Source organism: Lepidochelys kempii, chromosome 14 (assembly GCF_965140265.1).
Source record: "Lepidochelys kempii isolate rLepKem1 chromosome 14, rLepKem1.hap2, whole genome shotgun sequence".
In the NCBI taxonomy this organism is placed as follows: Eukaryota; Metazoa; Chordata; order Testudines; family Cheloniidae; genus Lepidochelys; species Lepidochelys kempii.
This window is the reverse complement of record NC_133269.1, coordinates 37,828,362-37,940,891: the sequence shown is the minus strand read 5'-3', so window position 1 is coordinate 37,940,891 and position 112,530 is coordinate 37,828,362. Positions and strand designations below refer to the sequence as shown.

The 112,530-nt window shown below is 51.5% G+C and overlaps 2 protein-coding genes across 4 annotated transcripts; one reads left to right on the top strand and one right to left on the bottom strand.

The window, feature by feature from the left end:
* Positions 1 to 45,644: 45,644 nt before the first annotated feature.
* On the bottom strand, positions 45,645 to 56,672 carry LOC140898409 (uncharacterized). 3 transcript variants are annotated; one of them, XM_073312214.1, is made up of 6 exons: positions 56,414 to 56,672; positions 49,853 to 49,941; positions 48,736 to 48,862; positions 48,021 to 48,164; positions 46,880 to 47,470; positions 45,645 to 46,215 (listed from the first exon to the last, which is right to left on the bottom strand). In XM_073312214.1, the coding sequence occupies exons 5-6, from the start codon at positions 47,433 to 47,435 to the stop codon at positions 45,806 to 45,808; spliced, it is 966 nt and encodes a 321-aa protein (XP_073168315.1). In that variant the 5' UTR covers positions 47,436 to 47,470; positions 48,021 to 48,164; positions 48,736 to 48,862; positions 49,853 to 49,941; positions 56,414 to 56,672; the 3' UTR covers positions 45,645 to 45,805. The 3 variants fall into 3 exon arrangements, with proteins under 3 accessions (XP_073168315.1, XP_073168316.1, XP_073168317.1); XM_073312215.1 differs by lacking the exon at positions 48,736 to 48,862; XM_073312216.1 differs by lacking the exons at positions 48,736 to 48,862; positions 49,853 to 49,941.
* A 16,523-nt stretch (positions 56,673 to 73,195) lies between these two features.
* Positions 73,196 to 109,451, top strand: LOC140897507 (C-type lectin domain family 2 member D-like). Its single transcript, XM_073310228.1, has 5 exons — positions 73,196 to 73,211; positions 104,631 to 104,729; positions 107,049 to 107,236; positions 107,991 to 108,094; positions 109,228 to 109,451. Exons 1-5 carry the CDS (start codon positions 73,196 to 73,198, stop codon positions 109,388 to 109,390), a joined length of 570 nt encoding a protein of 189 aa, XP_073166329.1. The 3' UTR covers positions 109,391 to 109,451.
* Positions 109,452 to 112,530: the final 3,079 nt, after the last annotated feature.

Below are 112,530 nucleotides of genomic sequence, written 5' to 3'. Positions count from 1 at the left end.
CTTGTGGCACCTTAGCGACTAACCAATTTATTTGAGCATAAGCTTTCGTGAGCTGTAAGCTTATGCTCAAATAAATTGGTTAGTCTCTAAGGTGCCACCAGTACTCCTTTTCTTTCTGTAAAAATAGTGACCGATTAATCTAATTCCTTGAAATTAGCGATTGAACCTAATATCTTGAAGAGCTATCGGAGCAGAGTGTGATGGGAGGCACTATGGTGCATCACAACATGGCAGCAGTTACAAGGAGCCCCCTTCCTGCTCCCTGATTCAGACTTTTATACTGCTGCTTTCTTCTCAGCGCTGAGCTAGTGACCTCATTGGGCTCCCTACAGGTGCAAGTGATCCCCTCTACCCTTCCAAACCCAAACTACTCAGTCCCTCCTCCTCTAACTGCACCCGATGCTCTGGGTGCTCTCAGTGACCAGGATGCTGGCTTCCAAAGGGCTCAGTTTGTAGCTGCTAACAGCACCCTGTCACACCACCATGAGTGTGTAATTGACCATGTAATGAAAATAACACCAAATGTAAACTGTTACCTGATTATTCAATTCAGAACCTAGATCTGCCAGTATCTGCTCTAGGCAGCCGTGTTGATAGATAATTTTACATGTCTTCTTCTCCATCTCATGTGCTGTCATAGTTCTAAGTGGAAATTCTTCTACCTATTTTGAAAAATCATCTGTAGCTGCCAGTACATACTGGTATCGCTTCTGTGGTACTGGATAGAGCCCGATTAAATCTGCTGTCAGCAATTCCCAGGTTTTAACAACCTATGTGCAAGAACACAGGCTAGAGTTCTCATTTGGATCTTTCCTATGACATTTTTAATATAATCCCATCTATAGTAAGCAAAGTAAATATTATAATGTGGTTTCTATAATAGTTGATGTCTCCACACAGTCAAATCCAACTTTTGGTGTTTTTCAGAAATAAATAAATACAGGCCAAACTTCTGCAACTGAAAACTTGCATAAATACGCTCCCTGTGCCAGCACAAGGGGCAATAGAAGTCGTTGCTGCGCTAGGTCATCCATTAGTTCACGTGGGCACTTGTTATAGCTGATTAGAGGCTTTATTGTGCAGCAATAATAAATACAGATAATGATAAACAATTACATTAGCTAATGTTTAAAAACACTTCAGATGTTTTTAACATGGGGAAAGATGCAACGTGTTTGATTTAACGGGGAGCCATCCACTCAGGTCCACTTCATTGCAGGGGTTTTAAAGTCAAGTCCAATCCAAGCAGGATATTTGCCTTGCATGAAGAGACAGTTCATGAATAAGAGTCTGTCGGGAACTGGGCAATGAAGAGGCAATGAGATACAGCCACAATGTTAAGCATTTTGTAGTAAGATGTATAAAATATTTTGTCTTTGTTTCATATACATTTTATACCAAGGAAGAATAAGTGCTTATGAGGAAAAGCTGTCAATCTGTGGGGGGGAAATGGAATAGCGAGCCATTTGAGTACTGTCCGCAAATGATGTTAAGCTGGTGCTTAATAAAAAATGATTTCTAACATGCAGAAACAAAAATGAGATCCTGTATGAACTCCTGCAGAGCATATGACAGAGGCACCAGGGTGACCAGAACCTTAAGTAACTACATGGATTCTCTGCTGTCTTTCCAATGAAACCAGAGGGACACAAACCAAGCAGGGGAGACACAAACTGCCTGATGGAACCAGCACATGATAATTGAAAGGGCCTCAAATGCCACAGCTCTGGACAGTTTCTTGCCCCTGAAGAAGTCAAACCTATTTTAATCTACAGCCTGTGCACTAAGGATTTTCTGATTTACCCAGCAGGGCAGAAAGAGAACCCAGGTCTCCTGATTCTTAGTCCAGTGCCATGATCATTAGACCCTTCTGACTCCCATGGAACATGTTTTTTTTACAATCTCCACCATGTGTTTGATGTCTCTGCTTCTCTCACCATATCCCTCTATGCCCCTGGGGCCATCACCCTTCCCACACCACTGACTCCTGTCTTCATGTCTCCACATTCTTATGTGATAGTGTTCTTGGGCAAAGAGGCCATCGCTGCCATTGCTACGCCCTAGGCACGCAGGTGGCTGAATCCCTGCATGCATTGGATTCATAGCTGAAGGCTGCAGGATTATTGCATGGGAAGTGGAGAGGACCTGGGCAGACAAATAACTGCTCTGAAGCTGCCTGGCGGCTGTGTCCCTGCTCCCCAGTAAGAATGGGGGCTTCCTGCAATCAGGGAAGGTTTTTGAAGTTCCCCAGCTCCTGCTACTCCTCTACTCTGCCTTCCAGGAAAGACCAGATCTCTCTGCAGCTGAAGTTCCCACCTCCCACATTTCACATCACCATTTCATCCAAGTCTTGGATCCCTAAGGCTTTAGCCTTCTTTGCCAAGCCACCACATGGTCCCAGTCCTCTCCATATTGTCTTCAGAAACCGAGTAGCACTTTCCCCTGTGTGACAGCCAGTCAGTGGGACAGAGTCTGCACCTGGAGTCCCCTGGATGGGGAGACAGGAAGGGACTCCCCATTTGGTTTGTCCAGAAGAGTGTTGGGGCCTGTTTTAACTCAAGCACATTAACTGTGAATTAACACGTTAATAACCACAACTGTAAATGCTGGGCCTTTGCTGCATATGCATTCGCACTTGTTTAACTAACAGTGCCTTTTTAAACCAGTGTGATTAACCGCCTCCACACACACACACACCCCGTGCAGATGGAGTTATACCTTGTGAAAGTAGAATGAATTATATTGAAATTATAATTCATTAAAGAAATGCTACTTGAAGGGTTTGTTGAAATATAGTTGTCAGGAAGAGAAACATTAAGGAGTGTGAGACAATGGATCCTCAAACTAATTAACTTAGAGCTCCTACTGAGCTAGGAGATTGGTAAAAAGTTACTATGCAAATAAGATATGTATGTATATTTGTCAGTTTCTGCTTCCTTTTGTCTCTTATGTTAAATTGGCTTTGGCTTAATTGTATAAATAAGTTAGCATGAGCCTCAGAGAGGGGCTCAAATATCTGGGTGCATTGGCAAAGCGCTTTGCTCATAAACAGAGTGGTCTGACAAATTATGTGAGTCCTGAATCTGACTTTGACAATTTGGAGGTTCCACCGAGATGGCAACCGTCTTCACTGGGGCCGTGTGACTCCTAACTGTTCTTAGGACGACCGTGGCAAGCCAGCACCTGGGCATTTGGCCCGAGCAGTCCTCCGCCGGAACGGAAGGGTGCATGACCACAGTGAAGTCTACGCCATCGAATCTGTTGGTTCCCTCTCTGTTCTGGTAGGGATCCCGGGATCTGACATCAGGAATCTGGTCAGGTGTCCAACTAAGGACTGTCTTTTTCTGTGTCTATCCATCCTCCCTGTGGTGTGTTTGAGTCTGGGCGCCGTCTCCATCCGGGAATCGGCTGACCAAAGGGTTCGTGTCCCCACGGTCTGCATGAGTGAAATCTGCACAATCGCAGCTGCACCGCGCCTTGGGTAAAACCCTTGGTGTGAAAGCAAGCGCAATTGAGGCAGTAGCCTGTGGGCTCCTTCTGTGTGTTACACCGGGCATCGCTCTGACGAACCCGACTTTCCTTCTTGTGTGATTGGTGTTTAAAGTCCTCCTGCATGGGTAACCAGACATCTAAGTCAGGACAGTTCCCTAAAGGAATGCCGGCTTGTTTTATGTATTTTAGGAAGAGTCCGGACTCCTGTAAATTTCTGGAAAAATGGTTTAGGCTAACTCAGGAGAATCCCAAAATTCAGTGGCCACTGTTAGGATCGTGGGACAAAGACCAAGTAGACGTCTTAAAAGACAAACTCGGCCAACCTAAAACTAAATTGGCAAAAGGAGAGGTTGATTGTTTCATGCAGTGGTGGGAAGAGGCAAATCATAGGTGGACAGAATCAAAACTTGCCCCTCTCAAAGATTCTGGCTTCTATCCCACCAGATGCAACTCATTTTACTGTTGTTGATTTGTGCTCTGCTTTCTTTTCTGTCCCGGTTCACCCTGACTCCCAGTTCCTGTTTGCCTTTTCTTACAAGGGGCAACACTACACATGGACCACACTGCCCCAGGGGTATACTGAAAGCCCGTCATATTTTTCCCAAGCATTAGCCCGAGACCTTGCTGACCTTGTTTTCCCGTCCAGGTCCACACTAGTCCAATATGTAGATGATCTACTCCTCTGTTCTGCTTCATTGTCTGCCTCTGAAACTGACTCTTTAGTGCTCCTTACTGCCCTAGCAAATAAGGGTCACAAAGCTTCTCGCTCTAAACTACAACTCTGTCAAGCTTCTGTCACATACCTTGGCTTTCTCCTCTCCCAGGGTTCCCGTGCACTTTCTCCCACTTGTGTCCAAGCTATCCTTACCTTTCCCCAACCCCGCTCCCCAAGCCAGGTCCAGAAGTTTTTCGGCATGGCTGGATTTTGCAGACAATGGATTCCCCAATATGCCTCCCTTGCAAAACCTCTCCAGGAACTCACTCGATTCTCTGTACCTGACCCCATGCTGTGGCCCCCGAGGCCAAATCTGCCTTTGTTTCCCTCAAACAGGGTTTGGCTTCTGCCCCTGCCTTAGGGCTGCCTGACTATTCTAAGCCTTTTACCCTTTTCTGCCACGAACAATCTGGGTGTGCACTTGGAGTTGTCACTCAGATGCACGGAGAAAAGAACCGCCCAGTGGCTTATTTCTCTGCCCTGTTGCCCAAGGCTTACCCCCTGCCTGCGTGCTGTGGCTGCTGCAGTGTGCCTAGTCGAAATGTCTGATTCCCTTGTTCTCCGCTCTCCTCTTAACCTCCTGATCCCTCACTGACCTCGCCCTGCTCCAAGACTCTGCCCCAGAAACCGAGAAAGAATCCTGGGTTGCCCAAGGTTGCTCTCTACATCCCGATTCTTTTTGGCGCTTGCCTACTGGCGCCTTTGTAGCCCCCTTTTCACTCTACCCGTCTCTGGCCGCCCTGCTACACGGTGTTTCGCATGTTGGAAAGGAGGGGATGGTCTCTGCTGTAACTAAGACAGGATGGTGGGCCCCCCATTTTAGCTCTTTTGCAGCCCGCCACTGTGCAGCCTGTATCATTTGCCAAAGCCATAATATTGGTAAACCTGTAAAAGTGGCCCAGGGGTTCCGGGGCCTGCCTCAAGCACCGTTCTTGCATTTGTAAGCAGAGTCAGGATGAGCTCCACCCTGACATCTGGTGGTGAGGTGTGGCAAGTTGTGGAAAAGAACTTCAGGGGCTGATCTCATTTGCATAGGCACACCCACCCCGCCTAGAATGAGGCCATAGCTGCCCAAATGGTCACTTTGGCTGCTGTGGGATCCCCAGTGTCTCTGTTATTGGGGCAGGAAGAATAAATTGTTATTATCCTGATTATGGGAACTGTGCTTGGAATTGTACTTGGCCTTTTGTTATGATGGAGGGACTCACCATCAACTAAGTAGCACTTGCTAGGCAAGGGTCATGGGTTCCAAAACTCTCAGAAGAGACAGAGGGTGGGGACAAGTATTAAGGCTTAGTGGCATGGGCCCCTTGGTGAGGGCCTTACATGCTAATTGCACTTCCTCCTCTCTCCACTGTAGAATATCAGAGCTAATTTTGATTCCATTAGGAGTCTAGTTACAGGCTCCTGTGCTCACTTTGGGCTGACAGTGCACCAGTACAGAGGCTCCCCTACTACAAGCTGAATTCACCAAAGAGCTGAGCTGAAATCACTGAGCGTTGTGTTAAGTAGTGTGGGAGCCTGAAGATATATTGTGGAGTAGTTTGCGGGATGGCTGGAGTGCCTTGTGGACAGGCTGGTGGAGCAGTTCATAGGACGTGGGTGGCTGGTGGAGCGGAGCGGAATGAAGGCCTATGGAGCTGTGGGGCGGTCAGCTTCAGATCATGTAAGGTGCCTTTTACCCCTGCCCCCATCTCCACCCAGGTTGAGAGGCAAAGCTCTGCAGATAAACTTTCGAACTCTGGGCCAGCCCTGACCAGGGACAGAGACTTTTGGGTCATTGAACTTTTGGGACTTTGGGTGTTTTGGGGTTGCTGGACTCAAGAACCAAAGGGAAAGGGCATGCCCCAAATTGCTTGGGGTGGGTTTTTTGCTCATGGGTTGTGTTATGAATCCTGTTGGTGGTGTTTCCCCAACATAATGCCACATTGTTTCTCTCTGTTATTAAAAGGCTTTTTGCTACACTCAGACTATGTGCTTGCGAGAGGGGAAGTATTGCCTCTTGGAGGCGCCCAGCGGGGGTGGTATATATTTGTCCCAGGTCACTGGGTGGGGGCTCGAGCCGGTTTGCATTGTGTTATTGGAATGGATCCCCTAGATATTGAACCCGGCCCTTGTTGCTGCCAACTCTGACGGGCAGAAGGGTTACACATTGGCAACTTGATTTTGTATAAATGCCTAAGTGTCAACAATATGAATTTATATTGGTTATGGTATGTTTATTCTCTGGTTGGATTGAAGCCTTTCCTTGTCGCAAGGCTGACTCACTGTCTGTTGCCAAATGTTTGTTAAATTATATTATGCCTGCCAAGGGAATGCATAGAATCATAGAATATCAAGGTTGGAAGGGACCTCAGGAGGTCATCTAGTCCAACCCCCTGCTCAAAGCAGGACCAATCCCCGATTTTTGTCCCAGATCCCTAAACAGCCCCCCTCAAGGATTGAACTCACAACGCTGGGTTTAGCAGGCCAGTGCTCAAACCACAGAGAATTCCTGCTACTCTGTCCAGTGATCAGGGTACACATTTTACTGGACAACTTGTTCAACACCTGGACCGTATATTGCATGTTACACTGTCCCTATGACCCACAGAGTGCAGGTGCAGTTGAAAGACGAAATGGTGTACTTAAGAATAAGCTTGCTAAAATTTGTGACTCTACAGGATTAAGCTGGCCAGTAGCCTTAGCATTAGCCCTTATGGACATGAGATCCACTCCATCCCAAAGGCATAAATTAAGTCCCTTTGCAATTGTTATGGGACGCCCTATGTGAGCTATGACTACCATTACTCCCGTTCCAGATTTGAACTTGACCACAGTGTGCTCCTTCAGTATTGCAAGGGACTAATGCAAGCTGTAAGTCACTTCCATTCACAGGTTCGAGCTGCCTGGCCCACGGAACCCACCTCCGACGCATGCCACAACCTCGAGCCAGGTGATTGGGTCTAATTATGGCGCCAACATCGAAAGCAAGCCTTGGAGCCCCGGTGGAAAGGTCCTCATCAGGTACTGCTTACTACACAGACGGCTGTTAAACTATCTGGCATCGCAGCGTGGATACATGCTTCACAGTGTAAGAAGGCACCATCCCCAGAGAACCAATCATCACCTCAGGACAACGCAGAGTCAATTTTGACTCCAGAAGAAGACGCAGAGGAACAATCTGCAATATCTTACAATCTACGCTCTCGTAAGGGTTGCCAGAAGAAGACGCTGTTCCTCAGCTGCTGGTATCTTACGGTCTGGGGAGACCACGATGACAATTCTTTTATCCAGCAGCAGGTGTGGATAGCTCAGACCCTTAATATTTCTAATTGCTAGGTCTGCAGCCACATCCCAGCCCACTCTCAAACTGGTGTTCCTGTCCTGGCTATCCCACTCAAGTCCCCAGACCTCACTGGAGGGCCTCGTCCGTTTAACAAAATATGGAACAGCAATGACACTTTGGAAGCGGTGGGAATAAATGCATCTAAATGGATAAGTGTGGTGGAGGGAAAAGGTCATTGGTGTTGGGTGTGTAATGGGACAGGGCTGGATCTGGGGAAAAGCCGTTGCCTTCAGCATATTGTGGCCAATGGTGTATGGGATTATTCAAACAAAACTAAAAAGTGGCGGGCCGGGTATGGAGATATGAATTTTTTCTCAACCTGGGATCAAACAGAGAAATCAATCTCATATTCCTCCTACAGTCATGCAAATAACACCGCTCCTCGTAAGGAGAATTACCCTGTACCCTTTGGGGGATACTACTCCTCCTTTGCAAACACCTATATGACAAATGGGTGCAACCGACCCTTCCCGGCCTTAATAGGCCATCACTGGGTGTGTGGGACCAGAGTTTATACCGCACTACCAGCTAATTGGTCAGGAATCCGTTATCCCGCCCGACTCTTCCCACAATTCCGAGTGCTAGGAACCTTCCCTCGAGAACGCTTCCGCAATTTCAGGCGAAAAAGAAGGGACTTAACAGATGCCCAATGGTATATAAATAACATAAGCCCCTTAACCTGGGAAGAGGCCGTTGGTGGTTCCTTCATACCATTAGGGGGAGTAATACACCATGCAAAAAGGCTCCTAAGGTTACAAGCAGTAGTTGAAATAATGGCAAATGAAACCGGAGAAAGTTTAAGAGCCCTGGCCAAAGAAACAGGGGCAATCCGACAGATGGCCCTCCAAAACCGTCAGGCATTGGACATAGTGCTGGCGGCAAAAGGAGGGACTTGTGCTCTCATTGGAAAAGACTGTTGTGTGTATATACCAGACAACACCAATGAGGTAATAGATCGTGCTAGCCACTTAGAACAAATCACATATCTTCCCCACAAAGAGCCAAGTTTCAGAGGAACAGCCGTGTTAGTCTGTATTCGCAAAAAGAAAAGGAGTACTTGTGGCACCTTAGAGACTAACCAATTTATTTGAGCATGAGCTTTCGTGAGCTACAGCTCACTTCATCAGATGTTTACCGTGGAAACTGCAGCAGACTTTATATACACACAGAAATCATGAAACAATACCTCCTCCCACCCCACTGTCCTGCTGGTAATAGCTTATCTAAAGTGATCAACAGGTGGGCCATTTCCAGCACAAATCCAGGTTTTCTCACCCTCCACCCCCCCACACAAATTCACTCTCCTGCTGGTGCTAGCCCATCCAAAGTGACAACTCTTTACATAATCAAGTCGGGCTATTTCCTGCATAGATCAAGGTTTTCTCACATCCCCCCCACCCCCATACACACACAAACTCACTCTCCTGCTGGTAATAGCTCATCTAAACTGACCATTCTCCAGGTTTAAATCCAAGTTAAACCAGAACATCTGGGGGGGGGGGGTAGGAAAAAGCAAGAGGAAACAGGCTACCTTGCATAATGACTTAGCCATTCCCAGTCTCTATTTAAGCCTAAATTAATAGTATCCAATTTGCAAATGAATTCCAATTCGGCAGTTTCTCGCTGGAGTCTGGATTTGAAGTTTTTTTGTTTTAAGATAGCGACCTTCATGTCTGTGATTGCGTGACCAGAGAGATTGAAGTGTTCTCCGACTGGTTTATGAATGTTATAATTCTTGACATCTGATTTGTGTCCATTTATTCTTTTACGTAGAGACTGTCCAGTTTGACCAATGTACATGGCAGAGGGGCATTGCTGGCACATGATGGCATAGATCACATTGGTGGATGTGCAGGTGAACGAGCCACTGATAGTGTGGCTGATGTTATTAGGCCCTGTGATGGTGTCCCCTGAATAGATATGTGGGCACAATTGGCAACGGGCTTTGTTGCAAGGATAAGTTCCTGGGTTAGTGGTTCTGTTGTGTGGTATGTGGTTGTTGGTGAGTATTTGCTTCAGGTTGCGGGGCTGTCTGTAGGCAAGGACTGGCCTGTCTCCCAAGACTTGTGAGAGTGTTGGGTCATCCTTTAGGATAGGTTGTAGATCCTTAATAATGCGTTGGAGGGGTTTTAGTTGGGGGCTGAAGGTGACGGCTAGTGGCGTTCTGTTATTTTCTTTGTTAGGCCTGTCCTGTAGTAGGTAACTTCTGGGAACTCTTCTGGCTCTATCAATCTGTTTCTTTACTTCTGCAGGTGGGTATTGTAGTTGTAAGAAAGCTTGACAGAGATCTTGTAGGTGTTTGTCTCTGTCTGAGGGGTTGGAGCAAATGCGGTTGTATCGCAGAGCTTGGCTGTAGACGATGGATCGTGTGGTGTGGTCAGGGTGAAAGCTGGAGGCATGCAGGTAGGAATAGCGGTCAGTAGGTTTACGGTATAGGGTGGTGTTTATGTGGCCATTGTTTATTAGCACTGTAGTGTCCAGGAAGTGGATCTCTTGTGTGGACTGGACCAGGCTGAGGTTGGTGGTGGGATGGAAATTGTTGAAATCATGGTGGAATTCGTCAAGGGCTTCTTTTCCATGGGTCCAGATGATGAAGATGTCATCAATATAGCGCAAGTAGAGTAGGGGCTTTAGGGGACGAGAGCTGAGGAAGCGTTGTTCTAAATCAGCCATAAAAATGTTGGCATACTGTGGGGCCATGCGGGTACCCATAGCAGTGCCGCTGATCTGAAGGTATACATTGTCCCCAAATGTGAAATAGTTATGGGTAAGGACAAAGTCACAAAGTTCAGCCACCAGGTTAGCCGTGACATTATCGGGGATAGTGTTCTTGACGGCTTGTAGTCCATCTTTGTGTGGAATGTTGGTGTAGAGGGCTTCTACATCCATAGTAGCCAGGATGGTGTTATCAGGAAGATCACCGATGGATTGAAGTTTCCTCAGGAAGTCAGTGGTGTCTCGAAGGTAGCTGGGAGTGCTGGTAGCGTAGGGCCTGAGGAGGGAGTCTACATAGCCAGACAATCCTGCTGTCAGGGTGCCAATGCCTGAGATGATGGGGCGCCCAGGATTTCCAGGTTTATGGATCTTGGGTAGTAGATAGAATATCCCAGGTCGGGGTTCCAGGGGTGTGTCTGTGCGGATTTGATCTTGTGCTTTTTCAGGAAGTTTCTTGAGCAAATGCTGTAGTTGCTTTTGGTAACTCTCAGTGGGATCATAGGGTAATGGCTTGTAGAAACTCGTGTTGGAGAGCTGCCGAGCAGCCTCTTGTTCATATTCCGACCTATTCATGATGACAACAGCACCTCCTTTGTCAGCCTTTTTGATTCTTTATGGAAGTGGCTAAGTAACCTTTTCAATTTCTCTGGCATAGGAAACTGGTTGTTTCAGGGAGCCCTAACTCTCCTGTTTGGAATCCTAATAATTTTTGTATGTTTTCAGTTACTTTCCTGTTGTATCCAAAATTGTGTCAGGCATGCTACACAGATAGCTGCCCCAAACCAGAGTGCTAATTTGATGATTTTAAATATCACTGATGAACAAAGAGATAAAGAACGATTGATATGTGGAACCCAGTCATTGTTGGTCATTGCGTAGCTTGATCAAAAGGAGGGATTGTGAAAGTAGAATGAATTATATTGAAATTACAATTCATTAAAGAAATGCTACTTGAAGGGTTTGTTGAAATATAGTTGTCAGGAAGAGAAACATTAAGGCGTGTGAGACAATGGGTCCTCAAACTAATTAACTTAGAGCTCCTACTGAGCTAGGAGATTGGTAAACGTTAGTATGCAAATAAGATATGTATGTATATTTGTCAGTTTCTGCTTCCTTTTGTCTCTTATGTTAAATTGGCTTTGGCTTAGCTGTATAAATAAGTTATCTTGAGCCTCAGAGAGGGGCTCACATCTGGGTGCATTAGCAAGGCGCTTTGCTAATAAACAGAGTGGTCTGACAAATTATGTGAGTCCTGAATCTGACTTTGACAGTTCGATGCTCAGAAGAGCTCAGCTCCCAGCATGCCCCCAGCCCAGCCAGCTGAGCGAATCTGAACCTCACCCATGGGGGCAAATCTTCCTCCCAGCTCCCAACTCCAGAGTCTGGCCCAGGCACTGGGCAGATTCATTGTAGGGACTGTGGGTGCAGGGCGAGAAGGAACAATCTGTTTCCTCCAGGCTGCAGAGAAGCTGCAGAGCTTTGTCATGGAGGCCACTGAAAACCGATGGCTGGAGCAGCCGACACATCCTCCCCATCTGCAGGAGGGAAACAAGATCCATGTAATAGTGAAAATACTGAACCCAATATGGAGAATTTGCCCTTATCAGAGATCTCAGGGGTGGGTCTGCACCACTGTACAAGGGCCAGGAACTGCCCCATCTCCTCCGCCTACGGGAGCTGCTGCGCTGAGATCCCCACTGGAGACACAGCCTGATGCTGCCAGCACCCTGGATGGCAGGTACCATAGGCCGGGGAGGCTGAGCCTCCCCAAACAGGATGCCGCGCCCCTCCCTTTGGAGACATGCTGCAGACCTGCCGCCTTTGGAGTCCTGCCTGCGCTCCGCCCTGTGCCCTCGCTCCCGCTCTTCCCCCGAACCCCGCAGCACCCGCCGCTTGCTGCCCATCAGCTGTGTGGGGGACCCCACCACTTGCTCCTCTCCGCCCCTCCCCCCGTCACTCTTCCTTAAGGCAGGAGGGGGCAGAAAGGAGCAAGTGGCAGGCGAGGGGGCAGGGGGGATGGGGTGGGGCATAGGCGCCGACTTCTGCTCTCACCGATGGGTGCTCAACCCCACTCTGTACCCGGCCCTGCCCCGACTCCGCGCCTGCCCCACCCCTCCTGCCCTGCCCCATTTCCAACCCCTTCCCCAAAGTCCCTGCCCCAACTCCGCCCCCTCCCTGCCCCTATTCCAACTCCTTCCACAAATCCCCGCCCTGGCCCCACCTCTTCCCCATCTCCTCCCCTGAGCATGCCGTGTTCCCATTCCTCTCCCCTCCCTTCCGGAGCTTGCTATGCCACCAAACAGCTGTTTTGCGGCAGCAAGCGCTGGGAGGTAGGCGGAGGAGCGGGGACATGGCACACTTAGGGAAGGAGGTGGGGAGGAGAGCTTGGCTGCCGGTGGGTGCAGAGCACCCACTAATTTTTCCCCATGGATGCTCCAGCCCCGGAGCACCCACGGAGTCGGCGCCTATGGGGTGGGGGAAGGACCGAGCTGCAACAGTGAATGGTGAGCAGGGAGCCTCTGGGGAGGGGGCTGAGTGGGAGCCAGGCATGGGGCAGAGCAGGAGTGGAATGTGGAGGGGGGCTTCAGCGAGACGAGGCCAAATGGGGGTGAAGCAGTGGGCAGGGCAATGATCTGGGAACCAGGGAGGTTCCAGCACTCACGCCCGGCCTCCCCAAATGCCGGAGGCTTGCACTGTCCATGGCCAGCACCAAGCCTGTGCAACGGAGCAAACAACTAGAGCAGATTCATAACCTCATTCTGGAGCTTTATGGCCCCGTCATTCCTGGGAATGCTGCAGGGGGAAGGGCTCAAGAAGGAATAAACCCGGACACCCACCTGCCACTCTGTGGATTTCTCCTTCTCTTTTGATGTCAAAGCCAGGGCTTCTTCCAGCTCCTTCCTCAGAGGACCCAGAGTTTTACCTGCAGGGGGATCATGTGTGATAAACAGCCATTAGTCTGCCTGTCCAATGGACAACACTATCCATATTGGCATTTCATACATGAGCAGTAAAATATCCAGGAAGCGAGCAGCAGACTCGTCTCAGCCGGTCCCAAAGGCCTCGTGGGGGAAGAGAGGCCAGTCTCAGAGCGGGGGCTGTGCTTCATGCAGACACTCAGGACTTCTCAAGTCCTGTGTTTTAGCTAAAGTTTCCCATCCCTGAGCACAGGCCAGAGGGGAAATAGCTGGGAAGGTTCTGAATGATCCCTCCTGCCAGTGAGAGTGAAGAGGTTAGGACAGCACCTCGCTCCACTATACCCCAGACCCAGGCCAGGAACAAGACCCCACTGTGCTCTCGTCTGTCCAGGCGCCCACGTGGCCTCCCACGGGCAGCAGCTGAGCACCTGAGCCAGTGCAGTCCCGTTAACTGTGCAGGGTGAAGCTGTGATGTGGCTGGAGGTCAGTGAGGAACAGGGAACACACTCGATCTGGGGGAATGGGACACCCATAATTATAATGGCTCCAGAGCTGTAATAACCCAGGGCTCCCTTCCCCTTTGACAGCGTGTGATTCATTCACACAGCATAGCAACGTGCTCCTGCCCCATCAGCCCCGCTCTGTGCAACACCCCTGGCAGCCCCCCAGAGTCCCCTCCTGAGCCCCTGCCAGAGATCTCCCCATTTCACTCTCTTTTCTCTCCTCCTCCCTGTCCAAGGGCCCAGGCTGCTGCTGAGAGCTCCTGGGGTGCTGTTCAGCTGACACCCCTGCGGTGCTGCTGCAGGGAAGCAGTGAGGGAGGGAGGGAGGGAGGGAGGGAGGGAGCCAGCAGGGGCTAGTGAGAGACAGGAGGTGGAAAACCAGCTTTTGCATCCAGCAAAACAGCTTCATAACTGAGCAGAGATCAGACTGGGGGAGAGGGGGGCAGGGAAATGTGGCTGGATTCTTTGAAGCTCCACCCACAAAATAAGCTCCGCCCATGTGAGTCACCAAAAGGAGACACCATGATCTGTTCACAGTGGATGGTGCAATGTTCAGAACAGCATGGAGTTGCTGATGGGCTCCAAGGGGCTTCTGGGGCCTGGCTCCCGTCCTGGGGCTAGAATATACCCCTGGGCTCTGCTGGACTCTCTGGGCCGGGTCCTCCTTTACTGGGGGGAACAGAAGAGGTGGCATCTCCCAAACATCACCCACTTGTGGCACCGGAAGGAGGCGTCACTGGCAGTAAATGGTGCCGAGCTGCAATTCTCCCTCTCCGCTCTCACAGGGGAACAAAATAATTAACAGTGTTGATATTTAAATGATCATCCCTGAGCTCACCCCTCACTGAGGCAATGGGGCCGTTCACACCTCTCGGAGCCGCTGTGCCCAGTTCTCTGCATCCCCTACATCTGGGTCACAGTTTTGAGGTTTTCTTCACAACTAAAACAGCTGGAGACTCAGTTTAAAGCAAAGTGAAAGCTGAGATCCCGGAGAACAAGGCAGGTGCTTCGCGGGAGAAGTGCCAGCACTTCCCGGCTGTCTCTGAGCCCTGTCAGTGAGCACAGAGGCTTGGGCCTGATCTTAACGTGACACTTCGGTCGCCCTGGCTTCTTTGCTGCCGGGCTGTAGCTGTGCTGCTGAAGCCCCTGTAGTGTCGATGTGGCCTGCGAGTTTCTGGGCAGAGAAGCAGCTCAATGAAGAAGGGACTTGGAGCAGAAATTTGGGACAGTTCAGGCCAAACTGAGTGTGTCAGTGAGTCTGGTCCCTGTGGGGAGGGAATTCAGGCCATTTCCCTCCCTTCCTTCTGCAACCCTGGGCAGGGCCCTAACATCAGCCCATGTCCTCCCCTCTCTCCCGGGGTGCGGGCAGGGAACCTCAGCAGCGTCTCATCCCCGGCCTCCCACTCTCCAGCCCAGACACAGCCCCAGATGGGTTGGGAGCAATAACATGTTTCTTTAATGTGGTTCCAGAACCGTGTTGTCCACCCACGCTGTCAAAACCCAACCGTGTCAGGACGCAGGTGGCCCCAACTTTGTCAGACAATTGTAATACCCTGGTGTGTACATCCTGGTGTACCTAAGCTGTAAAACCCCCCCTCATCCTCCTAATGTTATCTGGGCTAATGGCCGCAGGAGTTAATATGGGTGGAGCAGGGCTGCTGGATGGGGAAGAGCTGAAGGAGGAGAGAAGAACGAGATATGGCAGAGAAAGAAGAGCAGGACACAGGTACCAGCTGTGGCTTTCAGTGCCACTGACGTGCAGGGATGTGTCAGGGTCCAGATTGTTTCGTGTGCAAGCAGGGTCTGAATGAGCTCTCCCCCCGGCAGCTGACTGGGGAGGGGAAAAGGATTCAGGTGCAGACTGTATTTAAATGAACACACGGACTCTGCCTAGGTATCCAGCAGACAGGGCTGTGTTGCCAAAGTGATCAGCTGTGGCTGGTGCTGGATTACAAATCACTTCAGTATTGAATGTGGGGGTAATGAAAGTGTGTTATCTTTATTGTATGAATAAAGGGCAGCAGAGTAGCATTTAGCCTGTCGTGATTGGGGAGGTCACTCTCCCCTGAACTGAACTCACTACGCGGGGGGCTTGGATGCCAGACCCCTTTGAAGGTTAAGAGGAGGTGGGGACAGGTGTGCTTGCAGGGAAGTGTAGACTTTACCCAAGAGTCCTAGGCATGGTTTAACTTGCTCCTCTCCACTGTTCACAGACAGAACTAATTAAGGCTCTATTCGGAGTCTTTTGTTTTTTAAGTGATCACTAGAGCTGAAATCACTTGATGTGGGACAGCGTTTCTGCCCAGCCTGCTTCAGCAACGAAGTTCCCCCTCTAAGAGTTGAAAATCACTAAGAGCAGCATAGAACCTCAAGAGACGAGGTTTTTGTGCAAAAAGGGGACTTTTTCTGCTTTAAATTGCAAGTGTAGACATGCCCTGATCTGTAGAGGTTATAGCAGAGAAGCAGGTGATGGCTGGCAGGGTGGCCGGTGGAGTGGGCCAGTGGGGTGTGAGGCAGGGTGGTGACACCAGGGCAAGTGCTTGGACACTGGAGCAACCAAGGTGCCTTCTTCCTCCTCCCCCACGCCCCCAGGGTGGGAGGTGAGCTCACACAGATGCATCTCTGAACCCTGAGTCTTCACTGACCAAGGACAGCCACAGTGAGTGGGGTGGGGTGAGGGAGCAGAGAGGGGCACAACAAAGGAACTTTTGGTTATTGAACTCCAGAACATGAGGCAGAAGACACTGACCAACGTACACTGGAGAGGGTGTTTTGCTCACGGTTTTATGTTTATGAATCCTGCGTGTGGCATTTTCCTTAATCAATGCCGGGTGACTTCCCTCCTCTCATTTAAAGTTTCTTTTCTACCATCAGCACCGACTCTGTGGGTGCTCCAGGGCTGGAGCAACCATGGAATAAAAATAGTGGGTGCTCAGGACCTACTGGCAGCCCCACCGATCAGCTCTGCCCCTGCCCCGCAATGCTTCCTGCCCTCTGGCGGCCCGGAGACCAGCTCCTGCCCCATCCTCCCAGCGCCTCCCACCTGCCACAGATCAGCTGTTCAGAAGCTGTTCCCAGAAGGTGGGAATGGGCAACAGGGAATGGATCACTTGATGTTTACCTCTTCTGTTAATTCCTTCTGGGGCACCTGGCACTGGCCACTGTCGGAAGACAGGATACTGGGCTAGATGGACCTTTGGTCCGAAAGGGGATGACTGTTCTTATGGTCTTATGTTCTTGCTGCCCACTCCACCTGGCAGACGGGTTGCAGGTGCACAAAGAGCCGTCAGCCCTGTTCTCTCTGTTAGGTATTGGAACTTGCAGTCTTAGAGCAAAAAAAGTTTGGATCTTTTCCCATTATCCACAACCTCCAGTGCTCATCCCCTCTGAAAACCAGGCCCCTTTCCTTTAGGTGCCTAACTTTAGGCAGCCAGGTGTGAATGTTTGTCCTTGTATTGATGGGGGATAAACCTGGTGTCCTTAAGGGGTTTAATTAAGCAAAGTCAACAGCATTTCCTACCTTGTACTCCTGGGCAGCCTCCTCAGTGGGAACCACAGTGTGAGACTTGTGGTCCCGGGATTTCTCACACACCAAGCAAATAGTTTCTCCATCGTCCTCACAGAAAAGTTTGAGACGTTCCTTATGTCTCTCACACAGATAATCCTTTTGCCCTTTTCCTGGTTTTAAACCCAGGTGTTTGATCTTTTGTACGATGCTGTTCAACTGTGTGTTGGATTTGAACTCCCCTTTCTGGAACTGGGCTCTGCACTGGGGACAGGTCAGGGGTGTCCCCGTTCCCTTCTCCTCACTGTACTGGGAGACGCAGGCTTGGCAGAAGTTGTGCCCACATGTGATAGTCACCGGCACCGTCAGATACCCCATCAGACTATCAGCAGATCTGCTGTTTTCTATTCCTGGCTTTTTGACCATGAGCGAATCTCTTTGCTTCTGTGTGCCTCAGTTTCCACGACTATAAAATAAAGCTACTCAAGGTTCTATTTTTTTCTCTCCTGTTTTTCAAGGCGGGACACTTAGATACATTTGGGGCCTGTCTACGCTACCGGTCTAGAGTGTCTTTGTAAGCTGATGACCCCCACATGTTGTTCAGAAGCTATGGATGACACAAACTCCTAAGGTTGTTCTGTGCTTAGCCCCTAGGGCACAGCCGGGCTGGGCGGCCTTTTCTCGCTGTGCTGTGTGGAGCAGGTTCTGGGCATAAGGGATATGAAGAGGCTCTCAAGGACTAATTCTTCAAAATAAATATCAATGAACTGCAGCCCAAATAAAAAATCACTGCTGCTAACATTGGTGGGTGATAAAATAGTAGCAGAGTGGTAATTAATGATGAGGAGAGGGCAGTGACACAGAGCAATCGGATCCCTTGAGAAGCTGGAGCCATTCAAAGAAAACAAGTTGGAAAAGAACCAAATGAAGGGTCCTATAGCTAGCGACAAAGCATGCAGGCCACACCTACAGAGTGGAGAAGTGTATCCAGGAAAGCACTGAGGCTGAAGAGGATTTAGGGGCCATTCTGGGCAAGCCATTCAACATGAGCACCCAGGGTGATGCTGTGGTGAACAGGGCTAAAGCCATCATTAGATATATGAAAAGAGCAGTGAGGAGCATAGGGAGGTGACACACCATGAGGAAGACTGATCATGGAATCCTGCATCCAGTTTTGGCATCCACCTTTGAAAAAAGATTTGGAAATATTGGAGATGGGGCAGCAAAAAGCAATGAAACATTATGAGGGCTGGAGAAAAATGCCTGCTAGTGAGCTATTGAAAGAGCTCAGCCTGTTTAGATGATAAAAAAGATCGGGAGGTGACATCATTGAAGCGTTGAAGTGACTTCATGGAGAGAAAATATCGGGTAGGAAAGGGCTCATTAATCTAGCAGAGAAAAGAATAACAAGACCCAGTGGCTGGAAATTCAAAAGAGACCAATTCATATTGGAAAGAGGGCACACATATTCAACCGTGAGGATGAATCACCAAAGGAAGAAACTAGAAAGGGAAGTGGTGGGAATTCCCCACCTCTTGATGTCTTCTAATGAAGACTAGATGCCTTTCTGGAAAGTGTGTAGTCAAAAACTAGCTACTATGTTCTACAGAAAGCATGTGGTATGCAGGGGGTGAGATGACACGCTCTAATTGTCTCTTCTGTCCATAAAGTCTGCTAATTTATGAAAAACTGAGCGTAGCATGGGGAGAAGCCTCTGATGTTTTACTGTGTTGGGCTTGAGCCCACAATGAACGCTCATTGAGAGGGGTGATCCAAGGAAAGCGGCTGAAACATCCAATGTGGCTGGACAGGGGCAGGACATCAGCACTGCAGGGGAGGGGTGGGTGTGGCAGTGACATCACAAGGGCCTTTGGCAGGACCTCAGCCTATTGGACAAAGGTGGCGGGGAGGCGATGACCTCACAGAGAGATCTTGACATCAGCCAGGCAGGACAGGGGTGCAGGACAGGGGCAAGCTCGGAGATCCCTGTGGCTTTGCTTCAGCACGTCTCCTTCTCGAGGTCTCTCCTGGAGGACTGAGAGAGCATTCACTTTCACGTTCGTGAGCGCAAGGAGGACCCTCTTCGGAGTTTTCTCCTTTTCTTTTAGTGGTTTTGCTCAAAAACAGACGTCCCTGTATAGAAGGTAAGAGCCTCGGAGAGGTTTGGAACCTGTTCAGTCTGATCCATGAGGTGCCGGCTGACTTTTAGGAAAGGAAAACATTAGATTGTGGGGGCAGCATTTTATTTCCTACCTAGGACTTTGTCCCTTAGAATTACTGGGGACATTGGGGTTTCTCCTTTTTGTTTTCCCTTTTCCTCTGTCCCTCCTACCTTTCTCTTCTTGCTTCCATTTTCCTTTTCCTCTGCTCTCTTCCCACCACCAGGAGCTCTGTGTATGGAGCGGGGGCCAGGGTGGGGGGGTTGTGGGAGGCTCTCACAGAGAGGTGAGACTGGAATAGTGCTCTGAGAGTGATCCCCTCGGTGGTGACCAGGGCCATTCTTTGGGCTATTTGATGAGAACCCTTAGCCTCCCACCCCTCAAAGTCTCAACCTTGATTGGCTGAGGAGGGGGCTATTGACAGGGAGGAAACTCTGGTCTTTGTTGTTCTCTTTTATGACCAAGAAATAAGTCACAACCAGTTATATGTCTGACCAATGTGGATGCTGCTCTCCATTCATTGTCTCGGAGCAGTTCATGATCCTCTCCAACATTCCAATTCTTCTGAAATATTTGCTGAATAATTATTAGGAACAATTGCTGGTCTGTAGCTCATTTGAGAGCAACTCTGCTACTGACTGGCTGTATCAGCTAAGACAAGTCCCTGCTCCTTTCTCAGCCTTCCTTTCTCCTTCTGTCAAGAACGAATAATCTTCTCCCACCTACCTCGCCATGGGTGGATGCTGGGGATCCACTGAAGCGTGTCACTCGGAGCAGTGCAGACTAGGAGGTGTCGGATCACACTGAGCCATAGCAGATTATGACCTATTATTCGATTGGATTTGTATTTTATTCTTTTGAAATTGTGAAGAGCAGCAACTACTTAGCTCAGACTGAAGCATCTCATCTAATTTTCTAGATCATAGTGTCTCCCCTTTGTGTACGACGAGACAGTTGACTGCACTGTGATGGACAGGAGATGCTCTTGTTTTGCAAACAAATATTTTTGCAAAGAATTTTCATCCTATTTGTTACGATTTCAAGAAACAAAGTGGTTTTGTCTGAATGGATTTTCTGACAGAAAACGGTTTCCATGAAAATGTTCACACCTGATTTCCTGGGTTTTATCCCTGCCTCCGGGGGGTTGTTTGTTAGTTAGAACAGGAGTCAGGACTGTTGTCTTCTCTTTCTGGCTCCGTCACCGCTTTGCTGTGTGACACCGTGGGTAGGTCCAATGGGAACAGGGTCAATTCTCAAACTCCAGGCAGCAGGGATCCTGGGTGAGATAAGGGATGTTAAGGCCGTCTGCGAAGGAGAAAGTTATGTTTCCAGGTGTTGAATGTCAAGAATTCGAAACTTTGCTAAAATGGCTAGTCTCGAGAAACAAGAACTAGTTGGGGCCCAACTTGAACCATTGTCTTTTTTAAAGTCCATTCAGGGATGTGAGTCCCAGAGAGCCATAGAGAGGGGGAGCAACTTGCCCAAAGTCCCACAGATCAATAGGCAGCAATGGAAGCAGGAGTGACACTCCCTCTCAAAGGCAGGGGGACCAGACATTAGGGCCTGGTTGCAATTGCCAGCTGTGGGAGGGAGTTTGCAGCAGCGGTTAGTGAAGGTGTCCATCCATGGCTCTGACACTCAGTGTGACCCTGAGCTGGTAGCTGAGGCCCGTTTGCCGTCAGTAGGGTTGGGTTCCCATCGCTACAGCCCAGTGGGTTTGGGAGGCTCCAGGAAGGTGAGTAAAGTGCTGGGATGTCAGGATCCTGGAGGCGCTGTCACCTTCGCCCTAGGGCCGTGTTCTGCACCCCCCTGCTGCTGGCTGAGTTTCTCCGTCCCTCAGCAATAAGACAGACTCTTGTTTTCACAGCCAGTTGATCGCCCTCGTGTCATCACCCTGCCTGCTGGCTGGGCAGGGTAACTCCTGAGGTCACCACCCTCTCCAGCCTGCCTTGGGCTTGGAGAGTGAGGAGGAGGGCGAGGGACGTCTGCTGACCCTGAACATCCGCCATCCATTATCCCATCACTGAGAGCAAGTGAGTGGCATTCGGGTTCCTCGGTGGCTTCCCCTGTCTGTCTGGGGAGAGGCAGAAATGGTGAGAGACTATCTCCAAAGAGGGATTTCATATGCAAACAGCCCCCAAGAGCCCCTCCCTCTTAGGCCAGGCAGGGGCTTCTCCAGAGCCGTTTCCAGTGTGTTTGGAAAGGTTCCAGCAATGGGGCTCCCAGCCCTTCCCTTGTGGGACACTGTTCCCCAGGCTGAGAGTCTCAGAGCTGGGCCAGACCCTGTGAGCTGCTGAGCCTGGAAATCAATGGGGAACAAGGAGGGCCCTGGTCTTCCTGTGCCTAGGGTCTTTGTGACTTTGACGTCGGGAATGGTTTCCCAGAAGTCCGGACTCCTGGCTTCTGTTCCTTCTCTAGCCTGGGTGGGAGAGTGGCCTGGGACGACAGGAGGGGGCTGCTTGTCTAGAGTAACCGATGGTCTTTGGGACTGACCCCATTGCTGGAAAAGGATGAGACTTCCTGGATATTGCAGCAGCAGGGATTACGAGGGGGAACGTTGGGAGCAGATCATGCAATGAACTCCTGCCCGTGTGTGTAGATGGCACTCCCTGCACTCCTGTGGGGGCAGAGGGGGCGGCTGTGGTTGGAGCAGGGAGGAGGAGGGACAGAAAAGGCCCATGAGTGAAAGGCTGCCTTGAGCCCAGATTCACCCCTGCTCCCCGCTCGGTTCCAGGATGGCCAGGCTCCTGCGGATGTTGCGGAGGAAGGCTCTGCAGGTGGCCCCAGAGCCTGAGGGAAGCAGCTGCCATCTTCCCAAGGGGCAGAGCAAGCCCTGTGTCCCCGCTGGCGGGGAAGCAGGTCCCGTCCAGGCCAGATGGCGGAAGTGCCCGGCCTTCTGGAAAAGGACCCCGGCTCCCGGCGCAGGCGCCGAGCTGGGAGAGGCCCCGACCAGGCCCCAGTGGAGCTGGCCCAGGCTGCGGTTTGGCAGACAGGACCCAGCCCAGGAGGGGCGCCGGGCACGGTGGCTCTGGGGCTTGTTCTGTGGGCAGCAGCGGCCCCAGGAGCCCAGCCCTCGTTCCCATCAGGAGGCATCGCCCTGCCCGGTCTCTGAGGACCTTCCAGCCCCCGCCGGCCAGGAGGTGGAAGGTCCCTGTCCCAGCACCGGCAGCTCAGCCTGGGACAGCGGCAGCACCTGGGCCTCTGGCAGCAGCCAGGCCGATGGAGGCCACTGCTTTGTTCCAGGTGAGGAGCCAGGCTGGGCTCCGGGGGGGGTGAGGACGGGATGTGAACACCCTGGGTCCAGACGCTCTCCCAGAGATATGGGGGGGGGGGTCCCCAGCCCAGGTGTCTGGCATGAGCCCCGCGAACCCCACGGACAGCAGCAGCCGTCACACAGCTGCCCCTTCCGCACGGGGACCTGGGGGTGGGGGTGTGAAGAGCTGCTGCCACTTTGGTCCTTGGTGCTCCGGGGCCGGGGGAATCGGCACCTCCCCTGGAGTCCTGGGCAGGGGAGGGGGGCTCTGCTCTGGGCTTCGGCAGCTGTTGGGGGCTGCAGGCATCCCTGAGAGGGAGGTTTGGGGCCCGATCTGCCCTGGGTGCTGAGGTGGGAAGGGGGGTCTTGAATCCTGCTCTGCCCACCACGCCCCTGTCCTTCCCTCCCTGGGGCAGGGACCCCCCTGGATTCGGAGCAGGAGGAAGGGGTGGACATGGCCAAAGATGAAGCTGCTCTCAAAGTCATCCGAGAGCAGCTCCAGTGCACAGATAAGGTACAAATGTTCCCCACCTGGGCTGGAACCAAGATTGCCCTGTCCCTTCCCAGCATCCCCACCCCCTGCCGAGGGTCTTGTCCCTCCTGATCCACCACCCCTAATGGGGCCCTTTTACACCCATGATGTGGGACCCCCAAGATGGGGGTGTTTGTCCCACAACAGCCCAGGTCCTCTCCCCCCACAGGCACTGTCCCAGTTCCTGATCCTGCTTGTGTAGGAGTGGTGGGGGATTTGGACAATAGGCGGGTCCCCACAATCCCCCATTGAGGCCTGAGCCCTGGAGCTGGTTTGGGTGGGGCAGGAAGGTCCCGAGCTAACAGGTTCTCTCTCGCTATCCCCCACTCCCGGTGGGTCCAGGATGAGGGGCAGCAGCTCCTGTTCCTTCAGGCCATCTACCCCGCATGTCTGGCTGCACGGGAGAGAGGGGAGGACACGCTGGAGCCGCGCTGCTGCAAGGCGGCTGTGGTGAAGAGGATCGTGGTGAGTGAGACACGCCATACGGCAGCTGGAGGGAGGAGGGAGACATGGGATTGGCAGGGGTATGGCCGGGCTAATGGGTGGGGGCCGGGTGGTGTTGGAGGGGGCAGCAGAGGACAAGGATTGCTGGGGCTGAAGACTTGGGAGAAGAGAAGGGAGAAATTGTGAGATTGGTCAGTAGTGGGCAGGGGGGGAATTGTGGGGCTGGAGGGCAGCTGAGAGTTGGGAACAAGGAATCACATGGTCCCAGCTCGGTCATCGGGATGGGGCTGAATGGGGGCAGTTTTGACAGGGAGGAGGAGAGAAGGGGATTGGGAGCGAGCTGGGCAGGAATCCGGGAAGGGGGACAAGTCTGATGGGCAGGAAGGAATTGGAGGAGCGGGAGGTGGTGGGGGATCCTGCTGGCCATGTGGGGCACTGGCTGTGTCATCTCTCTGGGAAGTGTCAGTTGGGCCTGAATCTCACACGCTCCTTTGTCTCCTTCATGTCTCACAGGAGCTCATCGAGGAGCTTCCCGATGACTCGTCACCCAGCGCCGTCCTCGCCCACTCCCTGGCTGCAGTGGGCTACCTCTGGTACCGAGACAGCCCCACCCCCCCACCCCGCCGGCTCCTCTCACCCCAGTGCTGCTCAGGCCCAAGGCTGGGAGTCACCGTCACTGTCCCTCCCAGGTCACCTCCGAAGAGTGGCGCCTCTGCAGAGATGGTGGGGTGGGAAGATTCACTCTCTCCTGGCGGGGCTCTTCTTTTCACTCCCATCACATGACAGGGGCCTTGGGGAGGGGCTCACTCCCGGGCTCAGATACAGGAGGGGCAGCAGGCTCCAGGGAACAGGAGCTATTCCTGTCCTGCCACTGTCTGTCTGGGACACCTTGGCCTTGTCATTCCCTAGCTAAGTGCCTCAGTTTCCATTCTCGCCAGCCTGTGCCTCTATCCCTGTGGCTTGGTGTCCGTGTTGGCGACAGTCCCACCCCCATACTGCACAGTCTAATACCAGCTCCTCTCTCTTGCCAGCACCATGAAACCTGCCCTGGAGCCAGCCCTAGAGACCCACCTCTTGCGAGCTGCCCTTCACTCCGTCTTCACCCTGGGCACGGAGAAGGACACCACTGGCATCCAGGTACCTCCTCCTCCTCCATCCTCCTCCTCTTCCAGAGTAGTCCTTGGTCCCTGCTCCCTTGATTCGCTGGAGCTCCAGATTTAGGGGTGGGGTAGCGGAGATGGAACAAGCTGCAGGGTTGGATCCTTCCCTCCAGCAGGGAAGAGATTACCCCTCCCTGGGGGATTTCTTTCTTTCTTTCTTTCTTTCTTTCTTTCTTTCTTTCTTTCTTTCTTTCTTTCTTTCTTTCTTTCTTTCTTTCTTTCTTTCTTTCTTTCTTTCTTTCATAAGCCGTCTTTTGCCCAGATGGCAAAAGGTCCAGGGGTCATCAATTCTTGCGAATTGCCTGCAGTGGGATGTGAAGGAGAGAGGCCAGGAGATGTGTTTGGGAGTCTCCCGAGTGCTTCCCAGAGACCCCTCTTCCCATCCTTTGACAGGTGTAGGCCCAGGTTCCCTAACTCTGACCCATGATTTGCAGGCTCTGCACAAAGTCATCCCAGAGGTCCTGGATTCCATGCTGGGGAACCTGCTGGCAGAGTCCCCAGACACTGACAGGCTCCACTTCATCTTGGAGGTGAGACCCATTTTACCTGAACTCTTTGGGGGACTGGTAAGGAGAGACTGGAAGATGCATTTTCTACTCTGTCCTCCTAGCTGGGTCCCCAGTGGGCCGTCCTTGGTTGGGGAGGTCAGTGCAATGCAGTGTCAGGTCCTTCCTTCTTGAGGGACAGAGGAAGGAGCTGGGACTTCAAGCCAGAGCTCTGCCTGGTTCTGCTGAGCACTAACCACAGGGCTCCCGACTGTCTTGGGGAGTGAGAGTGCACCTGGCCACTGAGTCTGACCTTCCTCCTTTCCCCACAGCATGTCAACTTCTGGGTCGTGTCCAGGGTGTCCCAGGAGCGAGCCAGGGCCATCAGGAGCAGCACAGCCCTTCTGAGATACACAGTCACCCTCCCTGAGTTTGACGTAAGTGAGCTCCGAGCCCAGCTTGCTGGCTCCAGGCGGAGGCGGGCTGGCTCCAGCGGGCTGCAGGATCTGCTGCTGCTGCCGGGGCTGTGGGTTAGGAGGGTTCTTCATGGGGAGGCAGAGTCAGAGCAGGACTGAGCTAAGCTTATGTCAAGTTCTTCTTGTCCTGGTTCAGTGTTGTCCCTGGGCCTTTAAGGGGACCATGCTCCAGCCCCTGCTTGGCATCCCAAAGCAGCTCCAGGCTCCCTTGGCAGCAGAGCAAATGAAGGGTCGATCTCAAGCTCCTCTCCTCAGCATCTCCTGCAGAGGGGCTAAGAGGAAGGAGCCCTCTGGCCCAGAGGGGACAGGGAGCTGAGAGGAAAATGCTGATGGAGTCCCCTCTCCTCTCCCTTCCATTAGATCTCAGCCGAGTTCCCTCAGATGGGTCGCCATGTGGCCCAGCTGGCTCTATTGGTCAGCGATCCAGACAAGGACATCAGCCGGCAGGCCAGGGAGGGGACTTACCGGCTCTACCAACTGCTGCTCCAACAGAGGGGTAAGGAACCCAGCTGGGACACGGAACCCAATAGGGGACTAAGAGTGACCACAGGTTGATAATGGGACCCCAGACCATTTCTCTCAGACTGACCCCAGCCGGAGGACAAGTCTCTCTCTGCCTCTGTTCTTCTCCACTCCACTGTGCAGCCACCAATGGGCTTGGAAGGACACAGAAACTGCAACCAGAATGAGGAGAAAAGTCTCTCTCTCTCTCTCTCTCTCTCTCTCTCTTCCAGGCCTGACCATACATGAGGCGGAAGATCTCTGGTGCTATGACTGGCACCAGGACAGCAGGCTCTTGGGCTACAAGAACACAGCCAGAGTGGGGGAGGTAAGGGCACTGTGCCAGGGCATGACACAGCTCAGGGAGTGGGGCTGGCTGGGTTCCCTGTAGTGGATGCCTCCTGGAGACAGGAAAAGAGCCCGCTCCTTATTTCCAGCTCAGAGTTCCTCATCCAGCAACCAGTGGGACAGGCTGGTGCTAAAGGTCCCAGATTGGAACCTCACTAGTTGCCGTGATTTGAGTATCTTACATGGCTGCTTTGCTACGTGGCATGAGGAGAATCCCCGGGTGGGTGAGTTAATATAGGATTATGGCTCTGGGCATCTCTCTGCTCCTTGTCCCCCTGGCTGATCCCCAAGTATCTTAGAGGAGAGCACTGGGTCAGTCAGTCACAACTGCTTGATCAGACCCTTGTTTAATTCCCTGCACCCTGTAGAAGCAGAGAAAGGAGGTGGGCTTTGCCCAATTCCATTGCCGGTCAGGAAGCAGAATGCCCCAACCTGGGAACTGGGTAGGGGACATAGTGAGCTCCAGAGCCAATATGGACCACATGGGCCCCCCTCATGTCTCCAGACCTGGCCAGGGAATGGCAGAGTGTCTGGACCTCAGCCACTGTTCCAAAGAAGCACATTGTCACTGAGCCAAGTTGCGGCTACTTGCTGCACAAGTAGAAAATCGAAGACACCCCCCGGCCCCGTCTCACAACTGTGGTGAGAATATCCAAACCTTCGAACACACTGTAACACAGTGCCCCCAGACTGGAGTCAAAGGTGAAATGGGTGATTTCCACAACATCACAGAGGAGGCCTTGGAATGGCTCCTGGATGGACAAGGGCATCTACAGAATGCTGCTCCACAGACGCCCCGTGAGAGAGACTGTGTGAGCTTGTCCCGCCTCCCACAAGCTGAATTGCTGCAGCAGAAGAAAAGTCTCCAAGGAGTGTCTGTGATGGGGACTGAGCCATGAGTCTCCTTGTCCTTGTCAGGCTGCAGGTTGGATTCCCCTTGAAGAAACTAAGGCGCTGCAGAGGCCATAGCCAGCAACTAGAGAAATCACTTAACTGGGGGGAAGAGACCTTTGGTCTGTCAGCTCGAACCCCCTCCCCACCCTGCACACGCACACTCCTCTCGCCACTGAGGTGCAGGAGATCTCTCTGCTAGAAGCAACACAGGGTCCCCTGTCATCTGTGCCCTGCACAGCAGAGTGGGCCTGCTCACACATATTAGAGATCCATTTCCAGCCCATCCTGGCCCCTGCCATAAATTGCCCTCCCGAAAGAGCCACTGGAGGCTTTGGTCCCTAAGCATCTGCGACCATTTAATAAAGGGGCTTCCCTGAGACCCTGAAAGCCTCCTGGGGAATGAAGTGCCTTAGCCACAGCAGCTCTCTTCCCCGCCCTTTGGGGCAGTAGACGCCATTGTATGGCCAGGACTTGGAGGTTGGCTCTGGGTAATCTGCTTGAGCCTCTTGTCCTCTTGGTTCTAGGTCTTTGGAAAATTCTTCTCCGTCGGGCAGAGAAGATCTTTCCTGCAGACAGCAGTGCTGGCGATCCACGACCCACTGCTGCGTGTCAGCCAGGCTGGGCTGGTGCTGGTCTATTCCCTCCTGGGGGAAGCCCAGCAACTGATGGGGGACACGGTAAGCAGCTGCAATCGACTCAGAAGCTTGGGGTGGTGCCCAGGGCCTCCTTCCCATCCTCTCGCCATTCGCTGGCCTGGTAGCAAGGAGCCTAGTGGGGACTTCTGGACTTCATGGACTTCTCTTCTAAGGATGTGGTGCTCTGCTATCACTCCTGGGAAGGACAGGAGAGTCCCCTAAGTACCCTCTGGGAACCTTTCCTGCCCCACAGACCTGCACCCATTTCCCCATAGTCTAGTGTCCATGTAACCTGAGCCACTATCGAGAGTTGCTCCCATCCCTGGCAGCCTGGGTGTCCAAGAACTGACTGGTTATGGCGACCGACCAGGAAGGGCTGAGGCACATGCGCGTGGGAAGCTGGTCTTGCTGCTGGTCGGGCTGGACCTGCTCTTGAGAGATTGGGAGGATTCAGTCAGCAGGGGCTGCTGACCTGCCCCGTTCACCAGGGCTGCCATCCTGTGGCTTCAGTTTTTGTCACTGGGGTGACTTGGGGAAAGGTCTCAACCTCTCCCCATTCCACTTCACTGCTGCCAGAATCCCTCCCGCCCCCCGCCACCCTTCTAGAGCCTCCTCCCTGCCCTACCTGGGTGGGGATGGAGGTGGGGTGGAGGAGAGGGTTCTCCGAACTTGAGTGGTGTCCCCAGGTGGGTTGGAGGTGGAACAGCTGTCAGGGGCACGGATGGGGAGGTGGCAGGAGCTCACCCGACAAGGAGGGGGGTTGGCACTGGAGGTCACTAGAGAGGACAGCAAGCCTCCATCCTGGGGGTCAGCAGGGTGAATCTACCAGTCAGACATGAGCAGCTGCTGGGTGGAAATGATGGTGCTGGTTCCAGGTGCCCTTCATCCTCCCTGATTCCTGGGGAGTGTCTCAGTCTCTGACATGTTCTCGTTCCCCTGCAGCACGAGGATGTCACAGCCAAGGTCATGGGCCAGCTTCACATCATCCGGCACTTGCACCAGATGCCCGAGGCGCTGCAAGGGCTGTGGCTCATCTGATGCTCTTCAAGGTTCCCCTCCCTGTTCAGCAAGTCCCGCTCCCTGCTGCAGGTACTGCTCTGTTTCACTGTAAATGGGGGGCTAGTGGAAGCGGAAATGGAGGCCCCTGGCACTCACAGAAACTCTCTCCCCTCTCTGTGGAGCTGGGTCCTTCCCTCGGCCCCCCAAATTCCTTCATCTGGGGCAGGAGCTCTTTCCCTCGCACCCATATCCCTCCCCTCTTTCCTTGATCTCACCCCCATCCCATTCCCCATGTTCCCAGGCAGAGATCTGCCTTCCCCATATGGCGCAGAAGGACCTTTGTGTCAGGGCTACAGACTGTCTGCCCAACTGAAGCTCAGGAAGCTCCACATTTGAGGAGGTGAGGATGGGACAGAGGCTGAGGGCTAGCTTCATCTCCTGCCCTTTATTCTTCGTTTGGCCCTTCTCTGTGCTCTCAGAGTGTCACATGAATAGGAGCCTCCTCCCCCCCGTGTCTTCTAGGCCCTGGGGTGTGTGACAGCCTCCCAGATGGGTGCAGTCAGAAGCTGAACCACCTCAGGGAGCAGTGGGGACAGGTCCCTTGTCCTAGGAAGCCAAGCAGTGGTAGTTCTCAAAGAGGCTGAGAGGGAAGACCCCACTCCCTCATGGAGGTAAGAGCCATTGACTTCTTTGGGCATATGGGTTTCTTGGGGGAGAAAAGGGATCCCTGCTGCATAGCCTGGGTGGGAGCTTCCCCCATCCCTGCGACAGAGACATTTCCATCAATGTGCCACCCTTGTGTTTTTCCTAGCAAGAGGCTCCCCAGAGAACTCCTACTCCAACCTGTTCTCCTGGGAGGGTTTCTGGGAGGAGGCTTCCTTCCCTCACTCTCCAACTCCATCATACAGTCTCTTTCACCTAACATCTCCGCTCTCCAGCTCCATTTCCTGCAGCGGGACAAATGGACCTTCAGCTCCTAGAGAACAGACTCTGACCTCCTTCTGATCAGCAATGGGGTTTCACCATCCCCTCAACAAACCTGTCAGCCGGGCTGGACCGGATTGGAAGGAGGAGGGTATCGAACAGGGTGGCTTGGCCTATGGCTGCCTAGCCTGGGGCTAGGCCAAATTGATGACCAAGTGAGCCCCACCTGAGAGGAAACAAGGGAAAACAGCAGCAAAAGTCCAGAAGCAGAGCGAGCTGTTCAGTAGATGGCCTTGGGCCAAACTCTGGAGTCCAGGTTAGGACTGGCTTCTCTCACCGTCCCTAAGGAAGGGTACATAGAAGACCCTAGAAACACAAAAAGAGCAGGCCGAACCGAAATCAGGCTGAGGAAGAACTCCCCACGAGGGTGGAAGGCCTTGTTTCTGTTCAAGACATTTTTGGACTTTGTTTGCAAGGAGCATGACCCAGGAAGGAGTGGAGTAAAGGACAGTCACCTGGTTGGAGGGCTGAGTTCCCAGCCAACAAACTGCAATAGTGAGTATCAGCGGGGTTGCTAGCCCATCTAGAAAGCGGTGACCCGAGGCCTGGCCAGCATCTAGCGGTGAGTGAACTCTGGTACACACCCAAAGAGGCTGTGTCTGGAGCCCTGTGTAGCCTCTTCTGTGGGAAGTTGCCATGGGTCAGTGGAGCTGGAATCTCTCCTGCTCCTTTGGTCTCTTTGGGCTTCACAGGAGATGTCTGGTGAACTGCCCTTGGACTCTGGGCCCAGCACCGCTCAGAAATTATTCGCTACCTTCAGAGAGACAGGGCACAGCTCAGCCTGTTGGGTAGGCTGGAGACCCACACTTCACTCGAACACACAACACTGAGGTGGTTTGGGAAGCATAGTAACAAAGAAGAGATTTAAGTGATACTAAGCAAGAGAAAGAGAGACATTTCAAAGAGAGAAACAAAACACAACACACTTTGTCGTGACTAAAACTGAATCTTAACAAGTCACAATCTTTGCCTTAGCAGTTTCCACACTAACATCTCAGCTTTCCTAACAGACCTTCTTTGATGTCTCTGTAGGGTAGAAAACTTCTCTGTCGAATCCGCTGATTTGATTGCTTTGTCTTCTGGTTTCAGACCCTCTGTTCTCCTTCTGGGGTGCCTGGACCCTGATTGTAACATCTCTCTGGCCCAGCCTCTTACACAGATGTGTGCTGCAGCCAGCCCAGCGCAGGGAGCAGTGGGGACAGATGATCTCCTCCTGTCAGACCAAGCAACAGGGGTCCCCTTGAGGCTTAGATGGAAGATCCCAGGCATCTCCTGGAGGTAAGAACCGTCCACTCTTCTGGACACTTGGGGCTGTTGCAACAAAGAGGGGACTCCTGTTCCATAGCCTATTTGTCCTCATGACTGTGTTTTTTTCTTCTCAGAGGATGCATCTGGGACCCTGGAGACTGTTTCGTGCAGGAGGTTTGAGTGGGGAGAGATCACTCACTGTCCTGACCCATGGGTCATTAACCCGGGTCTGCAGGGTTCATGGGAGCAGCCACACTCCAGCACGCTACCTGGAAGCCTATGAAAAACTGCTTACCTAGGACTGACGAAGTCCAGACCCAGTTTGAGGCTCCATCCCTGAGGCCCATTGGCAGAGTCCCAGAGCAGCTAATCGGCCCCCGGGACCTCCTTAAACCAGCAGCAGGAACAAGAAGCTGTCTGAACACCCGAGCTCCTCGCCCCTTCTGGACCGTGTGTTGGCTGTTCCTGCTCCCACTCCCCAGGCTTGATTTCCTGGCATCCGGACTCGGGGTGACCCATCTGATTTGAGGTTCTGAACCCAATTTGGTCTTTTGCTTCTGCTCTTCCAGTGTCCTCACCCAGCTGACTCTCGACTCCTGTCTTGTGAGTGTGGACTCTGCCTCTGACCACTAGGTCTGGCTGCCCATGACCCAGCCATGACACTTGACTTTTCTACAATTCCTCCAGTGCCCTTTTCTGCTCTCCAGCTCTGCTCTCCCAGCAAGACACATCGATCCCTTGGCTCCCAGAGTCCTGCTTGCCTGCTAGTCAAGGGCTCAGGGGGAGAGCTTGTCTTGCCCCCTCCCGCATCACAGCTGCTTTTCCTCGGGGACTCTCCCTAGCGCAGAGGAGAATCCGCCCTGGCAGCAATTCAGGACGTCACAGAAGGGATGGTCTGCTCAGCTCCCTCTGCAATGCCACTGCCCGAGACCATGAGGAGTGGGTGCCCAGTGACTGCGCCGGCAGCTCCTTGAGAGACTCCTGGGGGCAGGGTAGTCGTGTTTCACTGTGACCGCGGGAAGCCATGCGAAGAGTGCAGCATCGAGGAGACTCTCCTGCTGTCCCAAAGGGTTTTTGTTCTCCTGCACGGTCAGACCATGGGGCCAGGTTGGAGAATGGGGAAGAGCTGTTTGGTGATGAGTCGGAGGATTCACCATATAGGTGGCAGCAGCTGCAGATCCTGGAGTCCCTGTGGTCGGGTTACCATGAGTCCGGAGTTTCCCGGACATGTCCGGCTTTTGGGGTTTTAAATCGCCCTCCGGGAGGAATTTTTAAAACTCTCCAAAGGTCCGAGATTTCCCTCCCAATGCAGCACTCTGGGGGCGGGCGGGGGGAGCTGCACGCTCTGCGGGGGAGCACGGCACTGTGTCTGGCTCCGCACCCCAGACACACTGCTCTGAGCAGCAGGGTACGGGGGCCAGGGGGCTGGAGAAGGGGCATGGGGTCCGAAGGGACAGTCAGGGGACAGGGAGCAGGAGGGGTTGGATGGGTCAGGGGTTCTGAGGGGAGCCTGTCAGTGGGTGGGCATTTGGAGAGGGGTCGGGGGAGTCAAGGGACAGGGAGCTGGGGAGGGGGTGGATGGGGCGGAGATTCAGGGAGGAAGTCAGAGGCGGGGAGCAAGGGGGGTTAGATGGGTTGGGCGTTATGTGGGGGCAGTCAGGGGACAGGGAGTGGTTGGATGGGTGTGGGATAGCTGGGGGTCTGTCAGGGGGCGGGGGTGCAGATAGGGAGCGGGGCAGTCAGGGGACAGGTAGGGGGTGGAGTTCTTGGGGGGCAGTTAGGGTGGGGGGGTCTAAGGAGGGGGCAGTTGGAGAAAGGGAGAAGGAAGGCTTAGATAGAGAGGAGGGTCCTGGGAGGGGGCGATCAGGGGACAAGGAGCAGGGGGGGTTGGATGGGTTGGCAGTTCTGTGGGGGGCAGTCACGGGGCAGGAAGTGGGAGGGAGTAGATAGGGGGCAAGGCTACCACTCCCCCCCCCACCCTCGGAGTGTCCTCTTTTTTGAAAGTTCAAATATCGTAACCCTACCCTATGGGCCCAGCCTCCGCTCCTGAGAGTTCAGGCGAACCTCCCCCTGTTCTCAGGGAGTCTTTGGCTTTGGCGGCTGGGCCTGCCTGCCGAGACAGAGGACTCAGTGTTTCCATCCGGCTGCTCAGGTGCCAATGCAGACACCCAAAGACGTGAAGAATGGAAGTGAAAGAGCAAAGCTGGACCCTCCGCTGAGCTCCTGCGATCAAGTGAGCCCAGCCTGGGAGAGAGGAGGGAAAGCTCCAAGGTGGCTGGTGGCTGCAGGGAGCCAGGGGAGGAGAAATAAATAGTTCATGATGAATCCTACAGGCTTTGTCTTGTGTGGTGAAGGGTTTCAAATGGGTCTAGTTACTATCACATTCAACTTTACAATCGCTGTGTCTGATTGAAGGGCAGGTCTGGAAAGGTCAGAGGTCACTCGAGGAGCTTCAAGTCTCCGATTCTGTCCCTATTGCCTGCTTTGACCAGCTGATCTCAACCCAACACCTCCCTCAGGTGGTCGCAGTGATGAGCTACCCCTGACAGACACAAAACAAAGAAGTCAGAATGGAGTTCTCCCCACTCCTTCTTACTCTGACTCAGGGGTACAGTCCTTGCTGAGTGCATTCTCCCCCTGCTCTGATTTGGGGTGCCGTCCCTACTTGGTGCAATCCACTGCCCTTCACTTGCACCATGGCTCATTGCAAAATCCCTTCCTTCCCTCCCTCTCTATCTTCGCGGATCGGGGCTTGCCGTCCCGGTCAGGTCAATTGCCCACTAGTGCCTTGCCTAGAGAGTGGGGCACTCTCACTGCAGGATGCACTTGTTTCATGAAGCCGGGAATCTTGTTGCCAGGCGAACCTCCCGGAGGTGGGGAGATGCTGTATTGCTCCAGGTAACCAGGGTGGAGTGTTGTGGTTTGCTTCCTTCAGTCAGCCGTGGTGATCTCACACTCTTCGTACTGCCCCGGGTATGGTGAGGAAAACACACTGCCCTGTGGGATCTTTCCCAGGAGGCGTGGCTTGGCTGGCTCCTGGCTCAGGTTGTGTGGCTCTCACAGGCTGGGGTTAGCTCACTGTGGCACACGCGGTACAGTGACTGGCGGCTGGTACCCGGTGTAATCCAGGTGGACTGCAGGGCTCAGTCTCGTGTCACTTTGGGTTTTAAAGAGAGGCAAAGCTGGGACTCTGTGTTGCGGGACATGATGTCACGGGGAAGCGATTTGCTGGAGGATACAGGAGACTGGTGCAAAGCTCCTTCATCATGAAAACCTGTCCTGCAGTATCCAGGGTGTGTCAGGCCTTGGGCAAACTCCCAGCACTTTCTGCTCTTTCCTTATTCCCACGCAGTCCGGTCCAGGCATTCGGCCGAGTGAACGACCATTCAGCAGTTAAAGAGAGCTCAGAGGGGAGCCTTCTTTTAGCAGAGCCCATTGAACAACTTCTGAGCTTGGTTCCTGGGGGCAGCGCTCCCAGCATCTTGGTTCAGGAGGCTGCAATCAGAGGCTGCCTCTGGGGTGTGAGCCTGTAGACGGAGTGGGGACAGACAGATGCCATGTGACTTGGTTGATGGTTGAGCAGAGCAGCCTGCACCAGGTGAGAGGGAAGTTTGATTGCTCCATACACAGGGGGAGGGGTTATTTGTTAAGACTCAGCCCTAATCCGTGTCAGGCGGCGGTATCCAGCGTCAGGGAAGGGGTCCCAGCTCAAAGTAACCCTGGAACAAGCATCACACTCAACAATCGCACAAGGCTTTTATCTAACTCAGGCAAGCCAGGAGCAGACCCAGGTCAAGATCTCTAGCCAGGGGCTCACACGCTCCCTCCCCCCGGCATAGCATAGCGCAAAACTGCTCTTCCCTCGCCCCGCCTGGCTAGACACACACAGAGCCTCTGTCCCGCGCCAACGGGGGGGCAGGGAAGGGGAAGGAGCTCTCTCGCCTGCTGCACACTGATGCTGTATGGGATAGGAGCAGGAGGGATGCATTGATTCAGGCTAGGGAGGGTGGCAGTCACTGCAGGGGGCCTTCGCTCCCTCCTCCTCAGCGATTTAAAATTGAGGTTTATTGGCAAGGACCAGCCCACCTCCCAGCAAGCTGTCTTTGGGAGAAACCTAAACCTGTTCACTCCAGGGCAGCTGTCCCAGCATTTCCTGGACAAGGAGCCCTCAGTGCAGGCTCTGTCGGGTCGCATGCATCGGTGGGTGGTTCTCTCTGAGTGCAGCAGCCACTGAAATTCCCTCCTGCCCCACCAGGTCTCCTCTGCACCGGTAACACCTGGGTCTTCTGCACAATGGCAGGGGTGGGGTGGTGGTGAGGGGGGTGGGGCATTAAGATTTTGCTCCAACAGAGGGAAGTGAAGGGAAGTCCAGTGCCCACCCTCCTCCAACCCCTCCGTTCCTGCGCTGAGCCCAGGGTGAGTCCGTGAAGTGCATCTGAACTGACGCTGGACCCAGAGGTAGCCCACCAGGGTGTGCAAAAGCCTAACCAGAATAAAGTGATTGTTAAGGTCTGGTGTCTGCTTAGTTAAGGGGGGCTGGGAGGACCATCACTGCACAGGCTGGATTCCCAGGATCCCAAGGGCTGCAGCATTAGGATCCATGGCTGTAAAGTGGAGAGACTGAGTTTACATATGGCCACTGCTCCCTCACTCAGCAGAAATACCAGATGTGAGTCAGACCAATTTGACTGGAAAGTTTCGGATGTCAGAATTGCCCAATTCTCCTGGGCTGCCTGCCAGTTTCAGGCTTAGAACTGCAGCCAAGAACTCAGAGATCATTGGCACGGCTGGATCATAGCCCATCCAAAGTGACAACTCTCTACACAATGTGCATGATAATCAAGTTGGGCCATTTCCTGCACAAATCCAGATTCTCTCACCCCCTCACCCCCCTCCCAAAAACCACACACACAAACTCACTATCCTGCTGGTACAGAAAGAGGGATTCTAGGTGGACTCCTCCTGAAGGTCGAAACAGCAGACTGGACTTCTACATAGAGTGCTTCCGCCGACGTGCACGGGCTGAAATTGTGGAAAAGCAGCATCACTTGCCCCATAACCTCAGCCATGCGCAACGCAATGTCATCCACAGCCTCAGAAACTTGGAGAGTGGTCAGTTTGGATGAGCTATTACCAGCAGGAGAGTGAGTTTGTGTGTGTATGGGGGTGGGGGGGGGTGAGAAAACCTGGATTTGTGCTGGAAATGGCCCACCTTGATTATCATGCACATTGTAGGGAGAGTGGTCACTTTGGATGAGCTATTGCCAGCGGGATAGTGAGTTTGAGTGTGTGGTTTTTGGGAGGGGGGTGAGGGGGTGAGAGAACCTGGATTTGTGCAGGAAATGGCCCAACTTGATTATCATGCACATTGTGTAGAGAGTTGTCACTTTGGATGGGCTATCACCAGCAGGAGAGTGAATTTGTGTGGGGGGGTGGAGGGTGAGAAAACCTGGATTTGTGCTGGAAATGGCCCAACTTGATGATCACTTTAGATAAGCTATTACCAGCAGGAGAGTGGGGTGGGAGGAGGTATTGTTTCATGGTCTCTGTGTATATAATGTCTTCTGCAGTTTCCACAGTATGCATCCGATGAAGTGAGCTGTAGCTCACGAAAGCTCATGCTCAAATAAATTGGTTAGTCTCTAAGGTGCCACAAGTCCTCCTGTTCTTTTTGCGAATACAGACGAACACGGCTGCTCCCCTGAAACCTGAAGATATATTGCGGAGCAGTTTGTGGGACGGCTGGCAGAGCAGAGGTGCTGGTGGAGCCGAGCAGTCTGTGGGATGCCTGGAGCAGCTTATGGGGGCGGCTGGCAGAGCGGAGTGGAGCCCCATGGAGAGGTGGGGCAATCGGCTTTGGACCACATAAGGTGCCCCTTAACCTCCACCCCCCCACCCCATCTCCACCCAGGTTGGGAGGTAAAACTCTGCAGATAAACTTTCGAACTCTGGGGCTGCCCTGACCAGGGACAGAGACTTTGGGGGTGTTGGACTTTTGGGACTTTGGGTGATTTGGGGTTGCTGGACTCAAGAACCAAAGGGAAAGGGCATGCCCCAATTTGCTTGGGGTGGGTTTTTTGCTCATGGGTTGTGTTAGGAATCCTGTTGGTGGTATTTCCCCAACATAATGCCACATTGTTTCTGTTATTAAAAGGCTTTGCTACACTCAGACTCTGTGCTTGCCAGAGGGGAAGTATTGCCTCTTGGAGGCGCCCAGCGAGGGTGGTATATATTTGTCCCATGCCACTGGGTGGGGGCTCCAGCCAGTTTTGCATTGTGTTATTGGAACGGAACCCCTAGATACTGAACCCGGCCCTTGCTGCTGCCAACTCTGACGGGCAGAAGGATTACATAAATATGAAAGCCTGACACTTTCTCTCTTTCCTCCTTTCCCCATCCAGACACTCTGCCATCTGCACGGGAGACAAAAAGAGGTAGGTTGACGATATTTCCCAAAGGGAAAACGGGACACCATGTGGGGTTAGTCTGAGCCCTCCCCACTCCATCCCAGCAGGGCTGGTGTCGCTGCCCCCCCATGCACTGGCATTGCTGCTAGCTCAAGCCCCACCTTCCTCCCTTCCTGAACTCTGCCTGTCTGGGGCTGGCATCACCACTCGCCCCCCTGCATGTTCCTCTGCACCCCACTTTTGCCAAAAAAGTCGGGATGGCCAGGACAAGGCTTAAATAGGATCGTTCAGACATGGTGAAATTGCGTTTAAATTATGAGACAATTCCAGTGAAAACATCTTCATGAGATTGTAGTTAAAGTTACCAACAAAACCAACCCCAGCCATGACACCCAGCCCTAAAAATAAACCCATTAAACAGTGAGGTGATCAGAAGCTGAAGTCACACGAACAATCCTGACACCAACCTTTGTACTGAATTCATGCTCACGCTGATGATCAGAAACCCTCTCCCTGAAGCATCCAAACACCCTTAACTCTGACCGTGGGGTTTTCATAGACAATAACAAGACTTTTAATATAAAATTGAGAGGAATGAGTAGAGAGTTCCCTCCCCTGAGTGCTGACAGATCCCTCTCCTTCACCCCAGTGCAGGGGGTCTCCCCATCGCTTTTCTCCGACATCCTGCCTTTCCTTTGGGCAGGGCTAGGCTCTCCCTTTGGAACTGCTCACTCTTTCATGGATTGGAGAGATGCTCTCCCTCTGATGCTGGTCCCTCTCCCTTCTCTCTGGGCTGGAGATGGGGCTATCCCACCCAATGCCACCTCCTACGCTCTGGTCTTAATTGGCACTTCCGCAATGCTGCCCCTTCCTCTCTTTTCCCTGGCCTGGGAGTGGAGGCTGCATTAGGGGAGGGAGCTTCCCTCTGGGGTTTAAAGCTGGTATCTGCCTCTTCTGATCCCTCCTCACCAAAAGCTTCTGACACCTTCCTGTCTGGGTCTCTGATGCTGGGAATGGAGCAGCCCCAGCATGGGGAGCTGGGAGCTGAAGCCTCTGCAAACAAATGAGAAACCAGTGAAGTGGTTCCTATTAAATGGTGAGGAACTGCAGTGACATCTCTTCTTAGTCTCAGGTGCCCAGGACAGAGGCAGCTCCCTGGGATCCAGGCCAGGAATGTCCCAGCCAGAATAGAGCTGCTGGGGAATGTAAGAAATGGTCCCAGCCTTCCCTGGGGCTGAGCTCTGCCTCCAATGCTCTGATTCTCTCTCCCCAATGAACGTGACTCTGAATCCAGACATGGCTCATCCCCAACTAGTCCTGTCTGAGGATCGGAAAAGTGTGAGATGGGAAGAAACACGGCAGTATCTGCCTGACAGTCCTGAGAGATTTGACACTGAGCCCTGTGTGCTGGGCTGTGAGGGATTCACCTCGGGGAGACATTGCTTGGAGGTGGAGGTGGGGGGTGAGGGAGGCTGGTTTGTGGGGGTGGCCAGAGAGTCTGTGAGGAGGAAGGGAGATATCAGCCCAGAGGAGGGGATCTAGGCTATGGGGTATATGTTGGATCTATTCTGGGCTCTCACCTCCCCTGCCACCCCCCTGCCCCTGATCCGGGTCCCCAGCAGGATCCGGGTTTGTCTGGACTGTGGCCGGGGGCAGGTGACATTTATCGATGCTGGTGACGAGGCCCCGATCTTCACTTTCCCGCCGGGCTCCGTCCCTGGGGAGAGAATCCGACCCTGGCTCTGGGTGCTGGGGGTAGGATCCTGGCTCCGCCTGTGTCCCTGAGACCACGGTGGGAGGAGGGAGGGAGAGGAATATCCCACTGGGGACTCTGAAATCAGCCTTTCTAGCCTCAGAGAGTGTAGTCTCTATGATCTCCTCCTGTGGACTTTCTATCATGAAGTCTCTGTCCAGTCTCTGGTGTCAAACAACAGAGAGCATTAGGAACGAGGAGTACTTGTGGCATCTGTGACGGGGCAAGGCCAGATGGCTATAGAAAAGTAGTGGGAGATAGATATATTAGCTCCAGGCTAAACAAATCCCTGGTACCAGGATAAGTGAAATGGCAGCTGCTCCAGGTCAATTAAGACACCTGGGGCCAATTAAGAACTTTCGAGAAGGCAGGGAGAAGGCTAGGTTGGTTGGGACACCTCAAGCCAATCAGGGGCTGGCTGAAACTAGTTAAAAGCCTCCCAGCCAGTCAGGTGGGGGTGCATGTCAGGAGCTGTGGGAGGAAGTTGTGCTGTTGGAGAGACTGAGTAGTACACACCTGCTTTGAGCAGGGGGTTGGACTAGATGACCTCCTGAGGTCCCTTCCAACCCTGATATTCCATATCAGGCACAAGGAAGGAGGCCCTGAGGTAAGGGTGAAGTGGAGCTTGAGGAAGTGAGGGCTGCTGTGGGGGAAGTAGCCCAGGAAATTGTACATGTCATGTTTCTAAAAGATCAGCTACCATAGCTGATACTTTTAGGGTCCCTGGGCTGGAGCCTGGAGTAGAAGGGGGGCCCAGGCTCCCCCCCCCTTTCCCCCCTGATTAATCACTGAGACTGGGAGACAACAGAGACTGTGCAAGGAAGGATAACTTCTCCTCACCTCCCTTGCTGGCTTATGATGAAAATGGCTCAGTAGACTGTGACCCTTGTCTCTAGAGAAAGAAGGGTTACATGGAAGGTCACAGTGAGCCTCTGAGGATAGCAAAATCTGCCAAGAAACGCGGGACCCACAGAGGCAAGGACAGAGTTTTCTCACACACCTTAGAGACTAACAAATTTAATTGGGCATAAGCTTTCGTGGGCTACAGCTCACTTCATTGGATGAATAGAATGGAACGTACAGTAGGAAGATATATAGATATATACACAGAGAACATGAAAAGGTGGAAGTTGCCATACCAACTCTAAGAGGCTAATTAATGAGCTATTATCAGCAGGAGAAAAAAAAACTTTTGTAGTGATAATCAGGATGGCCGATTTCAGACAGTTGACAAGAAGGTGTGAGTAACAGTAGGGGGATACTTAACATGGAGAAATTAGATTGCAAACATAGTTTCAATTTGTGTAATGACCCAGCCACTCCCAGTCTTTATTCAAGCCTAATGTAATGGTATCCAGTTTGCAAATTAATTCCAGTTATGCAGTTTCTCATTGGAATCTGATTTTGAAGTTTTTTTGTTGAAGAATTGCTACTTTTAAGTCTGTAACTGAGTGACCAGAGAGATTGAAGTGTTCTCCGACTGGTTTTTGAATGTTATAATTCTTGATGTCTGATTTGTGTCCATTTATTCTTTTGCATAGAGACTGTCTGGTTTGGCCAATGTACATGACAGAGGGGCACTGCTGTCACATGATGGCATATATCACACAGAAAGCATTAGGTGAGGTAGAGAAGCCAATCTTGTTATTGCCCCAGGGATTGTGCAGCCTATTTGCTACTGTCCTTTATGATACAGGAGGACTCTGGGGATCCTTCATCAGACAGTGTCACTGACATGGGGGGGAAGAGCCCACTGGGAATGGAAAAATGGGCTTCTCTAGCCACAGTCATCCTAGTCTCTCTGACCTGGAGGATTCCCATCTAACTAGTGCTCTGTCTTATATCTGTGCCCCTGTCTACCCAACCCCTGATATCTCATCTCTATGGCCCCTGAAAGCTCCTCCCCCTCCCTGCAGCACCAACGATGGGAGGGGGTGGCGGAAGAACCCCTGGAGCTGCAGGAGGAGCGGAGGGGCAGATGGGGGGGAGGGGGCTGCAGGTCAGAACTGAGGGAGGGGCTGGGGGCAGAAGTGATGTGGGGGTTAAGGAGTAGAATTAACAGCCAGGCTAGGGACAGGAAGATGTGGGGGTGGTAGGGACACAGAATTAATTAATTAGGATTTGGGGTTTTGGGGAGAAGCTGGAGGCTCCAAAGCAGCAGGGAGCCTGGGAGAGGGCGACCCAGAAACTGGAGAGTGTGACCTACAAGTCACGAGGGAAGGGATGCTATAGTGGGAAGCAGCTAGAGGGTGGGGCGATGTCAGATGGATGAAGGTGTGGAGAGTCAAGTACAGGGTAGGTTTAACCAGAACGGGGGAAAGAAATGAAAGAAAGAAAAATAAAGTAAAACCAGTGTAAAGACAGAAGCTTGGAGAAAGTGGAGGGAAACTCAAATGAAGAGTGAAAGCAAAATTGTCCTGAGAAGGAAAATACTCTGGGGCAGGCAGCAAGAAAGGAAGGGATAAACTCAGGGGAGAGAACTGGGAACCTGGAGTGCAATGATCTGTGATGGGGAATAGAGAAGGGTTAGGGAGATGCAGAGAAATAAACATATGGGAAAGGAGTGCTAGAGAAAATGATGTGTAAAACCCATGAGATTAAAGAAAAGAGAGGAGAGAGAACATGAGGTCGAGATCTATAAAATATTTCTGAAAGTGAGAGACTAACATTAATTCAACCCCATAGCTCAGGGCCAATATTTCCACTTTGGTACCTTTCAGAACCAAAAAACATCAGATTTGTGGATGTTTTTACCATGTATTCTGGTTATAGAAGTTCCTCTCAGCTCCTTTTAACCTGACATTTACTTAAGGTAAATAAACAAGATGCATATTTTCTACGTTTCATTTCTCTTTCATTTTCCAGCTGTGATTTTTGAAGGCAGACATGGGTTGACATAAGCGATTTGGGAGTGGGGTATCCCAATACCAATGAGGACCTCTCTGTATGTCATTATGATGATATCAACATATTACAGTAAGATGCAGGCTATCGAGCCTGCACTCTGGGTCATGTGCTTTATATAAACATGCACATCGGGAATTGTTCAACAGGAGAGAGCAGGTTGGGTCACTTTACTTCTCAATTTCCAAACCTGTCAACGCGTGGCAGATGTTCACAGTTTGGAACCACGGGATTTTATGGCACATCACCCCACAATCAACAGATTATAACACTTTTAACTATCATGTGAATTGAACTATTAAAGAAAACTGAAATATAGATCAAGTAGAACCACTCAATCCCTACTCCCACAGCTGCAGGGTTAATAGCCTGGCCTCTCTGGTCCCCAGCACATGTCCCCACCACTTGAATTTTAGGAGGAATTGCCATTATTTCTGAGGCCAAACACCAGAGTGGGACTTAAGGTGACCAGCTGTCCCAATTTTATAGTGACAGTCCTGATTTTTGGGGCTTTTTCTTATATAGGCTCCTATTACCCCTTAACCCCGTCCTGATTTTTCACACTTGCTATCTGGTCACCCTAGTGGGACTTCACACACACTGTGCCAGCAAGTCCACAAATACTAGACAGATTAGAATATTAGAGATCACAACTCTAGTGCTCTGTTCCTGGCTCCATTGTGCAGTGGTGGGTAGTGACACATAACCAGGTTGTATTTATTTCATGCATTCATCCCAAAAGGCAGTAGAAATGAGTGGCTAGTGCCTGGACTTTCCACATTGGAGACCTGGGTTCTCTTCCCAGTTCCACCTGAAGTGATTTTGTGCAGCTTCCCAATTACCTTGTAAACTGGGGGAGAAAGTGTCTGATACTTCTCTGCTTTCTAGGGCTGGGGGTATGGGGGTTTTATTAATGATAACTTTTGTGATCGGGAGCAGCACTAGGGGGGAATTCCAAGGGCTATAACCACCCCTCCCAGTGCAAAGGTGAAATGCTGAAGCTGTGCCCACTCCCCAGTGCAGGGCCACCCCAGCTAGGCCAGGCTCCAGTGTGTCCCTAGATGGCTGCTTGTGTAGCCAACAGGAGCACAGGGAAGGAGTGAGTGGGTCATGAGGGTGAATGAGCAGGTGCCGATATCAGAGCTCACTTAGTGGGGGTGTGGGAGCTTCTTTGGGCTAGAGGAAGGGACCTGGGTGGGGGGTGATCAGGGAAGGGGAGATGAGAGGTGTGGGAGGGGGCATGGGGAGGGGAGCTGGGTGGGGGGTAAACAGGGCTTTCTTGCAGTCATAAATATAAAGGGAAGGGTAAACACCTTTAAAATCCCTCCTGGCCAGAGGAAAAACCCTTTCACCTGTAAAGGGTTAAGAAGCTAGGATAACCTCGCTGGCACCTGACCACAATGACCAATGAGGAGACAAGATACTTTCAAAGCTGGAGGGGGGAGAAACAAAGGCTCTCTGTCTGTGTGATGCTTTTGCCCGGAACAGAACAGGAATGGAGTCTTAGAACTTAGTAAGTAATCTAGCTAGATATGCATTAGATTCTGTTTTGTTTAAATGGCTGATAAAATAAGCTGTGCTGAATGGAATGTATATTCCTGTTTTGTGTCTTTTTGCAACTTAAGGTTTTGCCTAGAGGGATTCTCTGTGTTTTGAATCTGATTACCCTGTAAGATATTTACCATCCTGATTTTAAAGAGGTGATTCTTTTACTTTTTTTTCTTCAATTAAAATTCTTCTTTTAAGAACCTGATTGTTTTTTTCATTGTTCTTAAGATCCAAGGGTTTGGGTCTGTGTTCACCTATGCAAATTGGTGAGGATTTTTATCAAGCCTTCCCCAGGAAAGGGAGTGTAGGGTTTGGGGAGAATTTTTTGGGGGAAAGACGTTTCCAAGCAGGCTCTTTCCCGGTTATATATCTGTTAGACGCTTGGTAGTGGCAGCAATAAAGTCCAAGGGCAAAAGGTAAAATAGTTTGTACCCTGGGGAAGTTTTAACCTAAGCTGGTAAAAATAAGCTTCGGGGGTTTTCATGCAGGTCCCCACATCTGTACCCGAGAGTTCAGAGTGGGGAAGTAACCTTGATATTGCCTTGACTGAACTCACTCCAAATTCCAAGTCCCTTGTCCAGCAGAGGACCTGCCACTGATGGAGAGTATTATAATTATTCATGCATATTTTATTTTACATTTGTAGTGCTGTATAAAATGACATTTTCATTAGCCATACCACAGTTTTAACAGGTATTTCACACAATTATTCACGATTTTTTTTCTTAATACACGTGTGGGAGTATTTATTATTGGAAAGAGGAATCCAAGATAAGATGGAGAGCTCATGCATACTAAGTATTGTTTTCTTTCAAACTCATACTAAAATAAGCCAGAAACGGCTTGAAAGTTTTTAATATGGTTATATATATATATATATATATAACATGATAGGCTGCAAGAGTTCCACGCTCTGTAACAATTTAATCCATAATTAAAACTAGTGCAATAGCTATTTTTATATATCTCACTTTGCGTAGCTTGAAAGGGTGAGTTTATGGAAATATGTATTGTTTCAGCTCCATTGCAGAACAGTGCTGTGATGGTTAAAGGCTCTGTAACAGTCCTATTTTATACATCTCAGCCATTAGGATCTTACCTTTTAGGCATAGCTGTTTGCTCCAGGCTCCATTTTGGGATTAAAGAACCTGAGCCCAAATTATATTTTTGGTACAGGGTTTTTTTTTTTAAAAAAAAGGCTCTCTTGGTTTTTAGGTTTGTAAATGCAAAAACAAAAAATAGATGCATTAATTTCTGTACTCTTCTGTAAAAAAGTTTATTTTTTTTAAAATACGAAGCCTGATTCTCATTTACACAAAGTCCTTTTTTTACACAACTCAATCGGCATAAAGGGGCCTTGATGTGCAAGGAACTGATGTTTATGCCCTCTGCAGAGACACATCTGCTCCTGTACAGCATTTACACAGTCAAAGCTGCGTAAAAGCGCCCTTCATGTAAGTCAGCCTCAGTCCCTAAATGTTTTCAGGTCATTTGACCATCATGTGGACTGGTACACAGGAGTCACTACTTTTTGAAGCAGTATCTTAGTAACAATTTTGGCCCTTGAACACAGATGTGCTCCTCCCTTTGAGTTAAATAGGTGCAACAAGAGTCTATCCACAGTCAGACTTTGACCCTTGATAATAGACCTTTATATACCTATAGTTATTTGCCAAATCCATGGCCCCATGGTGTTCAGGCACCCCTGGCTGGAGACTAATAAAGATACTTATGAAAACTGAATTTACATTTTTATTCCACACCTATGCAGACATACCTAGGTAATGCTAAAGTAAAAACTTCATACATACAGGGGAAAGTATCTTTGAAGGGGAAGGAAGAGGGAATTCACAAGCACATACACTCAAGATGCTCTCACAGTTGGGTATTCGTGCAGCTGTCATTGTGTGTAATCTTCCGTGGGGTGGAGTGCCTGGGGTACTGCTCCAGGCCCGGAAGTTACGTGGAGGCCAGTAAAGGGAGGTCCCGGAATGCAGTTCTCTATGGGCTGCAGGGGGAGGCGAGCACGGATGTGTTCAGCCTGAAGTTCAATCAGAGACCGCAGCATGTCTGTCTGCTCCCGGAGCAACGTGATCATCTCTTGCTGCCCGTTTCGCCTGTCCTCACTATCCCTCTGCATTTTGTCATTGATCATTACCCTCCAAGCCCTCTGCTCGCGCTCCGAAGCACGGGAGGCTCGCAGGACCTCCTGAAACATGTCTTCCCTTGTCCTCTTCTTTCTCCTCCTCACCTGGCCCAGCCGCTCCTCTGGGGTGGACGGAGAGGCCCTCAAGGCCGCATTTGCAGCTGCTAAAGAAACAATGGACAGGTACCATTGCCAGTGCATTTACTCCCCTTGATCGAAACAAGTTACAAGCACAACACGCTCACTTCCCCTTGGGACTCAGAGCAGCCCTACCCATGGCGAGTATGGCCGGGGGGTGGGGTGGGAGTTGGGACAATAAGGAGGCGGTAGCACTGGGGCAGCAGCACAAGCAGATCGGGCTATTGTACTGCATACTAGCCCCGTTTCCACAGGCGGTGGGGACCGTAGGTGATCTCTCGCTCCGGAGAGTAACAGGCTGAAAGGGAAGAGCTCCTGGCTGCAGGCCGGGTCGGCATGCTGCTAGCCTGTGCGCTGCAATGGTGCCTGCGGAAGTAATTGCTGAGTGGCATGGCAAAGCGTCCTACCATAGGGGAAGGAACAAAGCAGCCCTCCCAAGAAACCTTTGGCAGAGGACTGCAGACTACCTCCCAGGAAAGTTTCCTAGAGAGCTCTACCGAGGATTCGCAGGACATCCTGGTGTGAATAAACAAACTATGCTGAAGGGCCCCCTCTGCCGAGCTGTACAGGGGAATGAGCAGATAGCAACTGTACCTCTCTTGGTTATTTCACTTCCTCTTCTAACCTATTCAAAAAAGCTGTATGTGAGCAGATGTGTCTCTGCAGTACTGAAGCAAACTGAGTACTTACCAGAGGTTCCCTCCCCTGCATCAGGCTCACCGGGGCTGGACTGCTGGGACTGGCTAGACTGCTCAGGAGTCAAAAAGAAGTCCTGGCTCGCCACGCCGCCGGACCCCCCTGTCGCCTGTCCCCCATACTCCTCCTCCTCCTCTTCCTCCTCTTCCTTGATCATCACCTCGATCTCAGGGTTCACCCCGGTGCCCTGTGACTCCAGGTCCCCCAAAGTATCCATGGGACGCTTGGCGGTGGAGGTGGAGTCGCCGTCGATGATGGCGTGCAGCTCCTTGTAGAAGCGGCACGTCTGCGGCTCCGCCCCAGAGCGACTATTTGCCTCCTTTGCCTTCTGGTACGCCTGCCGCAGCTCCTTGATTTTTACGCGGCACTGCTGCGGGTCCCTGTCGTAGCCCTTCTCCTCCATTCCCCGAGCAATTTGGCTGTAGATGTCGAAGTTCCTACGGCTGTTTCGGAGCTGTGCCTGCACGTCATCCTGTCCCCACAGGCCCAGGAGATCCACCACCTCTGGCGTACTCCAGGCAGGAGCCCGTCTGCCGCGTGGAGCCGGCATGCTCAGCTGGGTAGTTGCTAGATGAGCTCTCCACACTGAGCAAACAGGAAGAGCAATTTCAAAAATTCCCAGGCTTTAAGAAGGGCGGGGCATGTACCTGGCTGCCAAGAAACAGTTCAAAACAGTGACCAGAGCAGTCACTGTGGGGCATTATGGGACACCTCCCGGAGGCCACTGAAGTTGACATAAGCAATGCAGTGTTTACACTAACAATGTGTCACCCTAAGTGCTATGCCTCTTGGTAAGGTGGATTTATTAGGCTGGCGAAGCAAGCGAGTTAAAGCAGTGGGAAGAACACTGTATTGTAGACATCTCCATAGTGAGGCAGCTTATGTTGACCTAACTCTGTAGCGTACACAAAGCCTCAGAAACTGGGTTCTACCTCCACATCCCATCCAAACACTCCTGTAAAGTCAGGGAGGAAACTCCTGACAGCTAACAGGGTGGGTGGGAAGCCGTGACTGATATTTGCCTTGATGCCACGAAACCTGCTGACTGCAGCCCTGACCTGGGAGGGACGGGGCAGAACTGGGGGCTCTTGCTCACAGCATGTTTTTAGGAGTCGAAGCTTTTTCCTTCACTCACCAGATGGTTTCTCTGTCAGTTTCACGGACTCCTCACCAGTGCGGGTGCCTCTCAGGATCTCCCTTTCCTTGGAGGCCTAGAGATCCCCTGGTTCTTCCCCTCGCTCCAACCTGGTGATCACCTCAGGTTTGGTAATGGGGAATCCTGCACAGGGGATAAAATCAGGCAAGATCAGGGTCCATGGAGTCTTGGTAGAGTATCATTCCCTGAATTTAACCTGACCCTACATGGGACTGTGGTAACTCCGACCCCTTGGGAGCAGCAGATATCTGGGGGCGGAGGGTGTTGTCATGCCCTCACTAGGAGTTCTCAGGGTAGGTGCGCTCTGGGGGGATTTGCTGACACACACACACCCCTCAGATGTTAAACTCCTGCCTATTTCCAAGCATGCAGCACCAAGAACCCTCCCCATGGATGGAGCTAGTCCCAAGATGGCAGGTGAACGGTGTGTGAAGGAGAAACAATACAGGCAGGACAATACCCTGCTTCTGGCCCCTTGAAAGCTGGGGAGATGAAGATGAATTAGCATGGGAGGCAGAAACCTAATGGACCTGTTCCCTTCAAGGGGATATGAAGATGAAAGTGTCTCTCACACTGGAGCTGTGGACTATGCGACCCATTCTCCCCAAATCCAACTGAGTAGGGAAGAACCGGGCCAGATTCAGAAATGCAGACCTCACAGCTTCTAATAGCTGAGGGCACAGGAATCCCTTACCCAGCAAGATTTCAGTCTCATAATTCTCCTGCATGACGTCCCTGTAGAGGGCTCTCTGACTGGAATCCAGCAGAGCCCTCTGCCCCTTGTTGAAATACACAGTCACATCCTTGAAGGTCACCGAACCCTGAAATAACATCAGTTTCTCCCCTCAGTGCCTGCTGCCAACTAATCTTGTCCCAAGCAGGGGACAGGGACAGGAATCTCAAGACCTTCATATTTCATGGTAGCCTCTGGCTAGTGGGAAATATGGTAGCCTCTGGCTAGTGGCTTCAGCACTGAGAATCTGGTCAGTTTTCCCAGCCCTGTCCATGGGGGTGTTTCCTAGGGTTACCATACACCTGGGTTTTCCCCAGACATGACCTTGTTTTTGGCCCTCTGATCTCCATCCGGGCAGATTTTTGAAATATGAATATCCGTGATTTTTCCTTGCTCATCCTTTTTCCAGCACTGAATCTGGATGAACTGCTATTCCTGGCGTGCCCTAACAGCAGCATGCATGTTAACTGGTTTTCTCATCCTTATTTCTGGGCTGCTGCTGGCTGAGCACTGCCTTCAGAGCTAGCAGAGAGCGGCAGCTGCTGGCTGGGCACCCAGCCCTGAAAGCAGTCCCGTCACCAGCAGCAGCCCAGAAATAAGGGTGGCATGATATTGACTGTTGAGTGGCTGAAAGGGATCCTGCTTGTACAGCTCAACTTCAGGTACGCTCTACAGAGACATATGCATGGGCACAACAGGAAGATGCGCAGTAGGAAAGGACTGACTGCATGCAAAGAGGTACACTTAAATTTGATTTACATTTATTTTTGAGGCCATTACGCTTGTTATTTATAAATGTTAGCTATTCAAAGCGGAAAGAAACTGTACAGTCAAAATAGAACTCCCCCCACCCCTCCCCTCTGTTTGGGAACTTGAAATATAGTAACTGTAGTGTTCCCTCTTTCAGAAATGGGGGACTGTTCACTCCCTCCCAATGGGCCTGTTCTGAAAATCAGGCCCAGGTTGAACATGTCCCAGCAGGTTTATCGCACCGTGTCCCCTCCCTGTCTCACCCTGAGTATTTCTTCCCCTCCCCCTTCACAACAACCCGCCCTGCAGATCCCTGAAAATCCCCTACCTGAGCTGGCTCCACCACAGCCACTTCCCTTCCCTGTTTCCTAGGAGGATGGGACCATCGGGAGTGAAACGTGGATATGATTCCTCAGCCTGTCAGGGTGAGAGCGGTGATGGGGGAGGTTTCAGAAGGGGCTTGAGTCCATTTTACACCCCGATTCCCCCCAGGCTCTCTCCCTGCAGACAGACACTCTGGACTCTGCCATGCTGGGAAAACGCTTAGCTTAAAAAACCCTCAGTCACTTTATTACAACACAGACCCGGCCCCTCCCACCAGCACTGAACCCACCGGGACACTTTTAACCCCCTGCCCCCAGGGTCAGAGTCTCTAAGACAAATGCTAGGAAAGAGCAGAATCAAAGGAGGCACTTTGGGGGGGTTCCCCCTGACATTGGCCCTGACGGCAGCACGTACCCTCAGCAGCGCAGGGACTCAGACGGGGCAAAACCTGGCTTTTCCTCTGTCAGCTCCTCCCCTTGTTCCCAGGAGAGTCAGGCTGCCCAGGGGTGATGTAGGGAATGGATCCCAGCGGGTCTGGGAACCTCCCTCCCCATTTATTGCTCCTGCTGCCCCTTTCACTCTCACCATTCCCCTTTCTATCTCCTTCCCTCTCCCTGGGTGACTGTCCCGTTCCCATGGGCGTTTGCTTTCCATTGAGAGAGTGGGTATGGGTCTGAGGGCAGCAGCTCTGGGAGCCGCAGACATAGATTCATAGATTCATAGATATTTAGGTCAGAAGGGACCATTATGATCATCTAGTCCGTCCTCCTGCACAACGCAGGCCACAGAATTTCACCCACCACTCCTAAAAAAGACCTCACACCTATATCTGTGCTATTGAAGTCCTCAAATTGTAGTTTGAAGACCTCAAGGAGCAGAGAATCCTCCAGCAAGTGACCCGTGCCCCATGCTACAGAGGAAGGCGAAAAACCTCCAGGGCCTTCCAATCTGCCCTGGAGGAAAATTCCTTCCCGACCCCAAATATGGCGATCAGCTAAACCCTGAGCATATGGGCAAGATTCATCAGCCAGATACTGAGGGCAGCAGCCATATAGGGAGCCCCTCCCACTCTGGTACAAGCTCACCAGCAGAATGTCACTTTCCTGCCTGGCCTCAGCCCTTTCCCCCACGTCTCTCTCCTCACTTGCAGGCTCTGACTCAGGAGCTGATGTTGGCAGAGCCAAGGACGGCCCCAGGGGGCTAGTTCCCGGCACTGGGGAAAGTCCCCACCTGGGCTGGGCACAGAGGGAGCTCTAATGACAGTCTCTCCCTGACACAGACCCTGCTGAGGAAGCAGCAGCTGCTCAGTCTAGGCTCCCAGATCACAAGGGAGGAGGCAGAAGCATCTAGTGTTTTCCCCAGGAATTGAAATTTGAGGGGTGTTCGAATTTACAGGAAGGATGAGCCAAGGAGTGAGTCCATGAGGGCAAAGGTGGGCTGTATGGCATCATACTAAAAACTGATTGTGAAACGTTTTTTTCATTTATTTAGATTTAACTCCTGTTGTAAAAAATCAAAAATTAAAATTGGGTACTCAAGCCTTCTATGAAGCACAATATCTACATCCTTCTTCGCTTCTTGCTATAATTTTGCACAACTCTATGAATGAACTTCTTGAATGCAATGCGTTCATCTTTGGTGACTTCCTGCGTGTACAGAACTTCCAGTCCTTCAAATGATATGCTCATTAGTTCATTCTTATGATCAGGCACAAGGCGACTTCTTTCAGAAGATAAAATTCTATTCTATCATGAAAAAGAACGCTCAACTGTAGCTGTTGTGACTGGGAGTAGCAAGAGACGAATTCCTACTTCTTTCAGCCCAGGAAACACAGCACAAAGATCAGGTCAAGCCACTAGTGACGATAAAAAAGAAGTTGAAGTGAAATCTTCATTCATTCATCGTATGACATTCCATTCTGTGGTCAAATTCTCTATTCTGTCCTGATCGCATCTCAGCCCCATTTCTGGTAGTACATCACTCCACTCAACTGTCGGTGTTTTATAAGACAGGCATCTGTAAAAGACTGAATGGAATCCAGAAGTCTCTGTTGTAGATTTGTAAGAATCAAGTCTGTGTACTTTTTCAGCTGGCTTAACAAACACGTCTTCTCACCTTCACTTAAGGATTCAACGTAAGTGCCTTCATTAGTCAACTTCTGGACTAAAGTCTTTGCTTCTTCCATTACGTTTTCAATGCATATCTCTCTGATTGATCCAAGTATAGCTTCTATTGCTGGACAAAGGTCTACTAGTGTTGTAGCAGATGCCTGGATGACATTGTTTAATGATCCAAGTAGTTTTAACAGTAGACTTACAAAAGAGAGAATGGTGATTGTCTTTTCTGAACGTAGTCGCAAAAGTAGTCCACCCGCCTCACTACTTAGATCCATCCCATTGTGGTAGATACTTTCCAAAGTCAGTAATAATGGTTGCAGTAATTTTAAGACAACAGCCAAGGATCACTCATGAGAAAACCAGTGAGATTTCCCAGGTTGGACTAATTTGAACTTCAGTCCCGGAGCATCTTTTAGTTTTTTCAAGACGTTCAGTCTTTTTGGATTCTTGTTGAAAAAGAGAGTACAACAAAGGCATTAAATTTATGGCTTTTTAAACGTCTCTTGAAGATTCTGCAGCTCGTACTAGTGCTAGTTGAGTAGATCATAGAATCACCAGTCTGGAAGGAACCTTGAGAGGTCTTCTAGTCCAGTTCCCTGCATTCAAGGCTGGAAGAGAGTATTATCTAAGACTATCCCTGACAGGTGTTTGTCTAACCTGCTCTTAAAAACCTCCAGTGAAGGTGATTCCACAACCTCTCTGGACAATTTATTTCAGTGCTTAACTACCCAGGCAGTTAGGAAGTTTTTCCTGATGTGCAACCTAAACTTCCCTTGCTGCAATTTCAGCCCATTGTTTTTTATGTTATCCTCAGAGATTAAAGAGAACATTTTTTCCTCCCTCCTCCTTGTAACAACCTTTTATTTACTTGAAAACTGTTATGTCCCCTCTCGGTATTCTCTTTTCCAGACTAAACAAACCCAGGTTTTTCAATCTTCCCTCATAGATCACATTTTCCAGACTTTTAATAATTTTTTTGCCTTTCTCTGATCTTTCTCCAATATGTCCACATCTTTCCTGAAATGTGGCGCCTAGAACTGGACACAATACTCCAGTTGAGGCCGTAACAGTAAAAATAGAGCAGAAGAATTACTTCTTGTGTCTTGCTTACAACACTTGTGCTAATACATCCCAGAATATTTGCTTTTTTTGCAACAGTGTTACACTGTTGACTCATATTTAGCTTGTGATCCCCTATGACCCCCAGATCACTTTCCGCAGTACTCCTTCCTAGGCAGTCATTTCCCATTTTGTATGTGTGCAATTGATTATTCCTTCCTAAATGGAGTACTTTGCATTTATACTTATTGAATTTCATCCTATTTACTTCAGACCATTTCTCCAGTTTTTCCAGATCATTTGGAATTTTAATCCTATCCTCCAAAGCACTTGCAACCCTTCCCAGCTTGGTAACGTCCGCAAACTTTATAAATGCACTCTCTATGCCCTTATCTATATCACTGATGAAGATGTTCGAACAGAACCGCACCCAGGAGCAATCCCTGTGGAACCCTGCTCGATATGCCCTTCCAGCTTGACTGTGAACCACTGATGATTACTCTCTGGGAATAGTTTTCCAACCAATTATGTACCCACCTTATAGTAGTTCCATCTAAGTTGTATTTCCTAGTTTATGAGAAGGTCATGCGAGACACTATCAAAAGCCTTACTAAAGACAAGATATACCAACTACCGCTTCCCCCCTATCCACAGGGCTTGTTATCTTGTCAAAGAAAGCTATTTGGTTGGTCTGACATGCTTTGTTCTTGAAAAATCCATGCTGTTACTTATCAATTTATTATCTCCTAGTTGTTTGCAAATTGATCCCTTAATTATTTGCTCCATTATCTTTCTGGGTACTGCAGATAAGATGGCCTCTGCAGTGTTTATAGGAAATATTAGGGATACACTTTTCTCTGAGCAAAGCTCATACTCCAGGTCTTCCAGGGAAGTTCACAGCTCCATCCAATGCACAAGCAGGCCTCTGTCTAGGGTCCAGTTTACTAGCATTTAACTCTTCTAATATGTGGGTTGTCACAGATGCAGCCAATGTGTCTTCTATAACCTGAACATCTAGAAATGTATCTACTGGCCTACCACAAACATCATGATAATCTAAACAATGACTTAATGCCCATTTGCATGAGTGCATTCATCAGCCATGTAAGCAAATGTTTTAAGATGATGAGAGAGTTCTTCACTTTTTCCAACTGCTGAGTCTTGCACTGCATGCTTCTAACCAGTCAGTTGAGTTTCTTAGAGAAAGATAGTGAGCATTTGCTGGTCTTGTTTGGAACCAGTGTCCAGCTTCCAGATTAACAAATGACAATGCATTTAACATTGGCCTTCAGTTTGTAGTGTGTGGTATCTCTTGCTTAAATACAAAGTATGGTGTGTGACAGCCATGTTTGTTCACATGAACCATGTTGGGTCTCCAGCATTCTTAACAACCTCATTAAGTACTTCTGGCTTTGACAGTGACCAACAAACACTGGGTTAGGTTGGGGAGACATTGTTTCTTTAGTAGGTAGCTGTATTTGTGCTTCGGACTTGTTTAGATGTTGAAACACCACTTGAACCTTCAGGTGACATGTTGGCATATTCTTGGTATGTTTGTCATCTTGGTTGGTTTGACCACTGAAGGGGGTGATGGCAGAGTTGGGGGTGGCGGGAGGGAGTGCAGGGAAAGCCCTGGAAGCATCTGATCCAGGAAGCTCAACTAACTCTAGGGCTCTAATATGAGCAGAGAGACACACAGACACCAGCCTCCTCTGCCTTAGGGCACGTCTTCGCTGGCAGCGCTTTAACTTGGCTTGTGTAGTCGCGGCACAGCGCTCTAAAAAAACCCACCTCCACGAGGGACATAGCTCCCAACGCTGGTGCACTGTCTACACTGGCACGTTACAGTGCTGAAACTTGCAGCACTCGGAGGGGTGTTTTTTCACACCCCGACCCAGAAAGTTGCAGCGCTGTAAAGTGCCCGTGTAGACAAGCCCTTAGCAATAACCAGCTTTCCCCCTCCCCTCCGCCCCCTTATGACTGAGCCTCCCTGGGTTGGGGTTGTCCTAGCAGCCCCCATGGACAGTTCAACAGCTGCAGTTTTCATTTGCCCACCTGGACTCACACCAGAACAGAACCAGAGAACCAATATGCTTAACTAAACTGGAACCAGACTTAAACCATCATTTTTCCTCTTACTCACTGAATCTGAATCAAACTGGGGGGGAAAAAAATGGTTGCCAGTTAAAATAAAGTTTCAGCAATTTTTCAGCTCAATAATTGAAATAAAATAAAAGCTACTCTGATCTTACTTTCATTATAAAAAATAAAACAACACACTGGCATGTGATTGCTACCAGAATGGCATGCCTCAGTAGAAGAAGAGAAGGTGGCAGCCAACAGGAGCAGGGAGGGAGATGAGAGAGAAGAAGTGGGGGGCTCCCTGGTCCCAGAAGTTAACAATAACTCTTCAAGCCCAAGTTAAAAGGCTGCTCAACTCTTCTTCCTCTTAGACAGGACTTCTCTCCCCCATCCTCACCCCCTGGTGCAGCTCCTCCCTCCAATTGCCCCATCTGACAAAGGGCCCCATGACCCAAATTCAGTTCCCCACTGAAGCAAGCTGCAGAGGCCCCCCTTCTGGGGCAACTACCAAGTAACCAAACCATTTTGGGGTCTATTGAACCAGGAACCGAACACACCGTCTGCCACTGAACCCGAACCAAACCCCAATTCCACTCCTTGCAGCTCGCGGTGACTCTGGTTTGATCCTGAATCCTGCACCGAAATCAGACCAGCCCCTGTACAGTCCTGTCAACCCAGGAGTCAGACCCCCCGCAATAATGAGATTGTCTTTAAACTGGGAGCAGAGTGTGCAGAGGAGTGGGGGAGGGATTGCGTGTGGCCATTTGCCTTGTAAATGTTCAGCCCTTCCGGGAAGTCTCTTGCTCCCCCCCCCCGGCTTGTTTTTGTTTGACCATTGCTGGGAGGGCAGGGGGAGACTCACTGGTTGCTGGGCGGGGCAGCCCGTCACCCCCTCCTACCCCATGGGGCGGGGGAGCTGCCTTGTGTCTCTCCCCTCCCCTGCCCTGCCAGTCTCCTCTTGCTCTCAGCCTCCCTCCAGCCTCCCCACATCCCCCCTTTCCCTCGCAGTGACCCCCCACATCTTCCCTCCATTGCCGCCTCGCTGCCCCCCAGCCCCGTCATATTCCCCCCCCCCGCCCCCGGAGTCGCCCCATCCTCCCTTCAGTGCAACCACCGCCCCCGCCCCCCCCCGACCCACCCCCCGCCCCTCTTCAGCCCCCCCTCCCCCCACGTGTCGCTCCCCCCCCCCCCGCCCTGCGCACAATGGCACTCGGGGGCCATCTTCCCGAGATGCACAACCCGGGAATCGCAGCCGGCTCCGCGGGGAGCCGCCCGGGGGTGCCGGGGGGGGGGCGGGTCTCTCTTACCTTCCCCCCGAGCGGGGCCCCCGGGGCAGGGGCCGGGCCGGGAAGGGGCCCTGGCCGGGCTGGGGGCTCTGCCCTGGGAGAGGCTCCCGGGGAGCAGCGGGCAGGGCCCGGCTGGAGGTTCCCCTCTCCCGGCTGCAGCCCGGGCTCCGGGCGCCCAGCACCAGCCGCCGGGGCGCGGGGATCTCGCCGGGAGCCAGCGGCCGCGATTCACCCCGAGCGCAGCCAAAGCCCAGGCCGGAGCGGGCCTGGCAGGGGGCGGGGAATCCCCGGGCCAGCCATTCCGGAGGCTCCGTGTAGCCAGCTCATCCAAAGAAATACGCGGAGCCTAACCCCGCTGTCTGATTGGCGCGCTCAGCTGCCTATCACAACTCCCAGCTCTCTGATTGGTACGGAAGGGAACGTCCCCCCTTCTCCTTTATTACACTTCAGCCATCTCAGGCGGGCGGGGGGAGGGCTTCCGCCCGGGAAGGATGTTTAAAGGTGCGTTCGGCCCTGGGCGATGATTGGCCCAGTGCGAAGAGCAAAGGGGGCTGTGATTGGAGGAGAGACCAGGTACTTCCCCGCCCTCCTTTATGACGCTGGGCCTGGGCCATGTGGGTGGCTGGGAGCCCTGGAGCTTTACCATATCAGCCCTGGGGGTCGCCTTCAAGCAGGTTGTAGGGACCAGCCCTAGACCAGCAGCATCAGGGCAGTGAGGATGTCAGCTTTGTGCCTTGTGCTGGGAGGGGTGGCTGTAGGGGAGGCCGCTAAGGAAAATTTTGGAGTGGCTACAGCCCCCACAAGCTCCCCTGCCCAGCGCTGCCCTTGTCAGCAAGGCTAAAAACACGTGGGTTGGGGTAAAGGGAAACAAGCTAGAAGCCAGGAGGCCATGAGTATACAGCTCACCTTGACTGAGTGCTGTTTGTATTTGCAGGCACTTCCCAGCCCTTTTTGCTGACCAAGCCAGTGTGTTCCCAGCTCTAGAAGGCAATCCAATATTGTATGTCTTTGCTGCCCATTTTACAAATAATTTCAAAAGAAGTTGCATAAGATCACTGAAATCAAAATGGGGAATAGGACCACAGTCTCCCACAGGGAAGCCCCAGGTCTTAGCTAGTCAGCTCCACTGTCTTTAATCTGAAAGCATCAGATATGTGTTTTGGTTCTCCTGTCGCTATCTTGTAGACTTCACCAGAACCAGCAATAGGAGCTGGGAGTCCTGATTGCAAATGTTCTATAGCTGACTATCAAATACTTGTGTAACCCACTGGCAAGGTGGCAGCTGGTCTACGCACAGCAATTATTCCCATATATGATGCGCTGGGGTGTTCAGTGGGGATCTGCAAAGACATGATTCAAATCCTGTAGCAGAACCATGGAGGGGATCCTTCATCCTGTGCTCAGTGTGGTTTGCATTGGTTTTGTTTTTGTTTCTTGTTTGGGGGGATCTTTAAAAAAATCTTTGTCTGTGGGGATCCAGATGACTGGGTTTGGGTTGCTAGAGGCTGTGGATTTTGCAGGGCTGTGTTGCAGCCCATTTCACACTAGAGGCAGGTAGTGGGGAGGTGCCTCAAACCATCATACTGTTCACCCATCTTGTTTTAAGAGCGTTAGCGATGGGAAACAGATGTACCCAATACTGGGGCTGCAGCTGAGTCCTTGAGATAGTTATAGCTAATTGGAAGTGAGACAGTGATTGGTGGGTCTCTGGAGATTTAATAAATAAATAAAGGGCATAGGTAATTAACTGATCTGGTTCCCCTTTGAAATTAGTGGAAAGATTCCCAATCACTTCAAAGGGCTTTGGCTCAATTCCTAAGTGACTTGGTCAGTCACCCAGAGTGAAATACACTTCACTCCAGCAACCAGGCTCTCTGCAGATAAAGCACAGGGGGGTTAGGAAAGTGAAATCCACCCCCATCCTGAGACCAGGACATAGGACTCCAGCATTAGAAGGCTGAATGCAGCCCTTCTGCATCACTTGGTGGTGCTGGATTCCCCTTCCATGGGGCACTGGGGCTGCTTCCAGGTTTGGGGTTAAGTCAAGATGGGGGTTGCACTGGCTCTCCAGGCTGTGGGTGGGTTTCACCCAGAGGGGCAGAGCAGGATCTAGCACCAGGGGATCCTTCATCCTGTGCTCAGGTCGATACAGCACAGTTCCTCCTGAACAGAGCACAGATTCAGCTTAAGCACAGGCCCAAGGGAGATGGGAGAACTCGTTAGGTACTGTACTGCCTGAATGTGCTAGAAACTCCTCAGTAGTTACAGGCTCCCTGGCAGTTAAAGTCAGTCCAGAAGTTGCCTTTTTAGTGAAGTCTTTCAACTTTTATCCTAAGCTACAAATCATCGCAGCACCCACAGAGTTGGCGGCTAGGCTGGAGCACCCACAGGGAAAAATTAGTGGGTGCTCTGCACCCACCAGCAGCCTAGCTGCCCCCCCACCTCCCCCGAGTGCATAGCGTGCCCGCTCCTCCCCCTCCCAGTGCTTCCTGCTCACTGCCTAACAGCTGTTTGGCGGCCCTTAGTTCGGGGACCGGGAGGGGGAGGAGTGGGGATGTGGCACGCTCAGGGGAGGAGGTGATAAAGAGGCGAGCAGGGGCTGGGACTTGGGGGAAGGTGGTGGAATTGGGGCTGGGTGAGGGTGGTGCAGGGGTGGGGCCGGGGGTCGAGCACCCACGGGGCAGGGGGGAGGTTGGTGCCTATGCTACAAATTGTCTCATCTGAGTGTCCGGGTCCATCTGTCCTCAGTGATTTTACCTCTAATGACTTTAATCAGCAGGTGAATGCCCCCTTTGTACTGCAGCTGTGCGGTGAGTGTGAAAGAGCAAAGACTTTATTCAGAGTTATCCTATGACGATCCTGGTATGAAGGGGAAATATAGGCCTTTGTTATATAAACAGAGTGATAGTCTATCTGGGGTCTCATTGCCGGGAGGATCAGCCTAACCCCCAGCTTAGGGGGAACAGACCCAAGAGTTATTTTATTATGCTGTTCTTCCCAGAGAGTTTCTGCTGCTTTTCTTCATGCCTGTATTCATTTCCCCCTCTCCGCATCCATTATTTTAAGCCAACAGAAGTGACGTCCAGGGGAGGAGACCGGGGAGATGAATTCCTCAGTCTGGGCCATTTGCAGCTCTTGGTGCCAATGTCATGATTCCCAGAATGCTTTGAACAGCAGCAGCATTGGCGGGGAGAGGTCTCTGCACCCATGCACAGAAAAAAGGAAAAACAAGGTTTGGGGCAGATACCGAGCTGGAAAGTCCATCAAAGAAAATGAAAAGGGGCAAAATGGAGGAGGAGCGTTGGGAAGAGTGTGAGAATTGAACCTGCTGACTGCAACTGCCCCCTCCCCACCTGGCCTCAGGTCCCTTTAGACCTGGCTCACTCTGGGGCCTGTTCTTGGCCTGACTACTACTTCTGTTCCCCTACCAGTGTCACCACTTCTAGCAAAGTCCTGGCACTCTGCAGGGGGCAGCCAACATGGGGGCTCCTGCACCCATAAAAGGTCCAGGTTAAACAGAGAACTCCAGTCTGCCAGGCTCTCAGTGTATTTGTCTATTTCAGCTGCAAGAGGGGAATCTGGGGCCAGACTGAGGGGGCCTGGGAGAGCCGCGGGAGCAGCCTCCTGCGCCCAGGAAAAGGAAGTTGCCCATGGTGGGAAGGAAGCACTGACTAGAGATGCTCTTGGGGATGCAGGCAGTTACACTGGCTGCTCTGTAACTGGCCACATCTCCAGGAGTTATCAGTTGGCTGCGATCCACTGAAGTCCATGAAACCGCACTCATTGCAGCTGGGAATCGGGTTCAGTGTTACTGCTGTTGCATCACATTGGCTACCCTGTTGCAGCTATGTAAGATGAACTGGCCACTGAGCTGTAATTTAGCTACTCCAGGCCCTGATGCTCCCTGGCAGCCAGATGCAGGGTCCTAGCTTTTTAAATGAGGAGCAAGAGAAAATAAATCCTCACCTCTTACAGCGGGGGAGGGGGTCAAACATATTCACAGTTTGGACTCCATCTTAGAAAGATTGACCCTTGGAGCAGCTCTCCTCCATTAACACCCCTGTGGCTACCTTAGCAATTGCTGATGGGTGGAAGAAATGCAGACAACGTGTTTCACATACTTTAGTTCCCTTTAAATATAAGTTCCCAACTGGGAAGCAGGAAGATCAGCACCATGTGGCCAGCAGAGCTCCCTAGTCACTGAATTAGTGGGACGTTCACTATTTGCACTAATTTCAGCTGCTTTTTCTGTCATGCTTCAAAAGCAGGCAGCCTTTCATAGACACGTGAGACAGACTCTTCTGCCAGCAAATATCCAGTACCAATGACAAAGTGCAACAAAGTAGGAGCTAGAAACCCATGAGTTCAAATATCACCACAATCCCAACCCGAGTAACTAGAGAAGTATTCGCAAAAAGAAAAGGAGGACTTGTGGCACCTTAGAGACTAACAAATTTATTTGAGCATAAGCTTTCGTGAGCTACAGCTCACTTCACATCCGATGAAGTATTAGACACTTTCTCCTCCAGATTACAAGTTAATTGAGTGGCTGCACAAGGTCACTTCAGGTGGAACTAGGAAGAGAACCCAGGTCTTCAATATGGAAAGTCCAGGCAGGAGCTGTTCATTCCTACTGCCTTTTGGAATGAATGCATACAGTAGATACGATCTAGTTACCTGTCACTACCCACCACTGCATAATGGAGCCAGGAAGAGAACCCTGGAGCTCTGATCTCTAATATTCTAATCTGTCTAGTAAGCATTTGTGTACCTGCTTGCACAGTGTGTGTCAAGTCCCCCTCCGGTGATTGGCCTCAGAAATAATGGCAATTTCTCCTGAAGTTCAAGTAGTGGGGACATGTGCTGGGGACTGAGGAGGCTGTACAACAAATCCTGATGCTGTGTGAGTGGGGATTGTGTGGTTCTATTTGATAGATATTTTAGTTTTCTTTTTTTAATAGTTTATTTAATTACCACAATAGTTAAAACCATTATAATCTGTTGATTGTCAGGTGATCTGCTATAAAATCCGGGTATTCCAGATTGCAAACATCTGTCATGCATTTTGATTGCTGGTGTCACACCAGCACAGCTGAACAATTCCTGACATACATGTTTATATAAAGCACATGGCCCAAAGTACAGGCTGGAGAGCAGCATATTACAGTAAGGTCCAGACTATCATCATAGTGACATACACAGATATCCTCACTGGGGTCAGGTTGACACACACAATTCAGGGGCGGGGTGCGGGGGGAAATCCCATGTCTTCCTTCAAAAGTCACAGCTGGAAAATTAAAGGGAAATAGACAAGAAGCATATTTTTATGTTTCATTTTCCTTAAGTAAATAAGCTGAAAAGGAGCTGATCAGGAACTTTCATAACCAGAACACAGGGTAAAAATTTGAAATGTTTTTCTGAAAGGTACCAAGTGGAAGTACTGTCCATGAACTATGGTGTGGAATTAATGTTACAGTCTCACTTTCAGGAACATTTTATAGATCCCCATCTTCCTCTCATGTTCTCTTTCCTTTGTCCTTTTCTTTCATGTAATCCAGTTTTACCCATTGTTTTCTCCAGCTCTTGTTCTCCATCTCTTTATTTCTCGGAGTCTCCCTAACTCTTCTGTAATCCATGTCACTGATCATACCAACCCACATGCCAAGTTTTCTCTGGTGAATTTATCCCCTCCCTGCTTGGTGGCCCCTGAGCTTTTCCCTTCTCAGGATGGTTTTGCCTTCACTCTTCTCATTTCAGCTTCCCCCACTTTCCCCGGGCTTTTCTCCTTACTCTTGTTTTACTTTATTTTCACTTTTTCCCATTTCATTTCTTCTCTCACCTCTGATTAAACCTGCCCTGTATCTGACTCTCTCCTCTGCACAGCCACCTCTTCTTCATCCTGGTGATATATCCCCACCCGCAACTCCTTCCCACAGCAGCATCCCTTCCCTGGTGGCCTGTAGGTCACACTCCCCAGTCCCTGGGTCTCCCTCTCCCAGGATCTCTGCTGTACAGAACCTCCAGCTCCTTCCACCCTCAGGGACACAGTCTGAACTGGGATCCCCATCCCACCCAGAACGAGGGAGAGATTCTCTCCCCACTGAATGAGCCCAGTGGGAAAGTGAAGATCAGGGCATTGTCACCAGCATCAATAAACGTCACCTGCCCCCGGTCACAGTCCAGACAAACCTGGATCCTGCTGGGGACCCGGTGCTGGGGCAGGAGGGTCACAGGGTCGGTGAAAGCCTGGAACTGGCCCACCCACTGCCCCATAGCCCAGATCCCCTTCTCAGGGCTATGGCTGATCTCTCCCTTCCTCCTCACAGACTCTCTGGTGACCCCTGCAGCCCAGGATAGCCCACCTCCACCTCCCAGCAATGTCTCCCTGAGGTGAATCCCTCACAGGCCAGCACACAGCGCTTCTTGTCAAATCTCTCGGGGTTCTTGGGCAGATCCTGCCAGGTTAATCCATATCTCACACTTTTCCCATCCTCAGACAGGACCAAGGTCAGAATGAGCCGTATCTGTGTAAGCAGTGTCAGGATGAGCTGCACCCTGACACCTGGTGGTGAGGTGTGGCAAGTTGTGGAAAAGAACTTCAGGGGCTGATCTCATTTGCATAGGCACACCCACCCCGCCTAGAATGAGGCCATAGCTGCCCAAATGGTCACTTTGGCTGCTGTGGGATCCCCAGTGTCTCTGTTATTGGGACAGGAAGAATAAATTATTACCCTGATTATGGGAACTGTGCTTGGAACTGTACTTGGCCTTTTGTTATGATGGAGGGACTCACCATCAACTAAGTAGCACTCGCTAGGCAAGGGTCATGGGTTCCAAAACTGTGTGAATGGAGAGAGGCTGGGGACAAGTATTAATACTTGGTTGTATGGGCCTCTGGGTGAGGGTCTTACATGCTAATTGCACTTCCTCCTGTCTCCACTGTGGAATATCAGAGCTAATTTTGATTCCATTAGGAGTCTAATTACAGGCTGTTGAGCTCACTTTGGGCTAATGGTGCACCAGCCCTGAGGCTCCCCTTCTACAAGCTGAATTCACCAAAGAGCTGAACTGACTAAGAGCTGAAATCACTGAGCGTTGTGTTAAGTAGTGGGGAAGCCTGAAGATCTATTGTGGAGCAGTTTGTGGGATGGCTGGAGTGCCTTGTGGACCGGTTGGTGGAGCAGTTTGTGGGACGGTGGGAGCTGCTTGTGGGCAGTGGAGTGGAGCGAAGCAGTTCGTGGGGCTGCTGGCGGAGTGGAGCGAAGGCCTATGGAGCTGTGGGGTGGTCAGCTTCAGATCACGTAAGGTGCCCCTTACCTCTTCCCCACCCCGCCCCCCAATCTCCACCCAGGTTGGGAGGTAAAGCTCTGCAGATAAACTTTCGAACTCTGGGGCTGCCCTGACCAGGGAAAGAGACTTTTGCGTCATTGGACTTTTGGGACTTTGGGTGATTTGGGGTTGCTGGACTCAGAACCAAAGGGAAAGGACATGCCCCAATTTGCTTGGGGTGGGTTTTTTGCTCATGGGTTGTGTTAGGAATCCTGTTGGTGGTGTTTCCCCAACATAATGCCACATTGTTTCTCTCTGTTATTAAAAGGCTTTTTGCTACACTCAGACTATGTGCTTGCCAGAGGGGAAGTATTGCCTCTTGGAGGCGCCCAGCGGGGGTGGTATATATTTGTCCCAGGTCACTGGGTGGGGGCTCGAGCCGGTTTGCATTGTGTTATTGGAATGAATCCCCTAGATATTGAACCCGGCCCTTGTTGCTGCCTACTCTGATGGGCAGAAGGGTTACATCTGGATCCAGAGTCACATTCACTGGGGAGAGAGAATCAGAGCGTGAGGGGCCGAGCTCAGCCCTGGGGGAGGCTGGGACCATTTCTCACACTCCCCAGCAGCCTCATTCTGCCTGGGACAGGCCTGGATCCCAGGGAGCTGCCTCTGTCCTGGGTACCTGAGGCTGAACAGAGATGTCACGGGAGCTTCTCAGTCTATATAATGCGACCCACTTCACTGGTTTCTCATTTGTTTGCAGAGGCTTCAGCCTCCCAGCTTCCTGTTCTGGGGCTGCTCCATTCCCAGCAGCAGAGACACAGCCAGGAAGGTGTCAGAAGCTTTTATTGAGGAGGGAGAAGAGGTGGCAGGTACCAGATTTAACCCCCTGAGAAAACCTCCCTCCCCTAATGCAGCCTCCACTCCCAGGCCAGGGAACAGAGGAAGGTGCAACACTGGGGAAGAGCTACTGAAGACCAAAGAGTAGAAAGTGGCATGCGGTGGGGTAGCCCCATCCCCAGCCCAGAGAGACGAGACCGTGTCAGAGGGAGAGCATCTCCCCAGTCCAGAAAGCAGGGAGCAGCTCCAATGGGAGAGCCCAGCCCTGCCCAAAGGAAAGGCAGGATGTTGGAGAAGAGCAATGGGGAGACCCCCTGCACTGGCATGAAGGGGAGGGAGCTCTCTACTCATTCCTCTCAATTTCATATTAAAAGTCTTGTGATTGCCTATGAAAACCCCAGGGTCGGAGTTAAGGGTGTTTGGATGCTGCTCAGGGAGAGTGTTTCTGTGCATCTGTGTGGACATGAACGCAGCATCAATGTTGGTGTCAGGATTGTTCCTGTGACTTCAGCGTGGGATCTCCTCACTATTCAATGTGCTTATTTTTAGGGCTGTGTGTCATGGCAGGGTGTCGATTTGGTTGGTAACTTAGCTACAATCTCATGAAGATGTTTTCATGGGAATTTTCTCATAATTTAAATCTCTAGCTGCAACCTCATCCTGTCCGAACAATCCCATTAAAGCCCTGTGCTAGCCATCCCGACTTTTCTGGCAGAAGTGGGCTGCAGAAGACCATGCAGGGGGGCGAGCGGCAGGGCTCAGGAGAGAGGCAAGCGGGGCTCAATCTAGCAGCCAGTGTGTGGGGGCAGGCAGTGCTTGGGTGAGCAGCAACTCCAGCCCTGCTAGGGTGAGGGAGGGGAGGGCTAGCCCCACACGGTGTCCTATTATCCCTTTGGGAATTATCGTCACCCTACCTCTTTTTGTCACCAGTGCAGATGGCAGAGTCTGTAGGGGGAAAGGAGAAAAGAGATGAGATTTCAGGCTTTCATATTTATAACAGCGTCCCCACTCTGAACTCCTAGAGCTGTGTTTTCATTTCATCATGACAGCGAAACAGACCGAGAGGCCCAGAGACATGCTCAGGTATTTAATATAAAAAGGTCTGAAACCTTCTATTTCCTCTCTCAGGCATCTCCCAGAAATGGAACCAATATCCATGAAGCCTCACAACCATCCCAGGACAGACGATCTCTAAGAGAGATTTAATTTTCCCTCATCTCCTCCCACCCTTCAGACTCCAGTTGGTTTCTCCCATTCACTTGCGGCCTTTTGTCATAATCTAGACCCAGGTCATGCAAAGACTTTGACATAAAAGTAACTTTACCCACTTTCGTCCCTTTGATGCTAATGGGATGTTGAGAGGTTGTGAAGTCCTGGCTCTAACTGTGAGCTGTGGGGTCTGTTTACTCAGCATCTCTACAGAGAGCAGCAGATGGGGCCCTCATCCTCCAAAGGCAGAAATAGGAATAATAATAAAATCCTTTTATCCATGTGGACATTGAGGCAGGGAGAAGGTTGGTATAAGGGTAATTTCTTATGCAGCAGTTTTGACAGACTGACATAAGAGAAATGTTTCCTTAAGTTGCCGTGTTATTAAGTGATGTGTTCATAAGATCCTATGTGGGACAAGATGTTTTGGTCACACAATGTGCTTAGAGACAACAGACACCCACAACATACTGCCAAGAAGCAGCTCCGGCGGCGCTTTAAAGTGCCCAGGGCTCGCCACAGCAGCTGGAGCCCTGCGGCCGCTCGGGGTAGCAGCAGCAGGGCTCCGGCGGTGATTTAAAGGGCCCGGAGCTCCCCGCAGTGGCCGGTGCACCGGACCCTTTAAATCCCCTCCCGAGCCCAGCTGCCAGAGCTCTGGGGCTCCAGCAGCCGGGCTCCAGTGGTGACTTAAAGGACCAGGGGCTTAGGCCGCTGCTGGGGGTAGCGGCGACAGGGCTCCCGCGGTGGCTAGAGCCCTGGCCCTTTAAATCACCGCCGGGGAAGCCAGTCCGGCACAGCATACTGGCTCTTGCTGGTACACCGTACCAGCTTACTTTCACCTCTGGCTACAGCAAATCTTTTAGAAAGGCTCTGCTCCTTATTTAAACACTTTAGACTCATAGACTTTAAGGACAGGAGGGACCATCATGATCATCTAGTCTGACCTCCTGCACATTGCAGGCCACAGAACCTCGCCCACCCACTCCTGCAATTCACCCCTAAACTCTGGCTGAGTTACTGAAGTCCTCAAATCATGATTTAAAGACTTCAACTTACAGAGAATCCACAATTTACTCTAGTTTAAATCTGCAAGTGATCTGTTCCCCATACCATAGAGGAAGGCAGAAAAACCCCAGGCTCTCTGCCAGTCTGACATGGGGGAAATTCCTTCAAGATCCCAAATATGGTAGTCAGTTGGACGCTGGGCATTTTGGCAAGACCCAACAGCCAGACACTCAGCAAATAATTCTCTATAACTCAGAGCTTCCCCGTCTAGTGCTCCATCACCAACCATCAGGATATTTGATACTTGCCATTGCATATAGAAAGAAATGCTGGCCAGTTCCCTTCTCCTGGGTCATAGGCGGGTCGTGGGGGATTTCTCCTATGAAGCTCTTATTACCCCCTTACAATGTCTGACATATTATACACATCCAAATCACATATTTATTAATTCTTTTCCAGTCACCTTTGAGTGTTGTTTAATATTTTTATCTTCTATAACTCATACAATTCACAGGCATGAACTTTTTTTATTGTCAGGGCTTTTGCTGTCCAAGATATTTTTCATGCTGTTTTCCTTTCTGATTGGTTTGTGTGACGGGATGTACGCCTGTGTTCTCCCCTTTTACAAGATTATGATAAAAGTTATGCAAAGTCTGCCCTGTGAGATATCATTTGAAATGAAGGTCTGGTCTACACCCCAGAGTTAGGTCAACACAAGGCAGCTCCAGGTGCTCAGTTGTCTCTGCTGAATTTATCCCCTACCCTCTCGGTGCCCATTGAATGTTTCCCTTCTCAGGATGGTTTTGCTTTCACTCTTTAGATTTCAGCTTCCCCACTTTCCCCAGGCTTCTCTCCTTATTCTTATATTACTTTATTTTCACCTTTTCCCATTTCATTTCTTCTCTCCCTTCTGGTTAAATCTGCCCAGTCCCTGACTCTCCCCTCCACACAGCCACCTCTTCTTCATCCAGGTGACATCTCCCCACCCTCAACTCTTTCCCACAGCAACATCCCTTCCCTGGTGGCCTGTAGGTCACACTCCCTAGTCCCTGGGTCTCCTGCTCCCAGCTGGTGTGGAACCTCCAGCTTCTCCCCAAATCCCAACTAATTAATTCTGTGTCCCTGCTACACCCACCTCTGACTGTCCCCAGCCTGGCTATTAGTTCTACCCCCTAACCAGCCCCCACCTCTGCCCCTCAGAGCCCCTCTGCTCCTCCTAGAGCTCCAGGGGTTCTTCCCCACCACCACCTCCCATCACTAGTGCTGCAGGGAGGGAGAGTGAGGAGCTTCCAGGGGCCATATAGATGAGGTATTGGGGGGTGGGTAGACAGGGGTCCTCCAGGGGCATAGAGATGAACCAGAATGCTGAGTAGAAGGGGATCCTCCCGGTCATACCAATTAGGATCACTGTGCCTAGAGAAGCACATTTTTTCATTCCCGAGGGCTGTTCCCCCCCCCACACATCTCAGTGACACCATCTCTCCCTAAGGTTGCCAACCCTCCAGGATTGTCCTGGAGTCTCCCGGAATTAAGGATTAATCTTTAATTAAAGATTATGTCATATGACGAAACCTCCAGGAATACGTCCAACGAGAATTTGCAACCCGATCTGACTCAGGATCCCCAGAGTCCTCCTGGATCATAGAGAACAGTGGCAAATAGGCTGCACAATCCCTGGGCAGGCCTGCCAACAGCAATTTGGGGCCCCAGGGCAGGGCAGTCAGTGGGCCCCCTTGAAAGGGATGGCCCGGTGTGGCATTGCCACATGCACGAAGAGCTGGACCACGTGTGGCGGCTGGGCATGGACGCAGTCCGCCTGACATTTGGCGGTGCTGGGCGTGCTCTTCCGGTCAGGGCTAGATTAATCTCATTTGAAACCCCAGATATGTAAGTGGATCAGGAAACGTCTAGGAAGACGCGATTAGATTTATCCCTTTTATTTCTTTATGGATTGTGGATTCTTCTGTGCTAACCCCAGGTGCTTTTGTTTTGCTTGTAACCTTTAAACTGGACCTCAAGAAAGCTATTCTTGGTGCTTAATCCTCATAGTTGCTCTTTTAAAAGCTAGCAATAGCCTGAGTTCCCAGATGTATTTTCTTTCTTTTTTTTTTAATTAATAAAATTTACCTTTTTTAAGAACAGGGTTGGATTTTTGGTGTCCTAGGAGGTTTGTGCACATGGTGTTTAATTAGCTGGTGGCAACAGCTGATTTCCCTTTTTCTTTTCTTTTTTTTTCTTACTTAGCTCTTCTCCGGAGTGGGGTGAAAGGGCTTGAGGGTACCCCACAGGAAGGAATTCCCAAGTGTACCTTCCTGGGCTCTCAAAGGGGTTCTGCACTTGGGTGGTGGCAGCATCTACCCATCCAAGGTCAGAGAAAAGCTGTAACCTTGGGAGTCTAATATAAGCCTGGAGTGGCCAGTATTAATTTTTAGAATACTTGCAGGTCCCCACCTTCTGCACTCGAATTGCCAGAGTGGGGAATCAGCCTTGACAACAACTAATTTTGATTTACTTGTGATTATTCCCCACTTAACCAATTTCTGCTTTTCACCCCAACTGATTGAGATAAAACTAAGGCTCTGTCTACACTGCCAAACTTTAATTAAACTGCTGTTGCATGTCCACACTAGCTCCTTGCGTCGCTGGAGCATCCACACTAGCAGCTCTTGGATCGACACAGAGAGCAGGGCACTGTGGTAACTATCTCACCGTACAACTGGCCGCAGGATACTTTGGGAAGGATTTGCAATGCCTCATGGGGCAGGTACAGCATCACATGGTGCAGGTTTCTCAATCCCATTGTTCCATGAGCATCCTACTAGATTGCCAGCCGCTTTTCAACTGAAGTGTTGTGGGGGCGAGGGTGTGACAGGAAGCATGTGTGTATCGGGGGGGGAGAGGGGTGAGAGACAGTGTGTGTTGGGAGAGGTGACTGTGTGGGCACGCTATCTCTTAAGTTCAGACAGCCACTGGAAGCAACCTGTCCTGATGTATGGGGAGGAGGAAACTCCGGCATCAGCCCTCGCCTCCCTCCCTGGCTCTGTGCAGAACAGAGTGTGTCTCTCTCTCTCACACACATACGGACATCCACCCTGCCTGCCTGCCTCTATGTTCCTATTGACAGGTTTCAGAGTAACAGCCGTGTTAGTCTGAATTCGCAAAAAGAAAAGGAGGACTTGTGGCACCTTAGAGACTAACCAATTTATCTGAGCATGAGCTTTCGTGAGCTACAGCTCACTTCATCGGATGCATACTGTGGAAAATACAGAAAATCTTTTTATACACACAAACCATGAAAAAATGGGTGTTTACCACTACAAAAGGTTTTCTCTCCCCCCACCCCACTCTCCTGCTGGTAATAGCTTATCTACAGTGATCACGCTCCTTACAATAAGAAAAGGAGGACTTGTGGCACCTTAGAGACTAACCAATTAAATTGGTTAGTCTCTTAAGGTGCCACAAGTCCTCCTTTTCTTTTTGCGAATACAGACTAACCCGGCTGTTACTCTGAAACCTCTCCTTACAATGTGTATGATAATCAAGTTGGGCCATTTCCAGCACAAATCCGGGGTTTCTTCCCCCCCCCCCCCATTACCAGCAGGAGAGTGGGGTGGGGGGGGGGAGAAAACCTTTTGTAGTGGTAAACACCCATTTTTTCATGGTTTGTGTGTATAAAAACAGCCTCACTGTATTTTCCACAGTATGCATCCGATGAAGTGAGCTGTAGCTCACAAAAGCTTATGTTCAAATAAATTGGTTAGTCTCTAAGGTGCCACAAGTCCTCCTTTTCTTTTTATGTTCCTATTGTGGGACACAGCAGGAGCATTCCACGTTAATGATTTGGTCTTTTGTTTCCCAGCTTTGAAAGGAGAGGGGCACATGCCTGCAGGGCTGCTGAGTTCAAAACAGTGAGCAAAGCGGTCACTGCAGGCCTTCTGGGACACCTCTGGAGGCCGATTACAATGTATTTACACTGGCACTTTGGCAATAAAACCTTTGTGCAAAAAGCCTTATTCTTCTCGTGGAGGTGGTTTTCTTACAGCGCTGCAACTGAGGCGTTTCGTGGCAGAAAGTGACTTTCCAGTGTGTGCTCCTCTGCTGTGTCAGCACCAACAGCTGGCTAGTGGCGGAAAAACTTGGCAGTTTAGACCAGCCATAAATGGAAAAACACCTCCCTGAGCGACAAAAGTTTTAGTGCTGAAAAGCCCCAGTATACACAGCGTTTATCACCGGTGTTGTAGGAACAGCCGTGATCTGTGTGCTCTGTATGACTATGCTCAAAAGGTCTGTGACACTTTCCCCCCCATTTTGTCTCTTCTCCCTCCTTGAATACCTGTGAAGTGGCTTTCCCCCTTCTGGAATGGTTGTGGGATGAATGGACTGATTAAACAGCTAGAAGATCAGAAGAGCTCCCCGGTAGACAAGGTGTCTGGGACTCTAATTAGGCAGTGATCACAATCACCCCCGCAATGCGTGGACACTGGCTGAGGTGGAGTGTGACTAACCAGACGCAGCCACGTCATCTCTAGTTGCAGGCTATGAAGAGCAGGTCCTTAAAAGGGGAAGGGGTCATGTGTTCAGGAGTGCACTCACAAGCTTGTACCTCCCTTGAAGGCCCTTCACCTGGCCAGTGGTTCGCTGCGTTGCAGTCCATCGTGCTTTGGGAAGACTGACCTTCATACACTTACCCTGAAGAATCCTGACCTCTCCAGTGCTGTGCCTGTCCTGGGAGCATGAGTATGCGAGTGTGACCACCCCCACCCACCTTCTTTTGAGCTTAGCTATCAGTATAATAAACATGCTGCTTTCCGCCAAACTCTGGTGGGTCATTAGTCCTCCCTAAGCTTACTAGCTGGCGCAATTTCGGGTAACAACCAGGAGCCGCGATCCCGGTGACAAAGCTACCACCCCTCATTTGGGGTGGTTATTTTTCACCGCCAGGAGAGCTCTCCCCTGGCGATAAAGCGTGACCACACTGACCATGTCACAGCACTGCCATGGCAGGGGGCAGAGGTGGGGCTCAGGAGGGAGGTGCAGGGGGTAGGAGTGAAGGGGACACAGTGCAGGGGTTTGGGGCACAGGAGGGGAGTGCAGGGGTTAGGGGTGCAGGAGAGAGGTGCAGGGATTAGGGTGAAGGGGGCACAGTGCATGGCTTGGGGGAAGGGAGGGAGGGTGGGGAGCCCATGAGGGGCCAGGGGCAAAGTGGGGCACCAAATACAAGTTAGCCAGTGTGCCATTTTCCCTAAAACCGGCCCTGACTGGGGAGGCCATACTATAAACCCTGCTGCTGTGGGAGTGGGGATTGAGTGGTTCCATTTGACATACATTTTAGTTTTCGTTTTTCAATAGTTGATTTTATTATAATGGTTTTAATTATTGTGATAATCTGTTGATTGTCAAGCGATGTGCCATAAAATCCAGGTATTCCAAATTTCAAACATCTGTCACACAGTTGGATGGCTGCTGTCACACATGGGCAGGTTTGGAAGGTGAGAAGTAAAGTGACCCAACCAGCTCTCTCCCGAGCACAGCTGGACAATTCCTGACATATATGTTTATATAAAGCACATGGCCCAAAGTGCAGGCTGGAGAGCAACATACTACAGTAGGGTCCAGGCTACCATCCTAGTCAGATACATAGATATCCCCACTGGTGCTGGATTGACACAGCCAATTTAGGGGGAAATATCCTATGTCTACCTTCAAAAATCACAGCTGGGAAATTAAAGGGAAATAGACAAGAAGAATGTTTTATATGTTTAATTTACCTTTAGTAAATGTCAGGCTTAAAAGGAGCTGAGAGGGAACTTTCATCACCAGAACACAGGGTAAAAACATCCACAAATGTGAAGTGTTATTCTGAAGTGGAATTACTGTCCATGAACTTTGGGGTGGAATTAATGTTACGGTCTCACTTTCAGAAGCATTTTGTACATCTCCATCCCCCTCTCTCTTCCCCTTTCCCCTTTCTCTCATTTCATCCAGTCTTACCCATCATTTTCTCTAGCACTCCTTCTCCAGTTGTTTATTTCCCTGAGTCTCCCTAAGACTACGTCTACAGTGCACACCTCACAATGGCGTGGCTGTGCTGTGTAGCCGCTCTGGGTTGCCGGGGGAGAGCTCTCCTGGCGACAAAATAAAACCCCTCGTTAGAGTTGGCGGCAGCTTCGTCACCGGGATCGTGGCTCTCGCCGACGTAGCGCTGTCCACACCGGCTCTTTTTATCGTTATAACTTTTGTCGTTCAGGGGAGTGTTTTTTCACACCCCTGAGTGACAAGAGTTATAACGATGAAAGTGCCAGTGTAGACGTGGCCTAACTCACCGTTTCTCAAATGCGGCCACCAGGGGGTTTCCTGCCGCCACGACAGCTTCCTGGGTGGTGATGGGGGCGGTGGCAAAGCATTGGCCCCTCCTCCTCCCTCCCGAATGCTCCTGGATGCACCACTCTGCACATCTCCGGAGACAGGTGGAGCACAATGCTGAAGGAGCAAGGTGAGTTCTCTACCTTGGGAGGGCTCGGGGGGGCTTAGTGGGGCTTGGACTTCAGCCCTGGGGTTGGGGGTGGGAGAGGGACTTAGGGAGCCTGGCTGCAGACTAGGGCTCCAGCTCTGGGGCTTCAGACTCCAACCTCTGGCCGCGAGGCAGCAGGCTCCGATCTCTGGCTCTGGCTGCATGGTGCCGACCCCCAATCCTGCCAGCAGCTGCTGGCCCCAGGTGCTGACCCCGTGCGCTCTGACCCCCATCCCTAGTCACTGACCCCAGGTGCCAACCCTGAACTCCAGCGGCTGCCGGCCCTGGGTGTAGATCCCCAGCTCTGGCCTTGGGCTCCAGCGGGTGCTGGCTCTGAATGCCAGCCCCTAGCTCTGGCCATGCAGCAGCAGGTGCAGGCCTCAAGCGCCAGCCCCAAACCCCGGTGGCAGCCAACTGCTGGCCGTGCGCTCCGACCCCCAGCCCTGGCCGCTGACCCTGGGCACAGCTCCTAGGTGTTGATCGTGGGTTCCAGCAGGTGCTGGCCATGGGCGCTGATCCCCAGCCCCAGTCGCCAGCCTCAGGCGCAGATCCCCAGCCCTGGGAATGCAGCAGTGGGCACCAACCCCAGGCTCCAGCAGGTGCTGGCCCAGGACACTGGCTCCTAGCTCCAGCTGTACGGCAGCAGGTGCGGACCACAAGCGCTAACCCTGGGTGTCAACCCGCAGCCCCAGTCGCACAGCAGTTGGTGCTGGCTCTGGGGTGCTGACCCCTGGCTGCATAGCAGTGGGTGCTGATCCCCGGCCTTGCCACACAACTGCGAGCACTGACCCTGGGCTCCAGTGGGTGCTGGTCCAGGGCGCCAACCCACAGCCCCAGGCTGCAGCCCACATCTCCAGTGCAGATGGCAGAGTGTCTAGAGGGGGAAAGAAGAAAAGAGACAGGATATCAGGCTTTCATATTTATAACAGCATGACCACTCTGAACTCCTAGAACTGTGTTTTCATCATTACAGAGAAACAGAACGAGAGGCCCAGAGACACCCTCAGGTATTTAATATAAACTAATCTGAAACTTTCTCTTTCCTGTCTCATTCAGGCATCTCACAGAAATGGAAGTCTCACCACCATCCCAGGACATATAATCTCTAAAAGATTTAATTTTCCCTCATCATCCCCTCCCACCCTTCAGACTCCAGTTGGTTTCTCTCATTCATTTATTGCATTTTGTTGTAACCTAGACCCAGATCATGCAAACACTTTGGCATAAAAGTAACTTTACCCACTTTGGTCAATGCTAAAGGATGTTGAGAGTTTGCGAAGTCCTGGCTCTAACTGTGAGCTGTGGGGTCTGTTTACTCAGCGTCTCTACAGCGAGCAGCATGACGGGGCCCTCATCCTCCATAGGCAAAAATAGGAATAATAATAAAATCATTTTATGCATGTGGAAATTGAGGCAGGGGAAGGTTGACTCCATGGGCCAGATTCACCCCTGTACCAGCAAAAGGAGAGAGGGGAGGGGCCATTTGTGACTCCGCTATTCAGTGGCTGCAGGGGCCGGTGCAGACCTTGGCCCAGGCTGAGGAAGTTCTGAAGCCAGCCAGAGCTACCTCCCTAGGACAGTGGCCCCTGTGTGTCTTGCCCAGCGTGCAGAGTGCCAGAGGCACACGTCCCACGTCCTTCTGTCCCTGCTCCACTCCCCTGCCTCTTCCACCCGCCCTCACCACCCCCACCCCCTTCCCAGCCCTCTCAGGAACCCGCCTTCTGCCTGCAGCTGCTGTGGAGGAGACACAAGAGGCTCCTGTGCTGGAGGGATCCCTCACCGTGGGGCTTTCTCCTTCCCCACAGCCCATGTGCCCAGACTAGCTGCTGTACTTGACCAGAGCCCAGTGATGGGCTGGGTCCAGCTTTAACAAGTGGCCTTTAATTTACAATCCTGACTTATAGGCCCCTGGGGCCTGGTTCTCAGAGGGGTTGGGCACCTGCAGCTCCCATTGACTCCACCTGCAGATGTGGAGGCTGCACGGCTCTGGAGCACCTGCCCTGCAGCTCTCTAGTGGGGAGAGAGAAACGGAGGTGCCCCAAATTAGGCCATTTCCCCTAAATTTTGGCCTTATGGTTGTAAACTTTAGTAAGTCATGAATAAATGGGAGGCATCCTGATGTCTGGGCCCCTGCTATATCTGCTCCATTTGTCTGCTTTCCACTAGTTATGTTCAGTATTGAGAACTGGTACAAGGGTCATTTCTTATACAGCAGTTTGGACAGACGGAGATTGTGCGTTTGTACTGACTGACTTGGCTTTGGCCTGGTGAGCCATTTGCTTGACATAAGGGAAATGTTGCCTTAAAAGACCTTGTTATTAAGTGACATGTTCTTAAGTCGCTATGTGGGACAAAGAGATGTTTTCACCACACAATGTGTTAAAGACAGCAGACATCCAAAATGTAGTGCCAAGGAGCAGTTATCAAAGTCCTAATATCCCTATGCGGAGACAAGGGTCAAAGTGAGCTATGCATAATCAGTGGTAAGAGTCCAATCAGAAAAGAGAACAATAAGATGAAAATAGCTTGGATAGCAAAAGCCCTGCCAATTAGAAAGTTTATGTATGTGTATTTTATGAGTTATATAAGATACTTAATAACACTCAAAGATTTTTGGAAAAGAACTAATAAATATATAATCTGAATGTGTATTATATGTCAGACAACATAAGGGGTAGTCGGAGCTTTGTAGGAAAAATCGCTGTCACCCGCCTTTGCCCCAGCTCTGGGGATAAAAGGGGAATGGAGTCTCCATGGACAATTCTCTCCATGGCCTTCATGCTCTGATGGACATAAAGTTCCCATTTTAAGTGCTGTAGAAATCTGTCCACTAGGAACCAGACTGAGACACCAACTCCCCCATTCTCAGCTCATTCCACACAGGTCTCCAAACAGTCCTCTGGTGGGAAAGACTCTTGATCACTGCTGCCCTGGGCGAATGGTACCTAATGTCCCAACAGTGAAAGGCCCATATTCCATCCCTGCAAACCTGAGGCAGCCAGTCCCCCAGAAATGTGACATCCCCTGGCTGTGGGGAAAGAGAAAGCTAGTCTTAGGTCAGTCTTTCCCACTGAATGGGAAATTCCAGAGTCTTCTGTACAAGGGTGCGAACCTCAGCATGAAGTTATCAGAGAGATTTGTATGCAAAATGTGACCTTCCCCACACATTTTGCTGTAGAGCCCTGGGGAGATGTGGTGCTAACATCATCTCCAAGCTCTTTCCCAGCTTTGCGAAGTGTGAGGGGGAGTGAGAGAGCCACATACCTGCTCAAGGTGCTTCTGACATCCTAGAGGAGAGAAATAGAGAATTTCAGTCCCACCTGACATACACTTTAATTCCAAAGAAGGGATTTAGCAAGTATGGGGAAAAGAGGCCCTGCTGTGGCTTGAGGGCCATGGACTCCCTGAGCTAATGGGGTTTTTCCATCTCTAATAAAAATGTGTCCATGAGGCTGCAAAGAACAATAGTCATTCGCATTTCAGGAATATACACACTGAGTTACACTGTGATCTCTGACTGATGCACTCCCCTGCCCATGTTTTAGGAGCAGTCCTGTCCCTATGGTGGGATCTGGAGTATTTCTAACTCACTCTCACCTGCAGGAAGTCATTTGCTGGCTTCTGATACTTCCCTTCCATCTCACTGATCAGCTCACTGATGGGAAATCTCCTCCAAGAGTTTGGTGATATTTTCTTTTTGTATCTTCACTATCTCCTCGTCCAGCTTCTCCAGCTGGGCCAGCAGGAGTCGCTCTTATTCCTCCAGGAACCGCCGCAGTTGCTGAAATTCAGACACAATCTTCTGTCTCTTGGCTTGTGTATTTCGCTGTAAAAAAATGAGGGAAAGGGGTGGTCAGGGACATGCATGGAGCCTATGGCTCTTTCATAGAGAGCTGAGTGTGCAGGAGGGAGAATTTATTTGTAAATTCTAAGTCATCTGACACTGAACAATATCCTGTGGTTACTAGAGAGAGGATTTTCTCATACCTTTCCATTTGGCTCCAGAATCTCGTAAAGGGATGTTCTCACGTCTGGCATGGTTCTGTTAGTGCGTTATCGATGGCCTCAGAGATGCAGATCCAAAGCAGCAGGAGGTAGGACTCAGTACTAGGTGGCATTTTGAGCACAAAAATTTTTTTCCAGGGAAAATGCAGCTTTGTCAATACTGAAACATTTCATGAATTCCTGGTAACATCACCCATTTGTTTTGTTACAAAAAGAAGTAAATGAAAAATCAAAAGATTTTCTTGTTATAATTTTTTTTCCAGCATTTTAAATTTCAAATTATTTTTTGTTTGAAAAATTCCTTCTTTTTATATAATTATATATATTTTTAAGGAGATGGTTAAAATTGAAACAAAACATTTTGATTTTGTCAAAATGAAACATTTCGTTTGACCAAGAAAAGGTCAATTTTGTGATTTGCTGAAAATGTTATAAAAATAATTTTTGGTTCAGGCCATTTTTTTTTTTTTTTTTATATCTAGCCAGAGAAAAAGATCTGGTATTTGCCCAGCTCTGCTCAGAACCACATTGACAGAGACGGGTGGGAAGAACAAAAAGAATGAAACTATGACACAAAAAACTGCAGACTCAGACAGAGAGCTCTGCATTGGATACATTCAGTTCACATTGGAAAGATTTTAATCACAGCCACAAAAACTAGAAATTCATTAATTGAAAATTTAGAATGTGAAGAGGAACATATTGCCCTTTTCTAGGGAGAGGATTTTTCGGGCCCTCTGTAGGGATGCACGCACGCACGCACAAAATCCCAGGATCATGAAGCTACAAAGCAGTCGTTCACAAGAGTGAAAAGTGAAGGACATAAGCTGTAATAAAAGATAAACTGTAATTAAAGAGAAACTGACTTAAGAAATAAGCAGGGTGTGAGCTGTAGTGACAATAAGAAAATAGTAAGGACTGTAAAACAACATCTCTGGACAGCACCCTCAGGCATGCAAGGGGAATGACAGGAATGGAGAAATTGTCAGAGTACAAAGACAGGTTTCAGAGTAGCAGCCGTGTTAGTCTGTATTCGCAAAAAGAAAAGGAGGACGTGTGGCACCTTAGAGACTAACAAATTTATTTGAGCATGAGCTTCATGAGCTACAGCTCACTTCATCGGATGCATGAATGCATTTTCCACTGAATGCATCCGATGAAGTGAGCTGTAGCTCACGAAAGCTTATGCTCAAATAAATTTGTTAGTCTCTAAGGTGCCACAAGTACTCCTTTTCTTTTTTCAGAGTACAAAGGGACTGTAAACCAGAGGAGCAGAGGGATAATTGTTCAGTCAAGAAACCAAGATATCACACTGAGGAATATGTGGCTTTATTGAAGCTGGAGCTCAAAACAGTAAACAAAGATTACATAAAAGGATTCCTCAAGATATAACTAAACATCCTCCAAACTCTGGGCTGACAGAGGCTGAAAACTGTGAAACTGCAGAGTGAACGTGTATCAGTCAGAGTTTGTTCTAGTGTACTGGATTTTCTAATTCAAAATTCTGTTAGTTCATAGATATAAGCTGTTACCTATAAAGTGAGTTTAATTAAGCTAATAGTAGTTAATACATAGGAGACAAGAATAATAGTTTATGGCAGTGGTTTTCAGGGTCCACACCGGGCCAATCAGAGGGGAGGCCAGGAGGGCCATTTGGCCTGGGCCTCAAGCTCAAAGGGGGCCTCAAATTTAGACACTTGTTAATTTTTTGGCATTTGATAAATTTTGCAACTTGTTTTTATGCACATCCCTATCGGACCAAACTGTGACACTCTCTCAGCTTAGAGCTGCAAACTTAAGCAAATAAGAGGTGTGATTTGGTAAAAGACATCATTTTTTTTGTTAACATGATGAACGTGTCCTCTCAGATCAGCTGATTATATAAACAAACCACTACTAGTGACTGGTGCTGGATCAATTGCATGTTGAAAGGTAGAGAATTGTTACATTTTAGTGTCTTTATAGTTTTACGTCTAGTTGACTAAGGAATTATTTATGTGTGAGAATTCCTCATTATTATCTTCCTATGGTAGCTAAAAGAGGTGACTGGTTGGTTGGTTGGTTGGTTGAGCCCTAGCTTGGTAGCTTGGCCATCATCATAGTCTTTCGTAGTATATAAGCCCAGATTCAAGGTGAAAATTTGTGAGGACAATCTTGTAGAGAGTTTCATGAGGACACACATTTGAAATTTTTGGACATTATCCCTCTGTCTGTATCCGTGTCTGTGTTTATGATATATATGCCATCCCTTTGTCTTCAGCTCAGCCTGTTATATTATACTTTGTGTGCTTAGGTTATTATCCTTATCACTGAATCAAAACTCATCTGACTGTTTCATTTTGTGTTCTTAATTACTATTCCTTCGTTGAGTATTTACTCTTGACTGAATGCTCTACAGAAGCTAATAACTGGAAAAAACTTCTTAAGCGGATCCTGAATGTCATCCTTTTTCTTTCTGAGCAGGGATTGGCGTTCTTTGGTTCTAGTCAACGTATTGGTGATCATGCAAATGGAAACTTTCTAGGCATAGCTGAGCTCCTCAGCAAATATGACCCACTTTTATCAGAGCATGTTAAACGTGTTTGAGAATCGCAAGAGAGTCAAAAACACATGCAAGCCCATTATCTCTCCACACGCATACAAAATGAGTTTATTGAGCTATGTGGATCATTCGTACAAACAACAATTCTTGATGAGATTCGAAATGCCAAGTGTTTTTCAATCATTGTTGATGCCACTCCAGATTGTTCTCACAAGGAACAGATTATTATGGTTATTCGATATGTTAAGTTTGTAGACAGCTCAACATTTTCAATTGAAGAAAGGTTTATTTTGTTTGATAATTTCATGAGAAAAACTGGAAAAGAAATTGCTCCTCGAGTACTAGCAATTCTAGAAGGTTTTAAGTTAGATTTTCAAGTCGGCATTGGTCAAGCCTATGACAATGGATCTTATATGGCTGGGAAGTACAAAGGTGTACAAAAACAACGAGGAATCCGGTGGCACCTTAAAGACTAACAGATTTATTTGCCCATGCATCTGAAGAATTGCGGTTTTTACCCACGAAAGCTTATGCCCAAATAAATCTGTGAGTCTCTAAGGTTCCAGCAGACTCATCGTTGTTTTTGTGGATACAGACTAACATGGCTACCCCCTGATACTTGACACCATGAAAGGTGTACAAGCAGTTCTGTTTGAGCATAATTCAAACTGTATTTTCTCCAGCTGTGGAAACCACACACTAAACCTTGTAGGTGTTGACTGTGCTGAATCATGCAAGGAAGCAATTACTTACTTTGGAACTGTTCAGCAAATGTACAGTCTCTTCAGTAGGAGTCCACAAAGGTGGGAAATTCTGAAGCAATATCTTCCTGTTTCACTGCATGGGATGTCCAATACTAGATGGTCTGCATGGATTGCTGGTGTTTAACCAGTTGCGCAGCATTTGAATTCAGTAAGAAAGGCTTTATACGAGCTTGAATCTCTCAATCTCACTGCACAGGCTCGACTTGAACTTCAGTCTATTCAGAAGCCCATGTCCAAATTTGAATGCATTCTGATGTCATGTTGTATAACCGCCTGCCCTCCTTGCCAAGTTCCATATCCTCCTCACCCAGATGCCCAAGAACGCGGCGGGGAGGAGGCTCCAGGCACCATGCCACTCAACTCCAGGGGATGACCCAAGCAACAGAAGGCTGTCATTCAAACAGTTTTGATTTGTAGTGTGGCTAAATAAGCAGTGTGGCCTTGTCCTTCCTCCCCCACCTCACTCCGTTATCAAACCCTTTGTTACACCCAGGCAACCTTTTACTAGTCAGCATTGTCAGTGATCTCAAGTGTTTTTTAATAAATAAAGAATGAATGGATTCAGAACAATAGGGACTTTATTTTCTGAGCCAGCTGGGGTCGAAGGGCAAGAGAGGGATTGTCTTACAGGGATGTACATTCACCAAAGGGGGTTGTTTTGCATCAAGAACAAACACACACAACTGTCACACTGTAGCCTGGTCAGTCATGAAACTGCTTTTCAAAGCCTCTCTGATGCGCAGCACACCTCGGTGCTCTTCTAATTGCCCTGGTTTCTGGCTGTTCAAAATTGGCCACCAGGCGATTTGCCTCAACCTCCCACCCCGCCATAAACGTCTCACCCTTTCTCTCTCAGATATTATGGAGGACACAGCAAGCAGCAATAACAACAGGAATATTGGTTGCGCTGAGGTCTAACCTACTCAGCCAACTGCGCAAGGACCCTTTTAAATGCCCAAAGGCACATTCTACCACTATTCCACACTTGCTCAGCCTATAGTTGAACTGCTCCTTACTGCTGTCCAGGCTGCCTGTGTACACCTTCATGAGCCATGGGAGCAAGGGCTAGACTGGGTCCTCAAGGATAACTATTGGCATTTCAACATCCCCAATGGTAATTTTCTGGTCTGGGAAGAAAGTCCCTTCTTGCAGCTTTCCAAACAGCCTGGAGTGCCAAAAGATGAAAGCATCATGCACCTTTCCCAAACATCCCATGTTAATGTCAGTGAAACGACCCTTGTGATCCACCAGTGCTTGCAACACCATTCAAAAGTACCCCTTGTGGTTTATGTACTCTTTGGCAAGGTGGTCCAGTGCCAAGATAGGGATATGCGTTCTGTCTATTGCCCCACCACAGTTAGGGAACCCCACTGAAGCAAAGCCATCCACTATGACCTGTACATTTCCCAGAGTCACTACCCTTCTTAGCACTTACCCTTCTTGATTGCTCTGGCTACTTGGATCACAGCAGCCCCCACGGTAGATTTGTCCACTCCGAATTGATTCCCGACTGACTGGTAGCAGTCAGGCGTTGCAAGCTTCCACAGGGCTATCGCCACTTGCTTCTCAACTGTCAGGAATCTTGGTATTCCTGCACTTCAGGGCAGGGCAAAGCAACTCACAAATCTCCATGAAAGTGGCCTTACGCATGCGAAAGTTTCACGGCCACTGGGAATCATCCCATACCTGCAACACTATGCGGTCCCACCAGTCTGTGCTTGTTTGCCAGGCCCAGAATTGGCGTTCCTCTGTATCAACATGCCCCAATGCCGCCATGATATCCCAATTGCCACATTCCATGCTTTCAGAAACGTTGGTGTCCATGTCCTCATCACAATCTTCCTCATGCTGGCGGCTCCTAGCTAGGCTTTGCACATACTTCAAGATAATGTGCGAGGTTTTACAATGCTCACAACAGCAGTGCGCAGCTGAATGGACTCCATGCTTGCCGTGCTATGGCTATGGCTATGCACGATTGACTGTATAAAAATCACTTATTAAAGATCGACGTCTATAAAATCGACCTAATTTCGTAGTGTAGACATGCCCTAATTTGTACCCTTTTGGGTTTCTTTGGCAGTTCAACAGACTGAATAATGAAGATCTACTTTCTGCAGCTGAACTATTTCAGCAACAGGACAACAAAGAAATCTCAAAAGATCTCAGTGACGAGGTTATCTTCCTCAAATGAATATATTCCACGAACTTTAAACCGGATTGCAAGCCAAAGGAATTGCTTCAAGAAATACTCGAACTTTGACTCTTTGGGGTGTTTCCTAATATTATGATTGCATTGCGTATTTTTGTCAGTTTGCCTGCATCAGTGGTTTCAGGTGAGTGCATCTTCAACATGTTGAAGCAGGTAAAGAACTATCACTGTTCAACTAAAGGACAAGAGCGTTTGAATGGGCTCGCCATGCTTAATATCAACTGTGACATTGCACGAAAGCTAGAAAGATTTTTCCTCACTAATTAGTGCATTTGCACAGAAAAAGGCTAGAAAAGCATTTGTTAAATAAAGAAATATTCAAATTATGTCTCACTTTTTTTTTTTTTGGTGCCTTATTTTGTTTTCATGTGCGTCATTTTTTATTTTTATTATGGCTAGGAGCTTCAAAAGCTGGAAGTGGCCTGGGCCTCTCTGGAGCTCTGAGAGGGCCTGGGTCCACAGACAATGTCTAAGGGGTCTGCAAAAGACTAAGACTGAAAACTGTGCTAGAATGTGCTAGAAACTCCTCAGTAGTTACAAAAAGAAAAGGAGTACTTGTGGCGCCTTAGAGACTAACCAATTTATTTGAGCATGAGCTTTCGTGAGCTACAGCTCACTTCATCGGATGCGTCCGATGAAGTGAGCTGTAGCTCACGAAAGCTCATGCTCAAATAAATTGGTTAGTCTCTAAGGTGCCACAAGTACTCCTTTTCTTTTTGCAAAGACAGACTAACATGGCTGTTACTCTGAAACCTGTCAGTAGTTACAGGCTCCCTAGGAGACAAAGTCGGTCCAGAAGTTAGTGAAGTCTTTCAACTTTTACCCGAAGCAATAAATTGTCTCATCTGAGTGTCCAGGTCCATCTGTGCTCAGGATTTTACCTCTAATGACTTTAATCAGCAGGTGAATGCCCCCTTTGTACTGCAGCTGGTGTGGTGAGTGTGAAACTGCAAAGATTGTATTCAGCATTATCATATGATGGTCCTGGTAGGAAGGGGAAATACCAGCCTTTGTTATAGAAACACTAATTTGTGGATGTTTTTACCATATGTTCTGGTTACGAATTTACAGCTGCACTGCGGGACAGGCAGATGTGGGGTGACAGGGATGCAGAATAAATTAATTAGTGTTTGGGGAGAAGGTGGAGGCCCCCACGTCTCCCCTCAGGGCCCCGCCCCTACTCCTGCGGCTCCAGGGGTTCTTCCTCCCCTCCCCTTCCCCCACCCGGTGCTGCAAGGAGGAAGGGGGGATAGGCTTCCAGAGGTCATAGAGCTCAATGGTTGGGTGGACAGGAGTTGTCCCAAGTCATAGAGATGAGCCAGAAGGCTGGGTAGATAGGAGTGCTCCACGCCATAGGAGCTAGGAGGACTGTGGCTGGAGAAGCCCATTTCTTCAAACCCAGTGGGCTGTTCCCCCCATGTCTGAGTGACAGAGTCTGACCCAGGATCCCCAGAGTCCTCCTGGATCATACAGGACAGTGGCAAACAGGCTGCACAATGCCTGGGGCAATGAGATCAGTTTCTCTACCTCGCTCACTGAATGCTCTCTATGGTTTGACAGTGCAGAGGTTTCACAGAGTTGAGACCCAAAGCAATTTCCAGGGTCATAGAGACGGTGCTGTCTGAGGCTGGAGAAGCTGATCTCAGGGTCCACAGTGGAATATTCCCCACCCCACACCCCACCTCAGGGACAGAGGCTGAGCCGGGTGTCTGTGTCCCAGACCTGGAGCCAGGGTTGGATTTTCTCCCCAGGGACGGAGCGGTGGGTTGGTCCTTGCCAATGAAACTCAATTTTGAGTAGTTGAGGAGGGAGCGAAAGCCCCCTGCAGTGACTGCCACCCTCCCTAGCCTGAATCAATGCGTCCCTCCTGCTCCTATCACATACAGCATCAGGGTCCTGTGTGCAGCTGGTGAGAGAGCTCCTTCCCCTTCCCGTTCCCTGGCCCACCTCCCTGTGAGTGAGGGCCTGTGCTCTGAGCCAACCCAGCCGTGCCAATGATCTCTGAGTTCTTGGCTGCAGTTCTAAGCCTGAAACTGGCAGGCAGCCCAGGAGAATTGGGCAATTCTGACATCCGAAACTTTCCAATCAAATTGGTCTGACTCACATCTGATATTTCTGCTGAGTGAGGGAGCAGTGGCCATATGTAAACTCAGTCTCTCCACTTTACAGCCATGGATCCTAATGCTGCAGCCCTTGGGATCCTGGGAATCCAGCCTGTGCAGTGATGGTCCTCCCAGCCCCCCTTAACTAAGCAGACACCAGACCTTAACAATCACTTTATTCTGGTTAGGCTTTTGCACACCCTGGTGGGCTACCTCTGGGTCCAGCGTCAGTTCAGATGCACTTCACGGACTCACCCTGGGCTCAGCGCAGGAACGGAGGGGTTGGAGGAGGGTGGGCACTGGACTTCCCTTCACTTCCCTCTGTTGGAGCAAAATCTTAATGCCCCACCTCCCTCACCATCACCCCACCCCTGCCATTGTGCAGAAGACCCAGGTGTTACCGGTGCAGAGGAGACCTGGTGGGGCAGGAGGGAATTTCAGTGGCTGCTGCACTCAGAGAGAACCACCCACCGATGCATGCGACCCGACAGAGCCTGCACTGAGGGCTCCTTGTCCAGGAAATGCTGGGACAGCTGCCCTGGAGTGAACAGGTTTAGGTTCCTCCCAAAGACAGCTTGCTGGGAGGTGGGCTGGTCCTTGCCAATAAACCTCAATTTTAAATCGCTGAGGAGGAGGGAGCGAAGGCCCCCTGCAGTGACTGCCACCCTCCCTAGCCTGAATCAATGCATCCCTCCTGCTCCTATCCCATACAGCATCAGTGTGCAGCAGGCGAGAGAGCTCCTTCCCCTTCCCTGCCCCCCCGTTGGCGCGGGACAGAGGCTCTGTGTGTGTCTAGCCAGGCGGGGCGAGGGAAGAGCAGTTTTGCGCTATGCTATGCCGGGGGGAGGGAGCGTGTGAGCCCCTGGCTAGAGATCTTGACCTGGGTCTGCTCCTGGCTTGCCTGAGTTAGATAAAAGCCTTGTGCGATTGTTGAGTGTGATGCTTGTTCCAGGGTTACTTTGAGCTGGGACCCCTTCCCTGACGCTGGATACCGCCGCCTGACACGGATTAGGGCTGAGTCTTAACAAATAACCCCTCCCCCTGTGTATGGAGCAATCAAACTTCCCTCTCACCTGGTGCAGGCTGCTCTGCTCAACCATCAACCAAGTCACATGGCATCTGTCTGTCCCCACTCCGTCTACAGGCTCACACCCCAGAGGCAGCCTCTGATTGCAGCCTCCTGAACCAAGATGCTGGGAGCGCTGCCCCCAGGAACCAAGCTCAGAAGTTGTTCAATGGGCTCTGCTAAAAGAAGGCTCCCCTCTGAGCTCTCTTTAACTGCTGAATGGTCGTTCACTCGGCCGAATGCCTGGAACGGACTGCGTGGGAATAAGGAAAGAGCAGAAAGTGCTGGGAGTTTGCCCAAGGCCCGACACACACCCTGGATACTGCAGGACAGGTTTTCATGATGAAGGAGCTTTGCACCAGTCTCCTGTATCCTCCAGCAAATCGCTTCCCCGTGACATCATGTCCCGCAACACAGAGTCCCAGCTTTGCCTCTCTTTAAAACCCAAAGTGACACGAGACTGAGCCCTGCAGTCCACCTGGATTACACCGGGTACCAGCCGCCAGTCACTGTACCGCGTGTGCCACAGTGAGCTAACCCCAGCCTGTGAGAGCCACACAACCTGAGCCAGGAGCCAGCCAAGCCACGCCTCCTGGGAAATATCCCACAGGGCAGTGTGTTTTCCTCACCATACCCGGGGCAGTACGAGGAGTGTGAGATCACCACGGCTGACTGAAGGAAGCAAACCACAACACTCCACCCTGGCTACCTCGAGCAATACAGCATCTCCCCACCTCCGGGAGGTTCGCCTGGCAACAAGATTCCCGGCTTCATGAAACAAGTGCATCCTGCAGTGACAGTGCCCCACTCTCTAGGCAAGGCACTAGTGGGCAATTGACCTGACCGGGACGGCAAGCCCCGATCCGCGAAGATAGAGAGGGAGGGAAGGAAGGGATTTTGCAATGAGCCATGGTGCAAGTGAAGGGCAGTGGATTGCACCAAGTAGGGACGGCACCCCAAATCAGAGCAGGGGGAGAATGCACTCAGCAAGGACTGTACCCCTGAGTCAGAGCAAGAAGGAGTGGGGAGAACTCCATTCTGACTTCTTTGTTTTGTTTCTGTCAGGGGTAGCTCATCACTGCGACCACCTGAGGGAGGTGTTGGGTTGAGATCAGCTGGTCAAAGCAGGCAATAGGGACAGAATCGGAGACTTGAAGCTCCTCGAGTGACCTCTGACCTTTCCAGACCTGCCCTTCAATCACACACAGCGATTGTAAAGTTGAATGTGGTAGTAACTAGACCCATTTGAAACCCTTTACCACACAAGACAAAGCCTGTAGGATTCATCATGAAGTATTTATTTCTCCTCCCCTGGATCCCTGCAGCTACCAGCCACCTTGGAGCTTTCCCTCCTCTCTCCCAAGCTGGGCTCACTTGATCACAGGAGCTCAGCGGAGGGTCCAGCTTTGCTCTTTCGCTTCCATTCTTCACGTCTTTGGACGGCTGCATTGGCAACTGAGCAGCCTGATGGAAACACTGAGTCCTCTGTCTCGGCAGGCAGGCCCAGCCGCCAAAGCCAAAGACTCCCTGAGAACAGGGGGAGGTTCGCCTGAACTCTCAGGAGTGGCGGCTGGGCCCATAGGGTAGGGTTACCATATTTGAACTTTCAAAAAAGAGGACACTCCGAGGGTGGGGGGGGAGTGGTAGCCTTGCCCCCTATCTACTCCCTCCCACTTCCTGCCCCCTGACTGCCCCCCACAGAACTGCCAACCCATCCAACCCCCCCTGCTCCTTGTCCCCTGATCGCCCCCTCCCAGGACCCTCCCCTCTATCTAAGCCTTCCTTCTCCCTTTCTCCAACTGCCCCCTCCTTAGACCCCCCACCCTAACTGCCCCCCTAGAACTCCACCCCCTACCTGTCGCCTGACTGCTCCGCCCCCTATCCGCACCCCCGCCCCCTGACACACCCCCAGCTCTCCCACACCTATCCAACCACTCCCTGTCCCCTGACTGCCCCCACATAACGCCCAACCCATCTAACCCCCCTTGCTCCCCGCCTCTGACTTCCTCCCTGAACCTCCGCCCCATCCACCCCCTCCCCCGCTCCCTGTCCCTTGACTCCCCCGACCCCTCTCCAAATGCCCACCCACTGACAGGCTCCCCCCAGAACCCCTGACCCATCCAACCCCTCCTGCTCCCTGTCCCCTGACTGTCCCTTCGGACCCCATGCCCCTTCTCCAGCCCCCCCTGCCCCCGCACCCTGCTGCTCAGAGCAGTGTGTCTGGGGTGCGGAGCCAGACACAGTGCCGTGCTCCCCCGCAGAGCATGCAGCTCCCCCTCCACCCCCAGAGTGCTGCATTGGGAGGGAAATCTCGGACCTTTGGAGAGTTTTAAAAATTCCTCCCGGAGGGCGATTGAAAACCCAAAAAGCCGGACATGTCCGGGAAACTCTGGACGCATGGTAACCCGACCATAGGGACTCCAGGATCTGCAGCTGCTGCCACCTATATGGTGAATCCTCCGACTCATCACCAACCAGCTCTTCCCCATTCTCCAACCTGGCCCCACGGTCTGACCGTGCAGGAGAACAAAAACCCTTTGGGACAGCAGGAGAGTCTCCTCAATGCCGCAGTCTTCGCATGGCTTCCTGCGGTCACAGTGAAACACGACTACCCTGCCCCCAGGAGTCTCTCAAGGAGCTGCCGGCTCAGTCACTGGGCACTCACTCGTAATGGTCTCGGGCAGTGGCATTGCAGAGGGAGCTGAGCAGACCGTCCCTTCTGTGACTTCCTGAATTGTTGCCAGGACGGATTCTCCTCTGCGCTAGGGAGAGTCCCCGAGGACAAGCAGCTGTGGTGCAGGAGGGGGCAAGACAAGCACTCCCTCTGAGCCCTTGACTAGCAGGCAAGCAGGACTCTGGGAGCCAAGGGATCGATGTGTCTTGCTGGGAGAGCAGAGCTGGAGAGCAGAAAAGGGCACTGGAGGAATTGTAGAAAAGTCAAGTGTCATGGCTGGGTCATGGGCAGCCAGACCTAGTGGTCAGAGGCAGAGTCCACACTCACAAGACAGGAGTCGAGAGTCAGCTGGGTGAGGACACCGGAAGAGCAGAAGCAAAAGACCAAATTGGGTTCAGAACCTCAAATCAGATGGGTCACCCCGAGTCAGGATGCCAGGAAATCAAGCCTGGGGAGTGGGAGCAGGAACAGCCAACACACGGTCCAGAAGGGGCGAGGAGCTCGGGTGTTCAGACAGCTTCTTGTTCCTGCTGCTGGTTTAAGGAGGTCCCGGGGGCCGATTAGCTGCTCTGGGACTCTGCCAATGGGCCTTAGGGATGGAGCCTCAAACTGGGTCTGGACTTCGTAAGTCCTAGGTAAGCAGTTTTTCATAGGCTTCCAGGTAGCGTGCTGGAGGGTGGCTGCTCCCATGAACCCTGCAGACCGGGGTTAATGACCCATGGGTCAGGACAGTGAGTGATCTCTCCCCGCTCAAACCTCCTGCACGAAACAGTCTCCAGGGTCCCAGATGCATCCTCTGAGAAGAAAAAAACATAGTCATGAGGACAAATAGACTGTGTAACAGGAGCCCCCTCTTTGTTGCAACAGCCCCAAGTGTCCAGAAGAGTGGACGGTTCTTACCTCCAGGAGATGCCTGGGATCTTCCATCTAAGCCTCAAGGGGACCCCTGTTGCTTGGTCTGACAGGAGGAGATCATCTGTCCCCACTGCTCCCTGCGCTGGGCTGGCTGCAGCACACATCTGTGTAAGAGGCTGGGCCAGAGAGATGTTACAATCAGGGTCTAGGCACCCCAGAAGGAGAACAGAGGGTCTGAAAGCAGAAGACGAAGCAATCAAATCAGTGGATTCGACAGAGAAGTTTTCTACCCAACAGGGACATCAAAGAAGGTCTCTTAGGAAAGCTGAGATGTTAGTCTGGAAACTGCTAAGGCAAAGATTGTGACTTGTTAAGATTCAGTTTTAGTCATGACAAAGTGTGTTGTGTTTTGTTTCTCTCTTTGAAATATGTCTCTTTCTCTTGCTTAGTGTCACTTAAATCTCTTCTTTGTTACTATGCTTCCCAAAGCACCTCAGTGTTGTGTGTTCGGGTGAAGTGTGAGTCTCCAGCCTACCCAACAGGCTGAGCTGTGCCCTGTCTCTCTGAAGGTAGCGAATAATTTCTGAGCGGTGCTGGGCCCAGAGTTCAAGGGCAGTTCACCAGACATCTCCTGTGAAGCCCAAAGAGACCAAAGGAGCAGGAGAGATTCCGGCCCCACTGACCCATGGCAACTTCCCACAGAAGAGGCTACACAGGGCTCCAGACACAGCCTCTTTGGGTGTGTACCAGAGTTCACTCACCGCTAGATGCTGGCCAGGCCTCGTGTCACCGCTTTCTAGCTGGGCTAGCAACCCCGCTGATACTCACTCTTGCAGTTTGTTGGCTGGGAACTCAGTCCTCCAACCAGGTGACTGTCCTTTACTCCACTCCTTCCTGGGTCGTGCTCCTTGCAAACAAAGTCCAAAAATGTCTTAAACAGAAACAAGGCCTTCCACCCTCGTGGGGAGTTCTTCCTCAGCCTGATTTCGGTTTGGCCTGCCCTTCTTGGGTTTCTGGGGTCTTCTATGTCCCCTTCCTTAGGGACGGTGAGAGAAGCCAGTCCTACCCTGGACTCCAGAGTTTGGCCCAAGGCCATCTACTGAACAGCTCGCTCTGCTTCTGGAGTTTTGCTGCTGTTATCCCTTGTTTCCTCTCAGGTGGGGCTCACTTGGTCATCAATTTGGCCTAGCCCCAGGCTAGGCAGCCATAGGCCAAGCCACCCTGTTAGATACCCTCCTCCTTCAAATCCGGTCCAGCCCGGCTGACAGGTTTGCTGAGGGGATGGTGAAACCCCATTGCTGATCAGAAGGAGGTCAGAGTCTGTTCTCTAGGAGCTGAAGGTCCGTTTGTCCCGCTGTGGGAAATGGAGCTGGAGAGCGGAGATGTTAGGTGAAAGAGACTGTATGATGGAGTTGGAGAGTGAGGGAAGGAAGCCTCCTCCCAGAAACCCTCCCAGGAGAACAGGTTTGAGGAGGATTTCTCTGGGGAGCCTCTTGCTTGGAAAAAAACAAGGGTGGCACATTGATGGAGATGTCTCTGTCGCAGGGATGGGGGAAGCTCCCAGCCAGGCTATGCAGCAGGGATCCCATTTCTCCCCCAAGAAACCCATATGCCCAAAGAAGTCAATGGCTCTTACTTCCATGAGGGAGTGGGGTCTTCCCTCTCAGCCTCTTTGAGAACTACCACTGCTTGGTTTCCTAGGACAAGGGACCTGTCCCCACTGCTCCCTGAGGTGGTTCAGCTTCTGACTGCACCCATCTGGGAGGCTGTCACACACCCCAGGGCCTAGAAGACACGGGGGGAGGAGGCTCCTATTCATGTGACACTCTGAGAGCACAGAGAAGGGCCAAAGGAAGAATAAAGGGCAGGAGATGAAGCTAGCCCTCAGCCTCTGTCCCATCCTCACCTCCTCAAATGTGGAGCTTCCTGAGCTTCAGTTGGGCAGACAGTCTGTAGCCCTAACACAAAGGTCCTTCTGCGCCATATGGGGAAGGCAGATCTCTGCCTGGGAACATGGGGAATGGGATGGGGGTGAGATCAAGGAAAGAGGGGAGGGATATGGGTGTGAGGGAAAGAGCTCCTGCCCCAGATGAAGGAATTCGGGGGGGCCGAGGGAAGGACCCAGCTCCACAGAGAGGGGAGAGAGTTCCTGTGAGTGCCAGGGGCCTCCATTTCCGCTTCCACTAGCCCCCCATTTATAGTGAGACAGAGCAGTACCTGCAGCAGGGAGCAGGACTTGCTGAACAGGGAGGGGAACCTTGAAGAGCATCAGATGAGCCACAGCCCTTGCAGCGCCTCGGGCATCTGGTGCAAGTGCCGGATGATGTGAAGCTGGCCCATGACCTTGGCTGTGACATCCTCGTGCTGCAGGGGAACGAGAACATGTCAGAGACTGAGACACTCCCCAGGAATCAGGGAGGATGAAGGGCACCTGGAACCAGCACCATCATTTCCACCCAGCAGCTGCTCATGTCTGAGTGGTGGATTCACCCTCCTGACCCCCAGGATGGAGGCTTGCTGTCCTCTCTAGTGACCTCCAGTGCCAACCCCCCTCTTTGTAGGGTAAGCTCCTGCCACCTCCCCATCCGTGCCCCTGACAGCTGTTCTACCTCCAACCCACCTAGGGACACCGCTCAAGTTCGTAGAACCCTCTCCTCCACCCCCACCTCCATCCCCACCCAGGTAGGGCAGGGAGGGGGCTCTAGAAGGGTGGCGGGGGGCGGGAGGGATTCTGGCAGCAGTGAAGTGGAATAGGGAGAGGTTGAGACCTTTCCCCAAGTCACCCCAGTGACAAAACCTGAAGCCACAGGATGGCAGCCCTGGTGAACGGGGCAGGTCAGCAGCCCCTGCTGACTGAATCCTCCCAATCTCTCAAGAGCAGGTCCAGCCCGACCAGCAGCAAGACCAGCTTCCCATGCGCATGTGCCTCAGCCCTTCCTGGTCGGTCGCCATACAGTCAGTTCTTGGACTCCCAGGCTGCCAGGGATGGGAGCAACTCTCGATAGTGGCTCGGGTTACATGGACACTAGACTATGGGGAAATGGGTGCAGGTCTGTGGGGCAGGAAAGGTTCCCAGAGGGTACTTAGGGGACTCTCCTGTCCTTCCCAGGAGTGATAGCAGAGCACCACATCCTTAGAAGAGAAGTCCATGAAGTCCAGAAGTCCCCACTAGGCTCCTTGCTACCAGGCCAGCGAATGGCGAGAGGATGGGAAGGAGGCCCTGGGCGCCACCCCAAGCTTCTGAGTCGATTGCAGCTGCTTACTGTGTCCCCCATCAGTTGCTGGGCTTCCCCCAGGAGGGAGTAGACCAGCACCAGCCCAGCCTGGCTGACACGCAGCAGGGGGTCGTGGATGGCCAGCAATGCTGTCTGTACGAAGGATCTTCTCTGCCCGACGGAGAAGAATTTTCCAAAGACCTAGAACCAAGAGGACAAGAGGCTCAAGCAGATTGCCCAGAGCCAGCCTCCAAGTCCTGGCCATACAATGGCGTCTAGTGCCCCAAAGGGCGGGGAAGAGAGCTGCTGTGGCTAAGGCACTTCATTCCCCAGGAGGCTTTCAGGGTCTCAGGGCTCAGGGAAGCCTCTTTATTAAATGGTTGCAGATGCTTAGGGACCAAAGCCTCCAGTGGTTCTTTCGGGAGGGCAATTCATGGCAGGGGCCAGGATGGGCTGGAAATGGATCTCTAATATGTGTGAGCAGGCCCACTCTGCTGTGCAAGGCACAGAGATGACAGGGGACCCTGTGTTGCTTCTAGCAGAGAGATCTCCTGCACCTCAGTGGCGAGAGGAGTGTGCGTGTGCAGGGTGGGGAGGGGGTTCGAGCTGACAGACCAAAGGTCTCTTCCCCCCAGTTAAGTGATTTCTCTAGTTGCTGGCTATGGCCTCTGCAGCTCCTTGGTTTCTTCAAGGGGAATCCAACCTGCAGCCTGACAAGGACAAGGAGACTCATGGCTCAGTCCCCATCACAGACACTCCTTGGAGACTTTTCTTCTGCTGCAGCAATTCAGCTTGTGGGAGGCGGGACAAGCTCACACAGTCTCTCTCACGGGGCGTCTGTGGAGCAGCATTCTGTAGATGCCCTTGTCCATCCAGGAGCCATTCCAAGGCCTCCTCTGTGATGTTGTGGAAATCACCCATTTCACCTTTGACTCCAGTTTGGGGGCACTGTGTTACGGTGTGTTCGAAGGTTTGGATATTCTCACCACAGTTGTGAGACGGGGGCGGGGCAGGGGTGTCTTTGATTTTCTACTTGTGCAGCAAGTAGCCGCAACTTGGCTCAGTGACAATGTGCTTCTTTGGAACGTGGCTGAGGTCCAGATACTCTGCCATTCCCTGGTCAGGGCTGGAGACATGAGGGGGGCCCATGTGGTCCATATTGGCTCTGGAGCTCACTATGTCCCCTACCCAGTTCCCAGGTTGGGGAACTTCTGCTTCCTGACCGGCAATGGAACTAGGCAAAGCCCACCTCCTTTTTCTGCTTCTACAGGGTGCAGGAAATTCAACAAGGGTCTGATCAAGCAATTGTGACTGACTGACCCAGTGCTCTCCTCTAAGATACTTGGGGATCAGCCAGGGGGACAAGAGCAGAGAGATGCCCAGAGCCATAATCCTATATTAACTCACCCACCCGGGGATTCTCCTCATGCCACGTAGCAATGCAGCCATGTAAGACACTCAAATCACGGCAACTAGGGAGGTTCCAATCTGGGACCTTTAGCACCAGCCTGTCCCACTGGTTGCTGGATGAGGAACTCTGAGCTGGAAATAAGGAGTGGGCTCTTTTCCTGTCTCCAGGAGGCATCCACTGCAGGGAACCCAGCCAGCCCCACTCCCTGAGCAGTGTCATGCCCTGGCACAGTGCCCTTACCTCCCCCACTCTGGCTGTATTCTTGTAGCCCAAGAGCCTGTTGTCCTGGTGCCAGTCATAGCACCAGAGATCTTCCGCCTCATGTATGGTCAGGCCTGGAAGAGAGAGAGAGAGAGAGAGAGAGAGAGAGAGAGAGAGACTTTTCTCCTCATTCTGGTTGCAGTTTCTGTGTCCTTCCAATCCCATTGGTGGCTGCACAGTGGAGTGGAGAAGAACAGAGGCAGAGAGAGACTTGTCCTCCGGCTGGGGTCAGTCTGAGAGAAATGGTCTAAGGTCCAATTATCAACCTGTGGTCACTCTCAGTCCCCTGTTGGGTTCCGTGTCCCAGCTGGGTTCCTTACCCCTCTGTTGGAGCAGCAGTTGGTAGAGCCGGTAAGTCCCCTCCCTGGCCTGCCGGCTGATGTCCTTGTCTGGCTCGCTGACCAATAGAGCCAGCTGGGCCACATGGCGACCCATCTGAGGGAACTCGGCTGAGATCTAATGGAAGGGAGAGCAGAGGGGAGTCCATCAGCATTTTCTTCTCAGCTCCCTGTCCCCTCTGGGCCAGAGGGCTCCTTCCTCCTTCCCCTCTGCAGGAGATGCTGAGGAGAGGAGCTTGAGATCGACCCTTCATTTGCTCTGCTGCCAAGGGAGCCTGGAGCTGCTTTGGGATGCCAAGCAGGGGCTGGAGCATGGTCCCCTTAAAGGCCCAGGGAAAACACTGAACCAAGGACAAGAAGAACTTGACATAAGCCTAGCTCAGTCCTGCTCTGACTCTGCCTCCCCATGAAGAACCCTCCTAACCCACAGCCCTGGCAGCAGCAGCAGATCCTGCAGCCCGCTGGAGCCAGCCCGCCTCCACCTGGAGCCAGCAAGCTGGGCTCAGAGCTCACTTACGTCAAACTCAGGGAGGCTGACTGTGTATCTCAGAAGGGCTGTGCTGCTCCTGATAGCCCTGGCTCGCTCCTGCGACACCCTGGACACGACCCAGAAGTTGACATGCTGTGGGGAAAGGAGGAAGGTCAGACTCAGTGGCCAGGTGCACTCTCACTCCCCAAGACAGTCGGGAGCCCTGTGGTTAGTGCTCAGCAGAACCAGGCAGAGCTCTGGCTTGAAGTCCCAGCTCCTTCCTCTGTCCCTCAAGAAGGAAGGACCTGACGCTGCATTGCACTGACCTCCCCAACCAAGGACGGCCCACTGGGGACCCAGCTAGGAGGACAGAGTAGAAAATGGATCTTCCAGTCTCTCCTTACCAGTCCCCCAAAGAGTTCAGGTAAAATGGGTCTCACCTCCAAGATGAAGTGGAGCCTGTCAGTGTCTGGGGACTCTGCCAGCAGGTTCCCCAGCATGGCATCCAGGACCTCTGGGATGACTTTGTGCAGAGCCTGCAAAGCATGGGTCAGAGTTAGGGAACCTGGGCCTATACCTGTCAAAGGATGGGAAGAGGGGTCTCTGGGAAGCACTCGGGAGACTCCCAAACACATCTCCTGGCCTCTCTCCTTCACATCCCACTGCAGGCAATTTGCAAGAATTGATGACCCCTGGACCTTTTGCCGTCTGGGCAAAAGACAGCTTATGAAAGAAAGAAAGAAAGAAAGAAAGAAAGAAAGAAAGAAAGAAAGAAAGAAATCCCCCAGGGAGGGGTAATCTCTTCCCTGCTGGAGGGAAGGATCCAACCCTGCAGCTTGTTCCATCTCCGCTACCCCACCCCGAAATCTGGAGCTCCAGCGAATCAAGGGAGCAGGGACCAAGGACTGCTCTGGAAGAGGAGGAGGATGGAGGAGGAGGAGGTACCTGGATGCCGGTGGCGTCCTTCTCCGTGCCCAGGGTGAAGACGGAGTGAAGGGCAGCTCGCAAGAGGTGGGTCTCTAGGGCTGGCTCCAGGGCAGGTTTCATGGTGCTGGCAAGAGAGAGGAGCTGGTATTAGACTGTGCAGTATGGGGGTGGGACTGTCGCCAACACGGACACCAAGCCACAGGGATAGAGGCACAGGCTGGCGAGAACGGAAACTGAGGCACTTAGCTAGGGAATGACAAGGCCAAGGCGTCCCAGACAGACAGTGGCAGGACAGGAATAGCTCCTGTTCTCTGGAGCCTGTTGCCCCTCCTGTATCTGAGCCCGGGAGTGAGCCCCTCCCCAAGGCCCCTGTCATGGAGAGAGTGACCCTTCCCACCCCACCATCTCTGCCAGAGGCGCCACTCTGGGGAGGTGACCTGGGAGGGACAGTGACGGTGACTCCCAGCCTTGGGCCTGATCAGCACTGGGGTGAGGGGAGCCGGCGGGGTGGGGGGGGTGGGGCTGTCTCGGTACCAGAGGTAGCCCACTGCAGCCAGGGAGTGGGCGAGGACGGCGCTGGGTGACGAGTCATCGGGAAGATCCTCGATGAGCTCCTGTGAGACGCGAAGGAGAGAAAGGACCGTGTGAGATTCAGGTCCAACTGACACTTCCCAGAGAGATGACACAGCCAGTGCCCCACATGGCCAGCAGGATCCCCCACCGCCTCCCACTCCCTTCCTGCCCATCCGACTTGTCCCCCTTCCCGGATTCCTGCCCAGCTCACTCCCAATCCCCTTCTCTCCTCCTCCCTGTCAAAACTGCCCCCATTCAGCCCCATCCCGACGACCGAGCTGGGACCCTGTGATTCCTTGTTCCCAACTCTCAGCTGCCCTCCAGCCCCACAATTCCCCCCCTGCCCACTACTGACCAATCTCACAATTTCTCCCTTCTCTTCTCCCAAGTCTTCAGCCCCAGCAATCCTTGTCCTCTGCTGCCCCCTCCAACACCACCCAGCCCCCACCCATTAGCCCGGCCATACCCCTGCCAATCCCATGTCTCCCTCCTCCCTCCAGCTGCCGTATGGCGTGTCTCACTCACCACGATCCTCTTCACCACAGCCGCCTTGGAGCAGCGTGGCTCCAGCGTGTCCTCCCCTCTCTCCCATGCAGCCAGACATGCGGGGTAGACGGCCTGAAGGAACAGGAGCTGCTGCCCCTCATCCTGGACCCACCGGGAGTGGGGTATAGTGAGAGAGAACCTGTTAGCTCGGGACCTTCCTGCCCCACCCAAACCAGCTCCAGGGCTCAGGCCTCAATGGGGGATTGTGGGGACCCGCCTATTGTCCAAATCCCTCACCACCCCTACACAAGCAGGATCAGGAACTGGGACAGTGCCTGTGGGGGGAGATGACTTCGGCTGTTGTGGGACAAACACCCCCATCTTGGGGGTCCCACATCATGGATGTAAAAGGACCCCATTAGGGGTGGTGGATCAGGAGGGACAAGACCCTCGGCAGGGGGTGGGGATTCTGGGAAGGGACAGGGCAATCTTGGTTCCAGCCCAGGTGGGGAACATTTGTACCTTATCTCTGCACTGGAGCTGCTCTCGGATGACCTTGAGAGCAGCTTCATCTTTGGCCATGTCCACCCCTTCCTCCTGCTCCGAATCCAGGGGGGTCCCTGCACCAGGGAGGGAAGGACAGGGGCGTGGTGGGCAGAGCAGGATTCAAGACCCCCCTTCCCACCTCAGCACCCAGGGCAGATCAGGTCCCAAACCTCCCTCTCAGGGATGCCTTCAGCCCCCAACAGCTGCAGAAGCCCAGAGCAGAGCCCCCCTCCACTGGCCAGGACTCCAGGGGAGGTGCCGATTCCCCCGGCCCCGGAGCAGCAAGGACCAAAGTGGCAGCAGCTCTTCACGCCCCCACCCCCAGGTCCCCGTGCGGAAGGGGCAGCTGTGTGATGGCTCCTGCTCTCAGTGGGGTTCGCGGGGCTCAGGCCAGACTCCTGGGCTGGGGACCCCCCCCCGTATCCCTGGGAGAGCGTCTGGGCCCAGGGTGTTCACATCCCGTCCTCACCCCTCCCTCAGCCCAGCCTGGCTCCTCACCTGGCACAAAGCAGTGGCCTCCATCGGCCTGGCTGCTGCCAGAGGCCCAGGTGCTGCCGCTGTCCCAGGCTGAGCTGCCGGTGCTGGGACAGGGACCTTCCACCTCCTGGCCGGCGGGGGCTGGAAGGTCCTCAGAGACCGGGCAGGGCGATGCCTCCTGATGGGAATGAGGGCTGGGCTCCTGGGGCCGCTGCTGCCCACACAACCAGCCCCAGAGCCACCCTGCCCGGCGCCCCTCCTGGGCTGGGTCCTGTCTGCAAAACCGCAGCCTGAGCCAGCTCCACTGGGGCCTGGTCGGGGCCTCTCCCAGCTCGGCGCCTGCGCCGGGAGCCGGGGTCCTTTTCCAGAAGGCCGGGCACTTCCGCCGTCTGGCCTGGACGGGACCTGCTTCCCCGCCAGCGGGGACGCAGGGCTTGCTCTGCCCCTTGGGAAGATGGCAGCTGCTTCCCTCAGGCTCTGGGGCCACCTGCAGAGCCTTCCTCTGCAACATCCGCAGGAGCCTGGCCATCCTGGAACCGAGCGGGGAGCAGGTGTGAGTCTGGGCTCAAGGCAGCCTTTCACTCATGGGCCTTTTCCGTCCCTCCTCCTCCCTGCTCCAACCACAGCAGCCCCCTCTGCCCCTACAGGAGTGCAGGGAGTGCCATCTACACACACAAGCAGGAGTTCATTGCATGATCTGCTCCCAACGTTCCCCCTCGTAATCCCTGCTGCTGCAATATCCAGGAAGTCTCATCCTTTTCCAGCAATGGGGTCAGTCCCAAAGACCATCGGTTACTCTGGACAAGCAGCCCCCTCCTGTCGTCCCAGGCCACTCTACTGCCCAGGCTAGAGAAGGAACAGAAGCCAGGAGTCCGGACTTCTCCTGGGAAACCATTCCCCACGTCAAAGTCACAAAGACACTAGGCACAGGAAGACCAGGGCCCTCCTTGTTCCCCATTGATTTCCAGGCTTAGCAGCTCACAGGGTCTGGCCCAGCTCCGAGACTCTCAGCCTGGGGAACAGTGTCCCACAAGGGAAGGGCTGGGAGCCCCATTGCTGGAACCTTTCCAAACACACTGGAGACGGCTCTGGAGAAGCCCCTGCCTGGCCTAAGAGGGAGGGGCTCTTGGGGGCTGTTTGCATATGAAATCCCTCTTTGGAGATAGTCTCTCCCCGTTTCTGCCTCTCCCCAGACAGACAGGGGAAGCCACCGAGGAACTCGAATGCCACTCACTTGCTCTCAGTGATGGGATAATGGATGGCGGATGTTCAGGGTCAGCAGACGTCCCTCGCCCTCCTCCTCACTCTCCAAGCCCAAGGCAGGCTGGAGAGGGTGGTGACCTCAGGAGTTACCCTGCCCAGCCAGCAGGCAGGGTGATGACACGAGGGCGATCAACTGGCTGTGAAAACAAGAGTCTGTCTTATTGCTGAGGGACGGAGAAACTCAGCCAGCAGCAGGGGGGTGCAGAACACGGCCCTAGGGCGAAGGTGACAGCGCCTCCAGGATCCTGACATCCCAGCACTTTACTCACCTTCCTGGAGCCTCCCAAACCCACTGGGCTGTAGCGATGGGAACCCAACCCTACTGACGGCAAACGGGCCTCAGCTACCAGCTCAGGGTCACACTGAGTGTCAGAGCCATGGATGGACACCTTCACTAACCGCTGCTGCAAACTCCCTCCCACAGCTGGCAATTGCAACCAGGCCCTAATGTCTGGTCCCCCTGCCTTTGAGAGGGAGTGTCACTCCTGCTTCCATTGCTGCCTATTGATCTGTGGGACTTTGGGCAAGTTGCTCCCCCTCTCTATGGCTCTCTGGGACTCACATCCCTGAATGGACTTTAAAAAAGACAATGGTTCAAGTTGGGCCCCAACTAGTTCTTGTTTCTCGAGACTAGCCATTTTAGCAAAGTTTCGAATTCTTGACATTCAACACCTGGAAACATAACTTTCTCCTTCGCAGACGGCCTTAACATCCCTTATCTCACCCAGGATCCCTGCTGCCTGGAGTTTGAGAATTGACCCTGTTCCCATTGGACCTACCCACGGTGTCACACAGCAAAGCGGTGACGGAGCCAGAAAGAGAAGACAACAGTCCTGACTCCTGTTCTAACTAACAAACAACCCCCCGGAGGCAGGGATAAAACCCAGGAAATCAGGTGTGAACATTTTCATGGAAACCGTTTTCTGTCAGAAAATCCATTCAGACAAAACCACTTTGTTTCTTGAAATCGTAACAAATAGGATGAAAATTCTTTGCAAAAATATTTGTTTGCAAAACAAGAGCATCTCCTGTCCATCACAGTGCAGTCAACTGTCTCGTCGTACACAAAGGGGAGACACTATGATCTAGAAAATTAGATGAGATGCTTCAGTCTGAGCTAAGTAGTTGCTGCTCTTCACAATTTCAAAAGAATAAAATGCAAATCAAATCGAATATTAGGTCATAATCGGATATGGCTCAGTGTGATAGGACACCTCCTAGTCTGCACTGCTCCGAGTGACACGCTTCAGTGGATCCCCAGCATCCACCCATGGCGAGGTAGGTGGGAGAAGATTATTCGTTCTTGACAGAAGGAGAAACGAAGGCTGAGAAAGGAGCAAGGACTTGTCTTAGCTGATGCAGCCAGTCAGTAGCAGAGTTGCTCTCAAATGAGCTACGGACCAACAATTGTTCCTAATAATTATTCAGCAAATATTTCAGAAGAATTGGAATGTTGGAGAGGATTATGAACTGCTCCGAGACAATGAATGGAGAGCAGCATCCACATTGGTCAGACATATAACTGGTTGTGACTTATTTCTTGGCCATAAAAGAGAACAACAAAGACCAGAGTTTCCTCCCTGTCAATAGCCCCCTCCTCAGCCGATCAAGGTTGAGACTTTGAGGGGTGGGAGGCTAAGGGTTCTCATCAAATAGCCCAAAGAATGGCCCTGGTCACCACCGAGGGGATCACTCTCAGAGCACTATTCCAGTCTCACCTTTCTGTGAGGGCCTCCCACAACCCCCCCGGACCCCGCTCCACACACAGAGCTCCTGGTGGTGGGAGGAGAGCAGAGGAAAAGGACAAAGGAAGCAAGAAGAGAAAGGTAGGAGGGACAGAGGAAAAGGGAAAACAAAAAGGAGAAACCCCAATGTCCCCAGTAATTCTAAGGGACAAAGCCCTAGGTCAGAAATAAAATACTGCCCCCACAATCTAATGTTTTCCTTTCCTAAAAATCAGCCGGCACCTAATGGATCAGACTGAACAGGTTCCAAACCTCTCCGAGGCTCTTACCTTCTATACAGGGACGTCTGTTTTCGAGCAAATCCACTAAAAGAAAAGGAGAAAACTCCGAAGAGGGTCCTCCTTGTGCTCACGAACGTGAAAGTGAATGCTCTCTCAGTCCTCCAGGAGAGACCTCGAGAAGGAGACGTGCTGAAGCAAAGCCACAGGGATCTCCGAGCTTGCCCCTGTCCTGCACCCCTGTCCTGCCTGGCTGATGTCAAGATTTCTCTGTGAGATCATCGCCTCTCCGCCACCTTTGTCCAATAGGCTGAGGTCCTGCCAAAGGCCTTTGTGATGTCACTGCCACACCCACCCCTCCCCTGCAGTGCTGATGTCCTGCCCCTGTCCAGCCACACTGGATGTTTGAGCTGCTTCCCCTGGATCATCCCACTCAATGACTCTTCCTTGTGGGGTGACACCGACTACACAGTAGAACACAGAGGTTCTTCCCCAGGCCGCAATTAGGTTTTCACAAGTTAGTCGACTTTATGAACCATTCGAGCATTTAATCTTATCCCCTGCGTATCCTAAGGCCTCCTGTATGTCAGAAGAGCTGGGCTTTTCTTTTACTCAAACATTTTCCAGAAAGGCATCTAGTCTTTATTTAAACAGATCAAGAGATGGAGAAGCCATCATATCTCTTGGTAATTTGTGCCAATGACGAACCACCCTCTTACAAATCCGGGTCTTATTGTCATTATACTTTTTCTGATTTCTGCTTCCATCCATGGGGTCTTGTCATGCCTTTCTCTGCGACATAAAAGAGCCCTTTTATACTCAATATTTTCTCTCCATGAAGTCAAGCAACTCACTTCTCATTCTTCTCTTGTATATACTAAGCAGATTGAGCTTTTTCAATGTCTCATTATAGGGCATCATCCCCATCACTCAGTTATGAATTTTTTCTGCACCCTCTCCAATTGTTTTAACATAATATTCAAAATGTGGACACAGGAACTGGATTCAATATTCCAACATCAGTCTCACCAATGCTCTTTCACTTCCCTTTCCATCCTCACTACTCTATCCAGCCAAGAATGGCTTTAACCTTTTTTAACACAGTTTCACATTGACAGTTCATGTTGAACAGCTTGTCCACTATGGCCCCAAAATCCTTTTCAGGGTCACTGCTTTCCAGCGGATTGTCCCCAATTCTGTAGGGTGCCGCCTGACTCCTTTGTTACTGGAGGTATGGGGTTGCATTTGGCTTTATTAAAACCTAATTCTTTAGTAAGTATTTTAGAAGAACTAGCCCATTAGAGAGAGAATCGTGAATTACTCAAAGACAATGAATGGAGAAAAGCGGCAAGAGCAATCAAATACATGTTTGGTTACGGCCTATTTCCTTGGTCTTAAAAGAGGGTCACAAGGACCTGAGCCTCCTCCCTCACAATAGCCCCAAGCTCCTCCAATCAGCATTGAGACTCTGAGAAGCAGAAAGCTGAGAGTTCTCACCAGATGTCCCAGGTCACCACCGGAGGGAGTCACTCTTAGAGCACTATTCCAGCCACATGTCTTTGGGAGGGCCTCCCGCAATGAGAGTTGGAGTGCAACCCCTCGCCCCCTCCGTCCCCAACTCCACACGCACAGACAGGTCCTGGTGGTGAAAGGAAAGCAGGGGAAAAGGACAAAGATGCAAGAGAAGACGAGAAAGGAGGGAGAGACAGGAAAAGGGAAAACAAAAAGGAGAAACCCCAGTGTCCCCCGTAATTCTAAGGGACAAAGTCCTAGGTCGGAAATAAAATGCTGCCCCCACAATCTAGTGTTTTCCATTGCTAAAAATCAGCCGGCACCTGATGGATCAGACTGAACAGGTTCCAAACCTCTTCGAGGCTCTTACCTTCTATACAGGGACGTCTGTTTTCAAGCAAAACCACTAAAAGAAAAGGAGAAAACTCCGAAGAGGGTCCTCCTTGCGCTCACGTACGTGCAAGTGAATGCTCTCTCAGTCCTCCAGGAGAGACCTCGAGAAGGAGACGTGCTGAAGCAAAGCCACAGGGATCTCCGAGGTTGCCCCTGTCCTGCACCCCTGTCCTGCCTGGCTGATGTCAAGATCTCTCTGTGAGATCATCGCCTCCCCACCACCTTTGTCCAATAGGCTGAGGTCCTGCCAAAGGCCTTTGTGATGTCACTGCCACACCCACCCCTCCCCTGCAGTGCTGATGTCCTGCCCCTGTCCAGCCACATTGGATGTTTGAGCTGCTTCCCCTGGATCACCCCACGCAATGAGCGTTCATTGTGGGCTCAAGCCCAACACAGTAAAACATCAGAGGCTTCTCCCCATGCTACGCTCAGTTTTTCATAAATTAGCAGACTTTATGGACAGAAGAGACAATTAGAGCATGTCATCTCACCCCCTGCATATCACATGCTTTCTGTAGAGCATAGGAGCTAGTTTTTGACTACACACGTTCCAGAAAGGCATCTAGTCTTCATTAGAAGACATCAAGAGGTGGGGAATTCCCACCACTTCCCTTTCTAGTTTCTTCCTTTGGTGATTCATCCTCACTGTTGAATATGTGTGCCCTCTTTCGAATACGAATTGGTCTCTTTTGAGTTTCCAGCCACTGGGTCTTGTTATGCTTTTCTCTGATAGATTAATGAGCCCTTTAATACCCAATGTTTTCTCTCCGTGAAGTCACTTCAACACTTCAATGATGTCACCTCCCGATCTTTTTTATAATCTAAACAGGCTGAGCTTTTTCAATAGCTCACTAGCATCTGCCAGGAAGGGAGTCCCCATAGAGGGACACCATAATCTCCCAGGGAGGGAAAAGGCTCTCACTGCCATTTCTTAACCTCATGGGGTGTTCTCCTGCTCTGCCAACCCCACCCCTATTTCAGCATCTCCAGGTGCCTGAGGGAGCAGGCACCACAGGCCATCCTGCAGCTGGGACAGAGATGGAGGTTGATGACCTACCTGCCCGTGGTGACCATGGTGCAGGACAGCCCTCAGGACATGCGAATGCAGCTCCAGATCTGAATGCAGCTTCCCTTTGCTGGCACGAGACCTTGCAGGTTGCAGGGGGTGAGACAGGCACTAACTTTTGGAAACCCTCAGTGGGATCAGAGTGTAATGGTTTGTAGAAAGTGGTGTTGGAGAGCTTTACAAAAACTAGACAAGAACGGTGCATGTTCCAGGGGAGCTCCAGCCCCGGTGCTGTCAGTGAGACGTGTCCTCGCAGCCCTGCCTGACGGGTCTTTCTGTTTCAGACCCTCCTTGGAACTGCAAGAAAAGTCCAACCTGTGGAGTTGTGGTTGCAGTGATAGTTGTATCGTCTGCGTTGATCGCTGCCATCATTGCTCTGGCAGGTGAGTTCCCAGCTTCCGCCCGGCTCCCTTCCCCTCCAGCTACGATCTCCGCGCATCCCATTCCCCCGTGACCTACCACACTCACTCTCTCCTCCCGGCCTGTCCGGCTTCTGCCCCTGGGACAGAGGATTCCTGGGAGATCTTCCTCCATGACCCTCCTCCTGCTCCCTCCCAGACCCCTGCACCTGGGCACTCTCTGTGTCGGGACGATCTGACTGACATTAGCCCCCACAGCCCATCTCTGAGCACTTTGGACCCAAGTCACCTTTGCCACGCGCCGTGAAGCAGTCCCTGACCAGGGTGTCCAGTGGGACAGGGTGCAGAGCATCCCTGAGCCCTTTGCCTTCCCTGTGTTGCTCTGAGGTTACCAGCCTGGCCTTCCTGGAGCTTCAGGTCACGCCTGTGGCTGGGCGGCAGGTGCTGCCGTGTTACTGAAATGAGCTGTAGAACTCAGTCTAGACCCCTATACCAGCGCAGTGTGGAAACCCGCCAATCACTGAGCTTGGCCAGGAAGGGTCCCTTAGCACCATTCACTCCCCCGGGCTGCACAGACAGCGTGTGCTCGTGCAGAGGGTGTCTGTTTGCGGTGAACATGAACCCTGCTGTATCCCCCCGTCGTCTGGGGCAGGGCGTGCTGGGGACTGTCGGGGGTGGGATTTCTCTATTGCCCTGGATCCGATTACTGGGCCCCAGGAGGGTTTAGCAGCTGGCAGAGGGGATTGAATCCAGCTCCGTCTGCATTAGGAATCCTCTGTGCCGATGTCATGACATCCGTGCAGTTGAATTGGTGCAAACCGCTAAAGGAGACGCACCGCACTGGTGCACAAAGGAGCTTGCCTTGGTGCAGTTCGCTGCAGGAAGTTACCAGAGCGAGCCGCACTGCTCCAGCGCATCTCCAGGAGGTGTTTGCCCGGATGTCACTGTGATTATACTGGCGCAGATTGCTCTGATACAGATGGGCCCTGAATCCCAGCTCCCTGCTGTAATGGCAGGCTGTTGCAATGGGCAGCATTGGCTCTCGCTGTGGAAGGTGGGAATCTGTGAGCTTAGGGTTGGTTACACACCTGCAGGTGCAGGGAGCTCTGCAGAACATGTGGCATCTGACCTGGAGATGGATGGTGGAGACAGCCTGCGCCATCAACTGTTAGTCACTGACTTCTCCGCTCAGTTCAGTAGGGGAGGGGTGTGGGCTACCGTGCACTGCACAGTGAAATCTACAGGGTCAGACATGCCTTGTGCGTGAGTGAACACATGCTCGTTTTCTGATCACCGCTGCCACGTTTCCTAACTCTTCCCGACTTAGAGTGTCTGTTCCTCGCTGAGCACCAGCCACATGGGAAGGCTTAAAAACCAGCTACCGAGTTACTGTGGTGCAAACAAAAGTGATGTGCTCAAAAATGTCTGGAGGGGTTTGAGTCCGACTCCTCTCAACTAGACAGGCCTTTCAAATCCTCTTTGGTGTCACTTATGGGTGACCCCACTGCTGCTCTTTCGTGGCTCTGAAAGGGTTACACTGCCGTGAGGGCTTCCAGAAAGTGCCTTTCTTGCTGTTGTGTTTGGGGAGAGAAAAGTCTGCAGGTAGGAGGTGAATTAAGTTCCATCATTCCTGGCCCACAGTGCAACAGGTCACTTCCCGTGGCTGTGGTTTCTGGCGCCCCCTTGTGGCTTTCATGTCCCTGAGTGAAAGTTCCCAAGTTCTTCTCAGTTGTTCACCTGCTGTTTGTTGCTAGGTTGAACGTCCAGCTGTTGATCTTGTGCCTGGGGTGAAATGCTCTGAGCTGTGTCAGTCCCTCCCAGGCTGGGAGTGCCCCTGGAATCCTTGCCAGGCAAATTTACTGTGACTAAAGTCTCCGTCCCCCTGCGTCTGATTGCCATGGACCAGCCCCAGCTGGGGGTCCCAATAGGCTTGGCAAGCCGGTCAATTGACTGCCTGTTTGGCCGCAGTCAAATGCTCCAGCGAGAGCCCTGGGGGTAGGAGGCAGCCTGCCTTTCAGATTGCGTCTTGGAGCCTCACTGGTGTTTTCCAGAACTTGGTTTCATTGTTTTGCCTTTTTTTTCTGAGCTAAAATAACTCAGTGAAGTACATTTTTTAAAAAATTAGGTAGATCCGTATTTATTGAAAGCTAAACCTACTGGAGACAATGACGTCTTGCTCTTTTTTCTTCCTGGCGGGATGTAACCAATTCTGATAAATTGGTATTTTAAAATATCTGACCACTCTTTGACAGATTTGACTGGTCAGTTGACCAATTTTTGTACCAGTCAAATGCCCAATTCTCGATGCAACTCTTACCCTCCATGTGACTGTCTCATTCTCAGTGCTGACCCCTCAGCTTTCATCAGCTGATCTGTGCCCCCCTGCTAGCCCCTCGTGCCCGGACGGCTGGATGGGATACCGAGGGAAATGCTACTATTTCTCAGAGAGGGAAGGGAGCTGGACCGACAGCCGGAGCCGCTGCTCTGCCCCGGGTGCCTCCCTGGCTGGGATCAACAGTGAGCAGGAAATGGTGAGAGACTCCCGAGTTGCCAGACACTGATCTTGGCACAGGGGTGGCTGCTGCAGCAGGACCTGGGCTCTGCCCCATGGGGTGAGGAGCAGCTCTGCCCCCTCCCGTGCTGGCAGGCCGGAGTGAATGAACTTCCAGCTGCTGAACGCCAGCCCTGGCTGGGCCCAGGGCCCTACTGTCTGTGTGTGATCACAGGGATTGCCCATTCTCCGCTGCCCCCCTCCCCAAATAGGGAGACAGCTTCTGTCTAGGGCAGGGCTGGCTCAGGCATCTCCTGGCCTGCTGGCTGCTGGAGTGGGACTGAGAACCCAGCCAGTGCTCCTGTTGTGGGGATGGGAAAGGAGCAGCCAGCTGAGGAGGCGGGGGAGGAGGGGATCCTCTCACATTGACCGCTCCCACTTCAGCTTGCCTTGCTCCCTCCTCCTGCCGTGCTGGGGTGAGCGGGGGCTGCTCTGTGAGAAGAGATGTCTCTGCAGAGAGCTCAGACCCAGCAGCTGCCCCCAGCCCAGGGGGACTTGGGGTGCGGGTGACTGGGAGCACCGGGGCCGGGCTGCTGTGTGCGGTGGGAGCATTAAGACTGCCCGGGTGATCTTGTGCTTTGCAAGAGGGTGGGGAAAATCCCCCCCCCCCCGAAAATAAACTGAGCGCCCTTCAATATGTGACTGGGATTCTCTGCAGCACAGAGCCCTGGAGGGGCGGTGGGGGGAGCATGGGAGCTGGGGCTGATACCTGCTGTCCCTCGGCTTTCTTTAAGGCGTTCCTGCTGCGCCATAAGGGTGTCTATGACCATTGGATCGGCCTCCGGAGGGAGCAGGGTCAGCCCTGGACATGGGCCAACGGCACCAAATTCAAGGACCGGTGAGTCTCTCTCGACCCTCTGGACTAATTCCCTGGGCTTGGGGGTTCTGGTGTCTGAGCGGTTTGAGCTCAGGTCGATCCACCATTCAGTGCTAGTGAAGCCACCAGACACGGCCCTGGTCCGTTCGCGTCCTGCGTGTATCGGAGACCGATGGGAGCCGGCGTGTCCCTGAACTCTCGGCTCCTCCCCGCAGCACGGTGCTGGGCCGGAGACAGAGCCCGCCGTAGCCAGAGGTGCCCTCGCAGCGCGCTGGGATTTCAGCTGGGACACTCGCTGTTCTCCCCCAGCCCTCTTCAGCAAGGTCCCTGGGGTGTCTGACCCCCCCGGGGAAAGGAGGCAGCAGGGAGCTCAGGTTAACAGTGGCCGCTAGAGAGGGCAGCATGCCGAGCGCTGCATGGCAGGTGCAGGTCCCGCTGGGGATTGCAGCCGGCAGGTTTGAGTGACTTGGCTGGTGAGGCCTCTGAATCCGCAGCAAGGCACCGACGTTAAAGGAGCCTGCAGTTCACAGGAGCTGGACGCCTGGGGCTCCCACGGGAACGGGGTACAGTAGTGATGGCTGCCCAGCCAACACCCCGCAATGGGTTTCAGTGGGCTCCAAGCGTGATCACAAAACCAGCGCTGCTTGAGCCCGGAGCAGGGTTTGAACCCCGGAATTCAGCACTAGAAGCATGAGCCTCTGCCATAGTAGTGAAAGAATCCACTTCTTTAACTGAACCCCCTTCCCCCCCGATTGATAAAGCTCTTATGCAGGCCAGCCATTAGAGGGGGATGGAGACCCCCCACTTCCCTGGTCTGGGTTACTTCAGTACTTTGAAAAGTCAGGCTCTTATGGCGCTGGGTCAGGGCTCCCCAATGGACAGTCCCCATTCTGCTGTATTGGACCCAACCTTTGGATCCCACCTGCTTCCAGCCTCACTGGGTCTGAATAGCCACCAGACACTGTCCCAAGTTTGGGCCTCTGTGGCCCTCTCCTGGGGTACAGACTCCATGTCCTGAGCTCTGCTCCTGAGGGGCTGGGAGAGTAGCTGCTCCGCACTCAGGCATGCGCTGTGGAGAACGGCTCCCCTGGCTGGGACTGGTGTGAAATGCCCGGCCTCTGCCTGACTGCAGCTCCCTGGCTTCTGTGTTGCAGGTTTCAGATAAGAGGAGGAGGTGACTGCGCGTATCTGAACGACGAGAAAGGGGTCAGCAGCTCACGGTGCTACATGGGAAGACGGTGGATCTGTAGCAAACCTGAGGTGTATATGATGGGAAAAGAGACTGCATTGGAAGGGGGCTCGAAATGGGACTCCTAGACGTGACACTGATCCAACTCACACCTACTTGAACGAGCCAAGTCCCCGTTCGTCAGCCTGGCCAGGATCTCAAAATCAGGCAGCGGGGCCCTCAAGCAATAAGTGTGTCTCATTTAAACTGTGGATTCTTCGTATGTGCCTTCTGCTTTTGAACCTTTAAACTCAGGGTCACATTGTCAAGCTTTTCTCTGCAGCTGAGAGGGAGTGATCTCATGAGAAGGAGTCTCAGCCACACACTGGGGAAATGAGGTAAGGGAAAGCCTTGTTCGTTTAGGCTCCAGAACAGCGTATCTCAAATGCAGCCACCAGCTGATTGTTTTGCAGCCACAAGGGCCTCCAAAGTGCCCCAACAATCGCTGAGGTGTTAAGTATTAAAGGTGCCTTCTAAATGCCATAAATCCTAATGCGCACTCCCTTTTAAATAGTACCATGCCGGCAGAGCTGAGCTACATAGGTGTGGTTTTCTTTCAAGTCACAAAGTGTATTCTTTGGCTAAGAACATAAGAACGGCCAGACTGGGTCAGAGCAAAGGTCCATCCAGCCCAGTATCCTGTCTGCCGACAACGGCCAACACCAGGTGCCCCAGAGGGAGTGAACCTAACAGGCAATTATCAAGCGATCTCTCTCCCGCCATCCATCTCCACCATCTGACAAACAGAGGCTAGGGACACCATTCCTTACCCATCCTGGCTAACAGGCATTAATGGACTTAACTTCCATGAATTTATCCAGTTCTCTTTTAAACCCTGTTATAGTCCTAGCCTTCACAACCTCCTCAGGGAAGGGGTTCCAGAGGTTGACTGTGCGCTGTGTGAAGAACTTCCTTTTATTTGTTTTAAACCTGGTGCCCATTAATTTCCTTTGGTGGCCCCTAGTTCTTGTGTTATGGGAACAAGTAAATAGCTTTTCCTTAGTCACTTTCTCCACACTACTCATGATTTTATAGACCTCTAACCACTGTGTTTACATCTCAAGTTACCGTGGCTCTATAAGTGGCTATGGGCCATCTCACTGTGTGGTGTTTGGGTAGGTTGCGATTGTTCATGCGGGGGTGGGGGGGTGGGGAGGGGGGAGGTGAAAGAGTTAAAAATGTGACTGGGTATCAGAAAGTATTTCAGATAATCTAGTGCCAGAAAATGACCTTGAATGTGACAGCAGGTGGCTCCTCTGGGACCTTCTGCTAAGAAAAGCAAAACAGAGAAAAATGAACACTTCAGCACCAAGGGGAAAGGCAGTTTTCTGTGTTTCGGAAGCCATCCGCTTCCGTTTCTGAGCAAGTTGCAGTGTGAGAGAGAAATTCATCAAATTGAAATTTATGTCATGCAACATCCCTACAGCACTCGTGCAAGGGAAGTTGAACAAAATTACCACGGTGAGCTTCAGAGGAGCAAGCTGTTAAATGATGCAAAAACCAAGCTGAAAAGACAACAGCAACGGCTCAGATTTTGTTGTTACTATTATCATTATTATTACTGGGCGAGGTTGATTGGTTTTTTTTGTCTGTGAAAGAAATATTGGACATATTGGCAGATACATTCTTTCATTATTAGTCATTATTCTTTCTATTATGTAAAGCATTTTTAAATTTAGTTCAGAATTGTTGTACAACCATCCACCTTTGACCAAAAAAGCAAAAGGACAACAAAAAAGACAAGACTGTGCAAAGCACTGGTTTGTTCTGTGTTTAGGTCCAGTAAAGATAAGACACAACTGTACCTTATATTTGTTAGTGAGTCTGCAAAAAATCCCTATGTAAATATGCACATGTAATTTATTTATTTGTTTTTCCTACAGTTAGTTAAGTATTGTCAGAGCCGCATTCTGAGGCTGCCAAATATTTGTGAGAACCCCGGCTCTAGAAAGTGTTAGGATTTTGTTTTCTATGTAACCATTACTTTCCAGTGTTTGCAAAAAGAAAAGGAGGACTTCTGGCTCCTTAGAGACTAACCAATTTATTTGAGCATAAGCTTTCGTGAGCTACAGCTCACTTCATCGGATGCATTCAGTGGAAAATACAGTGGGGAGATTTATATACATAGAGAACGTGAAACAATGGGTGTTACCAGTATTTATTCACTTTTGCTTGCATCTCTGTTCTTTGATAATAAACTCATTCTTGTTTTCTGTATATCTAAGTGCTGTGTTCTCAATAGAGTAGTTGGCCTGAACTGAATCTTACAAGCTGCTGTGGACCGCGCCGGTGGGATTAGAGTCACCGTTCTGCATGTGCTCAGTGGAACGGGCTGAGCACTCCCGAGGGACGCTCAGAGGCTTTGGGAGTGTCTATCGCTAAGCTGTACACAGAGAGCGAGGCCTGCAGGGGGCTGGAAGATCGGGCTTCCGCTGCCAGGGGTGGTGGTTTGAGAGAGCTGACCCATGGCAGGCCTGGACAAGGCTCCCCAAAGGTGCCTCGTATGCCTGCTATGAATCATTCAAACAGGCACACGTCCCCGGCTCATTCCACCCCTGCACCCCCCAGGTACAACCCGCCCAAGGCATTCGACCAGGGTGAGGAGAACACCTGCAATGCCCTGTCACCTGACGTCCTGAATTTGCCTCTGAGCCCATTTTCCCTGCCAGCTTGGGACTCCAGAACCCTGCCTTGTTGAGCCAGACATGCTTGCCAACTGCAAACACAGACCCAGGTCTGGGTCACACCCCCAACGCTGCAGACTTTAACCCAAAACTGCTCAGCAGGTCACCTGTCTCCAGCACCCAGCTCCCAATGGGATCCAAACCCCAAATAAATCCGTTTTACTCTGTATAAAGTTTATATAGGGTAAACTCAAATTGTCCACCCTCTATAACACTGATAGGGAGAGATGTCCAGCTGTTTGCTCCCCCAGGTATTAATCACTTACTCTGGGTTAATTAATAAACAAAAGTGATTTCATTAAATATAAAAAGTAGGATTTAAATGGTTTCAAGTAATAACAGACAGAACAAATAAGTTACCAAGCAAAATAAAACAAAACACACAAGTCTAAGCCTAATACATTAAGAAAGGGAATACAGGTAAATCTCACCCGGAGAGATGTTCCAATAAGCTTCTTTCCCAGACTGGACTCCCTCCAGGCTGGGCCCAATCCTTTCCCCTGGTACAGCCTTGTTCCAGCTCAGGTGGTAACTCGCGGATTTCT

Excerpts from the sequence above, each read along its gene's own strand:
- LOC140898409 (XM_073312214.1), bottom strand. The coding sequence starts at position 47,435 with ATGCCGGCTCCACGCGGCAGACGGGCTCCTGCCTGGAGTACGCCAGAG. Across the intron at positions 46,216-46,879 it reads TGCAGGGGAGGGAACCTCTG|CAGCTGCAAATGCGGCCTTG; the intron begins GTAAGTACTCAG and ends TTGTTTCTTTAG.
- LOC140897507 (XM_073310228.1), top strand. Across the intron at positions 104,730-107,048 it reads TGCCATCATTGCTCTGGCAG|TGCTGACCCCTCAGCTTTCA; the intron begins GTGAGTTCCCAG and ends TCTCATTCTCAG. Across the intron at positions 107,237-107,990 it reads TCAACAGTGAGCAGGAAATG|GCGTTCCTGCTGCGCCATAA; the intron begins GTGAGAGACTCC and ends GCTTTCTTTAAG.